The 142,974-nt window shown below is 49.1% G+C and overlaps 4 protein-coding genes and 2 long non-coding RNA genes across 8 annotated transcripts in view; 5 read left to right on the top strand and 1 right to left on the bottom strand.

Annotated features, from left to right (window-relative positions):
* Positions 1-17,182, top strand: part of SMPDL3B (sphingomyelin phosphodiesterase acid like 3B) — a 40,623-nt gene extending 23,441 nt beyond the window's left edge. The window contains exons 4-8 of one of the 2 annotated variants that reach the window (XM_030539136.1): positions 11,753-11,896; positions 12,828-13,000; positions 13,159-13,339; positions 15,093-15,226; positions 16,633-17,182. In XM_030539136.1, the coding sequence (XP_030394996.1) occupies positions 11,753-11,896; positions 12,828-13,000; positions 13,159-13,339; positions 15,093-15,226; positions 16,633-17,013 (1,013 nt within the window). In that variant the 3' untranslated portion in view covers positions 17,014-17,182. Of the gene's footprint in view, positions 1-11,752; positions 11,897-11,985; positions 12,010-12,827; positions 13,001-13,158; positions 13,340-15,092; positions 15,227-16,632 lie in introns of those variants that run through there. The other variant, XM_030539137.1, reaches the window with a different exon arrangement.
* A 5,893-nt stretch (positions 17,183-23,075) lies between these two features.
* Positions 23,076-27,359, top strand: LOC115637787. Its single transcript, XR_003997346.1, has 3 exons — positions 23,076-23,393; positions 24,398-24,495; positions 26,869-27,359. It is a non-coding gene; the product is annotated as an uncharacterized LOC115637787 (long non-coding RNA).
* A 13,272-nt stretch (positions 27,360-40,631) lies between these two features.
* Positions 40,632-58,963, top strand: RPA2 (replication protein A2). Of its 2 annotated transcripts, none has more exons than XM_030538715.1 (9): positions 40,632-40,753; positions 43,198-43,301; positions 45,999-46,100; positions 46,244-46,357; positions 49,084-49,158; positions 50,492-50,605; positions 54,027-54,137; positions 54,604-54,698; positions 56,016-58,963. In XM_030538715.1, the coding sequence occupies exons 1-9, from the start codon at positions 40,732-40,734 to the stop codon at positions 56,098-56,100; spliced, it is 822 nt and encodes a 273-aa protein (XP_030394575.1). In that variant the 5' UTR covers positions 40,632-40,731; the 3' UTR covers positions 56,101-58,963. The 2 variants fall into 2 exon arrangements, with proteins under 2 accessions (XP_030394575.1, XP_030394576.1); XM_030538716.1 differs by having other exon boundaries at positions 40,633-40,747.
* A 2,061-nt stretch (positions 58,964-61,024) lies between these two features.
* On the bottom strand, positions 61,025-127,595 carry THEMIS2 (thymocyte selection associated family member 2). The gene is given in 7 exon segments (XM_030538717.1): positions 61,025-61,680; positions 63,672-63,849; positions 64,228-64,280; positions 64,283-65,284; positions 77,360-77,770; positions 79,194-79,334; positions 127,420-127,595. Coding segments are annotated over 7 exon segments (1,980 nt in total). The 5' UTR covers positions 127,514-127,595; the 3' UTR covers positions 61,025-61,579.
* Positions 118,515-122,114, top strand: LOC115637467. Its single transcript, XR_003997267.1, has 3 exons — positions 118,515-119,011; positions 119,960-120,051; positions 121,262-122,114. It is a non-coding gene; the product is annotated as an uncharacterized LOC115637467 (long non-coding RNA).
* Positions 127,596-128,467: 872 nt separating the features above from the next.
* LOC115637784 lies at positions 128,468-132,475 on the top strand. Its single transcript, XM_030539379.1, has 3 exons — positions 128,468-128,479; positions 130,978-131,434; positions 132,117-132,475. The coding sequence occupies exons 1-3, from the start codon at positions 128,468-128,470 to the stop codon at positions 132,473-132,475; spliced, it is 828 nt and encodes a 275-aa protein (XP_030395239.1).
* The last annotated feature ends 10,499 nt before the right edge of the window (positions 132,476-142,974 follow it).

Raw genomic sequence — 142,974 nt, 5'->3', positions numbered from 1 at the left:
GCCCACCTGGAACAGCTCCTCACCAGGGGCTCACCATACAGCCCCCCCCGAGTGCCCACCCTGAACAGCTCCTCGCCAGGGGCTCACCATACAGCCCCCCCCGAGTGCCCACCTGGAACAGCTCCTCACCAGGGGCTCACCCTACAGCCCCCCCCGAGTGCCCACCCGGAACAGCTCCTCACCAGGGCTCACCATACAGCCCCCCCCCGAGTGCCCACCCTGAACAGCTCCTCACCAGGGGCTCACCATACAGCCCCCCCGAGTGCCCACCCAGACAGCTCCTTGCCAGGGGCTCACCATACAGACCCACCCTGAGTGCCCACCCTGAACAGCTCCTCACCAGGGGCTCACCATACAGCCCCCCCCCGAGTGCCCACCCAGAACAGCTCCTTGCCAGGGGCTCACCATACAGACCCACCCTGAGTGCCCACCCTGAACAGCTCCTCACCAGGGGCTCACCATACAGCCCCCCCCCGGTGCCCACCCGGAACAGCTCCTCACCAGCGGCTCACCCTACAGCCCCCCCCGAGTGCCCACCCAGAACAGCTCCTTGCCAGGGGCTCACCATACAGACCCACCCTGAGTGCCCACCCTGAACAGCTCCTCACCAGGGGCTCACCATACAGTCCCCCCCGAGTGCCCACCCTGAACAGCTCCTCGCCAGGGGCTCACCATACAGCCCCCCCCGAGTGCCCACCCGGAACAGCTCCTCACCAGGGGCTCACCCTACAGCCCCCCCCGAGTGCCCACCCTGACAGCTCCTCACCAGGGCTCACCATACAGCCCCCCCCGAGTGCCCACCCTGAACAGCTCCTCGCCAGGGGCTCACCATACAGCCCCCCCCCCGAGTGCCCACCCTGAACAGCTCCTCACCAGGGGCTCACCATACAGACCCACCCCGAGTGCCCACCCTGAACAGCTCCTCGCCAGGGGCTCACCATACAGGCGCCCCCTCCGAGTGCCCACCCTGAACAGCTCCTCGCCAGGGGCTCACCATACAGCCCCCTCCGAGTGCCCACCCTGAACAGCTCCTTGCCAGGGGCTCACCCTACAGCCCCCTCCGAGTGCCCACCCTGAACAGCTCCTCGCCAGGGGCTCACCATACAGCCCCCCGAGCGCCCACCCTGAACAGCTCCTCGCCAGGGGCTCACCATACAGACCCACCCCGAGTGCCCACCCTGAACAGCTCCTCACCAGGGGCTCACCATACAGCCCCACCCCAGTGCCCACCCTGAACAGCTCCTCGCCAGGGGCTCACCATACAGACCCACCCCGAGTGCCCACCCTGAACAGCTCCTCGCCAGGGGCTCACCATACAGCGCCCCCTCCGAGTGCCCACCCTGAACAGCTCCTCGCCAGGGGCTCACCATACAGCCCCCCCCGAGTGCCCACCCTGAACAGCTCCTCGCCAGGGGCTCACCCTACAGCCCCCCCCGAGTGCCCACCCTGAACAGCTCCTCACCAGGGCTCACCCTACAGCCCCCCCCGAGTGCCCACCCTGAACAGCTCCTCACCAGGGTTCACCATACAGTCCCCCCCGAGTGCCCACCCTGAACAGCTCCTCGCCAGGGGCTCACCATACAGCCCCCCCCGAGTGCCCACCCTGAACAGCTCCTCCCCAGGGGCTCACCCTACAGCCCCCCCGAGTGCCCACCCTGAACAGCTCCTCACCAGGGGCTCAACCATACAGCCCCCCCCGAGTGCCCACCCTGAACAGCTCCTCGCCAGGGGCTCACCATACAGCCCCCCCCGAGTGCCCACCCTGAACAGCTCCTCAACCAGGGGCTCACCATAACAGCCCCCCCAAGTGCCCACCCTGAACAGCTCCTCGCCAGGGGCTCACCATACAGACCCACCCCGAGTGCCCCCCCTGAACAGCGCCTCGCCAGGGGCGCACCATACAGCGCCCCCTCAGAGTGCCCACCCTTACCAGCTCCTCGCCAGGGGCTCACCCTACAGCCCCTCCGAGTGCCCACCCTGAACAGCTCCTCGCCAGGGGCTCACCATACAGCCCCCCCCGAGTGCCCACCCGGAACAGCTCCTCACCAGGGGCTCACCCTACAGCCCCCCCCGAGTGCCCACCCTGAACAGCTCCTCACCAGGGGCTCACCATACAGCCCCCCCCGAGCACCCACCCTGAACAGCTCCTCGCCAGGGGCTCACCATACAGCCCCCCCCCGAGTGCCCACCCTGAACAGCTCCTCACCAGGGCTCACCATACAGCCCCCCCGAGTGCCCACCCTGAACAGCTCCTCGCCAGGGGCTCACCATACAGACCCACCCCGAGTGCCCACCCTGAACAGCTCCTCGCCATGGGCTCACCATACAGCGCCCCCTCCGAGTGCCCACCCTGACAGCTCCTCGCCAGGGGCTCACCATACAGCCCCCCCGAGTGGCCCACCCTGACAGCTCCTCACCAGGGGCTCACCATACAGCCCCCCCGAGTGCCCACCCTGAACAGCTCCTCGCCAGGGGCTCACCCTACAGCCCCCCCCGAGTGCCCACCCTGAACAGCTCCTCACTAGTGGCTCACCATACAGATCCACCCCGAGTGCCCACCCTGAACAGCTCCTCGCCAGGGGCTCACCATACAGACCCACCCCGAGTGCCCACCCTGAACACCTTCTTGCCAGGGGTTCACCCTACAGCGCCCCCTCCGAGTGCCCACCCTGAACAGCTCGTCGCCAGGGGCTCACCATACAGCCCCCCCCGAGTGCCCACCCGGAACAGCTCCTCACCAGGGTCTCACCCTACAGCCCCCCCCGAGTGCCCACCCTGAACAGCTCCTCACCAGGGGCTCACCATACAGCCCCCCCCCGAGTGCCCACCCGGAACAGCTCCTCACCAGGGGCTCACCATACAGCCCCCCCCGAGTGCCCACCCAGAACAGCTCCTTGCCAGGGGCTCACCATACAGACCCACCCTGAGTGCCCACCCTGAACAGCTCCTCACCAGGGGCTCACCCTACAGCCCCCCCCCCGAGTGCCCACCCTGAACAGCTCCTCACCAGGGGCTCACCATACAGCCCCCCCCCGAGTGCCCACCCGGAACAGCTCCTCGTCAGGGGCTCACCATACAGACCCACCCTCAATGCCCACCTGGAACAGCTCCTCACCAGGGGCTCACCATACAGCCCCCCCCGAGTGCCCACCCTGACAGCTCCTCGCCAGGGGCTCACCATACAGCCCCCCCCCGAGTGCCCACCTGTGAACAGCTCCTCACCAGGGGCTCACCCTACAGCCCCCCCGAGTGCCCACCCGGAACAGCTCCTCACCAGGGGCTCACCATACAGCCCCCCCCCGAGTGCCCACCCTGAACAGCTCCTCACCAGGGGCTCACCATACAGCCCCCCCCGAGTGCCCACCCAGAACAGCTCCTTGCCAGGGGCTCACCATAACAGACCCACCCTGAGTGCCCATCCCTGAACAGCTCCTCACCAGGGGCTCACCATACAGCCCCCCCCCGAGTGCCCACCCAGAACAGCTCCTTGCCAGGGGCTCACCATACAGACCCACCCTGAGTGCCCACCCTGAACAGCTCCTCACCAGGGGCTCACCATACAGCCCCCCCCCCGAGTGCCCACCCGGAACAGCTCCTCACCAGCGGCTCACCCTACAGCCCCCCCCGAGTGCCCACCCAGAACAGCTCCTTGCCAGGGGCTCACCATACAGACCCACCCTGAGTGCCCACCCTGAACAGCTCCTCACCAGGGGCTTCACCATACAGTCCCCCCCGAGTGCCCACCCTGAACAGCTCCTCGCCAGGGGCTCACCATACAGCCCCCCCCGAGTGCCCACCCGGAACAGCTCCTCACCAGGGCTCACCCTACAGCCCCCCCCGAGTGCCCACCCTGAACAGCTCCTCGCCAGGGGCTCACCATACAGCCCCCCCCGAGTGCCACCCCTGAACAGCTCCTCGCCAGGGGCTCACCATACAGCCCCCCCCCGAGTGCCCACCCTGAACAGCTCCTCACCAGGGGCTCACCATACAGACCCACCCCGAGTGCCCACCTGAACAGCTCCTCGCCAGGGGCTCACCATACAGCGCCCCCCCCGCGGGCCCCCCCTGAACAGCTCCTCGCCAGGGGCTCACCATACAGCCCCCTCCGAGTGCCCACCCTGAACAGCTCCTTGCCAGGGGCTCACCCTACAGCCCCCTCCGAGTGCCCACCCTGAACAGCTCCTCGCCAGGGGCTCACCATACAGCCCCCCCGAGCGCCCACCCTGAACAGCTCCTCGCAGGGGCTCACCATACAGACCCACCCCGAGTGCCCACCCAGAACAGCTCCTCACCAGGGGCTCACCATACAGCCCCACCCAAGTGCCCACCCAGAACAGCAACACGCCAGGGGCTCACCATACAGACCCACCCCGAGTGCCCACCCTGAACAGCTCCTCGCCAGGGCTCACCATACAGCGCCCCCTCCGAGTGCCCACCCTGAACAGCTCCTCGCCAGGGGCTCACCATACAGCCCCCCCCGCGTGCCCACCCTGAACAGCTCCTCGCCAGGGGCTCACCCTACAGCCCCCCCCGAGTGCCCACCCTGAACAGCTCCTCACCAGGGGCTCACCCTACAGCCCCCCCCGAGTGCCCACCCTGAACAGCTCCTCACCAGGGGTTCACCATACAGTCCCCCCGAGTGCCCACCCTGAACAGCTCCTCGCCAGGGGCTCACCATACAGCCCCCCCCGAGTGCCCACCCGGAACAGCTCCTCCCCAGGGGCTCACCCTACAGCCCCCCCCGAGTGCCCACCCTGAACAGCTCCTCACCAGGGGCTCACCATACAGCCCCCCCGAGTGCCCACCCTGAACAGCTCCTCGCCAGGGGCTCACCATACAGCCCCCCCCCGAGTGCCCACCCTGAACAGCTCCTCACCAGGGGCTCACCATACAGCCCCCCCCAAGTGCCCACCCTGAACAGCTCCTCGCCAGGGGCTCACCATACAGACCCACCCCGAGTGCCCACCCTGAACAGCTCCTCGCCAGGGGCTCACCATACAGCGCCCCCTCAGAGTGCCCACCCTGAACAGCTCCTCGCCAGGGGCTCACCCTACAGCCCCCTCCGAGTGCCCACCCTGAACAGCTCCTCGCCAGGGGCTCACCATACAGCCCCCCCCGAGTGCCCACCCGGAACAGCTCCTCACCAGGGGCTCACCCTACAGCCCCCCCCCGAGTGCCCACCCTGAACAGCTCCTCACCAGGGCTCACCATACAGCCCCCCCCGAGCACCCACCCTGAACAGCTCCTCGCCAGGGGCTCACCTACAGCCCCCCCCCGAGTGCCCACCCTGAACAGCTCCTCACCAGGGGCTCACCATACAGCCCCCCCCGAGTGCCCACCCTGAACAGCTCCTCGCCAGGGGCTCACCATACAGACCCACCCCGAGTGCCCACCCTGAACAGCTCCTCGCCAGGGCTCACCATACAGCGCCCCCTCCGAGTGCCACCCTGAACAGCTCCTCGCCAGGGGCTCACCATACAGCCCCCCCCGAGTGCCCACCCTGAACAGCTCCTCACCAGGGGCTCACCATACAGCCCCCCCCGAGTGCCCACCCTGAACAGCTCCTCGCCAGGGGCTCACCCTACAGGCCCCCCCCCGAGTGCCCACCCTGAACAGCTCCTCACTAGAGGCTCACCATACAGATCCACCCCGAGTGCCCACCCTGAACAGCTCCTCGCCAGGGCTCACCATACAGACCCCCCCGAGTGCCCACCCTGAACACCTTCTAGCCAGGGGGTCACCCTACAGCGCCCCCATCCGAGTGCCCACCCTGAACAGCTCGTCGCCAGGGGCTCACCATACAGCCCCCCCGAGTGCCCACCCGGAACAGCTCCTCACCAGGGTCTCACCCTACAGCCCCCCCCGAGTGACCCACCTGACAGCTCCTCACCAGGGGCTCACCATACAGCCCCCCCCGAGTGCCCCCCGGAACAGCTCCTCACCAGGGGCTCACCATACAGCCCCCCCCGAGTGCCCACCCGAACAGCTCCTTGCCAGGGGCTCACCATACAGACCCACCCTGATTGCCCACCCTGAACAGCTCCTCACTAGATGCTCACCATACAGATCCACCCGAGTGCCCACCCTGAACAGCTCCTCGCCAGGGGCTCACCATACAGACCCACCCCGAGTGCCCACCCTGAACAGCTCCTCACTAGAGGCTCACCATACAGATCCACCCCGAGTGCCCACCCTGAACAGCTCCTCGCCAGGGGCTCACCATACAGACCCACCCCCAGTGCCCACCCAGAACACCGTCGTGCCAGGGGTTCACCCTACAGCGCCCCCCTCCAGTGCCCACCCTAACAGCTCGTCGCCAGGGGCTCACCATACAGCCCCCCCCGAGTGCCCACCCGGAACAGCTCCTCACCAGGGTCTCACCCTACAGCCCCCCCGAGTGCCCACCCTGAACAGCTCCTCACCAGGGGCTCACCTACAGCCCCCCCCGAGTGCCCACCCTGAACAGCTCCTCGCCAGGGGCTCACCCTACAGCCCCCCCCGAGTGCCCACCCTGAACAGCTCCTCACCAGGGGCTCACCCTACAGCCCCCCCCGAGTGCCCACCCTGAACAGCTCCTCACCAGGGGTTCACCATACAGTCCCCCCCGAGTGCCCACCCTGAACAGCTCCTCGCCAGGGGCTCACCATACAGCCCCCCCCGAGTGCCCACCCGGAACAGCTCCTCCCCAGGGGCTCACCCTACAGCCCCCCCCGAGTGCCCACCCTGAACAGCTCCTCACCAGGGGCTCACCATACAGCCCCCCCCGAGTGCCCACCCTGAACAGCTCTCTCGCCAGGGGCTCACCCTACAGCCCCCCCCCGAGTGCCCACCCTGAACAGCTCCTCACCAGGGGCTCACCATACAGCCCCCCCCAAGTGCCCACCCTGAACAGCTCCTCGCCAGGGGCTCACCATACAGACCCACCCCGAGTGCCCACCCTGAACAGCTCCTCGCCAGGGGCTCACCATACAGCGCCCCCTCAGAGTGCCCACCCTGAACAGCTCCTCGCCAGGGGCTCACCCTACAGCCCCCTCCGAGTGCCCACCCTGAACAGCTCCTCGCCAGGGGCTCACCATACAGCCCCCCCGAGTGCCCACCCGGAACAGCTCCTCACCAGGGGCTCACCCTACAGCCCCCCCCGAGTGCCCACCCTGAACAGCTCCTCACCAGGGGCTCACCATACAGCCCCCCCCGAGCACCCACCCTGAACAGCTCCTCGCCAGGGGCTCACCATACAGCCCCCCCCCGAGTGCCCACCCTGAACAGCTCCTCACCAGGGGCTCACCATACAGCCCCCCCCGAGTGCCCACCCTGAACAGCTCCTCGCCAGGGGCTCACCATACAGACCCACCCCGAGTGCCCACCCTGAACAGCTCCTCGCCAGGGGCTCACCATACAGCGCCCCCTCCGAGTGCCCACCCTGAACAGCTCCTCGCCAGGGGCTCACCATACAGCCCCCCCCGAGTGCCCACCCTGAACAGCTCCTCACCAGGGCTCACCATACAGCCCCCCCGAGTGCCCACCCTGAACAGCTCCTCGCCAGGGGCTCACCCTACAGCCCCCCCCCCGAGTGCCCACCCTGAACAGCTCCTCACTAGAGGCTCACCATACAGATCCACCCCGAGTGCCCACCCTGAACAGCTCCTCGCCAGGGGCTCACCATACAGACCCACCCCGAGTGCCCACCCTGAACACCTTCTTGCCAGGGGTTCACCACCATACAGCCCCCCCCGAGTGCCCACCCTGAACAGCTCGTCGCCAGGGGCTCACCATACAGCCCCCCCCCGAGTGCCCACCCGGAACAGCTCCTCACCAGGGTCTCACCCTACAGCCCCCCCCGAGTGCCCACCCTGAACAGCTCCTCACCAGGGGCTCACCATACAGCCCCCCCCCGAGTGCCCACCCGGAACAGCTCCTCACCAGGGCTCACCATACAGCCCCCCCCGAGTGCCCACCCAGAACAGCTCCTTGCCAGGGGCTCACCATACAGACCCACCCTGAGTGCCCACCCTGAACAGCTCCTCACTAGAGGCTCACCATACAGATCCACCCCGAGTGCCCACCCTGAACAGCTCCTCGCCAGGGGCTCACCATACAGACCCACCCCGAGTGCCCACCCTGAACAGCTCCTCACTAGAGGCTCACCATACAGATCCACCCCGAGTGCCCACCCTGAACAGCTCCTCGCCAGGGGCTCACCATACAGACCCACCCCGAGTGCCCACCCTGAACACCTTCTTGCCAGGGGTTCACCCTACAGCGCCCCCTCCGAGTGCCCACCCTGAACAGCTCGTCGCCAGGGGCTCACCATACAGCCCCCCCCGAGTGCCCACCCTGAACAGCTCCTCACCAGGGTCTCACCCTACAGCCCCCCCCGAGTGCCCACCCTGAACAGCTCCTCACCAGGGGCTCACCTACAGCCCCCCCGAGGTGCCCACCCTGAACAGCTCCTCACCAGGGGCTCACCATACAGCCCCCCCCCGAGTGCCCACCCTGAACAGCTCCTCACCAGGGGCTCACCATACAGCCCCCCCCAAGTGCCACCCTGAACAGCTCCTCGCCAGGGGCTCACCATACAGACCACCCCAAGTGCCCACCCTGAACAGCTCCTCGCCAGGGGCTCACCATACAGCGCCCCCTCCGAGTGCCCACCCTGAACAGCTCCTCGCCAGGGGCTCACCCTACAGCCCCCTCCGAGTGCCCACCCTGAACAGCTCCTTGCCAGGGGCTCACCCTACAGCCCCCTCCGAGTGCCCACCCTGAACAGCTCCTCACCAGGGGCTCACCATACAGCCCCCCCCGAGTGCCCACCCGGAACAGCTCCTCACCAGGGGCTCACCCTACAGCCCCCCCCCGAGTGCCCACCCTGAACAGCTCCTCACCAGGGGCTCACCATACAGCCCCCCCCGAGCGCCCACCCTGAACAGCTCCTCGCCAGGGGCTCACCATACAGCCCCCCCCCCGAGTGCCCACCCTGAACAGCTCCTCACCAGGGGCTCACCATACAGCCCCCCCAAGTGCCCACCCTGAACAGCTCCTCGCCAGGGGCTCACCATACAGACCCACCCCGAGTGCCCACCTGAACAGCTCCTCGCCAGGGGCTCACCATACAGCGCCCCCTCCGAGTGCCTACCCTGAACAGCTCCTCGCCAGGGGCTCACCATACAGCCCCCCCCGAGTGCCCACCCTGAACAGCTCCTCACCAGGGGCTCACCATACAGCCCCCCCCCCGAGTGCCCACCCTGAACAGCTCCTCGCCAGGGCTCACCCTACAGCCCCCCCCCCACGAGTGCCCACCTGAACAGCTCCTCACCAGGGGCTCACCATACAGACCCCCCCCAAGTGCCGACCCTGAACAGCTCCTCGCCAGGGGCTCACCCTACAGCCCCCCCCCCCGAGTGCCCACCCTGAACAGCTCCTCACCAGGGGCTCACCATACAGCCCCCCCCCGAGTGCCCACCCTGAACAGCTCCTCGCCAGGGGCTCACCATACAGACCCACCCCGATGCCCACCCTGAACAGCTCCTCGCCAAGGGGCTCACATACAGACCCACCCCGAGTGCCCACCCTGAACACCTTCTTTGCCAGGGGTTCACCCTACAGCGCCCCCTCCGATGTGCCCACCCTGAACAGCTCTTCGCCAGGGGCTCACCCTACAGCCCCCTCCGAGTGCCCACCCTGAAACAGCTCCTCGCCAGGGGCTCACCCTACAGCCCCCCCCCCGAGTGCCCACCCTGAACAGCTCCTCGCCAGGGGCTCAACCTACAGCCCCCTCCGAGTGCCCACCCTGAACAGCTCTTCGCCAGGGGCTCACCCTACAGCCCCCTCTGAGTGCCCACCCTGAACAGCTCCTCGCCAGGGGCTCACCCTACAGCCCCCCCCCCGAGTTCCCACCCTGAAAAGCTCCTTGCCAGGGGCTCACCCTACAGCCCCTCCGAGTGCCCACCCTGAACAGCTCCTCGCCAGGGGCTCACCATACAGCCCCCCCGAGTGCCCACCCTGAACAGCTCCTCACCAGGGGCTCACCATACAGACCCACCCCGAGCGCCCACCCTGAACAGCTCCTCACTAGAGGCTCACCATACAGATCCACCCCGAGTGCCCACCCTGAACAGCTCCTCGCCAGGGGCTCACCATACAGACCCACCCCGAGTGCCCACCCTGAACAGCTCCTTGCCAGGGGTTCACCCTACAGCGCCCCCTCCGAGTGCCCACCCTGAACAGCTCCTCGCCAGGGGCTCACCATACAGCCCCCCCCCCCCGAGTGCCCACCCTGAACAGCTGCTCACCAGGGGCTCACCATACAGCCCCCCCCCCAGTGCCCACCCTGAACAGCTCCTCGCCAGGGGCTCACCCTACAGCCCCCTCCGAGTGCCCACCCTGAACAGCTCTTTGCCAGGGGCTCACCATACAGCCCCCCCCCCGAGTGCCCACCCTGAACAGCTCCTTGCCAGGGGCTCACCATACAGCCCCCCCCCTAGTGCCCACCCTGAACAGCTCCTCGCCAGGGGCTCACCCTACAGCCCCCTCCGAGTGCCCACCCTGAACAGCTCTTTGCCAGGGGCTCACCATACAGCCCCCCCCCCGAGTGCCCACCCTGAACAGCTCCTTGCCAGGGGCTCACCCTACAGCCCCCTCTGAGTGCCCACCCTGAACAGCTCCTCATTAGAGGCTCACCATACAGACCCACCCCGAGTGCCCACTCTGAACAGCTCCTTGCCAGGGGCTCACCCTACAGTCCCCCCCGAGTGCCCACCCTGAACAGCTCCTCATTAGAGGCTCACCATACAGCCCCCCTCCGAGTGCCCACCCTGAACAGCTCCTCACCAGGGGCTCACCATACAGCCCCTCCCCGAGTGCCCATCCTGAACAGCTCCTCACCAGGGGCTCACCATACAGTCCCCCCCCGAGTGCCCACCCTGAACAGCTCCTCGCCAGGGGCTCACCATACAGCCCCTCCCCGAGTGCCCATCCTGAACAGCTCCTCACCAGGGGCTCACCATACAGTCCCCCCCACCCCCGAGTGCCCACCCTAAGCACTCCCTGTCCCCTTTGTGCTCACTCCGACACGCACTATAAATGGCTCCCCAGGTGCTGACTTTAAGGACTTCCCCAAGTGCTCCCCCTAAAGAGCTCCTCCCTAAGGACTGACCTGCACAATTGCTTCCTAGGTTTGCTACAGGTATTTAGTGGAGCTGCAGCAGTTCAGGAGACCCACAGTTTTCCCCAATGTAGCTGCCTCCAGGCACGAGGGGGGAATTCACTCCAAACCCTATCCAGTCCTGGCCTCAGGCTGCTCATAAGAGGCCTATTAGCATTTTTGTTCCCCACCCACTGGGCTGAGACCACCCTGGTGGATGGGAATATCATTCAGCCATTCCTGCCCTGTGAAGGGGTGACCTAGCATTGATGGATCCCATATCCTCTTGCCCTGCCGCTGAGTCAGGGCCGGCTCCAGGCACCAGCTTATCAAGCAGGAGCTTGGGGCAGCAACTCGAGAGTGGGGCAGCACTTCCAGGGATTCGGGGGCAATTCGGCACAGGGTCCCTCACTCCTGCTCGGAGTGAAGGACCTCCCGCTGAATTTCTGCAGATCGCGATTGCGGCTTTTTTTTTTTTTTGGCTGCTTGGGGTGGCAAAACCTCTGGAGCCGTCCCTGCCCTGAGTCATTCTGTCCTCTCCCTTAACTCTCTTGCACTCCAGCACCAAAACAGGCCACATGTTCCTTCATGTTTTCTCTTGATTTTCTCCAGACACTAAAGTCTATCCTGCGATGGGCAATCATGACTTCCATCCCAAGAACCAGTTCCCAGCCAAGACACACAGGATCTACAACGCAACAGCTGAACTCTGGCGCTCATGGCTCAGCAATGCCTCCATCCCAACATTCAAAGCAGGCATGCCCGTAATTCCGGCACAGCTAGCTCCTTCTGTCTGCATTGCTGGGGGAAGAGGGCGGAGGAATCCCCAGTGACATGCTGCCCATGCAGTGCTGCCTTCTACTGACAGAGTAGTTTGGGGCATATCTGCAGTTAGAGGAAGGGCCCTAGCAATAGGCTGCCAACCTGGTGCCACTCACCAGCTCTGAATTCACTTACACATGAGAAAAGGAAAGACGGTTCCTTGTGCCTCAATCTCTCCTGCTTTCTCACAGTTGCACTAGAAGGGTGTCCCAGGAGTGTCCCTTATAGTGCAGAAGTAGTAGAACTGGGCTGTAATGAATATGAGGGTCTGAGGCTGTTGGACTCAAGACAAAGCCCGTGGTTCTCTCTGGCTCTCCAGCTCCTGGACTCACTTGCGCAGATTGTGCAGATCACCACTCAGGGCCTCCTTTATCCTGGGCTGACATAAGCAGCCATGGGTGGAAGTGCCGGTTACACTAGAGTCACAGTTTGCCCTGAAATAATTATACTCCAGATGAGCTTGTCCTCCTTGAACAGGAACAAAGGATGCATTTACAAACTCCCAGACATGCAGGAGAGCAGTGGGCTGAGCCACTTTGAGCTTCTTTACCAAAACATTTCCCATCATTGCATGACCAGCACTTCAGCTGCATGGCTGGAAGCAGCTTTGGGAGCACTGATGCAGGCAGGACTCTAGGAAGCCTCTGGTCTTCTAACCACCATACACTAACCCTGCTCAGATCAGGTCCACAGCAAATGGTGTTCAGTGTGCTGGCAGCCACTGGCACCTTGCCCAGGCTAGGGCCCCCATCACAGCTATCACCGTGGAGCTGAACCTGAGATAGAAATAGGAGAGGAATTTGGGGCACAAAAGCCAGCAAGCATTGTACAGTCAGGTCCTTCTCCTGCTGGTTGTGTTTTGCAGGTGCTTTCTACAGCGAGAAGCTGCTTGGTCCCAATACCAAAGGACAAATGATTGTCCTCAACACCAATCTGTACTACGATAGCAATAATCAGACAGCTGGCTTGGAGGACCCTGGTGGGCAGTTCCAGTGGCTGGAAGATGTGCTGACCAATGCATCAAAAGCAGAAGAAATGGTAAAACTGTTTCTTTCTTTACTTCGCCCACCCTGGAAAGTCCCTCCTGTAAGCCCCTTCTGCCGCTGAGCTCCTCAGTCTATAAACCCTGGAGAGCCTCTCCTCTGCTTGGAAGCATGCACTTAGTATGTACTCAGCCAGGCTCTTTTCTGTTGTAGGTCTACATTGTGGGGCACATCCCACCTGGCTTCTTTGAGAAGAAGCGGAGCAAACCCTGGTTTCAGAAGCACTTTAACAAACGATACACAGAGATCGTGCAGCAAAACCATGCAGTGATAGCTGCCCAGTTCTTTGGGCACCATCACACTGACAGCTTCCGGATGTTTTACAGCAATGGAGGTACTGTTCCTTGGCTTGGTCTGTGCCGTTCACCCACAGCCCTGTCCACTCTAGGAGAACATCCCATTACTAAATGTGGTTCTCAGTAATCGTTCCCCAAATGCTATTGAAATTAGTCCAAATGCTAGGAAAGACTTGTTCTGCATCACACTTTTTGAAATTGCATGGAAGACAGTTTGGTCCAGTCTATTCTAGCACATGGACTCTTTTCAGTACCAAATCAGGGGATCCTTTGCTGAAAACCTTTTCACCATGATGTAGCAAGACCCGTAAGCATGCCTATGTTACAGTTTGGCGAGTCCTCGTGCCTCCCAGCACTGTGCAGTAGGACATCCCAGAGTGCACTGCCCCACCTCAAGATGGCGACTGTCCTCCAGGCACTCTGTCTCCACCTGCTGAGGCACTGTGGGGTAGCAGCACAGATCTTTCCAGCCTATGTAACTCACTGGTCAGTGTCTGTCATGGAGCTTTGTAGTGGGTGCCACAGACAGGGCTGGATTCACTTTCCACGTTTTTTTCCTAATTTAAAACAAAATGATCACCACTATGGCATTGAGGCTATTAACGCTATACTGAACTTGCCTTTTAATTAACATGAAGCCATTCTGTGGTTACATTTCAGTCTTAAATCATGTAGGATTCAACATAGTCTACTTCTTCCCTTAGAACAGCTGTTATATTAGTTTATTTCTGGGAGGGAGTTTGGGTGCAGAAGCAGCAAAGAGTCCTGTGGCACCTTATAGACTAACAGACGTTTTGGAGCATGAGCTTTCGTGGGTGAATACCCACTTCATCGGATGCATGTCATGTTGGGTGCAGGAGGGGGCTCCAGGCTGAGGCAGTGTCTGGGTGCGGGAGAGGGTTAAAGATGCAGGCTCTGGGAGGGAGTTTGGTGCAGGAGTGGAGCCTGACCTGGGACAAGGGGTTGGGGTGCAGGAGGGGATGCGAGGTGCAGTTTCCGGCTGGGAGGCGCTTACCACAGGCGGCTCCCAGCCAGCGACGCAGCAGGGCTCAGGCAGGCTGCCTGCTGTGGCCTCATGCCACTCCCGGAAGTGACTGGATAGTGGCACGTCCCTGTGCGCCCCTTGGGGAGGGGGAGGCAGCAGGTCTCTGTGTGTTGCCTGTGCCCGCAAGCACTACCCCTGCAGCTCCCATTGGCTGGGGACATTGCCGGGGCGGGGGCAGCACAAGAAGCCTCCTTCCCCCCACCCCTTTGCCAGGGGCCACAAACATGTGCCAGCAGCCTGCTGCTTCCGGGACCAACGTAGGGCTATGGCAGGCAGCCTTCCTGAGCCTGCTGCACTGGACTTTTAGCAGTCCGGAGATCGCAGTTGACTGGCAGAGGCTCCAGGATTGACCAGCTGATCTCAATCGACAGAATTATGAATTTATTTTTGTGGGGACCCCTGCGTTAATCCAGCCCTGGGCACAGAGGATGTGAATCTGTTGCAGTCCCTAGCTGTAGAGTCGATTCTTTAGCTCAGATTGTAGAGAGTTGTGCTTTTAGATGGGGAGGGCCCCAGTTCAATCCTGGTGTCAGCCCAGATGTTGGCTGTTGCTCATGCACTGTAGGTGTCATTGGGTAGCATTAGGAGTGGATTCACAAACACCACTGACACATGGCTGAGGTAAGTGGATCAGGCAGCAGCATCACAGACTAGTTACCAATACAAGCACAGGGGTTGTAGCTGGACTGGGTTTGACAAATGCCAGGCTTTCACTCATATACGCTTTGTTTTGCCTTTCCATTCAGGTTCCCCAATCAACACCATATTCTTAGCCCCAGGAGTGACTCCCTGGAAAACAACGTTACCTGGAGTGCACAACGGCGCCAACAACCCTGGGATCCGGGTCTTTGACTATGACCGAGGCACCCTTCAAGTGAAGGTGGGAGACACCCCCACACTGCATGGTCTGTCCCCTTGGGGCACGACTGCATCAGCCCTTGGGGCTGCTCACTCAATACCTCCAAGTTGCTCTAACAAATCAGAGCCAGAGTTAATCTAAGGCCAAAGAGAGAGAGGCAGGGGCAAAATATTCCAGTGTCACAGTGCACGTGAAGGTTTGATTTCAGTAGGACAATGGCAGTAAGTTCCAGGGAGCTTGGGAGGGTGATGTGGGCCTTAGCCAGCTGCTGGGATCAGAGCCCCCCGGGGCAGTGCAGGATTGCTCCTCCCAGTTTATTCTGCAGGCCCTTACCCAGTCTGGGTTTAAATATCCCAAATAGTGGGTCTTCCAACACTTCCATTTGGGGAATAAAATCACAGCTGACTAGAGCTCACATGCAAGACTCTAGCTCCCATACAGAATATGGTTTTGGTCTGATCTACACTATGAATGGGATCGTAGTGTAACCGGATCAGGGAATAGCTGTGTTGTAACTGGGGGCCCTGACTCAGTGATCTACCTGAAAAGGGGAAAATGTGCTGGTGCCCTTCTTTGCTTCTTTACAGTGAATAAAGAAGGCCCCAAAGTATAATTTTTATAAACTCCTCTGTTTGGTCCATTAGAAATGCAATATTTATTTGTCCTGGAAGACTCTCTGGAAGGCTGGAGAACTAGTAAAGGAGAGATCACAGGAGCCCGGAGAGTGAATGCTGGGAGACAGAGCAGCAGGGGTTTTCACCAGACTGTTTAAAGCTCTGCTTTCGCTTTGATTTTGTTAACACCTGGTAACTTTCCTGAGCAATGAACAGTTTGGCAAAAGGCAGCCTTAGTAAAGATTCTGCCCCCATCTCCTCCAGGAAGGGCTCCTGCTTACAGTAACCCTGCGCCCTACCCCACACCCGCTGCAAAGCACCACAAGCTTGAGATTTCTGTGGTAAAAACAAACACCCCAAGCGCCCTGCTGGCCCTTCTCCATCCAGCATAAAGATGCAAAGTGGGGCACAAATCCTGTTCTAGTTAAACTCTTTTAAAGCTGACCCCTGCAGGATACTCAGGTTTGGGATGCCTTTAACCTGGGCCCCATTAACAGCCCTTTGTACATGGCCTGTTACTTGACAGGATACAGCCCCAGCATGATGGCCGGGCCCCCAAGCAGAGCCAACATCCAGCCAGAACTGCCCTTCTGGAATTGACCAGAGCCTGCCAGACACCTACTCATTGCTAGGCGGTGGGTGTCTCTTCCAAGCTGGGTTTGAAGTGGTCGGAAGTGCCTCACACCAGCACCAGTGATGGGGAAACTGCTGAAGCCCAGCCCCATCACAGCCCTGGCTGAATTGGTCATTCTCAGTGTTGTTTCTGCGCTCTTTGCCCTAACACTCCTCTTGGTCTCCTCTTTCTTGCTGCAGGATGTAGTGACTTATTATTTAAACCTAACCCATGCTAACCTGGTGGCCCCAAGCTGGGAGAGAGAGTATCGGCTGACTGAAGCCTTCCAGGTGCCTAATGGGTCAGCATGCTCTATGCACATGGTGCTGGAGAAGATATCAAAGGACAAGCACTACTTACAGCAGTACTATCAGTTTAACTCAGTCAAGTATGACCTCACAGAGTGTGACGAGAGCTGCCAGACTGATCATATCTGTGCTATCAGGGAAGTTGATTTTCTAAAATACGATGAATGCATTAAAGCCAGGAGCTTCACAGCTGTATCCACTCTGCCAGCAAAACCCCTTTTATTTCTCTGCTCACTGCTGGGCCTCCTCAGCTTCCAGAGGCACCTCTGGTGACTCTGACTAGGTGGAGCCCTGTGCAAACAGAGAATGCAGCACAGAAATCAACATCAGCAAATGCCTGAGTGGGTGGAACTTACTCTGGAAGAGGATGAAATCTATTGTCATTGCAGGGGTTTTACGACATGATTTTGACTCCTTCTAATAAAGATTGTTGGGTTTGGAAGGGATGGTGTCCTGCCTGGTGCTTTCTAACCAGGAAGGTGGGTGAGGAAATTGCTGTTCACCCCACCATGACATGAGCGGAAACTTCACAAGTTCCATAATCTTTAACTCAATCTGCTAAAAAGTGTGGAACTGCAGCCTGCTTTGTCACTAGGCTTGTAGCCCAAGGGCGGTGACTGGAGTTAAGAACATGCCTTTTTTCCTAGTGACAAGGAGACCACAGAGACTGACTGTGTGGCTTGGGTGGGTGGGAATGTGGGGCAGCAGGATAGGTTGTGATGCATAAGCCAAGACAGCTGGGTGCGGTTCCTTATTCTGACTCTTATTTACCATGTGAACTTGAGCAAGTCTCTTAGGCCAAGATTTTCCAATGTCAATGCCTAACCTTAGGTTCCAAAATAAATGTCCAATTTTTAAGTGGTGCGCTCCCAGCATTACCCCAGGAACAGATCGAAGGGTCCCAGAGTAGCCGTTCTGTTGCTTACATGGATTGGAAACTGGTTAAAAGATAGGGAACAAAGGGTAGGAATACATGGTCAGTTTTCAGAATGGAGAGTGGTAAATAGTGGTGTCCCCTAGGGGTCTGTACTGGGACCAGTCCTATTCAACATATTCATAAATGATCTGGAAAAAGGGGTAAACGATGAGGTGGTAAAATTTACAGATGATACAAAAATACTTAAGATAGTTACGTCCTCGGCAGACTGTGAAGAGCTACAAAAAGATCTCTCAAAACTGGGTGATTGGGCAACAAAATGGCAAATGACATTCAATGTTGACAAATGCAAAGTAATGCACATTAGGAAACATAATCCCAACTATACATATCAAATGATGGGGTCTAAATTAGCTGCTACCACTCAAGAAAGATCTTGGAGTCATTGTGGATAGTTCTCTGAAAACATCCACTCAATGTGCAGCAGCAGTCAAAAAAGCAAACAGAATGTTGGGAATCATTACACAAGGGATAGATAATAAGACAGAAAATATCATATTGCCTCTATATAAATCCATCATATGCCACATCTTGAATACTGTGTGCAGATGTGGGTACCCCATCTCAAAAAATATATACTGGAATTGGAAAAGGTTCAGAAAAGGGCAACAAAAATGATTAGGGAGTATGGAACAGCTTCTGTAACTGGTGAGATTAATAAGACTGGGACTTTTCAGCCTGGAAAAGAGATGACTAAGGGGTAATATGATTGAGGTCTATAAAATCATGACTGGTGTGGAAGAAACAAACAAGGAAGTGTTATTTACTCCTTCTCATAGCACAAGAACTAGGGGTCACCAAGTGACATTAATAGGCAGCAGGATTAAAACAAAGAAAAGGAAGTATTTTCTCACACAATGCACAGTCAACCTGTGGAACTCTTTGCCAGAGGATGTTGTGAAGGCCAAGACTATAACAAAGTTAAAAAACAAACTAGATAAATTCATGGAGGCTAGGTCCATCAATGGCTATTAGCCAGAATGGGCAGGAATGGTGTCCCTAGCCTCTGTTTGCCAGAAGCTGGGCATGAGTGACAGGGGATGGATCATTTGATGATTACCTGTTCTGTTCATTCCCTCTGGGGCACCTGGCATTGTCGGCCACCGGGCTAGATGGACCTTTGGTCTGACCCAGTATGGCTGTTCTTATGGTCCCCAAATGTTAACCTATTAATCTCTTCCTGCAAGGTAAAGAGTGTCATCCGCCCTCAGCAAGTTTGCAGATGACACTAAGCTGGGGGGAGAGGTAGACACTCTGGAGGGTAGGGATAAGGTCCAGAGTGACCTACACAGATTGGAGGATTGGCCCAAAAGAAATCTGATGAGTTCAACACGGACAAATGCAGAATCCTGCACTTAGGACAGAAGAATCCCATGCACTGCTACAGGCTGGGGACCAACTGGCTAAGCAGCAGTTCTGCAGAAAAGGACCTGGGGATTACAGCGGATGAGAAGCTGGATATGAGTCAACAGTGTGCTCTTGTTGTCAAGAAGGCTAACGGCATATTGGGCTGCATTAGTAGGAGGATTGCCAGCAGATTGAGGGAAGTGATTATTCCCTTTTATTCAGCATTGGTGAGGCCACATCTGGAATACTGCATCCACTGTTGGGGCCCCCACTACAGAAAGGATGTGGACAAAATTGGAGATAATCCAGCGGAGAGCAACAAAAAATGATCAGGGGGCTGGAGCACATGACATACGGGGAAAGGCTCAGGGAACTGGGGTTATTTAGTCTGCAGAAGAGAAGAGTGAGGGGGGATTTGATAGCAGCCTTCAACTACCTTAAGGGTGGTTCCAAAGAGGATGGAGCTCAGCTGTTCTCAGTGGTGGCAGATGACAGAACAAGAAGTAATGGTCTTAAATTGCAGTGGAGGAGGTGTAGTTGGATATTGGAAAAAAAAATTTATTAGGAGGGTGGTGAAGCACTGGAATGGGTTACCTTGGGAGGTGATGGAATCTCCATCCTTAGAGGTATTTAAGTCCCAGCTTGACAAAGTCTTGTCTGGGATGATTTAGTTGGTGTTGGTCCTGCTTTGAGCAGGGGGTTGGACTAGATGACCTCTCTTCCAACCCTAATCTCTATGATTCTGTGAAATTGCCATGGTTTACCAAGGATTTCCCTGTGTCCTGCAGGAAACTTCTCAGAACAGACTAGTTCTGTTCACCTCTTGGAGGACACCGATCCAGCCTGCCACTCAAAGGACTGACATCCAGGCAATACTTTTCCAAAACAAATTGTTTTCTTTATTTATTGTAATCAATGTTTCCTAATTAATCTAAACCTAAATTAAAACAAACATAAATCCCTTAGAGGTATACAAGCTAAAGTACCCAATACTGTAATGTTATACAGTTGGAATGACTTAAGTGATTGTTCTTCACATTGTGATATGCAGGACACTGATAAATCTTAATAAAGTCTAAACTTTATACACAGTAAAATAAACATATACCCCACAGACACTCATCTTTAGTATCCCAAGCATACACACGCATTATTAACCCTATTTCTATACTATAGCTAGCATGTTTACGCACCATAGTGTTCTTTCCCTCTGTTCTTTCTAAGGATCCTGCTCTGTCCCAGCAGCATTGCTGCTGTGCTGTTGCCCTGCAGTTCCTTCTGCTGCTGCTTCGCCTTTTTAGGTTTCTTCTGATCTTTTCCTGGTTCTCCTCCTTCTCCTGGTCCTAACTTGATTGACTTTTGCCTGTCTGCTTTCTATCTTTTATATAATTTTTGACCTGTTCTGATTGGCTTGTTTCCCAATCTTTGTATTAGCATAGCTATCCTCCAATCACCTTTACACCCTCTCTGATGGGGCCATACTTATAGACCAATCGCAACTGCTGAAGCTGTCAAAGATGTTACACAACATGTTTTAGTATTATGGGATGCTTATTATTATGGCATGGTGACCCTCACCTAGTTTTGGACTGAACATGCCTGCTTGACTGCTCCCTTTAGTTTTGGCATCACCTTTACTTGACCTTAGGCCATATCTGACTACCAACACACTAGCCATAGGCTAATCTGCTTATACTATCAATTCATTGCCCTTGGCTGTGTGCCAACATTGTACACACACTTACGGTACCACCTTATTTCTTTAGTATATGCTTAATTGTTAACTTATGCACCTTAATGTTATGGTCTACCACTGCCACCCCATTTCTTACCAATTTAATTTTATTTCAATTCTGCCCCTATTTTCAGTTAATGGTGGCAAAGCAAAGCTTTCAGTTCTATGCTTAAGAAACAAAACAGAGCAGCTCAAAATCCTTTAGTATCACCAGCAACACCCATTGAGGTCAGGGGGCTGCTGCACACTCAGCAATCCTGCACAGCGCTAGTTCACTACCTTAACATAGACTTAGGGGCCTGAATTTAGGCTCCTATTTATGAAAAATCTTGTTCTTAATGACTCAGTGACTCACTGGCGAAATGCAGTGTCTCTGTGCCCCCTACCCCCAACCCAAAGTGTCCTGAGACCCAGGGATGAGACAGTGCAGTGCTGTTATTGGACCCTTTTCAATATCTAAATGAAGCCATAGAGTGGCTCGCCAGGGCAGCAGGCCTTGATTGCATGGGTTCGTTCAGTTGCTAGGTTTGCCCTTGGATAAGTCATGGAGCTTCCCTCAAACCTGGAAGGGGCAGTAACCCTTCGCTGTGCCAGAGGAGTGGCTCTGTGGCTCGTTGCAAACATGCAGCTCTGGAGAAGTTACTATAATGTTCCCTCTGCGGTTGCACAGGGATAAAAACTGCTGTCCTGGGGCTTTTGCCTCCCCTAAAGGGATGTAGCTCTTGGGGGCCAGAAGCCAGGAAGGGATTTGGGAGATGGAAGGGTGCTGGGCAAAAATTTTCTGTAGCGAGACGTTCCCACAGTATTCATGGCCCAATACAGACTAACATGACTATCCCTCTGATACTTGACATCCACTCAATGACAATTACCCATTTACGATTATATTTTTAGACCTGTCAGCCAGTTTTTGATCCATTTAATGTGAGCCATGTTAATTTTATATCATTCTAGTTTTTTTAATAAAAATGTTAATCGAAATATAAGAACATAAGAACGGCCATACTGGGTCAGACCAAAGGTCCATCCAGCCCAGTATCCTGTCTACCGACAGTGGCCAATGCCAGGTGCCCCAGAGGGAGTGAACCTAACAGGTAATGATCAAGTGAGCTCTCTCCTGCCATTCATCTCCACTCTCTGACAAACAGAGGCTAGAGACACCATTCCTTACCTCTCCTGGATAATATCCATTAATGGAGTTAACCTCCATGAGTTTATCTAGTTCTCTTTTAAACCCTGTTATAATCCTAGCCTTCACAACCTCCTCAGGCAAGGAGTTCCACATATTGACTGTGCACTGTGTGAAGAACTTCTTCCTTTTATTTGTTTTAAACCTGCTGCTCCTAACTGAGGCTGGGGAGATCGGAGCCAAATGGGTGGAGGTGGCAGAGAAGAAGAAAGCTAGTAGCAGTTGGTTGGGAAACCAGAAAGGGCAACCTGAGATGACACCCCACCATCGGGGTTAGCTCAAGGCCCCAAATTGCAAAGAGGAGCCCTCCACACAGACAGGGAGACCCCAGGTGCCCTCTCATCCCACTACCTTACTCTCCACCACCCAGCTCACCCAAGCCCACAGTCAGCCAGGTGATGCTTTAAATGTAATGAGCTGGGGCACGTGAAGGCCAACTGACCCAAGAGCACCAGCCAACTGCAACTCATCACCCCAGGGTCTCACCCAGAGCCTTCAGGCCCAGATGCCTCAGAGAACCCCCAAAGCAAAGGGAAACTGGGAGTGTGGGCAGAAGGAAGATTACTGTGTGGAGAGACACTGGAGCACAGGTGTCAGCTATCCACCAATCCTTAGTGGACCCCAAATTCATCAACCCAGAGGCCCAAGTGACGGTGCAACCTTTTATGGCCAACTCTTTTAACTTGATTACAGCCAAGTTGCCTGTCCAGTACAAGGCCTGGTCAGGAATATGGACTTTTGCAGTCTATGACGATTATCTCATTCCCATACTGCTGGGAGAAGACTGAGCCAACCATGTAAGGCTAACAAAAGGGTGGGGATGGTCACCTGCAGCCAAGCTAAAGAGGCCTCTACACCTAACTCCATTCCTGAGCCTCCTTCGGGGACCCAGCCAAGGTGGTGGCATGGAACCAAACCCCAGACCAGAGTCTATGGCAGCAGTTGTAGATTCTGAGACCCAGGCAGAACCAGTCAACGGATAGTAACTGGTGGGGCAGTCAGCACCAAAGCCCATGCTTGCAACCCCACCAGAATCTGGGAAGTCAGCACCAAAAGGCGCCACAGAGCCTGCACCTGCAGCAGCAGCCAAACTGGCACAAGAAGCTCAACCAGAGCCTGAAATACAACCTAGTGCGCCAACGGAGAGCAGCTCACAGTCGATGGAGACACACTCCCATCACCTGCATCGCTCCCAGGGGGACCAAGCCCAAGTCCACAATCCAGTGAGGAACTAATGTCTCCAGCATCAAGGGAGCAGTTCCAGGCAGAGCAGGAAGTGAATGAAAGCCTCAAGGGAGCTTGGACGGCAGCACGGGGCAACCCACCGCCTCTCAGCTCTTCTAATAGGTCCAGGTTTGTTGTAGGAGGAGGACTCTTATACAAGGAAACCCTTTTTGGTGGGCACAAGGAGGACTGGCATCCTCAAAGACAGTTGGTAGTTCCAAGTAAGTATTGGGAAAAGCTCTTGAGCTTAGCCCATGATCACGCTAGTCACCATGCTGGGGTGAATAGGAACAAAGACCATTTGGGAAAACCATTCCCCTGGAAGGGAATGGACAAGGACGTGTGCCAGAGGGTGTGAAAGCCCCAAGACCAGCCCCTCTCCAGCTACTCCCCATAATTGAGGTTCCATTTCAGCGAGTAGCTGTGGATATTCTGGGTACCTTTCCCTAAGACACCCAGAGGCAAGATGTACACACTCACCTTCATGGATTTTGCCACTCGATAGCCAGAAGCAGTAGCTCTAAGCAACACCAGAGCTAAAAGTGTGAGACAGGCATTGGCAGACATTTTTGCCAGGGTAGTTTGGCCCTCTGACATCCTTACAGATTCGAGAACTAAATTCCTGGCAGGGACCATGAAATGTCTTTGGGAAGCTCCTAGGTTGAACCATTTGGTTGCCACCTCTTACCACCATCAAACAAATGACCTAGTGAAGTTTAATGGGACTTGGGGGCCATGATACATAAATTTGTGACTGAGCACTTCAAAGATTGGGGCCTAGTGTTGCAGCAGTTGCTCTTTGCCTACATGGCTGTACCACATCCCAGTTTGGGGTTTTCACCCTTTGAACTCATTTATGGCCATGAAGTTAAGGGGCCATTACAGTTGGTGAAGCAGCAACGAGAGGGGGTTACATTTTGGACTTTGTAACTAACCTGCAAAACACCCTCAAAGACTCTTTAGCCCTTGCTTGAGAAAACCTATAAGATGCTCAACAAGAGCAAAAGTCTTGGTATGATAAACATGCCAGAGAGCGTTCTTTCAGAGTTGGTGACCAAGTCACGGTCCTGAAAGTGCTCCAGGCCAATAAGATGGAAGCGTTGTGGGAGGGGCCATTTATGGTCTGAGAGCACCTGGGAGCTGTAGTTACTTCATAGTGTTCTTAGACTCTACCCTAAAACTTACAGTATACATGTTAATTCTCTAAAACCCTTTTATTCCTGAGAAATCAGGTTCTTCAGTTTATAGCCCATGAGAGAGATGACGCTGAGTGGCCCGAAGGAGTCCACTATGAAGGAAAAAAGCAACGGTGACTTAGAAGAGGTGAGACTTTCCATAACCCTTGGGTGTAAGCAGCAACAGCAATTCAGGACCTGTGCACCAGCTTCATGCCAATGTTTTCAGCCACCCAGGACAGACAAAACAGGCATACTACTCCACTGTCACAAGTGATGCTCACCCAGTTAGAGCCCAAACCTACTGGATGACTCCTCAAGCCAAAACTGCAATAGAAAGGGAGATTGTCATGGACTCACAGATCGTGCCCACTCTTGGCACCGTGCAGTCTGTGGGGGGTGCCCCTTTCAGTACGACAGCCCTTCTCGGGGGTCCACTCTCTCTTGGGGTCAGGCCCCTCCACCTCCTGGAGCCGCACCTCTCTGAGCCCTTAGCATGTCTGTCTCTCGCCATGGGCCCCCTCAGGGAGTCCACGTGCTCTGGACCCCCCGTCCTCCTCACCCCGAAGGAGTTGATGCGACCCTGTTCTCTAGACCGGCGTGACTCTCAGCCAGCATAAAACAGGAGGGTTTATTGAGAGTTGAACACAGCACAGGAAACTCTCAGGGCCTCAGACCTGGTCTCCCTCAGCCCAGCACATCCCAGTCTCCCTGCATCCCCGGTGGGTTCTGCTTGCTCCCCCTCTCCAGCCTAGGGCTCCCCTGCTTCCCATCTGGGCCTCCGATATCCCTGGCCCCAAGCCCCGCCTCTGTCCATTGTCTTCTGTCCAGGTAAACGGGGTCGTAAACAGGAAGGCCTGGGTCTTCTCTCCTCTCAGCCCTCCTCTGGCCCTCTCTGGCTGGAACTGGCTGGTCAGGTCACCAGGGTCCTCTCTTCGCAGCCCATTGTCTTCTCATTGGCCAGAACCGGCTGTGACTCCTGAGCTGCGTCTCCGGGTCACCAGGTCACCAGTCGCTGGGCTCTCCATCCTCCAGGCCATTGGCTGGGGTCCCAAGTTCCCTCTCCAGTCCTCTGTAACAACAAACTCCCTCTCCCCTCACCTCGTTAAACCCATAACACCCAGGGAAACTGAGTCCCACTCGCTCTGCATGCAACCCACTGGAAAACCTAAGAAAACTCCCCACTTCATCACAGAGATCAAGGACATGTTACAGATGGGTGTAATCCACCCCTCTAGTGGTTCTAGTTCCCAAACCAGATGGGGAAATCTGCTTTTGCGTGAACTACAATAAGCTAAATACTATAACTTGCCCAGAGAACTAACAATGCCACACACAGATGAGCTATTGGAGAAACTGGAACGTGCCCAATTCATCTCCACCTTAGACTTAATTAAGGGGTACTGGCAAGTGCCGGTAGATAACCCAGCCAAGGAAAGGTCAGCCTTCATCACCCATGTAGGGCTATATGAATTCAATGTGTTCCATTTTGGACTGTGAAATGCACCCGCCACCTTCCAGAGACTGGTGGATAACCTTCTGGCTGGATTTGGGGAATTTGAAGTCACGTACCTTGACGATGTGGCCGTATTCTCAGATTCATGGGCAGAACACCTGGAACACCTCCGAGTTGTCTTCCAGTGCATAAGTGAGGCAGGATTAACTGTTAAGGCCAAAAAATGTCAAGTAGGCCTAAACAGGGTAATATACTTTGGACACCAGGTGGTTCAAGGGACTACCAACACCCTACATCCTAAAGTGAATGCTATCCAACATTGGCCTGTCCCTAAGTCAAAGAAGCAGGTCCAATCCTTCTTGAGCTTGGCTGGGGATTACAGACAATTTGTACCACACTACAGCCAAATTGCCATCCCACTAACAGACCTAACCAGGAAAAAACAGCCAAATGCAGTTCAGTGGACTAAGAAGTGTCAGAAAGCTTTTAAACGGTTTAAGGTAGCCCTCATGTCTGACCCATACTAAGGGCCCCTGACTTGGACCAACCTTTCGTTGTAACCACAGAAGCATCCTAGTGTGGTGTAGGAGCAGTTTTAATGCAGAAATGACCAGATCAATAATTCCATCCTGTCGTGTTTCTCAGCAAAAGAAATTCTGAGAGGGAAAGCCACTGGTCTGTCTCAGAAAAAGAATGTTACACCATTATGTATGCTCTGGAGAAGCTATGCCCAAACATTTGGGGATGGCGTTTCCACCTACAGACTGACCATGCTGCAGTGAAGTGGCTTCACACAGTCAAAAAGTCTAACAAATAACCTTCTTCGGTGGAGTTTAGCTCTTCAGGACTTTGATTTTGAAATACAACACATTTCAGGAGCCTCTAACAAAGTGGCTGATGCACTGTCCCGGGAAGGTTTCCCAGAATCAGCCGGCTTAAAATGTCCCTGTATTCTAAGTCATTGTAGTTCTTAAAAAGTGGAAAATACTGTTTAGTTCTTCATGTAATTAGTAGTAAAATTAGAGATGCATGTATCTTATTAACTCTGTTTTCTTAAACCTCCAGGAAGAAATCCCAGCCGGTGTGGACCAGACCTGAACCAGGCTGGCCTACATCATTTGTGATTTGGGGGGCATGTGATAAATGAAGCGGAGGAGAGGGTAGCTCCCTTTTATGGACACCCAGCCAGCCAGTACCTATAAAGTCCTTCTCAGTAGCCATTAATTGCTCTATCTGTAAAGGGTTAAAAAGTCTCACTGCTATGCATAGGAAAAGGAAGTGAGTTGGCACCTGTCCAAAAGAGCCAATGGGAAGGCTAGAACTTTTTAAAATTGAAACAAGATTCCCCTTTCCTCTGTCTGTGGTTGTTCTCCCAGGGAGAGGCAGACATGGCAGCTATGCTGCAAGAAGCTTGGGCCAGGTATGAAAATTCATCAGTATTATTCCTAGAAACTACTGATTTAAAACCCCATATATATAAGTACATCAGGAAATGTCTAGGAAGATGCAATTAGGTTTATTCCTTTTATTTTGTTATGGCTTGTGGATTCCTCTGTGCTAACCGTGGTGCTTTTGTTTTGTTTGTAACCTTTAAGCTGGATCTCAAGAAAGCTATTCTTGGTGCTTAATCCTTGTAGTTACTCTTTTAAAATCTAGCTATGCCCTGAGTTCCCAGATGTATTTTCTTTCTTTTTTTTAATTAATAAAATTTACCTTTTTTAAGAAGAGAATTGGATTTTTGTGTCTTAAGAGGTTTGTGCACATGTTGTTTAATTAGCTGGTGGCAACAGCTAATTTTTTTCTCCTTTCTCAGCTCTTCCCCAAAGGAGGGGGCAAAAGGGCTTGAGGGTACCCCACAGGACAGAATTCCCAAGTGTGCCTTCCTGGGCTCTGAAAGGGATTCTGCACTTGGGTGGTGGCAGCATCTACCAATCCAAAGTCAGAGAAAAGCTGTAACCTTGGGAGTTTAATACAATCCTGGAATGGCCAGTATGAATTTTTAGAATCTTTGTGGGCCCCCACCTTCGCACTCGAAGTGCCATAGTGGGGAATTAGCCTTGACAACTGTACTGGAGGGTCAGTCCATCTGCTACCTCAGCAGCATCCCCCACACTGTAGAGAGAATGTCAGTTACAGGCTACACAGCCAGGCTACGCCCCCTGCCCTGAACCCTGCTCCCAAATAGATATACTTAACCCTCCATACAGCTCCAGCACCCACTCATTGCCAGAATAGTCCCCACCAGCCCACGAGTGGGGGAATGGCAGTAACTGACTGGTCACCTGTCATAAACAGATAGCTAAGGGTTAATGTCTCTTTCACCTGGAGCACCTGACCAGAGGACCAATCCGGAAACCGGATTTTTTCAACTTTGGGTGGAGGGAATTTTGTGTCTGGGGTCTTTGTTTTCTGTCTGCCTGCTTTCTCTGAGCTTTGGAGAAGTAGTTTCTGCTTTCTAGTCTTCTGTTTCTAAGTGTAAGGACAAAGAGATCAGATAGTAAGTTATATGGTTTCTTTTCTTTGGTATTTGCATGAATATAAGTGCTGGAGTGCTTTGATTTGTATTCTTTTTGAATAAGGCTGCTTATTCAATATTCTTTTAAGCAATTGACCCTGTATTGTATCATCTTAATACAGAGAGACCATTTGTATTTTTTCTTTCTTTTTATATAAAGCTTTCTTTTAAGACCTGTTGGAGTTTTTCTTTACTTCAGGGAAATTGAGTCTGTACTCACCAGGGAATTGGTGGGAGGAAGAAATCAGGGGAGATCGGTGTGTGTTGAATTGGCTAGCCTGATTTTGCATTCCCTCTGGGGGAACAGGAAAGTCCTTTTTGTTCCAGGACCGGGAACGGAGAGGGGGAGTCACTCTGTTTGGATTCACAGAGCTTGTGTCTGTGTATCTCTCCAGGAGCACCTGGAGGGGGGGAGGGAAAAAGGATTATTTCCCTTTGTTGTGAGACTCAAGGGATTTGGGTCTTGGGGTCCCCAGGGAAGGTTTTCAGTGGGACCAGAGTGCCCCAAAACACTCTAATTTTTTGGGTGGTGGCAGCAGGTACCAGGTCCAAGCTGGTGACTAAGCTTGGAGGTTTTCATGCTAACCCCCATATTTTGGACGCTAAGGTCCAAATCTGGGACTAAGGTTATGATATGGTGTAGCAGCGGTGGGATATAGACAGAATCCAGAAGCCAGTAGGAATATTATATTTTTCTTTTCTCTGCTAAGGGCTTTTTAGCAGAGAGAAACAGTTGGTTTTAAAAGGGAACCAGAGAGAATTTTTATTTCTGCTCTCTCTGGCAGTTTGTGGCTTGCATGTTAAGCAAGAAGTCGTTAAGGGCTATCACGAGTCTTTTGTCACACAATAGCACTCCCATGAGAGTCATACCAGCACTATATAAATGCAAATAAAGTGGTTTTTCAGGTTTACTTAACATTGAAGATTAGCTAAAGGCACTGTTGCTAGGCAGACTTCAGGAGGCAACAGAGCCTGCAGTTCAGAAGAGAAACACCGGAGGGCACCCCAACACAAGAAAACAGGAACCATGTCTACCAAGACAAAAATGGAGGCTGAAGACCAATTCAAGAAGCTGAACACAGGCAACAACTGGAGCTAAAAGAAAAGGAAGAAAGCATCAACTGGCAGCCTACCAAAGAGAACAGGCAGCCTTAGAGGCAGCACACAAAAGAAAACTAGAAGAAGAAGAGGTGGCCTACCGAAGGAAACAAGCAGAAGAAGAGTTGGCCCACCGCCGAGAAATGGAAAAACAACAAAAAGAAGATGAAGAGAAGGAAAAACAGAGAAAGCATGAACTGGACTTGGCAAAAGCTGGGCTGCATGTGCCAGCCAACCCTAACAACCCGGCGCCAATTATTGCTCCACAGCACAGGAAATTTCCCACCTACAAGGCAGGTGATGACACCGAGGCCTTCTTGGAAAATTTTGAAAGAGCCCTGTCTTGGGTACAGCATCCCCGAAGACCAGTACATGGTAGAATTAAGGCCACAACTCAGTGGACCCTTAGCAGAGGTGGCAGCTGAAATGCCTAAGCAGCAAATGAATGACTATAAACTTTTCAAACAAGGCCAGATACAGGATGGGGATAACCCCAGATCATGGCCCGTCAGCGCTTCAGAACCCAAAAGTGGAAACCAGAGGTGTCATTCCCAAACACGCCTACTACATTGCAAAAAACTATGAGGCCTGGATAACAGGAAACAACATTCAAACCTTGGAAGAACTGAACCTCCTCATACAAATGGAGCAGTTCTTGGATGGTGTTCCTGAAGACATCACACGGTACATACATGTTGGAAATCCCAAAGATATCGCTGAGGCGGGGGAGATTGGAGCCAAATGGATGGAACTGGCAGAAAGCAAGAAAGCTACTGTCAAGGGGAACGATTACCCCAGGGGGCACACAGACCATAAACCCTACAACCGAGGACAGCCAAAGACCCCACATACCACCCAAGTAAAGCCACAGATACCCTACCCTTCAACCTCACCAGTCTCCAGTAACTCAACTCGGCCCAGTGACCCATCAGATGGAAGATGCTTTAAGTGTAATGAACTGGGACATATCAAGGCCAACTGTCCAAAGAACACCATGCGAGTGCAATTCATTACACCACCATCACCCCAAAGATCCCCAGGCCCGGATGCCTCTCAAATACCCTTGGAGCGAAGGGAAAATTTGAGAGTGGGCGGAAAGAAGGTTACTGCGTGGAGAGACACGGGGGCACAAGTGTCAGCTATCCACCAATCCTTCGTTGACCCCAAATTCATCAACCCAAAGGCCAAAGTTACAATTTACCCCTTCATGTCACAAGCTGTAGACTTGCCTACAGCTCAACTGCCTGTCCAGTACAAAGGCTGGTCAGGAATGTGGACTTTTGCAGTCTATGACAATTATCCTATCCCCATGCTACTGGGGGAAGACTTGGCCAACCAGGTGAGGCGGGCCAAGAGAGTGGGAATGGTTACCCGTAGCCAAACCAGGCAAGCTTCCAGACCCATTCCTGTTCCTGAGCCGTCCACAGAGGCCCCGTCTGTGTTACCAGAGACCCAGACAGAGGTAGTGGACCCGGATTCCATGCCTACCACTGAAACAGCCACAGCATCTCCAGTCCCAGGCCCGGAACTGGAACAGCAACCAGCACCAGCGATTGCAACCCCATCTTCAAACTCAACGCCAGTGGGCGCCAGCGAGCCAGAACTGGCAGAAGCACAAGACAGCCATACCCAAAAGGCTCAGCCAGAGCCTGAAATACTCTCAGGTGCACCAGCGGAGAGCGGTTCACCAGCAACGGAAACAACTCCATCACCTCCATCGCTTCCAGAGGGACCAAGCCCAAGTCCACAGTCTGAGGAAGAACTGGTGACCCCAGCCTCAAGGGAACAGTTCCAGACTGAGCAGGAAGCAGATGACAGCCTTCAGAAAGCTTGGGCGGCGGCACGGAGCACCCCACCGCCTCTCAGCTCTTCTAATCGATCCCGGTTTGTTATAGACCAAGGACTTTTATACAAGGAAATTCTTTCTGGTGGACACCGGGAAGAATGGCAGCCGCAAAAACAGTTGGTGGTTCCAACTAAGTACCGGGGGAAGCTCTTAAGCTTAGCCCATGATCATCCCAGTGGCCATGCTGGGGTGAACAGAACCAAGGGCCGGTTGGGGAAGTCCTTCCACTGGGAGGGGATGGGCAAGGATGTTGCCAAGTATGTCCGGTCTTGTGAGGTATGCCAAAGAGTGGGTAAGCCTCAAGACCAGGTCAAGGCCCCTCTCCAGCCACTCCCCATAATTGAGGTCCCATTTCAGCGAGTAGCTGTGGATATTCTGGGACCTTTCCCAAAAAGACGACCAGAGGAAAGCAGTACGTACTGACTTTAGTGGACTTTGCTACCCGATGGCCAGAAGCAGTAGCTCTAGGCAACACCAGAGCTAACACTGTGTGCCTGGCCCTAACAGACATCTTTGCCAGGGTAGGTTGGCCCTCTGACATCCTTACAGATTCAGGGTCTAATTTCCTGGCAGGGACCATGGAAAAACTGTGGGAAACTCATGGGGTGAATCACTTGGTTGCCACCCCGTACCACCATCAAACCAATGGCCTGTGGAAAGGTTCAATGGAACTTTAGGGGCCATGATACGAAAATTCATCAACAAATTCTCCAATAATTGGGACCTAGTGTTGCAGCAGTTGCTGTTTGCCTACAGGGCTGTACCACATCCCAGTTTAGGGTTTTCACCATTTGAACTTGTGTACGGTCACGAGGTTAAGGGGCCATTACAGTTGGTGAAGCAGCAATGGGAGGGGTTTACGCCTTCTCCAGGAACTAACATTCTGGACTTTGTAAGCAACCTACAAAGCACCCTCCAACACTCTTTAGCCCTTGCTAGAGAGAACCTAAAGGATGCTCAGAAGAGCAAAAGGCCTGGTATGACAGACATGCCAGAGAACGTTCTTTCAGGGTAGGAGACCAGGTTATGGTCTTGAAGGCGCAACAGGCCCATAAGATGGAAGCATCATGGGAAGGGCCATTCACGGTCCAAGAGCGCCTGGGAACTGTAAACTACCTCATAGCATTTCCCAATTCCTCACTAAAGCCTAAAGTGTACCATGTTAATTCTCTCAAGCCTTTCTATTCCAGAGATTTACAGGTTTGTCAGTTTACAGTCCAGGCAGATGATGCTGAGTGGCCTGACGGTGTCTACTACGACGGGAAAAAAGACGGTGGCGTGGAAGAGGTGAACCTCTCAACCACCCTGGAACGTCTGCAGCGGCAACAAATCAAGGAGCTGTGCACTAGCTTCGCCCCATTGTTCTCAGCCACCCCAGGACGGACTGAATGGGCATACCACTCCATTGATACAGGTAATGCTCACCCAATCAGAACCCCACCCTACCGAGTGTCTCCTCATGCCCAAGCTGCTATAGAACGGGAGATCCAGAACATGCTACAGATGGGTATAATCCGCTCATCTACCAGTGCATGGGCATCTCCAGTGGTTCTGATACCCAAACCAGATGGGGAAATACGCTTTTGCGTGGACTACCGTAAGCTAAATGCTGTAACTCGTCCGGACAACTATCCAATGCCACGCACCGATGAGCTATTGGAGAAGTTGGGACGTGCCCAGTTCATCTCTACAATAGACTTAACCAAGGGGTACTGGCAAGTACCGCTAGATGAACCTGCCAAGGAGAGGTCAGCATTCGTCACCCATGCGGGGGTGTATGAATTCAATGTCCTTCCTTTCGGCCTTCGAAATGCACCCGCCACCTTCCAGAGGCTGGTAGATGGTCTAACTAGCTGGACTGGGAGAATTTGCAGTTGCCTACCTCGATGATGTGGCCATTTTTTCAGGACTCCTGGCCTGAACAGCTACTACACCTGGAAAAGGTCTTTGAGCGCATCAGGCAGGCAGGACTAACTGTTAAGGCCAAAAAGTGTCAAATAGGCCAAAACAGAGTGACTTACCTGGGGCACCAGGTGGGTCGAGGAACCATAAACCCCCTACAGGCCAAGGTGGATGCTATCCAAAAGTGGCCTGTCCCAAGGTCAAAGAAACAGGTCCAATCCTTCTTAGGCTTGGCCGGATACTACAGGCGATTTGTACCACACTACAGCCAAATCGCTGCCCCACTGATCGACCTGACCAAAAAGACCCGGCCAAATGCAGTTAAGTGGACTGATGAGTGTCAAAAGGCCTTTACCCAACTTAAGGCAACGCTCATGTCTGACCCTGTGCTCAGGGCCCCGGACTTTGATAAGCCATTCCTAGTAACCACGGATGCATCTGAGCGTGGTATAGGAGCAGTGCTCATGCAGGAAGCAACAGGATCACAACTTCCATCCTGTCGTGTTTCTCAGCAAGAAACTGTCTGAGAGGGAAAGTCACTGGTCAGTCAGTGAAAAGGAATGCTATGCCATTGTGTACGCCCTGGAAAAGCTACGCCCATATGTTTGGGGACGGCGGTTCAAACTACAAACTGACCATGCTGCACTAAAGTGGCTTCATACTGCCAAGGGGAACAACAAGAAACTTCTTCGTTGGAGTTTAGCTCTCGAAGATTTTGATTTTGAAATTCAACACATCACAGGAGCTTCTAACAAAGTTGCTGATGCACTCTCCCGTCAGAGTTTCCCAGAATCCAGTAGTTAAAAAGTGTTCTTAAAATGTAAAAGTCTGTTAGTTACATACTTAGTATTATATGTAAAGGTAGCATGTGTTGTATTAATCTGTTTATTTTCAAGTTCTAGAAGGAAATCGCCGCCAGTGAGCTTCCCCACTGTCTGCAATTTGGGGGGCGTGTCATAAACAGATAGCTAAGGGTTAATGTCTCTTTCACCTGGAGCACCTGACCAGAGGACCAATCAGGAAACCGGATTTTTTCAACTTTGGGTGGAGGGAATTTTGTGTCTGGGGTCTTTGTTTTCTGTCTGCCTGCTTTCTCTGAGCTTTGGAGAAGTAGTTTCTACTTTCTAGTCTTCTGTCTCTAAGTGTAAGGACAAAGAGATCAGATAGTAAGTTATATGGTTTCTTTTCTTTGGTATTTGCATGAATATAAGTGCTGGAGTGCTTTGATTGTATTCTTTTTGAATAAGGCTGTTTATTCAATATTCTTTTAAGCAATTGACCCTGTATTGTATCATCTTAATACAGAGAGACCATTTGTATTTTTTCTTTCTTTTTATATAAAGCTTTCTTTTAAGACCTGTTGGAGTTTTTCTTTACTTCAGGGAAATTGAGTCTGTACTCACCAGGGATTGGTGGGAGGAAGAAATCAGGGGAGATCGGTGTGTGTTGAATTGGCTAGCCTGATTTTGCATTCCCTCTGGGGGAACAGGAAAGTCCTTTTTGTTCCAGGACCGGGAACGGAGAGGGGGAATCACTCTGTTTGGATTCACAGAGCTTGTGTCTGTGTATCTCTCCAGGAGCACCTGGAGGGGGGGGAGGGAAAAAGGATTAATTTCCCTTTGTTGTGAGACTCAAGGGATTTTGGGTCTTGGGGTCCCCAGGGAAGGTTTTTCAGTGGGACCAGAGTGCCCCAAAACACTCTAATTTTTTGGGTGGTGGCAGCAGGTACCAGGTCCAAGCTGGTGACTAAGCTTGGAGGTTTTCATGCTAACCCCCATATTTTGGACCTTAGCGTCCAAAACTGGGACAAGGTTTATGATAGCACCATAGTAGACAGGGGCGGCTCTAGGCATTTTGCCGCCCCAAGCACGGCAGACAGGCTGCCTTTGGCGACTTGCCTGCAGAGGGTCCGCTGAAGCTGCGGGACCAGCGGACCCTCCACAGGCATGCCACTGAAGGCAGCCTACCTGCTGCCCTCACGGCGCTGGCAGAGCACCCCCCGTGGCTTGCTGCCCCAAGCACGCGCTTGGCATGCTAGGGCCTGGAGCCGCCCCTGATGATAGAGTCTGGGGGATGTCATAGAGTCACAGAATAGAGACTTCAGGAGGTCATCTAGTCCAACCCCCTGCTCAAAGCAGGACAAATCCACAAATAAATCATCCCAGCCTGGTCAAGCCTGACCTTAAAATGTCCTTCCTCTGTACCCTGATTCAAACGGCTTCTGGTGCTGGATCCTAGAAGGAATTGTTTGGCCTGAGGCCCTCCAAATTCACAATGAGATGGCATGTACGGATGCCCCAGGGAGCAGATGGAGTGACTCTGCCCCCATATTGCTGAGCTGCAGTACCAAACTTTCAGCAGTTAGGCAGGGCAGTGCTCTCAGGGGAGCCCCAAGGACACAGCAGGTGGGTGCTGGCTCCCAGAGGCTGGGGAGTGCTTAGAGAGGAGCCCTCAGGATGCAGCGGGTGGATGCTGGCTCCCAGGGTATGGGGGTGTTCAGAGAGGAGCCCCCGAGATGCAGCGGGTGGATGGGGGCTCCCAGAGGAAAGTCCCCAGGAAGTAGCAGGTGGGTGCTGGCTCCTGGGGAAGCAGGGTGAGGTAACCCACGCTAGGTATGCAGGCAGTGGTTTCCCCAGGAATTGAAATTACGGGGGTGGGTGGGTGGGTTAGAATTTACAGGGGGGGCATCAGGACCAATGAGATATATAAAAGAGAGATGAATAAAGTAAATTTTTTTAGGATAATGCAAATTTAACAAAACATAACCGGTCTAGACTTCTAAAAAAATAATTCTTTAAAAAATTGTATTTAATTTAAATTGACTTTTGAAAAGTATGCCATCATAGGATAAGAGGGAAGTCCTCTCATGGATCAGTAACTGGTTAAAAGATGGGAAACAAAGGGTAGGAATAAATTATCAGTTTTCAGAATGGAGAGAGATAAACAGTGGTATCCCTGAGGGGTTGGAACTGGGACCATTACTGTTCAACATACTCATAAATGATCTGGAAAAATGGGTAAACAGTGAGGTGGCAAAATTTTCAGATGATACAAAACTATTCAAGATAGTTAAGTCCCAGGCAGACTGCGAAGAGTTACAGAGGGATCTCACAAAACTGGGTGACTGGGCAACAAAAATGGCAGATGAAATTCAAAGTTGATAAATGCAAAGTAACGCACGCTGGAAAACAATCTCAACTATACATACAAAATGAAGGAGTCTGAATTATCTGCTAACACTCGAGAAAAAGAGATCCTGGAGTCATTGTGGATAGTTCTCTGAAAACATCAACTCAATGTGCAGCGGCATTCCCTACATTCTGTTTGCTTTTTTAAAAAAGAACAGGAGTACTTGTGGCACCATAGAAAATAACAAATTTATTTGAGCATAAGCTTTTGTGGGCTCCAGCCCACTTCATCGGATGTAGCCCACGAAAGCTTATGCTCAAATAAATTTTTTAGTCTCTAAGGTGCTACAAGTACTCCTGTTCTTTTTGCAGATACAGACTAATATGGCTGCTACTCTGAAACCTTTGCTTTTTTAAGAAAGGGATAGATAATAAGACAGAAAATATCGTATTGCCTCTATATAAATCCATGGTATGTGTACACCTTGAATACTGTGTGCAGATCTGGTCACTCCATTCCAAAAAAGATGTATTGGAATTGGAAAAGGTACAGAGATGGGCAACTAAAATGATTAGGGGTATGAAATAGGAGGAGAAATTAAAATGACTGGGAATTTTCAGCTTAGAAAAGAGACGACTAAGGGGGGATATGATAGAGGTTTATAAAATCTTGACTGGTGTGAAGAAAGTGAATAAGGAAATGTTATTTAATCCGTCACATAACACAAGAACTAGCAGTCACCCAATGAAATTAATAGGCAGCAGGTTTTTAAAAAAAACAAACAGAAGTACTTCTTCACACAACATAAAGTCAACCTGTGGAACTCTTTGCCAGGGGATGCTGTGAAGACCAAAACTATAACAGGATTAAAAAAAGAACTAGATAAATTCCTGGAGAATAGGTCCATCAGTAGCTATTAGCCAGGATGGGGAGGGATGAGTAGCCTTAGCCTGTTTGCCAGAAGCTGGGAATGGGCAACAGGAGATGGATCACTTGATGATTCCCTGGTCTGTTCATTCCCTCTGAAGCACCTGGGCTTGACCACTGTCAGAAGACAGGATACTGGGCTACATGGATCATTGGTCTGACCCAGTATGACCATTCTTATGTAAAAAATAATTATAATAATAAAAATATTTACTACAGAAACTCCCCAACATAATGACTTCTCAAGATAGCAACAATGTGAGATAACAACCTACTAGGAAACACACACATATGGAAATATATATTTCCATTCCCAGTCACAAGTCTAGCATTCTGGAGCAAAGTCACTAAAATATAGTCCAACAAACAAATGTTTATTTAATGTGCCCCTCACTTTTCCCTCCACCGCACCACACTCACCAGTGTTGTCCTTGGTCAGTGGAGACTCAGAGTTCAGAGGTGCTTTCATGTGAGTACACCTCCCGGGTGGGGGGCAAGAAGGCACCTTGCTCGTTCCTCCAGCTGCTCATTGTTCACTCTGGCCATGGCTGTTCGTTGTGCTGCCATTCACTCCGCCACTCTGTTGCCAATGGCCCTGTACAGTCACCTTCTGCTGCCACCTGCCCCTGTGACGTCTGCGAGTTGGTCTCTCGAGGTTCCAGCCCTCAGTGATTTCCACTGAGTTGTCAGTGGGGGAACTTTGCTGCTAGTGCAGTCTGGGCTGTCTCTTCCACAGGAACACTGTCCCCACAACAGGACTAAGCACTTAGACCTGATTATCAGTGATTTCAGCAGCAGTGGTCACTTAACAGAACAAAAGACTCTCTATGGAACCTAATCAGCTCTGTCTTTAAACAGTGGAGAGGGACAGGTCCCCACCCTCTCTTTTGATCCCTCAATCAGCACAGGCTAAGTACAGTTCTACTGCCCTTTACTCATACAATAAGAACTATATTTCATTCCCCCCCACCCCTCATTCAAGTGATTTGTAACCCAACCCCAGCCAAAATCTATCACTTGGGCAACACAGTTCTGTTTGCTGGCTACCTAGGTAGATTAGGTGTGAATGTAAATACAATCTGGTCCTGAGGCCTTTTCCCCCAGCCCCCAGCTCATCACTAGCTGTCAGGGAGAGCTCATTTAGACTTTGCTTACAAATCATCATTTGAAATTATTGGGTTGGCCAACATCACCGAAATGAATGCACTGACATTGTCATAAAAAACAACAGCTGTATAAGGAAGCTAGTCTACATTCATACTTTTCAAATCTATTATACTTTCAGATACACATATTTTATCATATACTGTATAAGCTTTTAAAGTGTGTATTAATGTTTCGATTTCAATTCAAATTTCCAAACATTCACTAAATTGGTATGTTTCAGAGTAGCAGACATGTTAGTTTGTATCCGCAAAAAGAACAGGAGTACTTGTGGCACCTTAAAGACTAACAAATGTATTTGAGCATAAGCTTTCGTGGCCCACTTCATCAGATGCATACAATGGAACTTATAGTGAGGAGATATATATACATACAGAGAACATGAAAAAGTGGGAGTTGCCCAACCAACTCTAAGAGGTTAATTAATTAAGATGCGCTATTGTCAGCAGGAGAAAAAAAAACTTTTGTAGTGATAATCAAGATAGCCCATTTAAGACAGTTTGACGAGAAGGTGTGAGGATACTTAACATGGGGAAATAGATTAAATGTGTGTAATGGCTCAGACATTCCCAGTCTCTATTTAAGCCTAAATTGATTGTATCTAGTTTGCATGTTAATTCAAGTTCAGCAGTTTCTAGTTGGAGTCTGTTTTTGAAGCTTTTCTGTTGCAAAATTGCCATCTTTAAATTTGTTACTGAATGGCCAGAGAGATTGAAATGTTCTCGTACTGGTTTTTGAATGTTATGATTCCTGAAATCAGATTTGTGTCCATTTATTCTTTTGCATAGAGACTGTCCGGTTTGGCCAATGTACATGGCAGAGGGGCATTGCTGGAACATGATGGCATATATCACATTGGTAGATGTACAGGTGAATGAGCCCCTGATGGCGTGGCTGATGTGATTAGGTCCTGTGATGGTGTCTGTTGAATAGATATGTGGACAGCATTGGCAATGGGCTTTGTTGCAAGGATAGGTTCCTGGGTTCGTGTTTTTGTTCTGTGGTGTGTGGTTGCTGGTGAGTATTTGCTTCAGGTTGGGGGGTTGTCTGTAAGCAAGGAAAGGCCTGTCTCCCAAGATCTGGGAGAGTGAGGGATAATCTTTCAGTATAGGTTGTAGATCTTCAATGATGTGCTGGAGAGGTGTTAGTTGGCCGATGAAGGTAACGGCTAGTGGCATTCTGTTATTTTCTATGTTGGGCCTGTCTTGTAGTACGTGACTTGTGGGTACTCTTCTGACTCTGTCAGTCTGTTTTTTCACTTTAGCAGGTGGGTATTGTAATTTTAAGAATGCTTGATAGAGATCTTGTAGGTGTTTGTCTTTGTCTGAGGGATTGGAGCAAATGTGGTTGTATCTTAGAGCTTGGCTGTAGACAATGGATTGTGTGGTGTGTCCTGGATGGAAGCTGGAGGCATGTAGGTAAGTATAGCGGTCAGTAGGTTTCCGGTATAGAGTGGTGTTTATGTGACCATCGCTTATTAGCACAGTAGTGTCAAGGAAATGGACTGCTTGTGTGGATTGGTCTAGGCTGAGGTTGATAGTGGGATGGAAATTGTTGAAATCAGGGTGGAATTCATCAAGGGCTTCTTTTCCATGGGTCCAGATGATGATGTCATCAATATAGTGCAAGTAGATATGGGGCATTAGAGGATGAGAGCTAGGGAAGCGTTGTTCTAAGTCAGCCATATTTTTATGTTGGCATACTGTGCGGGCACCCAGAGCAGTGCCACTGACTTGCAGGTATAGATTGTGAAATAGTTGTGGGTCAGGACAAAGTTGCAGAGTTCAGCCACCAGGTTTGGCATGTAACTAGTTCACAGAACTGGGGTGGGGGTGGAGGAAATTAAGGGGTGTGTAGGGAAATCACTGTATGCAGGGCAGCAGCCAGGCTCCACTCTAGTCCACAGGGCAAAGTGTGGGCAGGGCGACTCGTCGCCAGGCCCGGTTTAGCACCCGCTGCCGAGCCTGAGCCATGTGTGTGGACAGGGCTCTACAGGCCGTTAGTCCTGGAGCCTAACGATATCAGGCCACGCGACAGCTAAGCCGCCGGGGCGACCGGGTCCGTGGCACGTGCCCACGGCGCGGGGACTAGCTTGTCAGACTGGCCAGACAGGGCAGTGCCAACAGCAAAGATGGTGGCGGTTGCCCTTCCGTTCGACGAGTCTGAAGCCACCGGAAGGAGAGGGCGGTGCCTGCACCGCCCCTCGCTAAGCTGGGAGCCGATTGGCTGAAGGGCTGCGCGAGCCCTGAGTGTCGGGCTCGCTGACTGGATGGTTGCTTGTGGCGCGCAGAGGAGCTGTTAGTAGCTGGAGCCGAGCGCGTCTGGCGGGGTGTCCGCAGCAGCTGTAATGTGGAGCGGTCACGGTGAGGGTGCGATGGGCGAAGGGTCTGGCGGGGGTGATGTGGGAGGGGCTGGCAGGGCGGCGAGGTGGTGTAGTGGGGGAAGGGCTGGGGCGATGTGGGGGAGGGGCTGGCAGGGCGGCGAGATGGTGTAGTGGGAGAAGGGCTGGGGCGATGTGGGGGAGGGGTTGGCAGGGCGGCGAGGTGGTGTAGTGGGGGAAGGGCTGGGGTGAAGTGGGGGAGGGCTTGGCAGGGCGGCGAGGTGGTGTAGTGGGGGAAGGGCTGGGGTGATGTGGGGGAGGGGTTGGCAGGGCGGCGAGGTGGTGTAGTGGGGGAAGGGCTGGGGTGATGTGGGGGGGGGCTGGCAGGGCGGCGAGGTGGTGTAGTGGGGAAGGGCTGGGGCGATGTGGGGGAGGGGCTGGCAGGGCGGCGAGGTGGTGTAGTGAGGGAAGGGCTGGGGTGAAGTGGGGGAGGGCTTGGCAGGGCGGCGAGGTGGTGTAGTGAGGGAAGGGCTGGGGAAGTGGGGGAGGGCTTGGCAGGGTGGCGAGGTGGTGTAGTGGGGGAAGGGCTGGGGTGATGTGGGGGAGGGGCTGGCAGGGCGGCGAGGTGGTGTAGTGGGGGAAGGGCTGGGGCGATGTGGGGGAGGGGCTGGCAGGGCGGTGAGGTGTGTAGTGAGGGAAGGGCTGGGGTGAAGTGGGGGAGGGCTTGGCAGGGCGGCGAGGTGGTGTAGTGAGGGAAGGGCTGGGGTGATGTGGGGGAGGGGCTGGCAGGGTGGCGAGGTGGTGTAGTGGGGGAAGGGCTGGGGCGATGTGGGGGGGGCTGGCAGGGCGGCGAGATGGTGTAGTGGGGGGAAGGGCTGGGGTGATGTAGGGGAGGGCTTGGCAGGGCGGCGAGGTGGTGTAGTGGGGGGAAGGGCTGGGGTGATGTAGGGGAGGGCTTGGCAGGGCGGCGAGGTGGTGTAGTGAGGGAGGGGCTGGGGTGATGTGGGGGAGGGGCTGGCAGGGCGGCGAGGTGGTGTAGTGGGGGAAGGGCTGGGGTGATGTGGGGGGGGGTTGGCAGGGCGGCGAGGTGGTGTAGTGGGGGAAGGGCTGGGGTGATGTGGGGGAGGGGCTGGCAGGGCGGCGAGGTGGTGTAGTGGGGGAAGGGCTGGGGTGATGTGGGGGAGGGGTGGCAGGGCGGCGAGGTGGTGTAGTGAGGGAAGGGCTGGGGCGATGTGGGGAAGGGGCTGGCAGGGCACCGAGGTGGTGTAGTGGGGGAAGGCTGGGGCGATGTGGGGGAGGGCTTGGCAGGGCAGTGAGATGGTGTAGTGGGGGGAAGGGCTGGGGTGATGTGGGGGAGGGCTTGGCAGGGCGGCGAGGTGGTGTAGTGGGGGGAAGGGCTGGGGTGATGTGGGGAGGGGCTGGCAGGGCGGCGAGGTGGTGTAGTGGGGGAAGGGCTGGGGTGAGGTGGGGGAGGGGCTGGCAGGGCGGCGAGGTGGTGTAGTGGGGGAAGGGCTGGGGCGATGTGGGGGGGGCTTGGCAGGGCAGTGAGATGGTGTAGTGGGGGGAAGGGCTGGGGCGATGTAGGGAGGGCTTGGCAGGCGGCGAGTGGTGTAGTGGGGGAAGGGTTGGGGTGAAGTGGGGGGGGCTTGGCAGGGCGGCGAGGTGGTGTAGTGGGGGAAGGGCTGGGGTGAAGTGGGGGAGGGCTTGGCAGGGTGGTGAGATGGTGTAGTGGAGGAAGAGTTGGAGCAATGAAGTATGTGAGGAGCTGGCAGGAGGGGAGGGAATAGGGTGATGAGGGTGGGTGGTGGGCTGCAGGAGGGAGTGATGTGGTGGGGCAGGCAGTGGGTTCCGCTCTCCTAGTTGTGGGGCTGGCGGGCGGGCATGTGTCTCTCCCTTGTGAGGTGGCTGTATATGACTGAGCCCAGGCTGCTGACCCCCGTGATGCTGCCCTTCTCCATGGCCTGCTGCGTGGAATCCCCTTGACCTCAGCGTTCTGGCGCCTTCCCTGAGCTGTGATGGGGTTTGGACTTGGGTGCAGGTTAAAAATACAGGAGGCTGGGGAGCAAGGGTTGGGGGGGGGAGTATTCAGGAGGCTGGGGAGCAAGGGTTGGGGGTATTCTCCTCCTGTCTTTCCTGATGGAATCCTCTCAGCTCCAGTGCGGAGTCTCATGTTATTTCTGGCTGTGGAGCAGGCTTATTGTCAATGGTGCCAGCGCTCACTGTTTATCACAAGTCTAATAACATTTGGAGCTTTTTTAAAGCTCCAGTTGCTCAAGTTATGTGAACATATGAAAATCTGCTGCAAAACACTTAAAATTATGACCCCAAAAGCTCAAAAATTATAATGTAAATAACGCCCCCCCAATTTTTTTTTACTATGTTCTGTCTTATTTGAAGCCAATTGCATGCCTTTTTTGGGTGTAACTTGTGACTTTTGAACATTTGGGGTTGGCAGCACTGTATTATTAACCTTAATTTTCCCCTCTCCCCCAGGTGGCTTTGAGAGTGGCTATGGAGGGGCTGCAATTAGTGGAGGATACACACAGTCCCCAGGTGGGTTTGGATCTCCTGCAGCCACCCAAGGAGAAAAGAAACAGGTATGTAGTGCTTCCTAGTCCAGATACGGGTTTGGGAGAGTTGGGCTTAGCCCACATGTGCTTGGTCATACTCAGGAGCTCCCCTTGGGGGTTTTGGTCTCTACATTCTTGTCATGAGAATGAGAAGGATTATATACACCTCTCCTAGCACAGAACAAATTGTGCAGTTTTAGGAACAAACTTCCCAATATATCATTTAATTGGGAAGCAGTGATGGGAGGAGTACAACAGCCTAGGAGCTACCACTGATTTGTTTTGTGAGTTTGGGCAAGTTATATATACTCTACTTTGGTTTCCCCACTCAGAATAGATATTTACCTTATTAACAGGATGTTGTGGCTTAATTAAACTTTGCCGCTGTGCTATAGCTGCAACCATCATTTTATGACTACTGACTTGGTTACATCAGACATGGCTGAGCTGTGTCCACTCTGCGTTTTCATCTCCACAACAAAAGAATGTATAAAATACTCCTTTGTCTCAACACCTATCATGTTGCCTACTGTGTTTGTATCAGGGAAAACCAGGAGAGCTATCCCATATGTTCTCAGCAGAGGATAATGAAGCATGAAGGACATGCACCTGGACCAATACCAAGAGTGCATAGGGAGAGTTGTAAGGAAGGAGGAAGACAGGCCAACTCTGTTACACAAACTTAGTTAGGCAGTAACAAACAAACCCAATGTTATCCCTTGGTTGAGGAAGACAACCGTGTGCCAGCCAGGACCAGGAGGGGCAGCACATAGTTAACTGTTGTGATTCCTAAGAGTATCAATTGTGAGTGATGTTAGGGGGCTTATTCCTTCACCCTCTCACTTCCTTCTTGCATGAGCAGAGAGCAACAATACCCGAAGTCTGAAGGTGCAAACAACTGGATGTTTATTAGGGTGAACTTCCAGCAAGCATGAGTCCAGTTTCCTTTCTCAGTGTCCCCCTTCCCAGCTCTGACACCACAGCGTCTTGCCTGTGTCCCTGTTCCCATTCCCCCTCTCCTTAGCAAAACATGATTCCAATTCCCCCCCTTACTTCCTGATTGACTGCAGGCTATACAGTAAAATTTGAGTTCTGCTTAGCTATACCTTAAGCAATCATTTTACTGAAATTTAACTAACCAATCCTAACATGATGATTTAACCGATTGTAGCCCACCAACTTAATTGGTTTACACCCAAGAAAATTAATTATTCAGACAGAAACAATCACAGAACCAGAGATTATACAAACAATAGGGATAGGGAGACTACAGTGATAGAACAATACAGAAATGAGGATTTCACATCCCAGCTATCAAACTAAGTTTCCTTTTACATCTTTTAGGGGCTCTTCCCTCTTTAGGGATAGGAATATCAGGACAGGATTGTATTCCTAACAGCCCAATAGCACCTTATTTCAGTGTAACTGGTTTGGAATGTGAGAATGTGACCATACGCTTCCCAGTTTATGACTGCCTCTGCTGCTTAGCCGAAGGCCTTAGCCTGAAAACAGGGCTCAGAATGTCACAGTAAGAGAAGGCCCTTACACAGACACAGTGATTTTGATTCTTTCTTTTAGACCTCTATACTAGCTTAGTGATAAGAATACACCTAAATTCTTAAAGTATAGGCCTTTGCAGACAGGCCTGAATATCTGTATCCTAACAAGTGAACTCAAACCATGGTTCGAGCTGCCTGTGGCACTAACTGGTTGCAGACTCAGTTAAAAATCATAATGCTGACATGGCCTCCATGTTTGTAAATCACTTTGAACATCTCAGTCTCAATATGAATTAGCAATGCTATGCTGTTGCAAAAAAAGCAAATACAATTTTAGGCTGCTTTAACCAAGGCATAGCATGCAAATTACAGGAGGTGATGGTACTGCTCTACTCAGGGCTAGGCCTCAGTTAGGCCTCAGCTGGAGTACAGTGTCCTGTTTTGGTCACCAATGTATAGAAAGGATGTAGAGAAACTGGAAAGGATCCAGAGGTGAGCAGCAAAGATGATCAGAGAGGTGTTATATAAGCCATATAAGCAAAGGCTGAAGGAACCCGGTATGTTTATTTAGGAAAAGAGGAAATTGAGGGGAAACATGATAGCAGTCTTCAAGTACTTGAAAGACTGCCATAAAAAGTTGAACAGCTGATTTCTCTTGCCACAGCAGGCAGGGCAAGAGGCAATGGGTTTAAACTGCAGTGGAGCAGTTTTAGATGAAATCTCAGGAAAAACTTCTTAACTGTAAGAACAGTAGGACAATGGAACAGACTGCCTAGAGAGGTTGTGGAAGCTCCTTCACTGAAGGTTTTCAAAAGGAGGCTGGAGCCATCTGTCTTGGATGGTTTAGACACAACAAATCCTGCATCTTAGCAGGGAGTTAGACTCACAAGATGACCTTTGTGGTCCCTTCCAACCCTATGATTCTAGCTGAACCTTTGGTCTGACCCAGTGTGGCTAGTCTTTTATTCTTATGATCTATAGTGCTTTGCTGAGAATTAACTAGAATAGTGTTACTTGTTTGTGCTGACTTCATAAGAAACATATAAAGGTTATGGAGATACAGCCTTAGTCTTCAGGTAAAAGTGCTTTTAGTACCTAACTTAAGACTTTAACAAGTGTATTTGTGGAAAAATAAAATTTCTAGTTCTGGTTTTTTGTTTTTTGTTTTTTTTTTTCAAAGATCAAAAGGTGAAATTTTCAGTCTTCTTTAAATTCTCCTTTGCAGCGATCCCGTTCTCAGAATATTGTGCCATGTACAGTGTCTCAGTTATATGCTGCTGAGCAGATTGATGAGACATTCAAGATCCGAGAAGTAGAGATCTCTCAGGTAAGTGAAAAGGGCTGCTGAGTAGGTATTTGTTGTGCACATAGGTGGGAGGGAAAGTGGTTGTGTGTAAGTGTTAAATTTTAAACTACTTTGGTCCTAAGTTTTTTCCCAAGTAAACTGATCTCATTTTTTTTCCAATGCAGGTTGTTATCATGGGGATAATCAGACAGGCAGAGAAGGCACCAACCAACATCCTCTATAAAATAGATGATATGACTGCAGCCCCGATGGATGTCAGACAGTGGGTTGATACTGATGTAAGTACCAACTGGGGTTTAGGGTTGAGATAAGTATGAATTCTGATACTTTCTGTCCAGGAACGATGGAGGAAATAGTATTTACCTTGTAAATGTAAACTGAGACCATAGTATAGCTAATCAGCAGGACTAGAGACTGATGTCACAAGTTTTAAACTCAATTAAATATCTCACTGACTGCTTTTTTTTAAACTGAAAAGACACCTAAGGCCCAGGTTCCCATAGATGCTAGGAGCTCACGTCCACCATTTAAGTGCCACCAACATTCTCAAAACTATTTTCCAGCTGCTGCCTAACCCCGTAGGTGCTTATGTTTCCGCTGATGAGCATGTGCAAAGCCACCCAGTCCTGACACTAATGAGCAGCTCGGAGCCCCTTGTTCAAGCCAGAACGCCAGAGCGATTCTCAAATTAGGTTTTCTCCCATCTTGCCAGAGGAGCCCAGTCTGGCTAGTGTGCTCAGAGTATGTCTTAACACTCACAAAAGACTGGGGGTGGGATGGGGACAGAAGCAAGTGAAGAATGTTCCAGGCTTGGGTGTGTGTGTCCATCTGTCCCAGTTAAGTCAGGATCTGGGAGATACAAGTTTGAATCCCCATTTTGCTTGATGTGAAGCAGGGAATTGACCCTGACTCTCCCACTATTGGTTATAACAGGGAGGTTGTTGTCCCTCTGGCTTTTCGTGAAAGGGCTGACCTGGCTTGCGGGCCTAACTCCAGGAGAGAGCTCATGGTTGAGAATCCTGAGTGGAGACAGGTGCTTCTCTCTGGGCCATAAGCCCTGCCTCTTTCCTTTGTATTTCACTCTTGGCTGGCTTAGACATCTCCCTGCTCAGCTTGTTGGCTTCTGAGAATCCCTTTCTTAATTGTGTAACTCTCCATACAAGATGTGAGAAGCCTGGGTGTCTAACTCAGGGCTGAGAATTCCACTAAGTAGCAGAGATCTAGGAGTCCATCCTTGCAATGCCTGGGCAATTCCTTTGTGAATCTAACACCAAATGCCTGATCTGATTCCAGATATGTTGAGGTACTTCTTAGTAATACTTCCTTTGAATAGGTCTATTAAGCACTGGAAAATTCTCTTTTACCTATTCTGTTATAGAGTCTGCTTTCCTTCTCTGCATGTACTTATTGCATGGGAGCTGTTTGTGTTCTGAGAACAGACTAGGCCCCCCAGTGGATAATTTGACTGTATCAAAAGAGACTTGTTATCAGTACTTTATCTGACCTATGTAAACCTAGAAGAGCATCCTTCACACAGAAATACTTCGTGTTCCTGGGGAATTATTCTCTTGGACTCCAAACATTGTAGTATATGTCCTTCAGGATGTTGATGATGGGGCAAGATTCTTAAAGAATGTTGTTCCTTAACCAAACTGAAGAAGTCAGTGTTGAACACCATGAGCACGTCTTCCTCTTCCCCTTTGTAAAGGTGCCTCTGGGGACTTAGTTTGATTGCCTGCTGGTGTCATGCATGGCTGTGCTTAAGCAAGCCTAAAACATGTACACTGATGAGCTACTTGTCTTCTGCTCACATACACTAAGCCACTTTGTTCTCAGCCAGGGGTATTCGTAGTGGTACTGGGCAGTACATCAGCTCATCTAGATATTTGCCTAGTTTTACAACAGGCTACATAAAAAACACTAGCAAAGTCAGTACAAACTAAAATTTAATACAGATAATGATTTTTGTTTATACTACTCTGTATGCTGTACACTGAATGTTCCAGGCTTGGGGGTGTGTGTCCACCTATCCCAGAATACCCAGTAGCTAGGTCACTCATTCAGGATGTGGGAGATACAAATTTGAATTCCCACTTTGCCTGATTGGGTATAACTGAGAGGGTGTTGGGTCTTTGGCTTTTCGTGAGAGGACTGAAATGTAAGTACAATATTTATATTTCAATTGATTTATAATTACATGGTAAAAATGATGATAAAGGAAGCAATTTTTCAGTAATAGTGTGCTGTGACACTTCTATATTTTTATGTCTGATTTTGTAAGCAAGTAGTTTTTAAGTGAGGTGAAACTTGGGGTCCGCAAGACAAATCAGACTCCTGAAAGGAGTACAATAGTCTGCAAAGGTTGAGAGCCACTTCACTAAGCTTATCATTTGAAGATATGGAATCTCTCTCTATCCTGAAACCACTTTATCTTAAACTAGATATGTCTGTGGTTTCCTTAGACTCTCGCATACCGGTAGAGTAATGCAGGCTGTCATTGACTGATATTTAAAAGAGAAGTTACAACATATAACTACAGGCAGTACCTAGCTAAGGTGAGCAAGTTTGAGACAGTTAGACGCTGTAAACTTGAAGTGCAATCAGCAGAATAAAAGGCGGTTTTATGTCTGCCCCAAGACCCCCCAGTCAATGTATATGGCTGTACAATTCATCTTCTTGTACAAAACATTTTTTCTCTTGCTGTACGAAGGACCTGTGAAGTGGGGCAAACTGACTGTATGGACATAGTGTAACTGATTAAACAAAGTTCTGTGAGATGCACAATGTAAACAAATTGAGAAGTATGTTTTCTCCTACTGTTAAAGCTGCAGTGATCGTTAGGGTTACTTGGAACAATAGTAGGTAAGAAAACTTCCAAACAGGAATGTGTGGCTTTTTAGAAAAAGATGGGTGTCTCTCTTTTTGTAACTTGATTTTACTAATAACTGAGAAAGGAACTAGAAGGACCAAGCAAATCTTTTTTTTCCCCCCTTCTCTTTGTAAGGAGGCTGGGAGTGAAAATGTTGTGGTGCCCCCAGGAACTTACGTGAAAGTGGCTGGTCATCTTCGATCGTTCCAGGTAGAATGCTGTTCTTTACTTGTATGACTACTTCTAAATAGCGAGGCTGAAGTGACTGCTGAAGGCCTGGTGTGCCCTGTCTGCTGTTTCTAATAAAGCCTGCCTAGGGATTCTGTTGGGAACCTGATTGTGTTCCACCCATGTCTATAGCAGCTCCATTGGCTTCAGTGGGGCTTGATCAGGTCCCTGGTGAAACACAGTTCAGAGGCAACATTTAATTTTAGACAACCTTGTCACTTACCAGCACTGCCAATGCCTGCCTTCAGGAATCTGTTTCCAACTTGGTTACTAACTATTCTGCCTTCTTACAAATGTTACATTAATAGATGCCCATTCCAGGTGCCCTGATAACAATTCATATCAACAAACATATCACCATCCAACATGACATGAACACCATTCATTTTTATCACAGGTAGGTAACTAGATACACCGACCCCTGCCACTGTATCTGCAGTAGTAAACATCAGGGGAAAATCTATCCTCTCAAACTGTCCCCTTCCCAAATGCAAGAGAGAGAAGAGAACCTTCAAAGTCATGCTGCATGGCTCAGCAAGTTGTTTTCTACTGACTAAGTAATTGCTCCAATATCTAATCTCTCAGCATCACTTTGACCTCTCATAATGTCACTCATATGATGCTTTTGTTTGTATGGTAGTAATGCCCGGAGGCTCCAGTCAGGTTACTGGGCAACCTATTATGCTAGGCACCACACAGATGCATGGTCCCTGCCTCAGCAAGACTGCAGCTGAAGAAAGGAGCTGAACAGTCATTATTTCAGTAACATAATAAGCACTTATATGGCACTGTATGTGTAAAGCACAGTACAGATACTAGTTTGCTTGAAAGTAAGCTGTGCATTTTTTCCCCCTCAAACTTCTGACTCTGTCTTTATCATCTAGTCCTAAAAGAAAAGGCACTATTTTGCTCCTCCATTAATACAACTTTAAAAAGAGGATGAGTTCTAATTCTCTCTATAATATTAACACTGCTTTTAAAGGGGCACTGATATGCAGGACTTTCCAGGATTCTCTGCTGTGGACAGCCACTGCCGTCTTGTCTGTGCTATTGGGTTGGTGTGGTGGTATATCTTTGAGAGAAATTACTGTCATGAAGGTCTGACACATTCACATAATGTGAATCTGTTCCTGGAGAAGTTTCAGATTAGAGCTAACTTCAATAACTTTGTCACTGATTTTATAGAAAGAAACACTGTTCCCATCACTGTCCCTCTGCTCTTTAGGGCTATGGTTGCAATGTGTTTTTACAGACATATTAAATATGTTCCTAGTGTTGTAATCTTTCCAATTGCTTTTTTTTCCCTCTCCAAAAGAATAAGAAGAGCCTGGTAGCATTTAAGATCATGCCCCTGGAAGATATGAATGAGTTCACCACACACTTATTGGAAATCGTCAACGCACATATGGTCCTCAGAAAAAGCATCATGGTATGTCCTTGTATCTCTTTTCTGCTCCAGCCCTTATACAGAACAATGTTCCAGACTGTCTCCATGAGAGGTTCTTGGAGGAAGTGGGGTTTAATGTGGCAGCATAGATAATTTCAGGAAGTAGGAGGTTGCTGTGATCATGATGCAGTCACCCTGGCTTCCCCAGAGAGATGTTGCACGTGGTACAGCCAACTTCCAGTAGTCTCTATTTGGGATCACTCTATTTGGATCGGACAGAGACTTCTCTTAGAGGAGAGTCTATTGATGGAGGTTCTCTAGGTTCTAGTCAGGAGGAGAGGATGGAAGAGGGTCAAGTATGGGCCAGATCAGACGAGAAACATTCACATAAAAAAGAATCTGACACATCAGAAAAGGGCAGACAAATAAACAATGACAAGTTTTTAAAGTGCTTGTACACAAATGCTAGAAGTCTAAATAATAAGATGGGTGAACTAGAGTGCCTCATGTTAAAGGAGGATATTGATATGATAGGCATCACAGAAACCTGGTGGATTGGGGACAATCAGTGGGACACAATCATTACGGGGTACAAAATATATCGGAAGGACAGAACAGGTTGTGCTGGGGGGTGGCACTATATGTGAAAGAAAATGTAGAATCAAAAGAAGTAAAAATCTTAAATGAATCCACATGTTCCATAGAATCTCGATGGATAGTAATTCAGTGTTTTAATAAGAATATAACAGTAGGGATCTATTATCGACCACCTGACCAGGACAGTGATCATGATGATGAAATGCTAAGGGAGATTAGAGAGGCTGTCAAAATAAAGAACTTGATAATAGTGGGGGATTTCAGTTATTCCCATATGAACTGGGTACATGTCACCTCAGGATGAAATACAGAGATAAAATTTCTCGATACTTTAAATGACTGCTTCTTGGAGCAGCTAGTACAGGAACCCACAAGGGGAGAGGCAATTCTCAATTCACTCCTGAGTGGAGTGCAGGATCTAGTCCAAGAGGTAACGATAACAGGACCGCTTGGAAATAGTGACCATAATATAATATTTAACATTCTTGTGGTGGGAAGAACAGCCCAACACTGTAGCATTTAACTTCAGAAAGGGGAACTATGCAAAAATGAGGGGGTTAGTTGAACAGAAATAAAAAGGTACAGTGACTAGAGTGAAATCCCCGCAAGCTGCATGGACACTTTTCAAAGACACCATAGAGGCCTAAGTTAAATGTATACCCCAAATTAAAAAACACAGTAAAAGAACTAAAAAAGAACCACTGTGGCTTAACCATGTAAAAGAAGCAGTGGGAGGTAAAAAGGCATCTTTTAAAAAGTCGAACTCAGATCCTAGTGAGGTAAATAGAAAGGAGCATAAACACTGCCAAATAAGTGTAAAAATGTAATTAAAAAAGCCCAAAAGGAGTCTGAAGAACAGCTAGCCAAAAACTCAGAAGGTAATAACAAAATGTTTTTTAAGTACATCAGAAGCAGGAAGCCTCCTAAACAACCAATGGGGCCCCATGACAATTGAGATACAATAGGAGCACTTAAAGACAATAAAGTCATTGCGGAGAAACTAAACAAATTCTTTGCTTCAGTCTTCATGGCTGAGGATGTTAGGGAGATTCCCAAACCTGAGTCATCCTTTGTAAGTGACAAATCTGAGGAATGGTCACAGATTGAAGTGTCACTAGAGGAAGTTTTGGAATTAATTGATAAACTTAACAGTAATAAGTCACTGGTACCAGATGACATTCCCCCAAGAGTGCTGAAAGTACTCAAATGTGAAATTGCGGAACTATTAACTATGGTTTGTCCTTTAAATCGGCTTCTGTACCCAATGACTGGAAGATAGCTAATGTAACATTAATATTTTAAAAGGGCTCTAGAGGTGATCCTGGCAATTACAGACTGATAAGTCTAACGTCAGTACTGGGCAAATTAGTTGAAACAATTGTAAATAAAACGGTCAGACACATAGAAGAACATAACTTATTGGGCAAAAGTCAACATGGTTTCTGTAAAGGGAAATAGTGTCTTACTAATCTATTACAGTTCTTTGAAGGGGTCAACAAGGGGGATCCAGTGGACATAGTGTACTTAGATTTCCAGAAAGCCTTTGACAAGGTCCCTCACCTAAGGCTCTTATGTAAATTAAGTTGTCATGGGATAAGAGGGAAGAGCCTTTCATGGACGGAGAGCTGGTTAAAAGACAGGGAACAAAGGATAGGAATAAATGGTAAATTTTCAGAATGGAGAGGGGTAACTAGTGATGTTCCCCAAGGGTCAGTCCTAGGACTAATCCTATTCAACTTATTCATAAATGATCTGGAGAAAGGGGTAAACAGTGAGGTGGCAAAGTTTGCAGATGATACTAAACTACTCAAGATAGTTAAGACCAAAGCAGACTGTGAAGAACTTCAGAAAGATCTCACAAAACTAAGTGATGGGGCAACAAAATGGCATATGAAATTTAATGTGGATAAATGTAAAGTAATGCATATTGGAAAAAAATAACTCCAACTATACATACAATATGATGTGGGCTAATTTAGATACAGCTAATCAGGAAAGCTCTTGGAGTCATCGTGGCTAGTTCTCTGAAGACGTTCACACAGTGTGCAGCAGCAGTCAAAAAAGCAGACAGGATGTTAGGAATAATTGAAAAAGGGATAGATAATAAAACAGAGAATGTCTTATTGCCCTTATATAAATTCATGGTACGCCCACATCTGGAATACTACCTACAGATGTGGTCTCCTCAGTTAAAAAAAGATATACTGGCATTAGAAAAAGTTCAGAAAAGGGCAACTAAAATGATTAGGGGTTTGGAACAGACCCCATATGAGGAGAGATTAAAGAGGCAAGGATTTTTCAGCTTGGAAAAGAGGAGACTAAGGGGGGAATCTGATAGAGGTCTATAAAATCGTGAGTGATGTGGAGAAAGTGAATAAGGAAAAGTTATTTACTTGTTCCCATAATGTAAGAACTAGGGGTCACCAAATGAAATTAATGGGCAGCAAGTTTAAAACAAATAGAAGGATGTTCTTCACACAGTGCACAGTCAACCTGTGGAACTCCTTGGCTGAGGAGGTTGTGAAGGCTAGGATTATAACAGGATTTAAAAGAGAACTAGATAAATTCATGGAGGTTAAGTGCATTAATGGCTATTATCCAGGATGAGTAAGGAATGGTGTCCCTAGCCTCTGTTTGTCAGAGGGTGGAGATGGATGGCAGGAGAGAGATCACTCGATCATTACCTGTTAGATTCACTCCCTTTGGGGCACCTTGCATTGGCCACTGTTGGTAGACAGGATACTGGGCTGGACGGACCTTTGGTCTGACTCAGTATGGCCGTTCTTACGTTCTTATATGTTCTCTGTATTATTACTGTGTCCTTGAAGTAGCTTGTGACCACAGCTGTTTTATTCTGTAATTTTAGACAACATCAAAAATGCCTCAGTCTCTGGGCTCCTTTGGGATGAGTGATATGGCAAGCTATGGATGTGGCAGTAATGTGCCAGTGAATGGACTTACAGCACATCAGAGTCAGGTATGTGTGAACAGTAACTTGTCTTTACAGTAATACAGCGATCAGGATGCGTGGACACTGAGTGATGTCGAATGCAATGTGATACAGGACAAATCAAAGTTTAGTTATTACATAAAGGTCATATTCTATCCATCTTTTTTGTAACCCTTCCATTGATTGGTGGGAGTTCAGCCATAACCTGAAGATAGTAAGTAGTGCTAAACTTGTGGCAGACTCATGGACTGTAACTAGAAATGGAATTCAGCTCTCCCTGTGGAAGGAATATGTCATCCTCCAGTAACAGGAAAAGTTGCAAGCATTCTGCAAATGGAACGAATACATTTGTGCTCAGTAATAGCAATATCCATGGAGTGGAGGCAATGCTATCTGGAGTTTTTTACCTAAGTCTGTGGGAACAGGAAATGGAGGAGTCTGATGTGCTCCTGAGTGTACTGCTAACCGTGTCTGTAACTTCTTTCTTTGTCAGGTGTTAAATTTGATTAAAAGCTGCCCTGATCCAGAAGGCTTGAGCCTGAAGGAGCTGAAATCCCAACTACATAACATCAATATGACAACAATCAAGTAAGTATATAGAGACAAAGGATGTTCTGGAAACCAAAGCTGTCCTCCCTGAACCTACTTAGTTGTACCTGACAAAAAGAGAGTGAGATAAAGAAATGCATTGTCTTGCTGTAGGGTGCAGGAGTGCTGGGACTCCAGATATTGCCTCATGTATCTTAATGGATGGAACAGTAGTAAATGTTGGGGCAAATATCCCATAAATTCTTTCAGGTCAAGAATCTGCATTTTCCTTAGCATATAGTGCATTGCTACACAGATTAATTCTATCACCAAAGTATTGGTGGGATACTCACTCACATCCGTTATTTACAATAGAGGTTAATTTGAAAAGACTTCTCTAAAACAGAGGTGCCTGTTAGCAGGTAGCTGTCACAGAATGACTTCATCTGAGGACTTAACAGGCTTAAAGGTGAATTCCAGAGATCTTGCTAAAAAGTCAGTTTATCTAGGAATATTCTCAGAAAGGGATGAGTTTATCCAAGACAGAACAGCACCGTCTTTAAACAGTTTGATATCCTGAAATGTGTACTTACTGTGAACTCCCTGGCTCCTCTGCCACACAATATTGCACCCCCTGCCCTTCCCTCCCTCCACATTTACATAGAGCAAGAGCCATTATCTTCCCACACTTTCCCTTCACGCTGACCAGTTTCTCATGCTTGATGTCAACCCAGATCTAAACATTTCTTAAAACTTCAGAAAGATGAGCTGAGTAGTTGGAGTTGAGTGGGACACCGATGAGCTGTATCAGCTTGTAATAATACTGTTTTTATATTTGTGTAAGTTTCTTGTGACTGAAAGTAGTATGGGCAATGTGTCTGTTTCTGTTACATATCTGAATTTGAAGCCAATTTTGCATACTCTGGATATCAGGCAGAATTCACCGGGGTGGACTGGCTTCTTACCGTTCTGCCCCCCCACCCCACCCCAACCCAGCCTCCCTGAGTATTGGGAAGGTGTTGAGGCTCAGCATGTCATTTTAGATCTTGCCATTTTCTGTGTCCCATCTCATTTTGCAACAGGCAGCCATAGCTATTTCCTCTAGCTGAACAATGTTAAGTGGTGGTGTTTTTCTCCCATAGTTGGCAGGGGCTGGAAGCTATTGGGTGGGCCACATAGGCTTTCCCTTGGGAAGGTGTGTGCTCATCCTAAATAACTTTGTTTCCCTTTGACGCATGGAGCAATTTGGCTTCCTGTGGAGAAAGGGCTGCTGAAGCATTTGCATGGGATGCTGGAGGAGAGCAGTGGCAATGATCTGAGGACATGCTCCCCAGAAAGAAGCAGTCAATAATGAAATGGTTGTTTTTCCTTCCTCAGGCAAGCGGTTGAATTTCTTAGCAGTGAGGGACACATCTATTCCACTGTGGATGACGATCACTATAAATCTACAGATGCTGAATAAAGGTGCTTCTGAAAGTTGCCCTAACTTGCTGGGTTTGGTTCCATGCAAGCATCATTCTATGTTGCGCTTACAGTACTATGTGTACATATCTACCAAGCTTTTCTCTGCAGAAGGTGATCTCTGCTACTTACATCCCTTGAAAGCCGCAGTTACTCTGTGAGCATCCAGAATTCTCAAAGTAAAGAGCAGCAAAGTAAAGAGCAGCAAAGCAAGAGCAGCAAAGTATTCCCCTAAGCAGACTCAAATAATATAATGAGACAGTGACACTAAAGCTTAACCAGGTTTTCAGGGGAGAAATGACCTCCGTGTGAAGAACTGGAAACTTCAGAGCCTTTGTTCATCTAGTATCCATCTCATATAGCACCACTGGTAAGGGGGTGGGGGGAGTGGGTCTGCCTAGCCTCGTTACTGGCAGATTGTTCTGAAATGGCTTTTCAGCTTGGCCAGCCTTCAGCCTCTTTATGAATTAAAGGTGGGATATTCTTAGAGAGCCTGCCAAGGTACAGTGCTTAAGAATAGTTGTCTACTTTCTGTACTACTTACATCTATATTTGTATTACAGGATGATCCTGTTAATGAAACTTTTGATATTCCAATAAAGCTTTTTAGTTTGGGATGGATGTGCTTGTGGCGGGCATTCTCAAAGGCAGAAAAGCTTCCACCTTGATGGAACTTACCCCTGGTATATTCCCTGAACTGAATAAACAGACCCTGTACTTTCTCCTCCTGTGATGGCAAATGCATAAAGCCTTTGGAGTAAACTTTTTTTAAAGGGTTAAACTTTCACAAAAAATGTGAATACCATAGAAAGGTCAGAAACTAAATGTAACACTCCAGGATTTTTGTCTTTATTAAAAACAAAGATAACTTCAGAAGTCCTAATTCTGCTGATGACCCATGTGGAGCTCACTACACAGTTCATCATGTTGAACTTTTTTCCTCTTTTAAAAATAATAATTTCCTACTTTAAAATAAAAATAAGGTTGCAAAAATAAAGCACTGATATTTAGGTAATGCCAGAATTAAGGTTGCCTACATAAACTTTGCTTCAGCCCCCTTGTGCATCATCATAACTACTTATATGACCATTTTATATTTTTTTCCACAAGTTCCCTTCCTCATTCAGTGAATGATGCCCACTGTATGGGTACCTAGTCAGTATTTTTTTTATCCTCATTCAGTGTGGGACCTCATGCTTACTTACTGTACACCATCCAAACCCTGCACAGAAAAAGAAATTTTCCTATGGGCATTTTTTATGGCATTCATTACTGTAGCACCAGTGTGGCACTGATTACTGAGTGTTAAAGAACTTAGATGGGGAACTGTGGCTGAGTTTAAGGCCAAGATTATTAAGTGCCCAACTTTGGCTGCGCAGAGCCTGATTTTATTTCTGAGTGCTTAGTGTTTTTTAGCACTTTATATATTCCCAGTTCTCACTGACTTCAGTAGCAAAAGTGAGTGCTTGGCAGGTCCCATGTATCTCATGTTGGGCACCCAGAACATGAGGAACACACAGTGACCCTCTAGGAGAAGTTTGGTTTAAGTGACTTGCCCAGCATAAGGAATCTGGTGGAGGTGGGAATGGAGTCATTCTCCAGGTTAGCATTCAACTGCTTTAACTATGAGTCCCCTGCCTTATTTGCTACTACCCACCTTCCAGCTTCTGCAACAAACAAGGCAGGGGGCTTACAGACTATAGCTTCCTTCAGTACATAACCCTGATTGAGTATCTGAGCAACATCTGTCCAGTGCACTAAATGAGGCTGGGGTCCTGTGATTAAAAAAAAAAAGGTAGGGGGGGAGCAGCATGATTGGAGCTGGATTATAATTAACAACCTTAAATCTGGCACTTTTACATTTCAGTTGCTTCAGTTTGCAATCTTAATGTTTTCTATGTAGTCTTTTTATATGTAAATGAGAGTAAGGTTTTACTGCTCTTTTGGTACTGCAGAAGCTGTCCAGCTTTGGAAGCTGGATCTGGATTATTGTTCACACATCAACAGAACTGGCTTTGCCCTCTAATGTCTTCAGATTCTGCTCCATTACACCTGTGCAAGCCCACTGAATGCAATATTCTCTTCAGGTTCTTGTCGCAGCAGAGCTGTGGCCAAGGGTGTAATTTTGAGGACAAGTGATGTACAGGTATAACTAGCAGTTTTGGGGGTATGGACTCTAGTGATGCAATGTAGATGTATGAAAATCAAGCTAGTGCAATAAAAAACCCACAGTGCTGGGTCTCAGCCAACTCATGTGCATAGTTTGGACTGTTGAGCTAAAAAATTGGGCTTGGGCTGGAGCCTGGGCTCTGAGACCCTCTGCCCTATCACCTAGCTCCAGATCCCAGTATGCTTTTATAGATTTAAAAAAAAATCTTTGGCTGACAAACTGAGCAGACCTGCTGGAGAGTAGACAAGAATAAATGTGGAGCTCCACAAAGCCATTGTTAAAGTCATATTACAGAGTGTAATCCTCCCTTTGGCTGGATGAATAGCAAAAGGACCTTGCTTTCAGTCAGATGGAGGGGTTAGGTTTCAGATCTCTTTAGAATCTTATTTCTACCCGTTTCTCAAAGCAGTCAGCTGGTGTCTTCCAGCCCTGCTTCCACCAAGCTTGTCATGCCTGCATTGTGTTCAGATTTCAGGGGGTTGTGAAAGGAGGGGAAGTTCTCTCCTGCACTGCATGATGCTGCCATTGAAGAACCTCAATTTTTGTACCATTAAAATCAAACAAGCCATGCAATTATTTCTCTTCCCTCTCCCTTGATGCACTTTGTGACAGATGCATTTTGTTGCATAGAGAATAATGATCCCGAGGCTTCAAGATATTTTTCTAAACTTTAAATAAAACTGCTGGGGTTGTATTATGACACTTTTTATTGTTTTTTGTTTGGTTTTTTTTGCCACCTTATAAATGAAAGCCAAAGACAAAGGGCGCAGCAGGGTCATCACAAGCATCACACTGGGCATGCCAAAGGAAGACGGCAACAGGCTTGCTCATGAGCACAGGGTACCCTGTGATCTGAAGGACAGGTGGAATGTTAGCAGCAGTTGTCTCCAGCTGTGAGCAAAGATGTAGCCCCTGGTTGTCTAAAAATGGCTGAGACAAATCAGCAAATCACTGAAAGTAACGGGGGAGGGGGTTCACAACTGCAGCTTTTTACAGCGTTCTCAAAAGGAGAAATGAGTTCAGCTGGAGCTGTAGAGTGTGTTTAATTCCAGCCCTCAAAGTGTTTCTCCATAGGACATTGTGCCTTGGTGTTTGAGTTGTGTCCTCAGAGAGCCAGGGCAACCTCTCCAATTATGTAAATATGTGAGCAATCTGTGTGGGTCCCAGCTGTAGCCAGCACCGCACTATACAAAATATGCTAAACAAACTGTAACTAACCCAGATCACTGTATGCTGGCAACTGTACTGATTCTTGCACAGGAGGAGATATTCTGAGGCTTACATTGCCAAACCTGGATGCCTAAAGTTAGGTTTCTAAATACATAGTGAGACACCTAAACAAAGTAGCCTAATTTTCAGCAGGGCCATTTGCCCACAAATCCCACTGACAGGAGAGAGCTGCTCAGCACCTTCCTTAATGAAGCTGCTTCTATTAAGTCTAACTTTAGGCACACAGGGTTGAAAGCTTTGGCTTGCCCAGATGACCTACAATATTACACCACACCCAAAACAGCATGCAGCAGCTGCAGAAGAGTGTTTGTTATCCATGCAGTGAGGGTGAAAGATCACTCAAGCACTGCCTGCCAACTGGTAGATGACTGCCTATGGGCCTCCTCAGTGTGTGAGTGCACACAGGTGAGGCTCCAGGGGTCAGGGCCGTTTCTAGCTATTCTGGGGGCCTGGCTGGAGCTGAGTACCTGCACTTTCTGCCACTGGTGAGTGCAGGCCCTGCCATGCTGCAGTCCTCAGGAGCGGGGCTGGGGCTGGGGCTGGGGCTGGGGCTGGAGCAGTATGCAGCTGTGCAGGGCACCAGGAAATTTGGTGCCCCATGCAGCCACATACAGGTAAGGACGGCCCTGCCAGGGGGGCTGTGTTTCCAACGCCTTCCTTACAGCTCTGAATTAAGGTGATTCAGATCAAGTATAAATGCAGAAAGCAAGCTCTAGCACTAGCACCACATCCCAGAAGCTTACAATGGGGTATACAGGTTTATACAGAGGTAAGAACATGGTGCATCCCTTGGGTAAGTACTAAAACTGTTCCCCAAGTATATTGTCTTGGGGGTCACTTCTGAAATGTCCTAGAGCAGGTGCAGGAGAGCAGCATGCCCTGACCATCCCCCAGCTGGCATGCTGATGCAGGATCAGCTTTGCTCTGCTTAACTCAAAAGTGTAGATCAGAGTTCAGAGGAGCTGAATCCACACATCTCAATTACTGAAGGGAGACTCCCCTGAATACTGGGACTCTGCCTGCTAGGGGAATTATTGGAGAGACTGTTTGTTAACCCGCCTATCTGTCCTGGCACACCAGTGTAAACCAGGGGCTCCAAACATAGGAGCTGGGGGTATTGCAGCACGCGTAGACTTGAAGTGTTTCCTCTCTCAAACAGAATTTACAGTTTGATTCAATGGCTCTTGGCACCCCCCACTACACAAATTGTTCCAGCAACCCTGGTTCCAAACTACACAGCTAAGGACAGCGTTTAGCTTACCATAGTGTTGCCGGCACAGGGTGCCCGAGGCAAGCAACAGCGGGGTTCGTTGCCCAGAGTGCGTAGCGCCAATAAACACACCAGGGGGAGAAGCAAACAACCAAATTTATTTGAGCTCAAATAAGGTGCAAGGGAGAAATAACAATCCCAAATCCTGCACACCTAACACAAGCAGTTTCCTCCTTTTATATCCCAGTTGCTTTCTGAGAACTTTTTCGTGCTGACTAGCTGATCTCTCGCTCCCCTCTCCTTTCCCATCCAGCTACAGTATCTTTTCTCAATCTTTTGTCTTCCCCCTTCCTCCCCCCTCTCCGCTGCTGAGACATGTATACAGTATTCAGAAACGACCTTGAGCTCGCTTCAGCGTGTTACAGCAGAGAACTGGCTATTACAACCGAAAACTAACACTACATTTTTGCAGCTATTAGTACATTAGGTTACACGAAGTGTTTAACATGGAGGAACAATGGTTCATTGAGGCCTGAGCAGGAGGGCTTCATTGGCACTCGTGATCGTCCACCCTCCTGAGCTACCTAGATTTATGCCTAGTGACACCAACAATAGGACCACTAAAACCAGCCCTCTGCTTTAGTACATAGAGGACAGGTCTCTGAATGTGCAGGCTTGTTTGCAGCATAGGGGAGCAGTGACTGCTGGAACCCAGCTGTCTCTTCAGGTTGCACTGGTGAAGGCAGTTGGAAGCCACTTCATGGGACTCAGTGCTGCATTTGGCTTTTGCAAGTGCTCATCTCTGAGTTTAAGAACTTGGAGTGGCTCTGGCGTAGGCTGGCTTCTTGTCATGTTCTGTAGGCCGGAGTCCTAGTAGTGAAGAACAGCCTTCTGCATTTTATCGATTGTTTTTATAAGGTCATCATCAATTAGTTCATAGTCATGCTCAGAGCCATCACTGACATTCACATCTAAAAGGAAGAGGAAAGAGAATACCATGCAGGTGCTGTGACAGCATTTGGGATGCCCTGGATGACTCCATGTGCTAAGATACTAGGGAGGTACAGGCTATAGAAACCCTTTAGAGAGGCAGATTCTTGGGCTCTCTTTCTCCTTCCCTGCCAGTGTTGAGAGGCCTTGCAATGCAAGAGTAATACTTTTATCTGAATACAACACTGCAAAGGTGACTAACAGCAAAAGGCCAGGAGCAAGAGCATAAAAAGCAATGGGCAATATAGTGTGTTTGCATGTTGCTAAGAACACAGTATGTGCTGTGCTCAATTAGACCAATGACCTAACCAGACTGGTGTCTGGCTTCTGTCAGTGGCCAGTATCTGATGCTTTGAGGGGGATGACAAACAAAACAGTTCAGTGAACCTAGAGCCAATTTTAGGGTGCTGTTAGTGGGAGGGCACATCCTTTCCAGTCCCTGCAGAGATCAGTTCACATCCTCAAGCATGAGATTTGTTTTTATGATTGTAGCCTACTTCTCTTTATGTGCACTGGCATGAGGTTTACCCCTTGCTGCGTGTGCTCCCTGAGTTGAGATGGCTTGATTTCTTCTTACATTATATTAAAACTTTAAAGAATACGAAAGTTGAAAAAATCGAGCACTCGAAAGTTAGAAAGCATCAAAACTAAGGTTGCTTGCCTGGACAGCCTCAGTGAGGTGAGGGGTTGGTGGGTGGGTATGTTTCCTGTTTACACATAGTTAAGGCCAAAATTGTTATATGGTCAACTAATTTTGGGTGCCCAATTTGAGATGCCGAGGCCATGCTTTCTTAGAATACCGATATGCATTTTATAGTACTGTGTATGTTCAAACACAGATCTCACTGACTCTAGAGCCAATCAAAAATTTCCTGCTGAAAATGATGTTTTCAGAAAACCGACGATATCTTCCATGAAAAATTTAATTTTTGTCAACAAAAATGTTCTAAACAAAAATTGTAATGCAATTTCTTTTCAAATTGAATTTTAATTTTAATTTTTGAAATCATTTTTTTTGAGACCAGGTTTTTTTCCTCCTTTCTCACTCTGTTTGTTTGTTTGTTGCTGAACGTGGTAGAATGAATAAGGTCTAGAATTTTTTTTTCTCCCTTTTCTTCTCTGTAAGTTGTCAAATCTTCCCCAACTTTAGAAAAGTTACCAAGAGACAAAAGGAGGAATGAAACTGTCATTCTGTTACTTGGAAACTTTTCCAAAGTTGAAGATTTGAAACAATACAGATTGGAAAAAAGGACTGTGTGAGGAAAACTTTGGACCGCATTCATTTTATTGCACTCACTGGCAAAAAGGGGGAGAACTAACTTCTGACTACTCACATTTTTTGGTAAAACAATTTAAACATTTGAACCTTTTGAAACCGGAAGAAATTCCAAATGGCCCAGTGTTTTGAAAAGTGATTTTTCCATTTCTTGGTCAAATCTAATCTCTATGCAGGCTGATAGGAGCCAGAAAGTTGATGCTGCAGAAGCAGGGGAAACCCCCTAGTAGCAAAATTCCCAGCCCCTGCAGTGGTCAATGCTCCCAGACCCCCTCTCCAGCTCCTGGCTCCCACAGCAGGAAACAAGTAATTATTTCCCACTTGCCCTTTTAAAATTGTGTCCAACATTGCATCCCAAGCAATGGGGGCACCATTTTAAGAGAGCTATACCCATCTCCTAGAACTGGAAGGGACCTTGAAAGGTCATTGAGTCCAGCCCCCTGCCTTCACTAGCAGGACCAAGTACTGATTTTGCCTTAGATTCCTAAGTGGCCCCCTCAAGGATTGAGCTCACAACCCTGGGTTTAATAGGCCAATGCTCAAACCACTGAGTTATCCCTCCCCACCATATCACAGCCCAGTAGTTTTCCCTTAGCTTCATCAGATTAGTCCTAATAATTTTGCCACAGTGCATCATGCTGCACACTTCCTTTTCATCTTTAGTGCTACAGCCGCAAGTCTATTGGACAGTCTCACCTCTGGCCTCTTTGAAGGGTTTCTTAGGCTTGGGGGCCATCTGCGAGCCAATCTGATGTGGTGAGTACTCATTCGGGGAACTCCGGACAGCCGAGAGACTCTTTGCATTCCTAGGCTTGGGGGACGGCAGCATAGACTCCTCGGGTGTGCACTTCAACTTGGACAAAGGGGGCAGTGGCTAATGGGAAGAGGAACAAGATGGATTTTAAAAACAAAAGGCTAGCTCAGTCTGTTGAAGAAGCTGGTAGGGTGTGTGGGCTACAAGCCATAGGATAGTTGCCAAGAAAATCCAGTCCCAAATGGACACCAGAGAGCCGGGGGGCAGGATTTCGGCTAGAATTTCTGCAGGGAAGTGGGGTGATCAGCAAGGACCCCAACCTCTGCACAGGTCCCCTTCTTTCCCAGCTCCTCCTGTGTTCTGCTGCTTAGCTGAGTCCTTCTGTGATGCATCTCTCACACCCACACACACACACACACACACACACACACACACACACACACACACACACACACACACACACACACACAACACACACACACACACACACACACACACAGAGTACCTTGGTTTCTCAGTGACCTCTTTGGCTCCAGATAGCTGGGTTCCTGCTTGTCCCTGAAGTCCCTTCTTTTGGGGGGCCGTGGTGGGGGAGCCTCATTGCTAGGCAGCAGCTTTAGCAAATGATAATAAAAGGATTCTGTCAACTCTTCGACTTTTGACATGTCTGTCAGGGGTGTCTGCGATGAGGCAGGCTCCTCTGTGAAGAACAGGGCCATGTCCAGCCACTGAGGAGGGATCTGGAAGCTCACTGACGGCGCCTCACACAAGCTGGTCACTAAGAAGGTCTCGGTGATTCGCGCTTCCAGACGCAGAGCAGAGAAAGAGCCCAGGATGTCATTGGCAAGGGAAGAATCCTTGGTTGCCAGCTTGACCTCGCAGGGCAGTTGAAGCTGCTCCACTATCTCGGGGAGGCTGTATCTCCTGCTGTCGCTGACCTCTTCCACAAAGCCGCCTTCCAGGTGCAGCGGCAGCATGAGCTGCTCACTCTCCTCATCCTCGCCACTGCTTCTGCTGCACAGGAAGACGTCAATGGATTTGTGCTCTGCCTGCCTGCAGACCTGGGTCTTTGTCAGGTGCAGCACCTCCAGCCGATCCCCCATGCTGAGAGATGGCAGATCCTCCTCAGGGCTCTCACAGTCTTTAGTCACCACCACCCGCAGGCACTCACCCTTCCCCAGACTTGCTGTCAGGTCAAAGACTGTGGGGAACTCCTGGGGGCGTCTCCGAAACTTGCCCTGGTAGGTGCTGGAAAGCAGGAAGTGCCGGGAGCCCCTTCTGCCCTTGCTGGATGAGGCGAGGATTCTCCAAGCACAGGACTTGCCATGGATTTGGATCTTCTGCCCCTTCTGCAGGTGGGGAATCCAGTCATTCTTGAAGATAGGTGGGTACTCAGGACCCTCCAGGATCTCGGCCTGCAAGGGGAAGGCCCCCTCCAGCCCCAGGACCTCGCTTAGCATCAGTGGCTTGATGAAGTGGATGTGTTGAGACACCTCGGTGACATCCTCCACATCCACTTCCAGGGTGGAGGGGATTTTCACCACCTCCTTCCGCACTGCAGGGGGGAGACATGCATCAGTGACAGCCAGCAATCCCAACCCCAGCCAGTGTCACCCCATTGACCCTGGTGATGCCAGCTGGGAATCAGACCCCAGATGCTTTTGCAGCCTACAATAACCAGGGGTTATCTCCCTGCCAGGGAGACCCTGGGTCTGCAATGCTGCTCTTGTCCAGGCTGAGATGCTGGCAGGATGTACTGACCCTGGCTCCAATACTGGTTAAAACTCAGCATGACAGGTGCCATTCTGATACCCTGGGGAATGCATAGGGGACATTTGGGGCTGAAAGCATGAGCTGCTGTAGCATGAGCTAAAGTTTCTACTTGGGCTAGATCAGAATCCTGTCCTCTGTGGATTGGCACAGAGAGGTCCTGTAACACACTGATCAGTGGGAACAGAAACACAGCATATAGTTACTTGACCCCACTGGGGGCAGAGTGCATGTGTGTCTAACTACCTGGCCAATATGGACAGAGAGAAATGTGGTAGGTCAGTGGTTCTCAAACTGGGGGTTGCGACTAGGGTGACCAGATGTCCTGTTTTTATAGGGACAGTCCCCAATTTTTAGGCCTTTGTCTTACATAGGCCCCACCCCGTGTCCCGATTTTTCACATTTTGCTGACTGGTCACCCTAGTTGCGACCCCATTTTAAGGGCTTGCCAAGGCCAGCATTAGACTTGCTGGGGCCTGAGACTCAAGCTGAAGCCTGAGCCCCACTGTCCTGGGCTGAAGTTGAAGCCTGAGGGCATCAGCCCTGGGAGGTGGGGCTTGGGCTCTGTGCCCCCACACCTGGGTCACATAGTAATTTTTGTTGTCCAAAGGGGGTCATGGTGCAATGAAGTTAGGTCACTGCTATTCTAGGCAGAGGCATGTTTTATAACATTGTTCCATGGGCCCAGGTTCAACTGCTATTAGAGACCCCAATTGGCTACAATCAAATTTAAACCACAGTGTGAGAGCTGATGTGAATGGGGTCTATGGGGGCATGGCCAAGACATCCATCTGCTACAGAGATCTCCATCTGCACCACATGGGGGACTGGTCCAGCATGCAACCAGCCTAGGACTGGGGAAATATAAAGGCAGGGCTCTAGGGGGAAAGGTAGTGGTACTCTTCCAAGCTCCAACCACAAAATAGGTCCCACCCATATGAGTCACCAAAATGACTCGCCGCTCACACAAGATTGTGCAGCTGTTCCTGGGGGCTGATTCCTTGCTGAGGAAAAACCTCTCAGTGAAGCCTGCAGGTTTGCATCCTGACCCCGTTCTCCCATGCAACTGGACACCGATAGGAACAACACTGGGCCAGTGCTTCTATATCCTGGGAAATTTCCCAAAATCAGGGAATTTTTGAGTAAAATGTTTCAATTTGGAAATTGGGAATTTTCATTCAAAACCTAAATAATCCTGGGAAAAATTCATAAAAGTAAAAACTTTCCAAATCTCAAAAATCCGGGAAGTTTTCATAAAAAGAAAAATATTTGCCCTTCTTTTAAATTTCCCTCAAAATGCATTCTTCGATTGGTGAATATTTGTCACGTGATTTTCATAATCGGGCTGTGCTGCTTTCCTATTGGTGGTGCTTCAACGTACTATATCATGACAGCACAAGTGAAGTGGCAAGTGCGCACATGCACTCACAACAAAGCAACCTCAGCAACAGCTGGCTGGCGGGTAATGAGGAGATGGTTATAAAATTTATCTTCTAGGTAAGGTTTCTTCCATAATTAAATATATTGCAATACTTAACTGATTATGATTAGTTCTTGATCTGTCATTAAATCTCTAAAATTTTGTATTTCGTGCTTGCGGTTGCACAGAGAATGTGGATCAGGGCATTTGGCTATTCATAAATTTGTAACAGCACCTTCCTCCAAGCAAATATTAAATATCTTTGCCTACTGTGTTAGGTAATACATCTCTACCCAGCTCCAGGCACCAGCCGAGCAAGCTCATGCTTGGGGCAGCAGATTCTACGAGGTGGCATTATGTCCAATCCTAGGTTTGCCTATCTGGCTGCTCTGTAGGGGGCGGGGGCGCAGAGGAGGGAGTGCCCTGCTGGGAGCCAGCTGCACGCTCCATTTGCCCCAGCTGGTGCCAGGTCTGCAGCAGCCCGGCAGGCCACATCCTTCAATCCCCGCTGACCGGAGCGGCGCGGAGCCCGCCTGGCAGCGGCGCGGCTGTCGGGCCGCATGGCGATCGCCCTGCTGAGCCCTGTCGCCTCCTCTCTCTCTCCTCCCCCCCACTCCCTCCTCCCTCTCCCCTCCCCTCTGCTAGCTGAGGCACATCTGCGCGCAGGGAGTCCCCCTGCACCCTGGCTCCAACCACCCGCAGGTTTTGTTGTTTTTTTCCCCTGCTTTGCCGCTCCGGCCACGCTGCAGGGGTTTTTTTGTTGTTTTTGTTTTAACCCTGTTTTGCTGCTTCCGGCCATTTCCCCCCCCCCCATTTTTCTTTTTTGGCTTGGGCATCAAAAAAAGCCAGAGCTGGCCCTGCCTCTACCCAATATAACGCTGTCCTCGGAGCCAAAAATCTTAACACATTATAGGTGAACCGCATTATATCGAACTTGCTTTGATCCATGGAGGGGCGCAGCCCTGCCCCCCTCCCAGAGCGCTGCTTACCGCGTTATATCTGAATTCATGTTCTATCGGGTTGTGCTATATCAGGGTAGAGGTGTAATGTATAATATGTTTCCTTCTTTGATTTAAATATAAATTGAAATATACATTATACTATTATCGCATTCCATTATTTCAGAGATCTCTTTCCATTTTTTATTAATGTAAAAATGAATAAAGAGACCGGTAAGTCTGATGAAAAGAGGAAGAGGTCTGCAGGAGTAGACAAAGATACGTCCACATCGAACAAAAACAACGGGAGAGCACCCTGACAGAGTATTGAAGACTCGGGGTGAACTTTCAACAAAAGAGAAGCCATCTACTTTCAAAAAGCCTTTCAAGACTCGTGGCTTCAAGAAGGTAAATAAAAAGACTGGCTGCAGAAAGTAGAAAACAATAGTTTTTGAGCTTTTTGCAAATGTTGTGATGTAAAAATCCAGGCAGGTACTAGTGAGGTAGATAAGCACGCTAATGGTAAAAAACATAAACAGAAGTATCTAATACAGCATGAGACAATATCTAATACAAAGAAAATTGATGATATGTTTAATAAACAAGATTGTGAAATTAAAAAAGCACAAAAATTTGAAAAGTAAGTTAAAAATGCAGAGATTAGAATGGCCTATTACTTTGCTGAACACAAGGTCACTATTTAATCTGTAGAACACTTGACTGAAGTAGTTAAAAATGTTTCCCTGATTCCAAAATTGCTGAGGCTGTAACATTAAACAAACTGCTATAATTAGCAATGTTTTGGCGCAAACTGAGACTGAGGAACGTATAGAAAAATTTAAAGTTAATGAATTTAGATTATTCAGATGAATTCTTGTTTGCAAATATATCTGAACTGGCTAAAAAAGGTTTTCACATTACCACATTCAAATGCAGCATGTGAAAGAATTTTTTCCATGGTAACTGACATAAAAACTAGAAACTTTATGACAACCAAAACACCTCAATTCTAGTGTAGTTATAAGGTCAGCTTTGAAAGCAAAGCAAGAAAATGTTCTAATTTTGTAATTACTATTAAGCACTTGTATTTACAATTATAAAATATGTACAGTAAAAATGACAGTGATAAAACGCATTAAAATATTAATGATGGTAATGATGTTCCTAGTGACGACTCAGACCATGAGTCAGAAAATGGATAAAACTAAGAGATTATAATAATAAGGAAAATTATATAAAAGAGTGTTATTTGTTCTTTCTGTTTGCTTTTTATCTTATTTTATAATCATATGTTTACTTTTTATTTTTTCAATGTAACTTTGCTGTACTTATTAATACTTTTGTTTTTAAAATAGTGAAATTTGTGTAAAATACATTGTTTTCTATCATTTCAGTCATATTCCTCATGTGTTAAATATTTTATTTACTGTACAAGTAATATAAACTTAAAATTGAAAAACATGTCTATACATATAAAAATTAATAAGAATAATTTTGGATATAATATATATTATATAGTTATTAAAACACACATATTACGTTCCTCTGAGATTTTGAAATAAAAAACTGTATCTGGGAATTTTTGACCAGATTTGGGAATTTTTTAGCACTAGGATGGGAAAAGTTGGCATCACGATATAGAAGCACTGCACTGGGCCCTCACTCCACCCCGGGGGCACTGCAGTGTCCTCAGTGCTGGTGGATTTCAGCCAGGTTGGAGCCAGCTGCTAATGTCAGAAACTCTGCTCCTGTATGAATTTGAATGCTTTGATTGGCTGCCTGCCCCACTTGCCTGCCTGCTGGGGCTGAGCAACCAGTCACTCTGCTGTAGGAAGAGTTCTCTCCTCACCTTCAGCAACCTGAAGCCATTCTCCAGGGTCAGGGAGCAAGAGAAAGAGCCCAGCAGCTCAGGCTGGCTCCTATGAACCGTGGGGACAGGTGGCACACCTCTGCTCCCCCCTGGGAGGGGGAAAGGGGACACTGGAAGTCCCCCCCAGCCTGGGAGAGAGGGTGGAGAACCCCAGGAAGAGCAGAGGTGAAGCTGTGGAACAGAACTGAGAGATTAGGGGCTGGTTGAGTGAAGTGATGTGGGCTGAACTGATGGGAAGTCAGTCATAAGAACATAAGAACGGCCGTACTGGGTCAGACCAAAGGTCGATCTAGCCCAGTATCTGTCTACCGACAGTGGCCAATGCCAGGTGTCCCGGTCTTCGGGGGCAAATTTGATTTGGACATTGAGGGGTAATATTAATTGCTGGACAGATGATGGGCAAAACTGGGGTGAGAGCTCCTGCAGCAGGAGCCAAGATCCCCCAACCCAATGAATATGGGAGTGTGGGCAGCCCCACTTGTCACCCACACACTGGGCTGGGCAGGGGGAATTGGCACCCAGAAGACATACCAAAATACACAATGTAATCTTTTTTTAAAAATCTCATGAATTTTGGGTGTGACTCATGATTTTTGATCACTTGAGGTTGGCACTATTGAAACTATCCCATACTTTTGAGAGAGATTGGAGGAGCAGATAGCCTGGAACAGAGCAGTGCCATTTTGGCAGATGTTTCCAAGCCCTGTCTATAGCTGAACATTACACCTTCTATGACTTGTGGTGTGTGCACCTGGGCCATGAATTAGATGGGGGCTCATAGGTCTAATAGGAATCCCTAATTCCTATTGTGCTAGCCAGTTTTGTAAGGAGTGAGACTGTTACGGCTGCTCAGCTCAGGGCCCAGAATCAGCTGGTGCACAGCCAAGCACGGTACTGGCACTGCTCAAAAGTGTCCTATTCTCCAGAATCTGAGCTTTCAGCTTTAAGAAAAGTCTATAGCTGTCATGATTGTGAAGACAAGCTCAGAAACATGAACCATCTGTAACTAATGCAGAGCTGAGTCTGCAGAGAGCCTGAGAAAACAGCTTGGAGAGGTGTGAAAAAACCCACTCACCTCAGTGAGGGATTACCATAGGCAGGGCCGGCTTTAGGCCAATTCCACCAATTCCCCCGAATCGGGCCCCGCGCCTAAGAGGGCCCTGCGCCCAGTGGCAGGGCTGCCGGGCGGTGGGGGGGGCAAGTGATCGAGAATCCCTTCCCTGGTGAGAGGCTCCTTTTTAATTTTTACTCACCCAGCACTGCTCCGGGTCTTTGGCAGCACTTTGGCGGCAGGTCCTTCACTTGCTCCGGGTCTTCGGCAGCACTTCAGCGGCAGGTCCTTTAGCGCTGTTGAAGACCCGGAGTGAGTGAAGGACCTGCTGCCAAAAACTAGGAGCGCCGCCCGGTGAGTACAAGCTCCACATGTTTTTTTACGTGGTTTTTTTTTTTTTTAGTCATCCCTGCCGGGGCCCCATCAGAACTGTTCGAATTGGGCCCCGCACTTGCTAAAGCCGGCCCTGACCACAAGCATCCATCGATGGTCATTTAAGATGTGGAACTCATTGTCCCAAGAAGTTGCTGAGGTGAAGAATTTAACAAGATTAAAAAAGGAGTTGGATAGTTATATGGAGACCAAGAATATCCAGTTATCTCAATACTAAAAAAGAGTGTTGGAATATTAGAACAGCCTAAACATACACAGAACTGGGACATTAAATCTTGTGCTTCAGGATTTAAACCAATCTCTAACTATTAGAGACCATGTGAGACCTGGGAGGGAAGGCGCAGATTATATCACTTTGGCTGCTGTGGGATTCTTATGCCTTCCTTGGAAGCATCTGGTGCCGGCCAGCCTTGGTGGTGAGATATTGTATGTTGGTCTGATGTTGGTTCCTCAGTTGGGAGGAAAAAATTTGATCAGAAAAATGTGAATGATAATTGGAAATTGTTTAAGAACACTTTTCTACATGTCCCAAAAGCCAAAATCCCACAATTAAGGACGAAGGCTATATTGGTTAAAAAAACAACCTGGTTTAAAGGGGAAGTGAAGGCAGTTATACATAATAATAATTAATAATAATGTGAAAAATGGAAGAAAAGGGGAAGTTGTTAGTATGAATATAAATCAGAAGCTAGGAATTGTATAAATAGATAAGGGAAGCAAAGTGACACAAAGCAAAATCTATGGCCAGCAGAGATAAGGACAATAAGAATGAAGTTTTTTTAAAGCATATGAGGACAAAAAGAATGCAAACATGGTATTGGTTCATTACTAGATGGTGATGGTAGAATTATCAATAATATTGCAGAAAAATCAGAAGTAATCAATAAATATTTCTGTTCTGTATTTGGGGGAAAATAGATGATGCAGGCATATCATATGATGATAATAATAACACTCTTTCCATTACATCAGTATCTCAGGAAGGTGTTAAATAGCAGCTACTAAAGTTAGACATTTTTAAATCAGCAAGTCTGGATAACTTGTATCCAAGAATTTTAAAAGAGCTGGCTGAGGATCTTTCTGGATGATTATTGTTAATTTCAATAAGTCTTGGAGCACTGGAAAGTTTCTGAAGACTGGAAGGTGTAGTAAGAGGAGGCCCTGAGATATAAACCTTGGTATCAGAGGCCTGGTATGAGGCCTAAGGCCTGAACTAAAGTAATGGTCAAGACTTTGCTAACATAAAGCAAAGTTAAGCTGTGAGCCAGAGGCAGGCCCTGCTCACAGAAGCTGGCAAGGAAAGGGCTGATGCTGCAGAAAGAGACAAAGCTAAAAGGTACTGGATACCAGATATCAGAACATTCACATACTTGTACACTCACACAGATAACAAGGAACAGACTACCCATCCCAATGACGGGCAAAAGGATATATGATGGATAGAGTTGTTTTGTTCAAACCAACATGTACAAGGTGAGAGATGTCACCGTACTACGTAGACGGGTTGTACCTTACTACATAGAGGGGTTGCACCTCATACATCAGGAGTAATGTGTAACTTGTTTGTACCTGTGTATAAGAATGCATCCTTGGGGTGGTGTCTTTGTCCGGTCGAGGGGGCAGTGGAAAGTCCCGCCACTGACTGAGCTGAGTCCATTGACCAGGGGTACATATTCGTAGTATATCCTGTAGAGTAAAAATCTACAGGGAACTATTATTGTGCTCCGTACGGCAATAAACCTGGCCGAAGTGCCTTCGTACCTTACTAGATTCTGTGGTCATTGGGGGTTCTCTTCGAGTCTGCTGTGTCAGCTATCTTCGAAGAGCTGGGACAGCACACAGAGGGAACACATGCACGCAGCCGAGTGATATCAATATTGAAGAGAGCAGAGCACCACACCGGTAGCATCTGACAACAGAAGGAAGCTAATGTTGTGCCAATATTTAAAAAGAAAAAGGGGATGAGCTTGGTACTTATAGGTCTGTCTGGATGATCTTAATCCTGGGTAAAATAATGGAATGGCTGATATGGAACTTGATTCATAAAGAATTAAAAGAGGGTAAGATAATTAATGCCTATCAACTGGTTTATGGAAAGTAGATCCTATCAAGCTAACTTGATATACCGTATTATTTTGATGAGATTACATGTGCTGATAAAATAGACTTCTGTAAGGCATTTGACTTGGTACCGTACACTATTTTGATTTAAAAACTAGAAAAATATATAATTAACACGGCGTGCACTAAATGGACTAAAGGCTGGCTAACTGATAAGTCTCAAAATGTAATTGTAAACAGGGAATTGTCATCGAACGGTATATTTCTAGTGTGGTCCCTGGGAGACTGGTTCCTGGCCCTACTCTATTTAACATTTTTATCAGTGACCTGGTAGAAAACATAAAATCACTGACAAAGTGTGCACATGACACAAAAATTGGGGGAGTGGTAAATAATGAAGAGAACAAGTCATTGACAAGTATCAGAGGGGTAGCCGTGTTAGTCTGGATCTGTAAAAGCAGCAAAGAATCCTGTGGCACCTTATAGACTAACAGACGTTTAGGAGCATGAGCTTTCGTGGGTGAATACCCACTTTGTCAGATGCATGTAGTGGAAATTTCCAGGGGCAGGTATCAAATTTGTCATCAAATTTGTCATCAAATTTGAAATTTCCGTGTTTGTGGATCCACAACCTGGACACTCCATCATCTCGGGCATTGGCACTCTCACTGAAGGACTGTCTGGATATGTGGACTGTCTACTCAGACCCTATGGCACCAGCACTCCCAGCTATCTCCGTGACACCACTGATTTCCTGAGGAAACTACAATGCATTGGTGACCTTCCAGAAAACACCATTCTAGCCACCATGGACGTAGAGGCTCTCTACACGAACATCCCACACACAGATGGAATACAAGCTGTCAGGAACAGTATCCCTGATGATGCCACAGCACAACTGGCTGCTGAGCTCTGTGCCTTTATCCTCACACACAACTATTTCAAATTTGATGACACTATATATCTCCAGATCAGTGGCACTGCTATGGGCACCCGCATGGCCCCACAATATGCCAATATTTTTATGGCCGACCTGGAACAACTCTTCCTCAGCTCTCGTCCACTCACACCCTGTCTCTACCTACGCTACATTGATGACATCTTCATCATCTGGACCCATGGGAAGGAGACTCTGGAAAAATGCCACCACGATTTCAACAGCTTCCACCCCACCATCAACCTCAGCCTGGAGCAATCTACACAGGAGGTCCACTTCCTAGACACCACGGTGCAAATAAGTGATGGTCACATTAACATCACCATATACCAAAAACCTACTGACCGCTATGCCTACCTTCATGCCTCCAGCTTCCATCCCGAGCACATCACACGATCCATTGTCTACAGCCAAGCACTGAGGTACAACCGCATCTGCTCTAACCCCTCAGACAGAGACCAACACCTACAAAATCTCCACCAAGCATTCTCAAAACTACAATACCCGTACAAGGAAACAAGGAAACAGATCAGCAGAGCCAGAGGTGTACACAGAAGCCTCCTACTGCAAGACAAAACCAAGAAGGAAACCAACAGGACTCCACTGGCCATCACATACAGTCCCCAGCTAAAAACCCTCCAACGCATCATCAGGGATCTACAACCCATCCTGGATAATGATCCCACACTTTCACAGGCCGTGGGTGGCAGGCTAGTCCTTGCCCACAGACAACCTGCCAACCTGAAACATATTCTCACCAGTAACTGCACACCACACCATAGTAACTCTAGCTCAGGAACCAATCCATGCAACAAACCTCGATGCCAACTCTGCCCACATATCTACACCAGCGACACCATCACAGGACCTAACCAGATCAGCCACACCATCACCGGTTCATTCACCTGCATGTCCACCAATATAATATATGCCATCATATGCCAGCAATGCCCCTCTGCTATGTACATCGGCCAAACTGGACAGTCTCTACTGAAAAGGATAAATGGACACAAATCAGATATTAGGAATGGCAATATACAAAAACCTGTAGGAGAACACTTCAACCTCCCTGGCCACACTATTGCAGACCTTAAGGTGGCCATCCTGCAGCAAAAAAACTTCAGGGCCAGACTTCAAAGAGAAACTGCTGAGCTTCAGTTCATCTGCAAATTTGACATCATCAGCTCAGGATTAAACAGACTGTGAATGGCTTGCCAACTACAAAACCAGTTTCTCCTCCCTTGGTTTTCACACTTCAACTGCTAGAACAGGGCCTCATCCTCCCTGATTGAACTAACCTCGTTGTCTCTAGCTTGCTTGCTTATATATACCTGCCCCTGGAAATTTCCACTACATGCATCTGATGAAGTGGGTATTCACCCACGAAAGCTCATGCTCCTAAACGTCTGTTAGTCTATAAGGTGCCACAGGATTCTTTGCTGCTTTTACAAGTCATTGACATGTACTGATCTGGATCACTTGGTAAGCTGGGGGCAAGCAAACAATGTATGTTTTAATATGGCTAAGTATAAATGTATACATCCAGGAACAAAGAACGTAAGCCACACAAACAAGCAGAGAAAGGTGTAACACAGCAATGGCTGGAAGTTGAAGCCTGACAAATTCAGAGTGGAAATAAGGTGTAAATTTTTACCAGAGAGAGCAATTTGCCATTGGAACAATTTACCAAGGGTCATGGTAGATTCTACATCACTGAGAATTTTAAAAACAGGATTGGAATTTTTTAAAAAGCTCTGCTCTGAGGATTATTTGGGGGCAGGTTTCTGGCCTTTGTTATACAGGAGGTCACACTAGGTTGGATGGGATGGGAACTGAGTTACTGCAGAGAATTCCTTTTTGGGTGCTGGCTGGTGAGTCTTGCCCACATGCTCAGGGTTTAGCTGATCACCATATTTGGGGTCGGGAAGGAATTTTCCTCCAGGGCGGATTGGCAGGGGCCTGGAGGTTTTTCGCCTTCCCCTGCAGCGTGGAGCATGGGTCGCTTGCTGGTGGATTCTCTGCAGCTTGAGGTCTTCAAACCAATTTTGAGGATTTCAATAAATCAGTCCTGGGTTAGGGGTTGTTATAAAAGTGGACGGGTAGGGTTCTGTGGCCTGCCTTGTGCAGGAGGTCAGACTAGATGATCATACTGGTCCCTTCTGACCTAAGAGTCTATGAGTCTATGAGGTGATCACGTGGTCCCTTCTGGCCTCGGAATGTGGGAATCTATGAATCCAGGCTGGCAGTTCCTAGTTCCCAAGTAAATATCAGCATTGTTACCATTCCATTGCTCATGTGAAAAAGGAGAGTGCGGGGTGGGGCAGATTTGTACAGTTCACTGTGACTGCTCAGTTTGATGCCTTACATGGGTGGCACTTGGGAGATGCCATGACTTATCCCGCACCCCCAGAAAAGAAGGAGCTGAGCCCAAGGAGCCCCATCAAGGTAAGCCAGGGGCAAGAAGCCCAGGGGAATCCAGGGGCAACACCATCATATTTTGAAGATCTGCACAATTTACTGTGAGCAGCAGCATCCCATTTTGGTTACTCACATAGGTGCTTGGAAAAGTACTGCCATCTTTGTTATCCAGTCTGGCCCACTAGCTTAAATTATCTGATGTGGATTATTTGGGTTCTTAATAGCTTCAGTTAATGATTTAAATTAATGCCTCAGTTCACTGAAAGTAAAGTTCTTCCCCAATAAAGTCACACAGAAACAGCAACACACACATTGAGGTGGGCATACACTAGGGGGACCATCATTGTTGAATGGAAATAAGGAAAAGCCATGACTTTAAGGGACATTAAGGGACATTTTAGGGAAACACCATTTCCCTTCGCATAGCATGGATTGTTCTCTCAAGTGTACAATTCAATTATCGTAAGCTTCAACTTAAAGTTTAAAATGTACTAATGATCTGTTTTAGTACATTTCAGTACATTTTACAATAAGGTTGCCTTAAGGGACAAATCAATGAAAGTGGTTGCCTTAAGGGACAAATCAATGAAATAAGGGGCTGCCCCTTAAAATAAGGGATGGGTGGTCACCCTAGCACACACAGAGACTCCAGGACACACCTCCCCGACAAACTGACCCAGAGGCATGGAGCCATACACACACCACTCCATCCAGCGCTCTCTCTCACATACACACACACACCCCCAGCAGCCCTGGCTGCATCCGTACTCACTGTGCATTATCGCCTCCACTTCGTACACAGGGCAGAGGAGCAGTGAGTGTCTGCCGAGTGCAGAGCATTTCAGGCGCTGGCCCCTCAGGGCTTCCGACTGCAGCACCTGGCTCAGCGTGTAGCTCTGATGCCTGGTGCACTCATAGAATTGGCCCTGGAGGGAGACGGGGAGGCAGAGCAAATGCTGCCCGTCCTGCCCCGTGGTTGTGCAGTTGGCAAACTCCTGGCCCTCATGCCTGGCCATCGAAAGCAGGGAAATGGGCTGGCCCTTGGGAATGACCCACCCATCCATGGTCAAGTCAACTGCTGAGGTGAAGGAGAAGGGCATGTCCTGGAGCCCTGCTGGCCTGGTCCTGGTAAGCTTCTTCAGGCTCGTGTATGACAGCTTGTCTCGGCTGGGCTGGAAATGCCCTGCAGGAGGGCCAGAGGAAGCTCCCCATTAGTGAGGCAGGTAGAGTTACTGCGACTGGGATGATCCTGAGGCCATAACACTGGAAAGTTGGCCATGTGCACTGGAACCCAGGCAGGCCTTCCAGGACAGCTATCTCAACAAAGGGACGGTCCTGCCTGGGAAAACCTGGCCAGGCAACCCTGAACCAGGGACCCCAGGAATGAGGAGCCTCAATGGAGCCTTGTCTATACACAAGCCTGTGCCATGCACAGATCCCAGCAGCGCCTGCATAAGGGGCTGCCCCACCCCACCACCCACCCCACAATGGCAGTAGGGCTGGGGATTAGCCACACCTGCCTCAGCAAATGCGGCCAGAGTGGGGGTGTGGCCTGGAGGTGATAGGCATGTGTGTATGTGGCTGGGTGTGTGTGTGTGGCCTGCATGTGGTGGCCAGGGTGTGTGTGTGGCTGGGGCATGTGTGTGGGGCTAGGGTTGCCAGATATCTGGTTTTTGACTGGGACACCTGGTCGAAAAGGGAACCTGGTGGCTGCTGACCGGGCCATTGAAAGTCCAGTCGGCGGTGCAGGGGGCTGAGGCAGGCTCCCTACCCGGCTCTGCATAGCTCCTGGAAGCAGCTGCCATGTCTCTGTGGCCCTTAGGTGCAGGGAGGCCAGGGAGGCTCCGTGCACTGCCCCCACCCCGAGCACTGGCACCTATGCACCAGGGTCCCTTTCGACTGGACACCTGGCAACCCTAGACAAGCGTGTTCAGTTTTCTGCAATCAGAAAGTTGGCAACCGTAGCAGGGCCTGTTTGTGGTGGGCAGGCTCTGTTTGGTTATAGGTGGCTGGGGAGTGTGGTGGGGGTGAAGCCTACATGTCATGGTAGGGTGATTCTATGGCCTATATATATATTGGTGATGTGGGGATGGCGACTGTATGTGTGTGTTTATGGCTGGGATGAGGATGGCCGGTAGGTAATGGCAGGAGTGGGGGGGTATGTGAGGAGGCTGGGGTGTGTGTGTGTGTGTGTGTGTATGTTTGGATATGTGTGTGTATGTGTGCGTGTGTGTGTAAGAATGGCTGGAGGTAGTGTTCGGGATGTTTATGTGTGAGGGAGCTGGTGGATGAGCCTGGAGGCAGTGTGTTAGGGGAGAGGGGAGGGCTGATGTGTGTGTGTGTGTATGGCTGTGGTGTGGATGGCCTGGAGATAGTGGGGATTGTGTGTATGTGTGTAGGGGGGAGGCTGGGAGTGCAGATGGTCTGGAGGCAGTGATATGTGTGTGTGTATGGCTGGGGTGTGGATGGCCTAGAGGTAGTGGTGGGGGTGTGTATATGAGGGGGTGGTGGATGGGTGTATGTGGAGGAGGATGGGGTGTGTCTGTGTGTGGTGGGCGGGTGCCTATCTGCAGTAGGCTGGGTGGGCATGGGGTGTCCCAGTTTACCTTTGAAGTTCAGAGGCAGCTCTGTTGCTAGCCCGGTCTCTGGATCCCTGCAGGTGACCTTCTGCAGGCAAAGGCCAGTAATTTTCATCAGATCCCCTGTTGATAAGCAGCATTCTCTGCCGCTCACCTCATACACCGACCCTGCAGGGGAACATGGGGGAGGTTTACGGGTGTTTCTGCGATTGCAGTCAGTCAGCCATCGCTGACAGCGCTGCAATCACTCAGCCTGTCTCGGGGGTGGAACCTCACTGTCACCCAGCAAGGCCCTCGCTCCCCAGTGTTGGTGTCACTAAGCATAACCCTACGTAACTCGGGAGGGTGGAAGGCCACAAGAGTATGGAGCCTTCCTGGTTTTAGGCCTCAGCAGACAAGAGTCCCTCCATGTTTGAACTTTAATCAACCTAAAAGGCCAGGTGTAACAGCCGTTATCAGTTGCAACAGTTCTAACTGGTCTAAAGCAGAAATAATGAGGCCTGTGCACCTTTAGCAGAAGGACAAGATAACTTGCAGAAGGAAAACTTACTAACGAGTTGCCGTGGCCAAGATTACTTAATGCACCTGCGCTTACGTAATTGCTACAGGGGGAGGAAGGAGGAGGAGGGAGGGGAAACGGGATTGCTAGTCAGTGAGAAAAGTTCTCATGGATATAAAGGAACAGACTGCTTGTTTTAGGTGTGCTTGATCTGAGTCAATCTCCCTGCACCGCTTTGAGATCTCAAATAAACTTAGTTTGCTTCTCCACCCTGGTGTGTTTATTGGCGCGGCACACCAGGCGACGGACCCCCCCCCCGCTGTTGCTTGGCCTCAGGCAGTTATCTGCCGGCAACACCAGGAAGCACCACACCTTGGAGAAGGGCCCTAGTCGGACAGAAAGGATGGAAGGATGGCCCACTCCTGCTCTGCCACAGGCAGCCTGCGATTCGAGACCCTGGGCAAGGCAGTGCAGCCCATAGCCTCCAAAGTGCTTAGGTGCCTAACTCCTATTGATTTCAGTGGGAGTCGGGTGACTAGTTACCTCTGGGGTTCTGGACCTTAGTCTCTCTGGGCCTCAGCTCCCCATCAGTACAGTGGGGTAAGAGCTCTGTTGCACCCCCATAAGGACAAACACAATAAAGACCGTGATGTTCTCAGGTATGACAGTGCTGGGCCCGCATCAGTTCCCACCCTAGACAGTCAGAGCCTGTTGGCTAACAAGCTGTTACCAGTGGAGGACAGCCACCAGGCTGATCAGGAGGGGAGCGGCTGTGCAGGCTTGTGAAGTCCAGGCCAGCAAGCATGCTCCTTGGTGGGACAGGGGACCCCTCCATCCAGCACCAGGACTGAGGAGGCCTGGGAAGGAGGGTGTTGTGCAGAACAAGGGCCAGAAGGTCTCCCTGTGGGCAGTGACTGTGCTCTCATGAGCCTTTCCCCTCCGGAAAGAGGGACGTTCACATTAACGGGCGACACTGGGGCCGTGGCTGTGAGCACGGTAGCTGGGGGCTGAGGCAGCGCTTCCTGAGCCAGAGAAATGGTGAGCTGGGAGAATGCCTTCCAGAGACTGCCTCACCCAAGGGCGGGGTCATTGCAGACAGCAAGGCCATGGGAGCGCCATGCCCAGGCCTTCTGTGGCTCAGGGCTTGAGGGGCCCCACTGCAAATGATCCCGGCTCCCGGGACCTGAGTACTAACTTGACCTGACCTAGACACCAGCAAGTCAGGGCCGGCGCTTCCATTTAGGTGGCCTAGGCAATTGCCTAGGGAGCCAGGATTACTGGTGGGCGGCATTTTGCCGGAGGGGGCGGCAGACGGCTCTGACGGAGCTGCCACAGTCGTGCCTGCGGAGGGTCGGCTGCTCCCGCTGCTCTGGTGGACCTCCTGCAGGCACCACTGCGGCAGCTCCACCGGAGCCGCGGACCAGCGGACCCTCCGCAGGCACGACTGCGGCAGCTCCACCGGAGCCGCGGGACCAGGGCGCGGGGTGGCGAAATTGCTGTGCGCCTAGGGCGCTAAAACCCCTAGTGCCGGTCCTGCAGCAACTGTAACAAAAGTCTTGTCCTGAGGGGGGAGATACAACTCCCAGGCTTCCAGGATGGAGCCACCTGTTGTACCTGCTGGAGACAGGGGTGGGGAGCCAGTCACACCTGCTGAAGATGGGGGTAGGGGAAGCAGTCACACCTGCTGGAGGTGGGAAGGCAGCCATTGTACCTGCTGGAGGTGCAGGAGAGGAAGGGGCGAAAGTGGCTGAATTGTGGAGGCTCCTGGGGGGCACCTCTTGTTACCCTGCAAGGTGAAGGCAGGGGGGAGCACAGCCCGGAGGAGAGTGCTGGAGAGGCCAACAGGCTGGTGGTGTGAAGGGGCTAGCACCTGGCCACCATGGCAAGGCTCCCTCTTGCTAGAGGCTGGGGCTAAAAAGGCGACTCACAGTTCTGGGTACCTCAAGAATTGCCACATTCTGCCCTCCCCCAGAGCTGCAGGCTGCCTGGCCAGGTGTTCTCTCACATGTGCAGTGAACTGAAGCACATGGCCTAATGGCTATTTTAAAGCTTATGGGAAGCTGCTGACTAATTTTTCACACACTAATTCATTTCCAGTCCTCATTCAGTGCCACAGAGATTAGCCACCCCCACTGCGAGCCAAGAGTTCTGCTTTTGCTGAGCCCTGCGTGGGAGTGATCCAGCAGAAAGGGTCTCAGCATGAAGGCTAGTAACAGGCTGTCAGAGCACCGCATCCATCCCCTGGGACAATGCTCTCTGGATCATTCTCCACACGCTGGCTCGAGCCAGGCCCCAAGTCTGTCCCAATGGCACGGGGGACAGGAGATCAGTGCCTCCTGGTCCAGAGCAGCTTGTGGGGCTGCTTCCATCTGAGGCTCGAAGTGGTTCCTCATTCCTAGTGTCTTATTCAGAGGCCAAAATGTTGTAAAAGTTCATCAGCATAAGATTACATAAATGTCACCAAAAGTGATTGGATTGTATAACTGGTTACGTTATTAATTAATGCGTTATTAATTACTTACTGTCCAAATAAGGAACTGGCCCTTGATTGACTGACTGAGTGACAAATAACTCTGGGTCACCCCAGGAGCCATGGCCCTGTGAACACCAGAAGGAGCTGGACTTTGCCCCTCCTTGTCCCAAAGCATTTTTCTCTGGCCTGTGCCATGAGCGCCTCACCTCCGAAAACATACCTATGTATATAGGCGGTGGGTATTGTAGGCAGGGGAAGGCTGTGCCTCCCCAAACAGCCTGGGATGGCACTGCCCACCCTCCACCCCCAGATCTCCTCCTGCCTGCCATTCCCTTCTGTGGCTGAGAGGCTGGAGCAGGCAGGCTGGTGCCACAGTGTGCCCAAGACCCTGGGGCTGAGGCCACGCCATGCTGCCCATCTTCCTGGCGCTGGGGTCATGCTGCCTGCCCAGTGCTCTGGCCGCCCAGTGCTGGGGCTGGGGACAGGTAGGGGGTGGTGGTGGCCATATGGGGGCTGTGTGCTCTGGGCTCCAGTGGGGGAGGAGGGGCAGAGGAAGCTGGGCCTCGGGCAGAAGGAGAGGGGTCAGGAGCTAGCCTCCCCCAAGGGCGTGCTCACCTGCCACCCATGCTTACATGCGCACAGTTGTAATTAGCAAATTATACTTAAGTAAGGAACTGGGGGTTCAACCCCCATAAGTGACAAAATTATCAGTTAAAAACTACTTTTCATCATATAATTGGATTTGCCGCTAACCAATTTTTTCACAAGAAGTGTCTGTTTTCTGCAGAAAAATTCAACTTGTCCAAAAAGCTAACCCCTGAAAAGAGACATTCGTCTCCCAGTGTGATGCTGTGACAAACAGGACTAATGTGATCCTTGGATGCATAAACAACGGAGACATGAGTAGGAGCAGATTGCTTATTTTACCTCTGTATACTGCATTTGTGAACCCAATACTGAAATGCTGCACACAATTCTGGGGTTCACATTTCTAAAAAGATGCAGAAAAATTGGAGAAGGTGTAGACAAGAGCCACAAAAATGATTCAAGGTAGGGTGACGAGGCATCCCGGTTTTAAAGAGACAGTCCCATATTTAAGCCCTCCTGCAGCTGTCCCAACTTTTTCTTAAAAACAGACAAATTGTCCCGTATTTTCTGTCTCCCTCCACTCAGTACTGGCGGGTCCTGCTGCTGGCTGGATCCCTGCTCACCAGCTGTCTGCTCACCAGCAGTGAGTGGGGAGTGGGGGTCCAGTGGCTGACAATGGGGTGGGCATGCAAGGCTATTGAAGGGGTGAAGATGCAGTGCGCAGGGCTGTCCACTCTTTGTGTGGCTTGGCTCACAGACACAACACTCAGCAGGATGCATGTTTTTAAAGTTGTTACATAATTAAACACAGGGTGATAAATGTAGCCATTTCCCCCAATTCTTAATTTATCTAAAAAGAAAACAGGGTTCCTATTGATTTCTTAATTTGTAACTATCTGTATAATTTCTCTGCAACAGTTTGGGACAGATTGTTGGAATACTGGCTTTGGGGACAAATTGTTGGAATACTGGGTTTGAGTTATTTGTTTAGTGTATGATTACTTAGAATGAAAATGCAAAATAGAAATGTGGGTATGATATTTGGCAGAGTTTTGCTCAGTATTAAACTTCAGCTCTGGGAGTAGCAGACCCTTATCTCTCCATGACAGGATAATGGTCACATGTGACTTGAGGTGACCTGAGAACTATTTTGTAATTTACAGTCAATCAAAACATAGTTCCTTATTTAAGTGCTATTTGTTCCCTTCCTCCATGGACCCTGTGACTCCCCTCAACTTGCTTCCTCCATGGTCCTTGTGACACCTCACCCTACCGCTCTCTTTCTTCACAGACCTTGTGAAATGCCCCCAACCCACTTCCCTTGGGACCCTGCCATGCACCTTGGGTACCTGCTACTGTCCCCTTACTCTATGGACCTTGTGACCCACCACACATATACCCTTTTTCCACAGACCCTGTGACACCTCCCCATAGTGCTGTTAATATTAACTTTATGATTTTTTTATATTAAACGTCCATGATTCTTTTACATGCTAACCAAAATCCTTTTTATGTTGTCTATCTATATATATTTTAGTTTCGTGTACCTGTGAAACTGAAAGTTCTGTTCTGAACCTGAAGTTAGTAAGTAGGCAACTCTCAGGAATTTATGTAATTGGGCTGCATCTAATTATTCCCTGCACCTCTAAGACTATGAGACTCCAGATGTACAGGAAAAGGATCTCTCAAAACTAATGAAGGTCCCTGCAAAAGTGTCTTATAATGAACAAGACTGGGTCATTGATAGGGAGGCACACGTAATTCAGTTACGCTCTGTGGCTGATAAGAGGTATTTGTTGTTGCATATGTTTTCTGTGATACATGAAATAATGACAAATCAAAAGATGTTTTAACTCGTTAGGAAGTGCTTGTTGCAACAGTGTCCTTAATAATAACTGAGTTAGGAATCTCTTCAGCGTATCTGGCATGTAACCTAAGATGCCATTGTTATAACCTTAGTCCCAGATCTGGACCTTAGCGTCCAAAATATGGGGGTTAGCATGAAAACCTCCAAGCTTAGCTACCAGCTTGGACCTGGTACTTGCTGCCACCACCCAAAAAATTAGAGTGTTTTGGGGCACTCTGGTCCCCCTGAAAAACCTTCCCTGGGGACCCCAAGACCCAAATCCCTTGAGTCTCACAACAAAGGGAAATAATCCTGTTTCCCTCCCCCCCTCCAGGTGCTCCTGGAGAGATACACAGACACAAGCTCTGTGAATCCAAACAGAGTGACTCCCCCTCTCCGTTCCCAGTCCTGGAACAAAAAGGACTTTCCTATTCCCCCAGAGGGAATGCAAAATCAGGCTAGCCAATTCAACACACACCGATCTCCCCTGATTTCTTCCTCCCACCAATTCCCTGGTGAGTACAGACTCAATTTCCCTGAAGTAAAGAAAACTCCAACAGGTCTTAAAAGAAAGCTTTATATAAAAAAGAAAGAAAAAATACAAATGGTCTCTCTGTATTAAGATGATACAATACAGGGTCAATTGCTTAAAAGAAATATGAATAAACAGCCTTATTCAAAAAGAATACAAATCAAAGCACTCCAGCACTTATATTCATGCAAATACCAAAGAAAAGAAACCATATAACTTACTATCTGATCTCTTTGTCCTTACACTTAGAAACAGAAGATTAGAAAACAGAACTACTTCTCCAAAGCTCAGAGAAAGCAGGCAGCCAGAAAACAAAGACCCCAGACACACAATTCCCTCCACCCAAAGTTGAAAAAATCCGGTTTCCTGATTGGTCCTCTGGTCAGGTGCTCCAGGTGAAAGAGACATTAACCCTTAGCTATCTGTTTATGACACGCCCCCCAAATTGCAGACAGTGGGGAAGCTCACTGCCGGCGATTTCCTTCTAGAACTTGAAAATAAACAGATTAATACAACACATGCACCTTTACATATACCCCTAAGTATATAACTAACAGACTTCTACATTTTAAGAACACTTTTTAACTACTGAATTCTGGGAAACTCTGACGGGAGAGTGCATCAGCTACTTTGTTAGAAGCTCCTGTGATGTGTTGAATTTCAAAATCAAAATCTTGGAGAGCTAAACTCCAACGAAGAAGTTTCTTGTTGTTCCCCTTGGCAGTATGAAGCCACTTTAGTGCAGCATGGTCAGTTTGTAGTTTGAGCCGCCGTCCCCAAACATATGGGCGTAGCTTTTCCAGGGCGTACACAATGGCATAGCATTCCTTTTCACTGACTGACCAGTGACTTTCCCTCTCAGACAGTTTCTTGCTGAGAAACACGACAGGATGGAAGTTGTGATCTGTTGCTTCCTGCATGAGCACTGCTCCTATACCATGCTCAGATGCATCTGTGGTTACTAGGAATGGCTTGTCAAAGTCCGGGGCCCTGAGCACAGGGTCAGACATGAGCATCGCCTTAAGCTGGGTAAAGGCCTTTTGACACTCATCAGTCCACTTAACGGCATTTGGCTGGGTCTTTTTGGTCAGGTCGGTCAATGGGGCAGCGATTTGGCTGTAGTGTGGTACAAATCGCCGGTAGTATCCGGCCAAGCCTAAGAAGGATTGGACCTGTTTCTTTGACCTTGGGACAGGCCACTTTTGGATAGCATCCACTTTGGCCTGTAGGGGGTTTATGGTTCCTCAACCCACCTGGTGCCCCAGGTAAGTCACTCTGTTTTGGCCTATTTGACACTTTTTGGCCTTAACAGTTAGTCCTGCCTGCCTGATGCGCTCAAAGACCTTTTCCAGGTGTAGTAGGTGTTCGGGCCAGGAGTCTGAAAAAATGGCCACATCATCGAGGTAGGCAACTGCAAATTCTCCCAGTCCAGCTAGTAGACCATCTACCAGCCTCTGGAAGGTGGCGGGTGCATTTCGAAGGCCGAAAGGAAGGACATTGAATTCATACACCCCCGCATGGGTGACGAATGCTGACCTCTCCTTGGCAGGTTCATCTAGCGGTACTTGCCAGTACCCCTTGGTTAAGTCTATTGTAGAGATGAACTGGGCACGTCCCAACTTCTCCAATAGCTCATCGGTGCGTGGCATTGGATAGTTGTCCGGACGAGTTACCGCATTTAGCTTACGGTAGTCCACGCAAAAGCGTATTTCCCCATCTGGTTTGGGTACCAGAACCACTGGAGATGCCCATGCACTGGTAGATGAGCGGATTATACCCATCTGTAGCATGTTCTGGATCTCCCGTTCTATAGCAGCTTGGGCATGAGGAGACACCCGGTAGGGTGGGGTTCTGATTGGGTGAGCATTACCTGTATCAATGGAGTGGTATGCCCGTTCAGTCCGTCCTGGGGTGGCTGAGAACAATGGGGCGAAGCTAGTGCACAGCTCCTTGATTTGTTGCCGCTGCAGACGTTCCAGGGTGGTTGAGAGGTTCACCTCTTCCACGCCACCGTCTTTTTCCCCGTCGTAGTAGACACCGTCAGGCCACTCAGCATCATCTCCCTGGACTGTAAACTGACAAACCTGTAAATCTCTGGAATAGAAAGGCTTGAGAGAATTAACATGGTACACTTTAGGCTTTAGTGAGGAATTGGGAAATGCTATGAGGTAGTTTACAGTTCCCAGGCGCTCTTGGACCGTGAATGGCCCTTCCCATGATGCTTCCATCTTATGGGCCTGTTGCGCCTTCAAGACCATAACCTGGTCTCCTACCTTGAAAGAACGTTCTCTGGCATGTCTGTCATACCAGGCCTTTTGCTCTTCTTGAGCATCCTTTAGGTTCTCTCTAGCAAGGGCTAAAGAGTGTTGGAGGGTGCTTTGTAGGTTGCTTACAAAGTCCAGAATGTTAGTTCCTGGAGAAGGCGTAAACCCCTCCCATTGCTGCTTCACCAACTGTAATGGCCCCTTAACCTCGTGACCATACACAAGTTCAAATGGTGAAAACCCTAAACTGGGATGTGGTACAGCCCTGTAGGCAAACAGCAACTGCTGCAACACTAGGTCCCAGTTATTGGAGAATTCGTTGATGAATTTTCGTATCATGGCCCCCAAAGTTCCATTGAACCTTTCCACCAGGCCATTGGTTTGATGGTGGTACGGGGTGGCAACCAAGTGATTCACCCCATGAGTTTCCCACAGTTTTTCCATGGTTCCTGCCAGGAAATTAGACCCTGAATCTGTAAGGATGTCGGAGGGCCAACCTACCCTGGCAAAGATGTCTGTTAGGGCCAGACACACAGTGTTAGCTCTGGTGTTGCCTAGAGCTACTGCTTCTGGCCATCGGGTAGCAAAGTCCACTAAAGTCAGTACGTACTGCTTTCCTCTGGGCGTCTTTTTTGGGAAAGGGCCCAGAATATCCACAGCTACTCGCTGAAATGGGACCTCAATTATGGGGAGTGGCTGGAGAGGGGCCTTGACCTGGTCTTGAGGCTTATCCACTCTTTGGCATACCTCACAAGACCGGACATACTTGGCAACATCCTTGTCCATCCCCTCCCAGTGGAAGGACTTCCCCAACCGGTCCTTGGTTCTGTTCACCCCAGCATGGCCACTGGGATGATCATGGGCTAAGCTTAAGAGCTTCCCCCGGTACTTAGTTGGAACCACCAACTGTTTTTGTGGCTGCCAGTCTTCCCGGTGTCCACCAGAAAGAATTTCCTTGTATAAAAGTCCTTGGTCTATAACAAACCGGGATCGATTAGAAGAGCTGAGAGGCGGTGGGGTGCTCCGTGCCGCCGCCCAAGCTTTCTGAAGGCTGTCATCTGCTTCCTGCTCAGCCTGGAACTGTTCCCTTGAGGCTGGGGTCACCAGTTCTTCCTCAGACTGTGGACTTGGGCTTGGTCCCTCTGGAAGCGATGTAGGTGATGGGGTTGTTTCCGTTGCTGGTGAACCGCTCTCCGCTGGTGCACCTGAGGGTATTTCAGGCTCTGGCTGAGCCTTTTGGGTATGGCTGTCTTGTGCTTCTGCCAGTTCTGGCTCGCTGGCGCCCTCTGGCGTTGAGTTTGAAGATGTGGTTGCACTTGCTGGTGCTGGTTGCTGTTCCAGGTCCGGGCCTGGGACTGGAGATGCTGTGGCTGTTTCAGTGGTAGGCATGGAATCCGGGTCCACTGCCTCTGTCTGGGTCTCTGGTAACACAGACGGGGCCTCTGTGGACGGCTCAGGAACAGGAATGGGTCTGGAAGCTTGCCTGGTTTGGCTACGTGTAACCATTCCCACTCTCTTGGCCCGCCTCACCTGGTTGGCCAAGTCTTCCCCCAGTAGCATGGGGATAGGATAATTGTCATAGACTGCAAAAGTCCACATTCCTGACCAGCCTTTGTACTGGACAGGCAGTTGAGCTGTAGGCAAGTCTACAGCTTGTGACATGAAGGGGTAAATTGTAACTTTGGCCTTTGGGTTGATGAATTTGGGGTCAACGAAGGATTGGTGGATAGCTGACACTTGTGCCCCCGTGTCTCTCCACGCAGTAACCTTCTTTCCGCCCACTCTCAAATTTTCCCTTCGCTCCAAGGGTATTTGAGAGGCATCCGGGCCTGGGGATCTTTGGGGTGATGGTGGTGTAATGAATTGCACTCGCATGGTGTTCTTGGGACAGTTGGCCTTGATATGTCCCAGTTCATTACACTTAAAGCATCTTCCATCTGATGGGTCACTGGGCCGAGGTGAATTACTGGAGACTGGTGAGGTTGAAGGGTAGGGTGTCTGTGGCTTTACTTGGGTGGTATGTGGGGTCTTTGGCTGTCCTCGGTTGTAGGGTTTATGGTCTGTGTGCCCCCTGGGGTAATCGTTCCCCTTGACAGTAGCTTTCTTGCTTTCTGCCAGTTCCACCCATTTGGCTCCAATCTCCCCCGCCTCAGCGATATCTTTGGGTTTTCCATCTTGTATGTACCGTGTGATGTCTTCAGGAACACCATCCAAGAACTGCTCCATTTGTATGAGGAGGTTCAGTTCTTCCAAGGTTTGAATGTTGTTTCCTGTTATCCAGGCCTCATAGTTTTTTGCAATGTAGTAGGCGTGTTTGGGAAATGACACCTCCGGTTTCCACTTTTGGGTTCTGAAATGCCGACGGGCATGATCTGGGGTTATCCCCATCCTGTATCTGGCCTTGGTTTGAAAAAGTTTATAGTCATTCATTTGCTGCTTAGGCATTTCAGCTGCCACCTCTGCTAAAGGCCCACTGAGTTGTGGCCTTAATTCTACCATGTACTGGTCTTCGGGGATGCTGTACCCAAGACAGGCTCTTTCAAAATTTTCCAAGAAGGCCTCGGTGTCATCACCTGCCTTGTAGGTGGGAAATTTCCTGTGCTGTGGAGCAATAATTGGCGCCGGGTTGTTAGGGTTGGCTGGCACATGCAGCCCAGCTTTTGCCAACTCCAGTTCATGTTTTCTCTGTTTTTCCTTCTCTTCATACTCTTTTTGTTGTTTTTCCATTTCTTTTTGTTGTTTTTCCATTTCTTTTTGTTGTTTTTCCATGTCTCGGCGGTGGGCCACCTCTTCTTCTTCTAGTTTTCTTTTGTGTGCTGCCTCTCTTTCTCTCTCTCTTATTTCCATCTCTGCTTGTTTTATTTCCAGTTGTCGCCTGTGTTCAGCTTCTCTGAATTGTTATTCGGCCTTCATTTTTGCCTTAGAAGTCATGATTCCTGTTTTCTTGTGTTGGGGTGCCCTCCGGTGTTTATCCTCTGAACTGCAGGTTCTCTGTTGCCTCCTGAAGTCTGCCTAGCAACAGTGCCTTTAGCTAATCTTCAATGTTAAGTAAACCTGAAAAACCACTTTATTTGCATTTATATAGTGCTGGTATGACTCTCAATGGGAGTGCTATTGTGTGACAAAAGACTGTTAATAGTCTGGTAATGGTTTCTTGCTTAACATGCAAGCCACAAACTGCCAGAGAGAGCAGAAAAAAAAATTTCTCTCTGGTTCCCTTTTAAAACCAACTGTTCCTCTCTGCTAAAAAGCCCTTAGCAGAGAAAAGAAAAATATAATATTCCTACTAGCTTCTGGATTCTGTCTAGATCCCACCCGCTGCTACACCATATCATAACCTTATTCCCAGATCTGGACCTTAGCGTCCAAAATATGGGGGTTAGCATGAAAACCTCCAAGCTTAGCTACCAGCTTGGACCTGGTACTTGCTGCCACCACCCAAAAAATTAGAGTGTTTTGGGGCACTCTGGTCCCACTGAAAAACCTTCCCTGGGGACCCCAAGACCCAAATCCCTTGAGTCTCACAACAAAGGGAAATAATCCTTTTTCCCTCCCCCCCTCCAGGTGCTCCTGGAGAGATACACAGACACAAGCTCTGTGAATCCAAACAGAGTGACTCCCCCTCTCCGTTCCCGGTCCTGGAACAAAAAGGACTTTCCTATTCCCCCAGAGGGAATGCAAAATCAGGCTAGCCAATTCAACACACACCGATCTCCCCTGATTTCTTCCTCCCACCAATTCCCTGGTGAGTACAGACTCAATTTCCCTGAAGTAAAGAAAACTCCAACAGGTCTTAAAAGAAAGCTTTATATAAAAAGAAAGAAAAAATACAAATGGTCTCTCTGTATTAAGATGATACAATACAGGGTCAATTGCTTAAAAGAAATATGAATAAACAGCCTTATTCAAAAAGAATACAAATCAAAGCACTCCAGCACTTATATTCATGCAAATACCAAAGAAAAGAAACCATATAACTTACTATCTGATCTCTTTGTCCTTACACTTAGAAACAGATGACTAGAAAGTAGAAACTACTTCTCCAAAGCTCAGAGAAATCAGGCAGCCAGAAAACAAAGACCCCAGACACACAATTCCCTCCACCCAAAGTTGAAAAAATCCGGTTTCCTGGTTGGTCCTCTGGTCAGGTGCTCCAGGTGAAAGAGACATTAACCCTTAGCTATCTGTTTATGACAGCCATACAAGAAATTCCATATGTAATTAGGTAAAATGAGAATTTGAAAACAACACACAGTGAAATTAACTGTAGGGAAGTAATTTTTCCCTCCAAAAGTGAATGGCTTTGTCTCACATCCTATGAAAGGACAGAGGTATGGGGAGTTAGAACATTGCCAGCACCCCACCACTGGAAGGAGAGGGGCCAGCTCTTCACCTTACACACAGAGAGGTAAGAGAGCTTTTCTTTCTCTATATGCTGTGTTAATCGTTGATTAAATAATTCCATTTGAGCCTGTTGTTTTGACAATCTTGCATTGTTATTAAATTCAGACACAAACAGCATCTTCCCCAATGGACCCAGCAATCCACCCGCCCCCGTGGACCCTGTGACACTTCCCTCACCCCCTGTGACCTCCTACCCCCACAGACCCTGTGGCACTCCCCCACAACTCCCTTCCAGAGGACTCCTCCAACACCTTTCTCCCCAAGACTCTGCCTCCCCCATGGATCCTGGGTACCCCCCAGTACTCCCTTCCACCTTGGATGCTGCAACATGCCACACCCCCTTCACTCCTGCACCCTGCAACAGCCTCCCCGCACACCTGTGCTATGCCTGGAAGGCTCACACTGTGTCTGGTGGCAGGTCTTTACCCCTCCTCTTTTTCTGAAATCTTTAGATGGTGACTCCTGCCTTCTGCCTACCCCATCACACCCTTTGTTACCATCCAAGTTTCAGGGGCTGTGTAAAATCTGCAGGCCCCTGATTGGATCTCGGTGAGGAGCAGCATTAACCACACTAGCCAGCAGGGCTGGCCTTAGGGAAAATGATGCTTTGGGCAAACTTGTATTTTGGTAGCCCACCATCACCCCTGGGCCCCACGGGCTCCCTGGGCTCCACCCCCCCCCCCATCAGATCCGGACACCATAGCCTTTCCACAGTGCTTAATTTGTATTGAAAGAGATGCCAGAGCTCAGCCTTGGCACAAATTACACACTGGCAGGGTGGCCTGAGGTGCTGGCTGGGCTCTTAGCTCTGAAGGAAACACCACCACCACAAGCAGACAGAAGTAATAGTGGCATTGTATATGGTTCATTGCACCCTTACTTCTGCACTGCTGCTGTGACTTGTGGGGCCTGGTGCCAGAGGCGGCTCTAGGCATTTTGCCGCCCCAAGCACATCAGGCAGGCTGCCTTCGGTGGCTTGCCTGTGGAGGGTCCGCTGGTCCCGCAGACCCTCCGCAGGCATGACTGCGGGAGGTCTGCTGAAGCCGCGGGACCAGCAGACCCTCCGCAGACAAGCCGCCGAAGGCAGCCTGCCTATCACCCTCGCGGCGCCAGCAGAGCGCCCCCCCCGTGGCTCGCCGCCCCAAGCACGCACTTGGCGTGCTGGGGCCTGGAGCCGCCCCTGCCTGGTGCTTGGCATGTGGCTCAAGGTAGGTTTCATGCTGTCATATGGGGGCTGCATTTTCCAGAGCCCACTGCCTTCCTGCAGCCCTCTGGCCACTCCTGGCTCATCGGAGAGTCTTTTCAGATTTTGGGGAGAGGAAACTTTAACCACAGTGGCTCTGGAACACTTTTAATAGTGGAGATGCTGAAAGTCAGCCCCCTTCCCCATTCGTCCCCTGTTCCCCTAGAGCAGTGGCTGGGAGCAGGGCCATCTCTGGGAAGGGGGGACCCGAACACGTGTAAGGGGGCCAAGGTTGGGGCCACAGCTAGGGGTGGATGCGGTGCCGGCCGCCGGGACCGGGACACGTGGCCAGCAGCAGAGCCTTGGGCACAGGGTGGCAGCCTGGACCCCAGGCATGGGGCCGGCAGGCTGGCAGCGGTGCCCACATGAGGGGCCAGAAGCAGAGCCCCGGGAGCAGGGCTGGCACCCAGAAGCCTGCGTGCAGGGCCAGGAATAGAGCCCCATGTGAAACCTGGGGGTGCACTCCCCCACTCCCTTACTCATATACTCATAGACTTTAAGGTCAGAAGGGACCATTATGATCATCTAGTCTGACCTCCTGCACAACGCAGGCCACAGAATCTCACCCACCCACGCCTGTAACAAACCCCTAACCTATGTCTGAGGGTATGTCTACACTAGAAATTAGGTCAAATTTATAGAATTCGATTTTAAAAAAATCGTTTTTATACAGTCGACTGAGTCCACAGTACCGAGGCGAGCATCGACTTCCAGAGTGTTGCGCCATGGGTGGCTGTGAGTAGCTATCCCACAGTTCCCGCAGTCTTCTCTGCCCATTGGGATTCTGGGTTCAGATCCCAATGCCTGATGGGGCAAAAACAGTGTAGCGGGTGGTTCTGGGTAAATGCCGTCAGGACCCCCTCTCCTTCCCTCCATGAAAGCAATGGCAGACAATGGTTTCATACCTTTTTTCCTAGGTTACTTGTGCAGATGCCATACCACGGCAAGCATGGAACCTGTACAGCTGACCGTTACCATAACTCTCCTGAGTGCTGGCAGGTGTGGGACTGCATTGCTACACAGCAGCTGCTCCTTGCCTTTTGGCAGCAGATGGTGTGTTATGATTGGTAGCCATTGTCATCGTCATATTCCTGGGTGCTCTTTTAACCAACTTTGATGAGATCCGTCACAGGCGCCTGGGCAGACTCCTGCCGAGCACCCAGGAGATGACAATGGCTAGCAGTCATACTGCACTGTGTGCTGCCACTCTAAAGATGTAAAAGATAGATGGAGTGGATCAAAACAAGAAATAGACCCTATTTGTTTTGTATTCATTTGCTTCCTCCTACCCTCCGTGAAATCAACGGCCTGCTAAACCCAGGGTTTTGAGTTTGATCCTTGAGAGGGTCATTCTGTGTGTGACAGTTGTTTGTGTTTCTCCTTGATGCAAAGCCACCCCCTTTGTGGACTGTAATTCCCTATAAGCCATGTCATCAGTCGCCCCTCCTTCCATCAGAGCAGACAATCGTTTCACACTTTTTTTCAGCCCAGATGCCATAGCACTGGGATCATGGAGCCCGCTGAGATCACTGCGGCAATTATGAGCACTGTAAACACCACGCACAGTATCCTGCCAAAGCAAAACCAGGGCAGGAGGCGACGGCAGCACGCTGACGAGACTGATGAGGACATAGACATGGATATAGACTTCTTGCAAAGTACGGGCCCTGACAGTGTGCACATCATGGTGTTAATGGGGCAGGTTCTAGCTGTGGAACACCAATTCTGGGCCCAGGAAACAAGCACAGACTGGTGGGACTGCATAGTGTTGCAGGTCTGGGACAATTCCCAGTGGCTGCAAAACTTTCACATGCATAAGGGCACTTTCATGGAACTTTGTGACTTGCTTTCCCCTGCCCTGAAGAACCAGAATACCGAGGTGAGAGCAGCCCTCACAGTTCACAAACGAGTGGCGATAGCCCTGTGGAAGCTTGCAATGCCAGACAGCTACCGGTCAGTCAGGCATCAATTTGGAGTTGGCAAATCTACTGTGGGGGCTCCTGTGATGCAAGTAGCCCACGCAATAAAAGATCTGCTGATATCAAGGATAGTGACTCTGGGAAATGTGCAGGTCATAGTTGATGGCTTTGCTGCAATGGGATTCCCTAACTGTCGGGGGGCGATAGATGGAACCCATATCCCTATTTTGGCACCGGAGCACCAAGCCAGCGAGTACATAAACCGAAAGGGGTACTTTTCAGTGGTGCTGCAAGCACTGGTGGATCACAAGGGACATTTCACCAACATAGACTCATAGACTTTAAGGTCAGAAGGGACCAATATGATCATCTAGTATGACCTCCTGCACAAAGCAGGCCACAGAACCCTACCCATCCACTTCTATAACAACCCCCTAATCTATGTCCGAGTTTATTGAAGTCCTCAAATTGTGGTTTGAAGACCTCAAGCTGCAGAGAATCCACCAGCAAGTGACCCAGGCCCCACCTGCGCAGGGGAAGGCGAAAAATCTCCAGGGCCTCTGCCAATCTGCCCCTGGAGGAAAATTCCTTCCCGACCCCTAATATGGCGATCAGCTAAACCCTGAGCATGTTGGCAAGACTCACCAGCCAGCACTCAGGAAAGAATTCTCTGCAGTAACTCAGATCCCATCCCATCCAACATCCCATCACCGCCCACATGGCATACTTATCTGCTGATAATCAATATCAATTGCCAAAATTAAGCTATCCCATCATACCATCCCTTCCATAAACCTATCAAGCTTATTCTTAAGCCAGATATGTCTTTTGCCACCCACTACTCCCCTTGGAAGGCTGTTCCAGAACTTCACTCCTCTAATGGTTAGAAACCTTCGTCTAATTTCAAGTCTAACTTCCTAGTGTCCATTATACCCGTTTCGTTCTTGTGTCTACATTGGTACTAAGCTTAAATAATTCCTCTCCCTCCCTAATAATAATCCCTCTGATAAATTTATAAAGAGCAAGCATATCCCCCCTCAGCCTTCTTTTGGCTAGACTAAACAAGCCAAGATCTTTGAGTCTCCTTTCATATGACAGGTTTTCCATTCCTCGGATCATCCTAGTAGCCCGTCTTTGAACCTGTTCCAGTTTGAATTCATCCTTCTTAAATATGGGAGACCAGAACTGCACACAGTATTCCAGGTGAGATCTCACCAGTGCCTTATATAATGGTACTAATACCTCCTTATCCTTGCTGGAAATACCTCGCCTGATGCATCCTAAAACCGTATTAGCTTTTTTAATGGCCATATCACATTGGCGGCTTATAGTCATCCTGCGATCAACCAATACTCCAAGGTCCTTCTCCTCTGTTGCTTCCAACTGATGCGTCCCCAATGTATATCTAAAATTCTTATTATTAATCCCTAAGTGCATGACCTTGCACTTTTCCCTATTACATTTCATCCTATTACTATTACTCCAGTTTACGAGGTCATCCAGATCTTCCTGTATGATATCCCGGTCCTTCTCTGTATTAGCAATACCCCCCAGCTTTGTGTCATCTGCAAACTTTATTAGCACATTCCTGCTTTTTGTGCCAAGGTCAGTAATAAAAAGGTTAAATAAGATTGGTCCCAAAACCGATCCCTCAGGAACTCCACTAGTAACCTCCTTCCAGCCTGACAGTTCACCCTTCAGTACAACCCGTTGTAGTCTCCCCTTTAACCAGTTCTTTATCCACCTTTCAATTTTCATATTGATCCCCATCTTTTCCAATTTGACTAATAATTCCGCATGTGGAACCGTGTCAAATGCCTTACTGAAATCGAGGTAAATTAGGTCTACCGCATTTCCTTTGTCTAAATAATCTGTCACCTTCTCAAAGAAAGAGATCACGTTGGTTTGGCACGATCTACCTTTAGTAAAACCATGTTGTACTTTGTCCCAATTACCATTGACCTCAATGTCCTTAACTACTTTGTCCTTCAAATTTTTTTCCAAGACCTTACATACTACAGATGTCAAACTAACAGGCCTATAGTTACTCGGATCACTCTTTCTCCCTTTCTTAAAGATAGGAACTACGTTAGCAATTCTCCAGTCGTACGGTACAACCCCCAAGTTTACCGATTCATTAAAAATTCTCGCTAATGGGCTTGCAATTTCATGCGCTAGTTCCTTTAATATTCTTGGATGAAGATTGTCTGGGCCCTCCGATTTTCTCCCATTAAGCTGTTCAAGTTTGGCTTCTACCTCAGATGTTGTAATATCCACCTCCATATCCTCATTCCCATTTGTCATCCTTCCATTATCCCTAAGCTCCTCATTAGCCTTATTAAAGACTGAGGCAAAGTACTTATTTAGATATTGGGCCATGCCTAGGTTATCCTTAACCTCCTTTCCATCCTCAGTGTTTAGCGGTCCCCCTTCTTCTTTCTTTGTTTTCCTCTTATTAATATGGCTATAGAACCTTTTACTATTGGTTTTAATTCCCTTTGCAAGGTCCAACTCTACTTGGCTTTTAGCCTTTCTCACTTTATCCGTACATGTTCTGACCTCACTAAGGTAGCTTTCCTTGCTAATCCCTTCCTTCTTCCACTCCTTGTAGGCTTTCTGCTTTTTCTTAATCACCTCTCTGAGATGCTTGCTCATCCAGCTTGGTCTACAACTCCTGCCTATGGTTTTTTTCCTCTTTCTTGGGATGCAGGCTTGCGATAGTTTCTGCAACTGCGACTTAAAGTAATTCCAGGCCTCCTCCACATTTAGATCCACAAGTTCTTCTGTCCAATCCACTTCCCTAACTAATTTCCTTAATTCTTTAAAGTTAGCCCTCGAGAAGTCAAAAACCCTAGTCCCAGATCTATTTTTGTTTATCCTTCCATCTAGTTTGAACTGAATTAGCTCATGATCACTCGAACCAAGGTTGTCCCCTACAACCATTTCTTCTATGAGGTCCTCACTACTCACTAAAACCAAATCTAAAATGGCATCCCCTCTTGTCGGTTCTTCAACTACTTGGTGAAGAAATCCATCTGCTATCACATCAAGAAAAATCTGAGCCTTATTATTCTTGCTAGCACTTGTACTCCAGTCTATATCTGGGAAGTTAAAGTCTCCCATGATCACACATTTTCCATTAGTGTTTACTTCCTTAAAAACATTAAAGAGGTCTCTATCCATATCCAAATCAGATCCCAGTGATCTGTAGCACACCCCAAGAACTATCTCAGGGGAGGCTCTAGTAGCTTTCTTTCCCAGTGTGATTTTTGCCCAGACAGACTCTGTCTTGTCCATTCCATCACTTCTTATTATTTACAGTTAACCTCCTCATTGATGTATAATGCTACTCCACCACCTTTGCCTTTATTTCTGTCTTTCCAAAACAGCACATAGCCTTCAGATAACCTGTACTCCAGTCATGACTACTATTCCACCATGTTTCTGTTATCCCTATAATATCCGGTTTCACTTCCTGCACCAGTAACTCTAGTTCCTCCATTTTGTTCCCTAGGCTCCTTGCATTAGTATACAGACATCTTAATTTTTGCCGTTTGGCTTTACTGACATTCTTTACCCTGTTAGGCTCAGACATTCTACCACCAGCATCACCTGTTAGTCTGCTATCTACACTACCCTTCCTCCTTATGCCAATTCTTCTGTCCACGGCTGTATCCTCTCTTACTTTGTTTACTTCCCTCTCAAGGTTACATTCCGGCGTGGAGATCTCCTGGACATCTCCCAACCATCTCCCTCAACTTCCTAGTTTAAAGCTCTCTAATCAGTTCGGCGAGCCTCCATCCTAGAAGTCTATTTCCCTCCTGCTCAGGTGAAGTCCATCCCGAGGAGAACAGTCTTCTGTCCGTAAATGCTTCCCAATGGCCGTACATCCCAAAGCCCTCCTTATAGCACAACTGCTGAGCCATCTGTTGATCGCCATAATCTTGTCACACTTTTGTCGCCCTTCTCTAGGAACCGGAGCAGAATCCCACTGAAGATCACCTGAGCCTCGATTTCCTTAAGCGTCTTCCCCAGTCTGCATAGTCCTCCCTTGACACATTCAGAGAGTATCTAGCCATATCATTCGTTCCCACATGAAGGACAATCAACGGATTCTTTCCCGCTCCTGCTAGGATCCTTTTCAGCCTCAGGTCCACATCCTGTATCTTAGCACCTGGCAGACAGCACACCCTTCTGTTCTCCCCATCAGCTCTAGTACAGGCCTGTCTATTCTTCTCAGTAAGGAGTCTCCAATCACGTAGACCTGCCTTTTCCTGGTGACAGTGTGATCTCTGGTCTATCCCCCGCACTCATTGTCTGCAAGTCCTCTCGATTCCTATTCACCCTTGCAATCCTCCTGGGGCTTATATTTGGTGTTGCCTCCATTGACTCCTCCCCTCTTCTTGTAGAACTATCAGCTCTTCTCTTTTTCCTTGCCCTCTCTCCTTCAGTGACCACCTGCTGTGTCCCTTCTTCATTTTCCAACTCTGCAAACCTGTTCCTGAGTTCTATTTCTCCTTCACTGGCCCGTCTTTTCCTCTGCCTGGTTCTTTTAGTCACATGCTTCCACTGTCCACTTTCCTCACCCTGCAGTCTCTCTTCTGAATTCTTTGGTCCTGCTTCAATCTGCACGTCTGAGTTTATCCCTTCAGCCCCCTCGTGTCTGTGCTCCATCATCTGCTCAAACCCCCTTCTAAACTCAACCAGATTTGCACCTGCATCTCCAGTCCTCGGATCTTTTCTTCCATCAGCTCTATCAGGCGGCATTTCATGCAGACAGAACTCTTTTCAGGTACCCACTCCAGGATCATGTACATGCCGCAGCTTCCACATCCAGTCATCCTCACTATGTCTTTCAGTGCTACCTCTGTATCAGTCATAGCCTTCCCAACCAAAGCCTGGTAGTCACGCGAACAGAACACAACACAAACCCCCAGCAGGCACCAGACCACTCCCCAATCCCTTAACTAGCCTGTCAGTTCCTCTGTCCTAGTCTCTCCTGCAACCTCCCCCTGGAAACCCCCTCTGAAACTCCCCTGTTTACAGCTCTGTTTGCTGGCTCCTGTGCCACTGCCTGACTACTTATATAGTACCCCTAATCAGGTAAGCCCCGCCCCCTAATCAGAACTCCGCTGCTCTTCCAGCACACTGCCCCTAGCAGCCTACACACACACACACACACACACACACACACACACACACCACACAATACAATCCACAAACTACAAACTACAAAAACCTGCTCCTCCAACAGAACTCGCTCTGAAACTCCCCTGCACATTAATGTGGGATGGCCGGGAAAGGTACATAACGCTCGCGTCTTCAGGAACTCTGGTCTGTTTCAAAAGCTGCAGGAAGGGACTTTCTTCCCAGACCAGAAAATAACCTTTGGGAATGTTGAACTGCCTATAGTTATTCTTGGGGACCCAGCCTACCCCTTAATGCCATGGCTCATGAAGCCATACACAGGCAGCCTGGACAATAGTCAGGAGCTTTTCTACTATAGGCTGAGCAAGTGCAGAATGGTGGTAGAATATGCATTTGGATGTTTAAAAGCATGCTGGCGCAGTTTACTGACTTGGATAGACCTCAGCGAAAGCAATATTCCCATTGTTATTACAAGAGTACTTGTGGCACCTGAGAGACTAACAAATTTATTTCAGCATGAGCTTTCGTGAGCTACAGCTCACTTCTTCAGATGCACAGAATGGAACACACAGACAGGAGATATTTATACATACAGAGAACATGAAAGATGGAAGTAGCATACCAACAGGAAGAGTCTAATCTATAGATTCTAATCTATTAGACTCTTCCTGTTGTATGCATACTTCCATCTTTTCATGTTCTCTGTATGTATAAATATCTCCTGTCTGTGTGTTCCATTCTGTGCATCTGAAGAAGTGAGCTGTAGCTCACGAAAGCTCATGCTGAAATAAATTTGTTAGTCTCTAAGGTACCACAAGTACTCTTGTTCTTTTTGCGGATACAGACTAACATGGCTGCTACTCTGAAACCTGTCATTGTTATTACAGCTTACTGTGCGCTCCTCAATATCTGTTAGAGTAAGGGGGAGACGTTTATGGTGGGGTGGGAGGTTGAGGCAAATCGCCTGGCCCCTGATTACATGCAGCCAGACACCAGGGCAGTTAGAAGAGCACAGCAGGACATGCTGTGCATCAGAGAAGCTTTGAAAACTAGTTTCATGACTGGCCAGGCTACGGTGTGAAAGCTCTGTTTGTTTCTCCTTGATGAACGCCCCCCCCCATTGGTGCTCTCTACTTCCCTGTAAGCTAAACACCCTCCCCTCCCCCCTCGATCACCGCTTGCAGAGGCAATAAAGCCATTGTTGCTTCACATTCATGCATTCTTTATTAATTCATCACACAAATATGGGGATAACTGGAGGGGTGGGGCGGAGGGAAGCGCAGGATGGGGTTGGGGAGGAGGGAGGGACAAGGCTACACTGCACTTTAAAACTTAAACTTAAAAATTTTAAAGCTTATTGAAGGACAGCCTTCTGTTGCTTGGGCAATCCTCTGGGGTAGAGTGGCTGGAGGCCCCCCCACCGTGTTCTTGGGTGTCTGGGTGAGGAGGCTATGGAACTTGGGGAGGAGGGCGGCTGGTTACACAGGGGCTGTAGCGGCGGTCTCTGCTCCTGCTGCCTTTCCTGCAGCTCATCCATACGCTGGAACATATTGGTTTGATGCTCCAGCAGTCAGAGCATCGACTCTTGCCTTGTCAGCAAGCTGATGCCACCTATCCTCTTCAGCCCACCAGCTCTCCTCGCATTCCTTTTGTGCTTTCCTGCACTCTGACATCGTCTGCCTCCACACATTCTGGTGAGCTCTGTCAGTGTGGGAGGACAGCAGTAGCTCTGAGAACATCTCATCCCGAGTGTGTTTTTTAGCCTTCTAATCTTCGCTCGCCTCTGCAAAGGAGAAACATTTGCAGCTGGTGGGGAAAAGGAGAGCTTGGTAGTGAAAAAGACACATTTTAGAGAACAATAGGATCACTCTTTCCCGTTAAGCCTTGCTGTTCACATTACACAGCTCATGTGCTTTCGTTACAAGGTAGCATTTTGCCTCTTCTATTGAGGGCCTGCTGACGTGGTGTGAGAGATCACTCCTGCCGTGCCAGGCAATAGAATTCAGCTTGCAGGCAGCCATGGTAAGCCACAGTCTTTTGGCTTCTTTAACCTTCATAACATATGGGAACGGTTTCAAACAGCAGCACCCTTGTTTCCCATATCAAGCAGCCGTTGGGTTGGCCATTTAAAATGGGTTTGCAATTTAAAAGGAAGGGCTGCGATTTGCGGGTTAGCATGCAGCTCAAACCCAAATAATCCCCACCCCCAGCACTCTATTCTCTGGAATGATCACTTCATCCCTCCCCCTAACGGGTGGCTAACAGCGGGGAGCATTTCAGTTCAGCCACAGGCAAACAGCCCAGCAGGAACGGGCACCTCTGAATGTCCCCTTAATAAAAGCACCCTATTTCAACCAGGTGACCATGAATGATATCACTCTCCTGAGGATAACACAGGGAGAGATAAGGAATAGATGTTGTCTGAATGCCAGCAAACACCAGGATTTCCGCTCCATTCCCATACGTTAACAGATTTTTGCAGTAGATGTACTGGCCACAAATGCCAGGGCAGATTTAAAACCATGTGTAATATTTACAAAGGTACGCTCACCAGAGGGCCTTTCTCCGCCTACAGAGTCTGGGAGCATGCCTTGGGTGGGTTTGGGAGGTACTGGCTTCAGGTCCAGGGTGAGAAATGTATCTTGGCTGTCGGGGAAACTGGTTTCTCCGCTTCCTTGCTGTGAGCTATCTTCAATCTCTTCATCATCATCTTCATCGTCCCCTAAACCTGCTTCCTGTTGTGTGATTCTCCATTGACAGAGTCAAAGCACAGGGTTGGGGTAGTGGTGGCTGCACCCTCTAGCATGGCATGCAGCTCAGCATAGAAGCAGCATGTCTGCGGCTCTGCCCCGGACCTTCTGTTTGCCTCTCTGGTTTTGTGGTAGGCTTGTCTTAGCTCTTTAATTTTCACGCGGCATTGCTGTGTGTCCCTGTTATGACCTCTGTCCTTCATGTCCTTTGAGACTTTTTCTAATGTTTTGGCATTTTGTTTACTGGAACAGAGTTCAGCTAGCACGGATTCGTCTCCCCATATGGCGAGCAGATCCCGTACCTCCCGTTCGGTCCATGCTGGAGCTCTTTGCCACCCTGGGACTCCATCATGTTTACCTCTGCTGATGAGATCTGCACTCACCTGCACCTTGCCATGCTAGCTAAACAGGAAATGAGATTCAAAAGTTTGCAGGCCTTTTCCTGTCTACCTGGCAGTGCATCTGAGCTGAGAGCACTGTCCAGAGCAGTCACAATGGAGCACTCTGGGATAGCTCCCAGAGGCCAATACCATTGAATTGCATCCACACTACCTCAAATTCAACCCCGCAAAGCTGATTTCAGCGCTAATCTCCTCGTTGGAGGTGGAGTAAAGAAATCGATTTAAAGAACTCTTTAAGTGGAAAAACAGGGCTTCGTCGTGTGGACGGGTCCAGGCTTAAATCGAGGTAACGCTGCTAAATTCGACCTAAAGTCATAGTGTAGACCAGGCCTCAATTATTGAAGTCCTCAAATCATGGTTTAAAGACCTCAAGTTGTAGAGAATCCTCCAGCAAGTGACCTGTGCCCCACGGTGCAGAGGAAGGCGGAAAACCTCCAGGGCCTCTGCCAATCTGCCCTGGAGGAAAATTCCTTCCCGACCCCAAATATGGCGATCAGCTAAACCCTGAGCGTGTGGGCAAGACTCACCAGCCAGCACCCAGAAAAGAATTCTCTGTAGTAATTCAGATCTCATCCCATCTAACATCCCATCACAGACCATTTGCTAATAATCAAAGATGAATTAATTGCCAAAATTAGGCTATCCCATCATACCATCCCCTCCATAAACTTATCAAGCTTAGTCTTGAAGTCAGATAGATCTTTTGCCTCCACTACTCCCCTTGGAAGGCTGTTCCAGAACTTCACTCCTCTAATGGTTAGAAACCTTCGTCTAATTTCAAGTCTAAACTTCCTAGTGTCCAGTTTATATCCTATGTTTAACTGTGATTCCAGGGACTAAGGCACTTGAAAACTCTCAGGAGTTTTGCAGATAACTTAGGAATTAGCTGACAGAAGCAGTGTATCTAATTGTTATATAAAGAAAGAAAAATATAGGCAAACTCCAATTAATGCCACATTTAAGTTTATATGTAAAATTTAGAACAATCAGGAGGTAATACAGCAAGATATTCCAATCCCAAACCTTGAGGTATCAAATTCTGGAGCTTTAAACCAGATATCAGAAACACAAGTTTGATACTTTGTACACTATTTTAAGTAGAGATAAATAAAAATAAATAAAATCTGCTTACTTTCTGTGTTACTGCCATTATCTACTTTATTTTAGTCAATTGTTTTTCACTCTACTAAAAGCATACTTAATTTTAACATACATGAGTAAGGGTTTTTTTTCTCTTTTATTAAGAAAGGAAATTAATTTTTCTAATTATTTTGGCATTTATGCTTATCGACCACAGTCATGTACGTGGCTCACTAACATTTGACTCCATTATTGCTATTAGAATCATACTTGGCATTGCATTTATTTTCTATACACAATTTTAAGTTATTTTACAGATATAACTAAAAACACAATTTGAAAATAAGGAACCTTTATCTGCAAAATGTCTAAAAATATGTGTTTAGCTAATTTTTTTTTTAAACTGCTCTGGTAAGATGAGTACAAGCTGAATATACATTCTAGAAGGATGCTATTATTTGATTGTACCACTTTAAATAATGACTGACAAAGCACAATATGATAATAACAGTGATAATGATCATTGCTGCAGCCAGGACACATTAGGCATTTTAGAACTCTCTACTCAAAGAATGAAATTTAAGCATGAGAGAGAAATAAAATTATGAAATGCAGATGTAACCCGCACACCTCCTGGGTGTGGAGCTCTGTCCCATCTAGTGCCACTGAGACCACTTGGAGAGCAATTAATGAGTTTGCTCTACAGCCTTAGGGCTTGGCTACACTGGAGAGTTGCAGCGCTGTAAACCCACCACCAGTGCTGCAACTTACTCACCGTCCACACTTGGAAGGCACATACAGCGCTGCATCTCCCTGGCTGCAGTGCTGGTTGTACTCCTGCTCTGCCTGGGGTATAAGGATTGCAGGGCTGGTGATGCAGTGCTGCTCCTTAAGGGTGGCCACCAAAAGCGCTGTAATTGGCCTCTGAGGTATTCGGAGGTATCCCAGAATGCCTGCGCAGCCACTCTGCTCATCAGTTCGCACTCTACTGCCCTGGCCTCAGGTGACCTGTCCTTTAAATGCCGCGGGAATTTTGAAAATCCCCTTCCTGTTTGCTCAGCCAGGCGTGGAGTGCAATCAGTGAATCTTTCCAGGTGCCCATGCCTCCACGCGCCAAACGAGCCCCAGCACGGAGCAATGGCGAGTTGCTGGACCTCATCAGTGTTTGGGTGAGGAAGCTGTGCAGTCCCAGCTGCTCTCCAGCTGTAGGAATTACGACGCCTATGGGCAGATCTCAAGGGCCATGCTGAAAAGTGGCCATGCCGGGACGCAGTGCAGTGCAGGGTTAAAGTGAAGGGGCTGCGGAGTGCCTATTGCAAAGCCCACGAGGGAAACCGCCGCACTGGTGCTGCCCCCACGACCTGCCGTTTTTACAAGGAGCTGGACGTGATACTTGGGGGTGACCCCACTGCCAATCCGATGACCACGATGGACAGTTCAGAGAGGGGAGAGGAGGGGGAGATGGAGGGGGGAGGAAACCGAGAGTGTGGGTACTGGGGTGGGAGGAGACACCCCGGAGTCCCAGGAGGCATGCAGCCAGGAGCTCTTCTCAAGCCAGGACGAAGGCAGCCAGTCGCAGCAGCCGGTACTTGGTGAAGGACAAGCAGAGGAGCGGGTTCCCGGTAAACAGCTTTTATTTTCAGGATGGAAATGTTTTGGGAGAGGACGGGGGGTTAAGGCTGCATGCATGCATGCCTAGATGTGGAATAGCCCATTGATGTGGTCTATTACGTCGTGGTAATCGGCCTCGGTAATCCCTTCAAAAGTTTCAGCCAGAGTGTGGGCAATGCGCTTGCGCAAGTTTATAGGGAGAGCCACTGTGGTCCTTGTCCCAGTCAGGCTAACGTGTCCGTGCCACTGTGCCGTGAGGGGTGGGGGGACCATTGCTGCACCCAGGCAAGCTGCATAGGGGCCAGGGCGGAATCCGCATTGCTGTAGAAGACCCTCCCACTCTTCCCAGGTGACCCGCAGCAGTGAGATCTTCCAGGATTAACTCCTGTGGAAAATGTTGGGAGAGTGTTCAGTGTAGGTCCCCCTGCAACAGTTTGCTTTCCCCAACGCACAGAAACCCCTGCACAGCCCTGACCCTATCAGTCCCCCTTCCCAGGTGACCCGCAGCAGCGAGATATCTTCCAGGATTAATTAACTCCTGCTCTCATTCCCCGTTACTCACCATTTCTTCGTTGGTATGTGGAAAGTACGCTAAAGTGAGACTGTAAACTCCTTCAGTGTGATTATACACAATGCTGCCTCTCTGTTAAATGTTTCAATTTTTGTCTTTCTAATAACAGTGTCCTTGAATACCCCACTGGCTGGATCAGAGACTGCTGAAAGGCTACAAAACCTGAGAAAGAAGCCACGACAAAGCAAAGAAGATATGGTGAAAGCAGTTATGAATCAGTCTGCAAGAGAGAGTAAAAAACTCCAGGACTGGAGGGAAAAAATGCAGTGCTGGAGGGAAAGAGAAAGCAGGAGAAAGGCAGTAGCTAAGAAGAAAAGCACGAAGCAGCTGATAAGCATCCTGGTGCGCCAAACGGCCTGTATCCAGTCACTCGTAGCCATGCAGGCAGAGCACTACCGTGCAGCACCCCCCCCCCCCAGTCCCAAAGCTCTTTCCCTTGTGCCCCAATGTCAGCTCAAAACCCTCTTCTCCTGCATCCAGGTTATTATCACCAGCAGCTGCCCCCAACACCTGTACGTTCACCTACCAGCCCTGAGAACTACGACCCTTACCCTCTACATTCAACCCCCATCACCGTGCAGCATTTTCATCCTGAAGTGCAGCAGTCATTGCACAGCACTCCAGACAGGACATATTCAAACCTCTGACTGTACAGTTCCCCACCCCACCCCTCCTGCCCTTTTAGTTATTTTCTTTCCAATAAATGAATTCGTGGCTTTCAAAACAGTTTTCTTTATTGCAGAAAGTGTAAGATACCGTAGCCCAGGAAAAAAAAAAGACTGCAAATCATTGTAACCACTGCACTTCACTCCCGTACAAGGCACCAAACATTACTGTTTGCTTTCAGCCTCAGATTCCTCCCTCAAGGCATCCCTAATCCTTGAAGCCCTGTGCTGGGCCTCTCTAGTAGCCCTGCTCTCTGGCTGTGCAAATTCAGACTCCAGGCGTTGAACTTCGGAGGTCCATTCCTGACTGAATGTTTCACCCTTCCCTTCACAAATATTATGGAGGGTACAGCACGCGGATATAACAGAAGGGATGCTGCTTTCCCCCAAGTCTAGCTTCCCATACAGAGATTGCCAGCGCCCTTTTAAACAGCCAAAAGCACACTCCACAGACATTCGGCACCGGCTCAGCCTGTAGTTGAACCAGTCCTTGCTCCTGTCAAGCTTCCCAGTATACAGTTTCATGAGCCAAGGCATTAATGGGTAAGCGGGGTCTCCAAGGATCACAATGGGCATTTCGACATCCCCTACTGTGATCTTCCGGTCTGGGAAAAAAGTCCCTGCCTGCAGCTTCCTGAACAGGCCAGTGTTCCGAAAGATGCGTGCATCATGCACCTTTCCAGGCCAGCCTATGTAAATGTCAATGAAAGGCCCACGGTGATCCACAAGTGCCTGGAGAACCATAGAGAAATACCCCTTCTGATTAATGTACTCAGATGCTAGGTGGGGTGGTGCCAGAATAGGAATATGTGTCCCATCTATCACCCCTCCACAGTTAGGGAAACCCATTTGTGCAAAGCCATCCACAATGTCCTGCACGTTCCCCAGAGTCACGGTTCTTCTTAGCAGGATGCGATTAATGGCCCTGCAAACTTGCATCAACACGATTCCAATGGTTGACTTTCCCACTCCAAACTGGTTCGCGACCGATCGGTAGCTGTCTGAAGTTGCCAGCTTCCAGATTGCAATAGCCACCTGCTTCTCCACTGACAGGGCAGCTCTCAATCTCGTGTCCCTGCGCCACAGGGTGGAGGCGAGCTCAGCACACAGTCCCCTTTTCTCATCCGAAAGTTCTGCAGCCACTGCTCGTTATCCCAGACTTCCATGACGATGTGATCCCACCACTCAGTGCTTGTTTTCCGAGCCCAAAAGCGGCGATCCACGGTGCAGAGCATGTCCGTTACTGCCACAAGCACTTTAGTGTCATACGCGTCAGGCGAATCGATATCATCGTCGGACTCCTCACTGTCACTTTGGAGCTGAAGGAATAGCTCAGCTGCCAACCGTGATGTGCTGGCGACACTCATCAGCAAAGTCCTCAGCAGCTTGGGCTCCATTTCCCACGGAAATCGCGCTGCACAGAAACCGTTGGGAGACTCGCAATGGCGCCAAACGTGGACGGAAAAACAGTGACTGCTGGGATGTGAAGCGATGCACCACGGGGCATTGGGACAGGAAGCGGAATGACCCGCACCCTTCCGTCCCCTTCCCACAACCCACGGCGCCAAAATGGGACGAGGTGCTCTGTGGGATAGCTGCCCACAATGCACCACTCCCAACAGCGCTGCAAATGCTGCAAATGTGGCCACACTGCAGCGCTGGTAGCTGTCAGTGTGGCCACACTGCAGCCCTTTCCCTATACAGCTGTACGAAGACAGCTGTAACTCCCAGCGCTGCACAACTGCAAGTGTAGCCAAGCCCTTAGTTAAGAGCCTGTTGGCTTTGAGCTCATGCTGTAGAGATTCATGCACTAAACTCCAGAGGTCTCCCAGTTCAATCCTGCCTGCCAACAACCGGGCTCTGTCGGCGTTAAATATACATAGACCAGTCAAAGAACTGAAATAACAGTGCTGTAATCCTTAACAAATTTTGAAAGAATAAAATGACAGAAATATATGTACCTTGCGCATTTCGACAGGAAGTACCAAGAAATAATAACAGGTTTCAGAGTGGCAGCTGCGTTAGTCTGTATCAGCAAAAACAACAAGGACTCCTCCTTGTTTTTGCCAATAACAACAACAATAATAGAAGTGTGTGTGAGAGAGAGACAGACTGTGTGTTGGGGGAGTGTGAGAGGCAACACACTGTCACTTTACGCTCAGCACTCACTTGTCTGAAGTTGCTTAGTCCAGCAGCAATGGCCAGCAGCTCCCATTCCTGACCCACAGCCATGCAGCAGCAGACACAGACACTCCTGTCTGCCCACCCCAGCTCAGCAGCGACTGGGTACATGGGTGAGACGGGATGGGGACACTCCAACATCAGCCCTCCACCCTCTGTACAGGAAGCAGGAGGCTCCTGGGAGCAGCTTGGCCAGGGGTGGCTCCAAGTGGGGGGAGGGAGTGGGGCAGTGGTGGCAGCAGACAGCAGAAGAACAGCACAGGGAGGAGGAGGGACAGGACACCATTGCCCCGGAGGTGCCTCCTCAAGAAGGCGCGCCCTGGGCTATCGCCCAGCCTGCCCACCTCCCAAGCTGGCCCTGCTAGCCAGAGGGAATGGCTTGGACTAAGAGCCCCTGTAGCCAAGTGGATCCCACATGCTCTGGAGCCCTGCAGGTGCCAGAGGGTGGGGCTGCCAGGCCAGGGAGAGTGATGCTCTGGGAGTTCACTGAACAGAGATCAGTGAATGGGAAAGGAATAAAAAAGTAGAACTCCCCTGTTCCCCTCTGTTCTGCTTTCTTGTAATATATCTGTTAGAAAACTTATATAACCACATAGGCCAGACTTTTCAAAGAAGTATAAGGGCCAGATTTTCAAAGGTATTTAGGGGCCTAAACATGCAGACAAGGGTTTTTCAAAAACATCTGAGCAGGTTAGGCACCTAACTCCTATTGAAATCAATGGGAATTGGTCACCAAAATCCCACTAGGCACCTATCCTCACCTTTAGATGCCTCAATACCTTTGAAAATCTGGCTCTAAGGGATTTAAGTAACCAATTCCCATTGACTTTCAGTGGATGTTAGGCACCCAGGGCAATATTTGCAAGAATGCCTAAGTGACTGAGGAGCCTAAGTCCTATTTTCAAAAGTGACTTAGACATGTAGAAATCTAAATCTTATTGAAAGTCAATGGGAATTAGGCTCATAAAGTCACTAAGGTTCTTTTGAAAATTTCACCCCCCTGCTTCCTGGGCACCTCTCAGCATTCCTGCTTGTATTGCTGCCCCTGAGTGGGAGCCTCTCTAAACTATCATCTTTCTCAAATGTGAAAGTAGAAAGAATTATATTGTAAAAATAAGAATGGATTAAAGAAATGTTGTATGAACCTGTAAGCAGAAATAAATGTTGACATACAGGTGTCAGGAAAAGAAGCATTAAGACATAAACAATGAATCCACTTAAGCTAATGGTGAAACATTAGCAGAGATTGGTAAAAGTTAGCAAGGAAATTAACTATGTATGTCTAGCCTCCAGTGAACCTGTCAGTTCTGCTCCCTTTGTTATCTTGTCAAGTTTGCTCCCTTTTAAACTGTATAAATTGAGGTAGTGTGGCTCTTGCATGATGCTCACATTATCTGGGTGTCATTAGCCGAGCACTGTGCTAATAAACAGAGTGGTCTGATAAACTGTGAGTCCTGAGTCTAACTTTTACACAAATGTATGTCCACATATATAACAACTATCTACTAACATATACATTCAATCCTCAACCCAGTGAGTACATTGCCATAGACTACAATCCATATATACAATGTGTCAACTACCTAGAGAGGAGAGGTTACCAACACATCTCTCTGGAGTGAGTCTTTATCACTCACTTTCCTCAAACACTGCTTCTCTAGGCAGGTTAGCAAGTCTAACCATTTCCAGGAACTGCTGGACATCGTTCTTTGACTGGGAACGTGGCATCGTTTCAATGGCTGTGTGACGGGGAGTCACGCAATACTAATGGCGCCTCCTCCTGGCTGTCCTGGAAATCAACTTTGCCAGGAGTTGCACCCTCCTCTAGGGGCATCTTCACCCATCCTGTCTTGACCTGTGATCCCTCTCACTTCAGGAACTGCAATCTCCTCTCCATGACTCGGTCTTCTAGCCAGGTCACTATGTGGTTTCCTCTTCCTGGGATATCTTCAAAGTCTGCTTCCAGACTGCTTCCAGACATCCCCAATGGGTTATCCCTAGTGTGTCACTCCAGCCATGTCATGTAGGGGAACATAGGCCCACCATCTACCCCAGGGTCCAGTCCCGGGACCCTCAACATAGCAGCTCTGGGCTTTTTTATTCTCTCAGCCAGTGGCATAGCCAGGTGGAGGGAACAAGGAGAGCAATAAAAAAAAAGGCGTCACCCACTGCGGTGCTTTTACTCACCTGGTGGTGCTCTGGGTCTTTGGCAGCGGGCCCTTCACTCACTCCAGGTGCCTTTGGTGGCACTGAAGGTGAAGGTCCCGCCACTGAAGTGCTGCTGAAGACCCGGAACGCCACTGGGTGAGTAAAATAAAAGCGTTGCAGCAAGTGGCACCTTTTTTTTTTATCACTCCTCCAGGTGAGTAAAAAGGTGCCAAGAAATTGCCAAGGCATCACTTGTGCTCAGTTGGGGAGCGGCTGCTCCCCCGCTCCCTCCCTAGCTACGCTGTTGCTCCCAGCCCTTACTGCTCCTTCCCTGGACTGCTTCCCACTCTGTCATTACAGCTTCCTGCTCTTTCTCATGTATAGACAATATGATTGCAGGTTTCCTGCCGGAAACCTACCAACTTTCTCGCTTTATAGATCCTGCCCAGCTCCTCCCACTGCTGTACTTTCTTAGCAATTAGGGTCTAGCACTTCCTGGGTTTCCTCTAGGTGTAGCCTAAGGTTAATTGGTCTAATTTACCCCTTCAGACATTGTTTGGGGTGAACACCCCATCACAGTCAGAAATCTATCTCTCATTAGGCTTTACACCTTCATTGGAAATAATATCTCCAAAGGGCATGTCTGTAACCCCTAAAACACATTTCTCCCAATTTAGTTTTAAGTTTGCAGCTTTAGTTGCATCCAAGACTTCCTGAAGTCTACAGTCATGTTCCTTTTTAGTTGAGCCCCAGGTAATGATGTCTTGCTCTAAAGTCAAGTATCAGAGGGGTAGCCGTGTTAGGATGGATCTGTAAAAGCAGCAAAGAATCCTGTGGCACCTTATAGACTAACAGACGTTTTGGAGCATGAGCTTTCATGGGTGAATACCCATTTAGTCAGATGCATGTAGTGGAAATTTCCAGGAGCAGGTATTCACCCACAAAAGCTCATGCTCCAAAACGTCTATTAGTCTATAAGGTGCCACAGGATTCTTTGTTGCTTTTGCTCTAAAGTATAGACACCATTAATATGTTCATAGTTCATATGGGTGGTTTTGTGATACATTTCTGGTGTTGAATCTATGCCAAAGAGTAAGTGTAAGAACCTGTTTCTTCCAAAGGGGTATTTGAAACGTGCATAGTTTTGAGCTGTTTTCAATTAATTTTAGCTGCCAAAATCCTGAGGAGGCATCCAATTTAGTGAAATATCGAGCATTTGCAAACTGAGCCATAATTTCTTCTCTGGTTGGTAGTTTGACATGTTCTCTTTGTATAGCCTGGTTGAGTCTTTTGGATCTAAGCATATGCGTAGCTGACCCTTACTTTTCTCCACAACGAGTAGGACGCTCATACATTCTGTTGGCACCTCAATTTTTTGTATTACTTGCATTGCTTCCATCCTTTGAGAGTTCGGCCTAGAGTTTATCACAGAGTGCAAACGGCACCTTTCTACAGGGATGGATAACTGGAGAGACCTGCGTGTTTATCCGGATTGTATGTTCACCCTGCAAGCAGCTCAGTCCTTGAAAGAGGTCATGATATTCCCAAAAGAGTGTCTCATAGCCAGGTTCAATATGATCTTGTAGTGAGAGCACCCATTTTTACCAGACTCAGTTTCTCACATGCAGCCAGCCCTAAAATTGGTGTCACACCCTTTGACTCTATAATGAACGGGAACCTGTACATGGTCTTTTTATGCACCTCCCCCATCACTGGTACACTTACAGAATAACCAGTGACTTTTATTTTTGTTATTCCCAGTTTTGGTCTTGTCATAAACAGATAAGTAAGAGTTAATAGAATAGAAGTACTTCATATCTCTTCTGCCTGTAAGGGGTTAACAAGATCAGTGAGCCTGGCTGTCACCTGACCAGAGGACCAATCAGGGGACAGGATACTTTCAAATCTTGAGGGAGGGAAGTTTTGTGCGTGCTGTTAGTTTTTGGTTGTTGTTCACTCTGGGGGCTCAGAGGGACCAGACGTTCAACCAGGTTTCTCTCCAATCTCTCCAACACAGGCTCTTATAAGTTCAGAATAGTGAGTACTAGGTAGATAAAGCGAGTTAGGCTTATGTTTCTTTTCTTTATTTGCAAATGTGTTTTTGGTTGGGAGGAGTTCAAATGTGTATTTGGCTGGAAGGAGTTCAAATTTGTATTTTGCTGAAAGGATTTTAATTTGTACTTGTATACTTAGGCTGGGAGGGTATTCCCAGTGTCTATAGCTGAAAGACCCTGTACCTATTCCATTTTAAATTTGCAAAAATAATTTTTACTGTTTTTTCTCTCTTTAATTCAAAGTTTCTTGTTTAAGAACCTGATTGTTTTTTTTATTCTGGTGTGAGACCCCAGGGGATGGGGTCTGGATTCACCAGGGAATTGATGGAGAGAAAAGAGGGAAGAGGGAGAGAAAGGCTATTTTCTCTCTGTGTTAGGATTACTTTCTCTCTCAGGGAGAGTCTGGGAGGGGGAAAGAGAAGGAGGGGGAAGGTGGATTTTCCTCTCTGTTTCAAGATTCAAGGAGTTTGAATCACAGTAATCTTCCAGGGTAACTCAGGGAGGGGAAGTCTGGGAGAGGCAATGGTGAGGGAAAGGGTTTATTTTCCTTGTGTTAAGATCCAGAGGGACTGGGTCTTGGGGTTCTCCGGGCAAGGTTTTGGGGAGACCAGAGTGTACCAGGCACTGGAATTCCTGGTTGGTGGCAGCGCTACAAGTACTAATCTGGTAGTTGAGCTTAGAGGAATTCATGCTGGTACCCCATCTTTTGGACGCTAAGGTTCAGAGTGGGGAATTATACCATGACAGGTCTTATTTCCAGTCTCTCATAATCTTGTTCAATAGAATATTGGCTGAGCTCCTGTGTTCAGTTTGTGTGGTATAATTTTTCCATTCATTGTCATAGGCAGTACACAGTCCCTCTCCCCAGTTTTGCTTGTTCCCAGCAGGTCTATGTAAAACTCTTCAACCAAGTTGTCTTCAGCTGCCCACACCTGACTTTTCTGCATTTCGGATCTGCAGCATTTTGCAAAATGATTATTTTTTCCAAATTTATGACAGAACTTCCCATAGCCAAAACACTGTTTGGGCCAATCTATTATCCACACATTCCACATGATCGTCTGTACCCAGTCTTCCCCCTAGTGGTTGTGTTCATAGCGGTTGGGTCCACTTTCTGATTTGACCAATTCTGCCTATATTCTTTAGTTCTTAGTTTGTGGATAACCCCTTTCGGTGAATTCAGCTCTTTGGCTTGTGGTTTCACAATTTCTGGTACCTTGCTATCAGGAGAGCTTTTTCTAAAGCTAAGTCTCCTTCACAGAACAGTCTCTCTCTTAACACATTGTCTTTAATGTCACAAATGATTCTCATCTCTGACAAGAGACTCTGTCAACTCACCAAAGACACAGGTTTTACTGAATCTTCTTAATTCGGAGATATATTGTCATCATACAGTGTCATCACTTTTTTAATGCATGTAAAAAATGTGTGTGTCTCACAGGTCTCATTCCTTTTTGGCATGCAAAGTTCCTCACACTTGGTCTGTAGTTTACCTATCTTCATGCTTTCACCTTCTTCAAACTTTAAGTTGCTACAAATATTCAGTGCTTCCTCCCCAACAATATGCAAAAAGATTGATGGTTTCTCTTTATCATTTTTCTCCTCTGCCCCTACGGCTGCTAAATACTAGTCTCAAATCTCTGTCCAAATTTTTTCTCTGCAACGTTGCCTGGCAGTTGCAGACTGGATGGAGGTTGCAACACATTCATGTTTGGCTTTCTTCTCTTCTTAAGCCGCTCACACTACTATTGGGCTAATAAACTATGTACACAGGCCTTGCTCTTTGCTCCTCCACATTCTCCCCTTTCCTCTGTCTTCAGTTTCAAGGACAGGAGTTAACCTCAAAATGACTGCAACCATCCACTCATCCAGCTCTCCTGTCACCTTGTCCTGATCTTGGGGTTCCTCAACTCAGTGAGCAAGAAAGGAATAAACATTTATGAACAAACTAGAGCACGTCAGTGGTAAACTGCTATGTGCAGCTCCCCTTAGTTCTCCACCCCCTGCTTCCAGGGCTTGGCTCAGAACTCCTGTATTCAGAAACCCTGTGAGCACGCAGTGAGTTTGCAGAGCACAACAAGCATGCAGAGTTTATAAACTACAAGGCCAATGGAGACCTGAAGATGCCAGAACTCTGTTCTTTTACTATCATGTAGCACTTTCTATTGTGGTCGCACTATAGGGCAAGATGGTTGGGCCCATGGTGCTGGCTGCTGCACAGACTCAGAAGAGTTCACAGTGTCTGCCCCCAGGAGATTACAAATGATAAGAGTACAGAATGGATCTGCTGAAACTTGACAAGTGAACCTGTTCATTAGTTTAGGAGTCCAAATGAATTTAGAAACAGGCCCTTTAAGAAATTAGCACCTGGTGTCAGATCTTTTCCTTTTTCCTAATGGTCTTAAAAACAGAATAACGCAGAACCTTCAAACTTCCCTGACAGTTAAAAACTTCTCAAATCTCATGCATCAACTACATAGTCGATATTCCCATCTTGTTATTCTTCATCACGGGACGTTTGTCTTTAGCAGGGCTGATGAATAATGTTCTACACCAGGGGTTTTCAACCTTTTTCTTTCCGAGTCCCTCCCCCATGCTATAAAAACTCCACGGCCCAACTGTGCCACAACAACTGGTTTTCTGCATATCCAGTAGATTAAAAGCCAGGACCAGCATTAGGAGGTAGCAAGCAGGGCAATTGTCAGAGGCCTCAAGCCAGAGCTAAGCTAAGCTAAGTTGCTCAGGCTCTGGCTTCAGCCCTAGGTGGCAGGGCTCAGGCTTCAGCTTCAACCCCAGGCCCCAGCGAGTCTAACGCCAGCCCTGCTCCCCAGTTTATTTTGGTGGACCCCAAGTAACCTGCTCGCGCCCCCTCCCCCGGACCCGTGGACCCCTGGTGGAGAATTGCTGCTCTACAGCAGCTTCCACAAAGAACTGCCCCTTTTCAGACCAGCTTCCATCTCCTGTTGTCCCAGTGGGATTGAGGTCAGAGGCTGCCTTTAGCAAGGATGGTCATCGCCTTGCTCACTAGCTCCTCACAGTGTTCCTTCCCTGCGCCTCCGGAGCACACGCCCATGTGGGCAGCTTGGTTACGCTCCCACTGGAGAAATGGGGTCTGGCAGACACCTGCAAAGATGGCAATTCCTTGGCAGTCACTGTGAAGGAGGGATTTATTCATAAGCTTCTGCTGAAGGAGACAGCTTCCGTTATGAAAAATAGCAGTGAAAATGGCCATTCAGCCTAATTGCTGCTTTCCAAAAAGTATCCATTGCCAGTGGTGCCAACTTTCTATGGCGCTGGTGGGTGCTCCCACCCTGCCCCTTTTCCTGCCCCTGGTCCCGCCCTGACTCCACCCCAGCCCCACCCCTGATCCTGCCCCCATTCCAACTCCATCCCCAAAGTCCTCGCCCTAATTCCTCCTCCTCCCTGCTTCTATTGGATCCCTTCCCCAAATCCCAGTCCCGCCTCACCTCTTCCCCCAGCATGCGGCATTCCCCCTCATCCTCCCTCCCTCCCTGCCCCACAAATCAGCTATGCTGCAGTGCAAGGGCTGGGAGGGAGGAGAAGCAGGATGCAGCGGCATGCTTGTGGTGGAGGAGAGTTGGCGCGGGGGGGCATGGGGAGCTGCCGGTGGGTGCTCAGCACCCACCAATTTTTTTCCATGGGTGTGCCAGCCCTGGAGCACCCATGGGGTTGGCACCCATGCCCATTGCACCAGATCTACTCAGCACTGCCAAGGGGAAGCAAGGAGGATGGAGCAGAGAAATGTGGGGGACAAAAAGGGGGTTCTGGGTGTGTGTGTGAGAGCAGGGAAATCGGGGTGGGGGGGACATGTGCAGGAAGGAGAGACAATCTGGTGTATACATTCCAGTTTTTTGTTCTGGCAATGCCAGGGCTGGACACCCTGGACCTGGCCAGTCCATCCTGGAGCCTTTGTGCTGCTCCAAAGTGGGGTAAAGCAGACAAAGTGCCCTGGGAATCTGGCCTGAAAAGCTAATCAGAAAAACAAGTGTGGAGTTTCCTTTAATTGTAAGCGTTAATACTAACAACCCTCTTCAGAAGGGGCTATTACAAAGCTCACAACTGTCTACCCCAAGTGCAAGGGGCATTTCTCCAACCTTGCTGTCTCTAATATAAACATCTCACAATAGATATATATTTATTTAAACAAAAACACCCTACCAAACCAAGACACTCTCCTGCACAGGTCTCCCTCTGGGGAAAGGCTGAGAGAACAAAAACAGATGACATGTGCAGTCATGTGGCTTAATGCACTCCTGCAAAGTGCTCAGATACTATGGTGATGAGCGTAGTATATATACCTATACAGCATAGAAGGGAAATTAAATCTTCAATCTCTACCAATCAGTCTCTGATCAGCAGGGATTAGGATGGGGCCTTAATGGGGCAGATTATCCCACATCTGCCTGCTGTGGTGTTTCTCACACCTTCAAGTTTGTGGATGACACTAAACAGGAGGGGGGAGAGGTAGATACGCTGGAGGGTAGGGATACGGTCCAGAGTAACCTAGACAAATTAGAGGATTGGGCCAGAAGAAAGCTGATGAGGTTCAACAAGGACAAGTGCAGAGTCCTGCACTTAGGACAGAAGAATCCCATGCACTGCTACAGACTAGGGACTGAGTGGCTAGGCAGCAGTTCTGCAGAAAAGGACCTGGAGATTGTAGTAAGAGGAGGCCCTGAAACATAAACCCTTATATCAGAGGCCTGGTATGAGACCTGAGGCCTGAGCTAAAGTAATGGTCAAGACTTTGCTAACATAAAGCAAAGTGAAGCTGTGAGCCAGAGGCAGGCCCTGCTCCCAGGAGCGGGCAAGAAGAAGGCTGCTAATTGGATGTATACACCTACCTAAAAGGTATCAAGCACTAATAGTATAAACAGGTGCCAGGATGGCACCAGAACAATCTGGTATGAACACATTCCACAGAGATAAGGAGGTACAGGCTGTCCCATCCCAAACAACAGGGTCAAAAGGATAACACGATGGATGGACATGTTTGTTTGAACCAACATGTACCAAGAGAGAGGCAGCACCCCAACACGCAGAGGAGTTGTACCTCAATACGTCAGGAGTGATGTGTAACTTGTTTGTACCTGTGTATAAGAATACATCCCTGGGGCGGTGTCTTTGTCTGGCCTAGAGGGCAATGGAGTGTCCCACCACTGTCTGAACCGGTCCATTGTCAGGGGCACATATTCATAGTATGTCCTGCAGAGTCTGTGGGAAACTATTACTGTGCTTCATTTGACAATAAACCTGGCCAGGCGCCTTTGTACCTTATGTCTGGATCATTGGGGGTTCTCTCGGAGTCTGCTGTGCCAGCGATCTGCAGAGCGGGGCCAGCACACAGAGGGAACACACACACGCAGCTGACTGTTATCAACATTGAACAGAGCAAAGCACCATACCGGTGACATGTGGCAACACTGGTGACCACAACTGCTGATCTGGTGAGTAAGCAAGCTGTCCGCTGTAGGAATCATGATCTAACATGACAGAAAACCATGAGCTAGGAAACTCCCTTAACCCCTCCCTGCAAATTCCCCCAGAGTTTAAAAAATATAATGGGAAATAAACATGCAATGTAATTTGTAAGGCTACCGCAGAGACAGTAGCCTTGAAATGTAGACTATTGCAAACTATAACCATGGCTGTTAAAACAGCACACCTCTAAACTGGTGGGGTAAGTAACAGTAACAGAAAAAAAAAATTAAAAGAATCAAAAGAAGCTACAAAGGCCTGGAATGCTCCCACCGCCCTTGCCGGGTGGCAAGCAGCCCGGAGACAACCAGCACAGGAACAGAATAAAACATTGAAAACAGCTGTAAGAAACGTACAAAAAAGAGATATGCCGCCCCTGTTATAAAAATTTGTGGTCAACAGCAGGCTTCAGGTAGCTCCCCTGTGCCTGAAGAATGGGGACAGAAGTGGAAAAAGGTGGCCCTAGCAAAATTAAAAGATGAACTGGGGTCCACTGTATTGCAACCACCACCTTGTAATAAAAGCCAGGTTCCAGTTAAACTTGAACTGACACCTAGACTGGTACCTATCAGAACAGGAGAAGTAAGTGCACAAATGGAAAAAGTAGCAAACAATAGTTTCACTGAATTGGTAAATCAAATAAAGGAAAAAATGGAACCGAGCTCATTAGGAGACAGGAGCTGTGACTCGATTGTAAGGGTGTGAATAAAAAACAATTTCAAAGTAAAAAAATGAAATTAAGCAGATTAACACCTAGAATTGATGCATTAACACATGGAATTGCCCCAAAACAGTTAACTGCAGCAGAAAAGAGCACTCCTGCCATCCATTTGGCATGCACACAAAAGTAACAGACACTGGGGGAACAAATTCAGGTTTTATAAGAGCAGCTAACTACCCCCACTCTCCTCTCAAAGCCAGGATAAAAACCAGGGGCCCAGTTCCCAACTCTGCAGATTCCCAACTGCTTTGACCCACTGAACCGCACTCTGGGCTCATATCTAAAAAGGTAATCTTCTTTCTCAGATATTTTTACATACCGGTTAATTTTTTCCCCTTTATATGCTTCCTCAGTTTGCTAAACTCACTGCTGCTGCCTGTACTTTTAAATATCTTGATAGAGTTAATCTCTTTTGACTCAGGTCTGGCTACCTTCCTAGGCTGTTCTTTACCTCCCCCCCCCACCTCTCCTCACTTTGGCTCTCTCTCTGTTAAAAGTTTAAAGTTATAGTTTTTATAGAAACTTCCAAAAGATAAAACAATTGAAAACAGAACAAAACAACAAACAATCAAAGAAAAAATAAGGTAAAAACTTTACTTTAAATAAATCCAATAAATTAATTATTTTAACCTTCAGGAATGCAACAGCTGGAATTATTCCTACCTTTCTTGAAGATATGGTTGCCAACCAACAGAAATGCACACTCTGCTTCTAATCCTAACCACTCACTAATATTTGAAACATGGACTTTTCTTATTTCCATATAGCAGAGTTTTAAAATAATATTAAATATAAAGTAATGCAAAATTCCTTGTAAATTTGGCAAATATTAATATATTTTTTCTCAATTTATGTTAAAACTTTTAAATAAGGTAATAACTTGTTTATTCAAATGTTTAACCTTTTTATTTTTTATTTTTGTTTGCCTTATTTTGTATAGTTATGAACAGAATTCTGGAGTCATTTGTTTTTAATTGTAAGTTAGTCCTGTATGTCATGTGTATTGTCTTGTGTGTGTTACGAGTCCTTTTTATTATTTTTATTTTGTTGCAACAAAAGTCAATTTTATACCCTTTTAAATATATGTATATGTGATACCACACTATTTTACGATCATGGTTGGGGTATAATCATAGTATTATTAGAACCACTTTTTTATGCAAAGTTCAAAAAGGTTTCAGTTACAAATATGTGTACATATATTTCTGCCTCAACAAATAATTCAATTGCAAATAAAAAGAATTCTGTTTTATTAATCACAGTTTTGTTTTGTTTTTTAAGGTTTTTTTATTTGTTATTCAAAGAAAAAATGTAAGGGGAAACCTCAACATTACGGTAAAGATAGTATTAACAAAATGTCAATTTCTTGTTTGGGTTTTTATAAACTTGTTTGCACTTTTAAATATAGTTATGAATGTGATAGCAAAAATGTTTAAAAATAACAATTTAAACATAACGCTAGCCAAACAATTTCAACAGGTTTCCATGTTTTCAACAGGTTTCCACCTTTGGCTCCCAGACACAACAAAGCATCATGAAAGTTTAATACCTTCAAAGTATTTGCATGGACCTCTATTAAAATCTATTTTGGTTTAATTTTATAGTTGGTTTAATTTTATATGCTTTTCTTTTGTTATGTTATGTTAATGGGAAGCAGTGGTTGTTAAAGTTTGTGCTTCTAAACAGTTAACAGGAGTGAAATTGGTATCACAAGCAAATTAACTCTAAAAAGCTCGGTAAAAAATATGTTATTGACTCTGTTGCTAACAGAATGTTCAGCAGGAAAAAAAAGCAATACACCTTCTCACAGAAGATTGTGAGCATTTATTTTAGTCATTGAGCATTATATTTAGTATGAAATATTAGTAATGCACCTCAAATGGATGAAAATGAATGTCTACACAACAATTGCAAAAATACAGCTTGTGTTATAAAAGACTCAGTCCCTATTACCTTGTCCCTATTACACTGTAGACAAACTCAGTTAAACTTTGTATTAAGTTTTTCACAAAAACAAAAAAGAAAACAAAAAAACTTTACTATGTTAACTGACAAAAGTTGTTTAAGTTGCATCCCACAGACCAAAGACACCAGAAAATATCACACCCTGAAGACACCAGAAAATATCAGTATACAGTGAAGAAACCCCCAAGCATCAAGAAAAGAAAAATGAAGTGCTTTATAAAAAAGAGACTGGTCAAATACACCTCTATCTACCATTTAATAGTATCAACAATCAGCTAAAAACCACTAGCTGGACCAGGATAAACTGTCATTTAATTTCAACTTGGTTACTGTGTAAAAACAACGATATTATTGCTGTACTACTGTACTCTCGTTGTACTGTTCTACTATTCCTGTGTTGTATTATTGTTGTACAACATGTACAATGTACATAACCTTGCTAAACTGTTTAACCAACACACGGGTAAAAATCACCAAACGAATGACAGCAAACAACATGAAGGCAAGGAGAAACAAATTGGTTAAAAAAATTGTCACACAATAACTACAAATTACCGGTAGGTATATAAATTCCCTGTTAGTATTGGTCACAATTTGGGATCAGTAACACTGCATCCTAACTGAGGCACATGTTATTCAAAACCATCTGGACACCAATACTAAATCCTGACACAGCAATACTTGATAAATTGGTTACTGTCCATTCAGTAGGTTATCTGGAAGACAGCATCCATGAAAAACAACTGGATCTATGTCAACTACTGGTGTATCACAGAGCAATGCAAGGTGGGGGGGAGGGGTAGCTCAGTGGTTTGAGCATTAGCCTACTAAACCCAGAGTTGCAAGCTCAATCCTTGAGGGGGCCCTTTAGGGATCTAGGGCAAAAGTCTGTCTGGGGATTGGTCATGCTTTGAGCAGGGACTTGGACTAGACAACCTCCTGAGGTCCCTTCCAACCCTGGTATTCTGTAAACTGAATGGAACAGAAGCTAGCAGTTCTTGTTTTCTGCCTAGCAAAGCTTAACAGAGGGTGACAACCAGCAGTAAGGGTAACCCTTAACATAAATGGGTAGTATTGTGTAGTAACTAATTACAAGACATTTTTATATATAAAGGCCTCATTTGTAGTGTCACTACTCCAGATTTCTATTTTATATCTTATATACATAATACTGTGTAACACACTATAACAATGCCAATCCCAGTATTTCAAAACACTCAGCCTATTACTAATGATGATACAAGTAACTGCAATTGCCATAATAGGAGTGTGTTTCTATCTGTGTCACCAAAGTAAAAGGGCCAGAGTACACCACCAGATTGGAAAAACATGGTTATGCTTGGATATACGGTGGTGTCATATGTACACATACATACTATACATATATGCCCATATATGCTACAAATATATATGCCATATCCATATTATTCACATATATTAATTATTTGGGAGTGCCTCTAGGCTCAATCGTAAAACTACATTCCTCATTCATGGTCCCGGGCCCACCATAAGAGAGTAAAAATAATTGGATAATAAAATCTGTCCATCAGTCATAGGAGGGAATGTGCAGACTAAAGACAGGTGGGGCATGAGTATATGGATGGTAAAATAAGTTAATCACGTAACAGTGTTTAGGCCACTGGGTTATCTTTAGTCCATGCATTATGCTTTTCTGGGACGATGGGTAAACATCCTCCCCATAAAAAGACAAAAAGTGGGGGAATATAGTAAGATGAGGCTCTGAAACATAAACCCTTATATCAGAGGCCCGGTATGAGACCTGAGGCCTGAGCTAAAGTAATGGTAAGACTTTGCTAACATAAAGCAAAGTGAAGCTGTGAGCCAGAGGCAGGCCCTGCTCACAGGAGCTGGCAAGAAGAAGGCTGCTAATTGGATGTATACACCTACCTAAAAGGTATCAAGCACTAATAGTATAAACAGGTGCCAGGATGGCACCAGAACAGTCTGGTATGAACACATTCCACAGAGATAAGGAGGTACAGGCTGACCCATCCTAAACAACAGAGTCAAAAGGATAATATGATGGCTAGACATGTTTGTTCGAACCAACATGTACCAAGAGAGAGGCAGCATGTCAACACGCAGAGGGGTTGTACCTCAATACATCAGGAGTGATGTGTAACTTATTTGTACCTGTGTATAAGAATACATCCCTGGGGCGGTGTCTTTGTCTGGCCTAGAGGGCAATGGAGTGTCCCACCACTGTCTGAGCTGGTCCATTGTCGGGGACCATATTATTCGTAATATGTCCTGTAGAGTCTGTGGGAAACTATTACTGTGCTTTGTTTGACTATAATGCTGGCTGGGTGCCTTTGTACCTTATCGGAGTCTGGGTCATTGGGTTTGCTGTGCCAGCTATCTGCGCAGAGCAGGGCCAGCACAGAGAGGGAACACACATGCGGCTGACTGTTATCAACATTGAACAGAGCAGAGCACCACACTGGTGACGTCTGACGAGAGAGATTACAATGGATGAGAAGCTGGATATGAGTCAGCAGTGTGCCCTTGTGGCCAAGAAGGCTAATGGCATATTGGGCTGCATTATTAGAAACATTGCCCAGCAGATTGATGGAAGTGATTATTCCCCTCTATTCAGCACTGATGAGACCACATCTGGAGGAGTATTGAGTCCAGTTTTGGGCCCCCCACTACAGAAAGGATGTGGACAAATTGGAGGGAGTCCAGTGGAAGGCAACAAAAATGATCAGGGGGCTGAGGCACATGTCTTACGAAGACAGGATGAGGGAACTGAACTTGTTTAGTCTACAGAACAGAAGAGTGAGGGGTGATCTGATAGCAGCCTTCAACTGCCTGAAGGGGGGTTCTGAAGAGGATGGAGCTCAGCTGTTCTCAAATGACAAAACAAGGTGCAGTGGTCTCAAGTTGCAGTGTGGGAGGTCTAGGTTGGATATTAGAAAAAACTATTTCACGAGGAGGATGGTGAAGCACTGGAATGAATTACCTAGGAAGAACATAAGCACATAAGAGTGGTCGTAATGGGTCAGACCAAAGGTCCATGTAGGCCAGTATCCTGTCTACCAATGGTAGCCAATGCCAGGTGCCCCAGGGGGAGTGAACCCAACAGGCAATGGTCAAGTGCTCTCTCTCCTGCCATCCATCTCCATCCTCTGACAAACAGAGGCTAAGGACACCATTCCTTACCCATCCTGGGTAATATCCTTTAACGGACTTCACCTCCATGAATTTATCCAGTTCCCTTTTAAACGCTGTTATAGTCCCAGCCTTCACAACCTCCTCAGTTAAGGAGTTCCACAAGTTGACTGTGCGCTGTGTGAAGAAGAACTTCCTTTTATTTGTTTTAAACCTGCTACCCATTAATTTCATTTGGTGGTCCCTAGTTCTTGTATTATGGGAACAAGTAAATAACTTTCCCTTATTTACTTTCTCTACATCACTCATGATTTTATATACCTCTATCAGATCCCCCATTAGTCTCCTTTTTTCCAAGCTGAAAAGTCCTAGACTCTTTAATCTCTCCTCATATGGGATCCATTCCAACCCCCTAATAATTTTAGTTGCCCTTTTCTGAACTTTTTCTAATGCCAATATATCTTTTTTGAGATGAGGAGACCCATCTGTACGCAGTATTCAAAATGCGGGTGTACCATGCATTTATATAAGGGCAATAAGATACTCTCTGTCTTATTTTCTATCCCCTTTTTAATGATTCCTAACATTCTGTTTGCTTTTTTGACTGCCACTGCACACTGCATGGATGTCTTCAGCGAACTATCCATGATGACTCCAAGATCTTTTTCCTGATTCATTGTAGCTAAATTAGCCCCCATCATATTGTATGTATAGTTGGGGTTATTTCTTCCAATGTGCATTACTTTACATTTATCCACATTAAATTTCATTTGCCTTTTTGTTGCCCAATCACTTAGTTCTGTGAGATCTTTTTGGAGTTCTTCACAGTCTTAATTATCTTGAGCAGTTTAGTATCATCTGGAGGTGATGGAATCTCCATCCTTTGAGGTTTTTAAGGCCCTGCTTGACAAAGCCCTGGCTGGGATGATTTAGTTGCTGTTGGTCCTGCTTTGAGCAGGGGGTTGGACTAGATGACCTCCTGAGGTCTCTTCCAACCCTAATCTTCTATGATTCTATGATTCTTCTGAAGGTGCTGGCCATAGCTGGGGACCGGAGACTGAACTAGACCAGCCATTTCTGTGTTGACTCTACAGCTCTTCAGACCATCGCCCATCAACATTCTCGTTAGGTTTGTTGTTAGTGGTCATGGATAGACAAGGAGGGTGAGATAATATCTTCTATTGTACCAAGCTCTAATTCTGAATGAAGCTGGTGCAGTAAAAGACAATACCTTCTCCACCTTGTCTCTCTGATAGCCTGGGACCAGCACATCTACAACAATGCTGCAGTGACCATGGATGACATTTTTAATTTAAAAAACAAGGAAATTCTTCCAATGAAGTTAAAGCTGAGAGGACATGTCAGTAATTTAGGGTAAAACACATTCCAGGAAGGGTGTAATTATCCCAGTCAACCATTATAAACCTAGACAATTCAAAGTTAGTGTTAAACTGAAACAAAAACTAAACATGCTAAAATATGGAAATGCACAGCTAGGGTACACAAACAACCTTAATTTTGCCCTGTAGGGAGATGTGCGGGTGGTATGTGTGCACGCACACACACACACATACACACACACACACGCATGTATGCATACACAGAGAAAGAAAAATTCAGATGTGCCTTTAAAAATTAGTTTTATCTAATCTGGACCCACAACCCAACAATGACATAAATATCATAAATCTCAAGCTTAGTCAACACCATAAAACCCATGTGCTGTCAGTACAGGGCAGCGTGCACTGCATGTTTTCATGCTGGTACGTATTCTTAACTCCATCTTAACATTGCCTGCCTTTGCGTTAGCTGGGCTCTCTCTCCAATTTGACATCTGGGATTCCACCTGGGAAACAACAGCTCCAGCTCAGCAGGCAGGTCTGTGCCCTTCTGGCACAGCGCAGCTGGTTTATAGGGACTTTGGAGCCAGAGGCCAATGAATTGTCTCATCCTGCTGCCCATTGTGCAGTAGCTGAGAACCTTCCCCATAAAACCAATAGCACATTTCCTTCATGCAGTCTCTGCCTGTCTTCATTATGGTTTAAAAACTGTGATTGTGGAGGGGTTGTGTTTTTCATTGTTCAGATTGTATTAATTTCCCTTTAGTTGTTTACATGGGCAGAAGAGGGCCAGTGTCACTCCAAGAGACAGGCTTTTTTTGGTGGGAGAGGGAGGTAGTGCATGGCGTTTCAGTGAATTGCAATGGTCAGATCACAGCCCACTCCACAAGCTGTTTGGATACAAGTGAAGGCTTCCTGCCCATGGATTGGCAGAAGGACTGTTCCCCATTGCCGAGTGTTGTCACCACAGTACCTCCCGCTGGTGTGAGGAGGTGGCATGGAGTGGTTGCTATCAAAGCACTCTGTGCTGCTAGCACAGAATGAGGTGAGGCTGGGATGGGATGAAGAGAGCCCTGTCCTGCAGTGACTACAGGCAACACCCTGCTTCTCCAGCCCCTGAAGGAGTTCAAGGATTTGCAGATACAGGTCTCAAGGCCACTCCATTGGCACCAACAGCAGAGACATCCTGGCTGTGGTCGGGAAGCAGGCAGGTACTCACCTTGGAAGTACACCCCGGAACAAACCTTCAGCACCCTGGGCAGGGATTCAATGTCCAGGGATAAGATATACTCCTGGAAGGAGAGAGGCTCCATGGCTCTGCACCCTCCCTGTGGCTCTGCTGGGATCCGAGTGTAAGGGGAGACAGGGCACTCTGGACTGCACTGTGTCTTTCACTTCTGCTTTTGACTGAAATAACTTCCTTCCCCAAGCAGAGGCGGATGCTGCTGGCAGTGCCCCAAGCCTCTTACAAAGCCCTGGATGCCTCAGTGCTGGGACTTCCACCCCTTCTCTTTAGGCTCCCGTGCATTATCTTCACCAAACAGTATTTTTCCTTCCTGCCATGGCCACACATGCCAAAATTCATAGCCCCCAGCAGGGCCACTGGACCAAGCCACTGAATGCATGGCATTCATCCTAGCCAGCATTTACAGGTTTGTTCAATGACTTTTGCCTCCCCTGCTTTAAAAATTGTTCCAGCACTCTGGGTGCTTGGGCCTTTCTGTGCTGACGCTGCTGCTCTGCTTGGAGGGGTTTTGGTCTGTGAGCCCTAAGATGAGGAACTGGGTGCATTGGCTTAGCAGATATCTTGGCATCTCGGCCCATCCAAATCAGACTGTCTCCACACTGTGTCTCCTTGGCTTGCGCTGCGCCTTGCTGTCTAGCCAAGGCCAAGCTCCGAGTGCCCTGGAATAGAGGCCAACCCGCCCCCTGTCAGGGGCAGTTGTGACCACTCTGGAGTAAAGCCTGGGGCCCTTGCAAAGGGAGGGATTGGTAACAGGAGAGGGATGTGTGTCTGGGGTCGCCTAATACAACCTGCAACTCTCTGCACATACGCCAGCCCTCCATTTGCCTCTGGGCCCCCTAGCTCCACTCACCAGCCTCCCGACTTTCCCCTGGAAGGATACCCAAGTCTCTCCTCCCAGCCAGGGCCCCATCGGGTCTGCACTTTGCATGGCATGGCAGGGGGAGTGTGGGGTAGGGCTTAGAGCAGGGGGTTGCAAGTCAGCACGTCTAGCCTGTATCCCTCACTCTGCCCCAGCATCCCTATGGGATCTCAGGTGAGTCACATCCCCGGGCTTGCCTGAGCCCGGCAAGCACAGCCCAGAGAGGCAGGCACTGAGGTGTTTGGTCCCCTTCTCCTGCCCGGAGGGACAGCTGGGCCCCTTTGCTTGGGAGCAGCAGAGGCAGTCATGTGTGGTCCCCTCACCCCAGAAGGGCTGCTGAGGCTGTAGGGGCCCAGAGTCTACCCAGGAACTGGGGTGCCTCTGTTGAGGGAGGGGGACAGGCCCCCTGCACCATTCCTCTCCAGCCGCACTCAAAGCATAACATCCCACACCCCCTCTCTGGATGTGCTGGCAACAGGGCTGCGCGGGAGCCTGGCACAGCGGGTAGCAGCGTCCCTCCCACAGAGAGGTCCTTAGAGCCTAGCCTGGGCAAGTGCTCAGACATGTTGGACCTCCACTGTGCTGTAAATGGTAGTGACCTCCAGCTGGGTTCATGGTGAGATGCTGTGTCATGTCCCAGTGCTTCCTCATTGAGTTCTTCATGCTCACCTCCTGCCTGGGCCGCAGAGAGGAGCAGCCCAGGGCAGGGAAGGAAAAGCTGTCTGGACTGCCTGGACTCCCTTCTGCAGCATTCACTTCTCTGGGGATCCCTATAAGCCCAGCTCAGACACTTTTGTCCAAATTTTGCAGAACATTCAAGCCCCTGAACTTGCTGCCGAGCCTGCTCCGTGGACCGTGCAGCTTCCTTGCCACGCTCACTGCACAGCACGACAGGGCACTGCGTGACCAGAGCTGCCTGTGGGGGGAGGTTTCACCACAGGTCTCAGCCTGCTCATGTCAATTTCCTTCTCTGCTGGGGTTGTAGCCTCCAGGTGATAGTGGAAGGCTTCAGAGACAACCATAGCCAGCCCAGAGCCTAGGAAATGCATCTCTGCTGCTGCCTGCTCAGCCACCTGCTGGGGAGCCTGCCGTGTCTCTGGCCACGTCTGTGGCAGCTGGCGTGTGGCAGGGACAGCAGAATGGTTGGGAAAAGGTCCTTGGCTGGGCATTTCACCTGTGGTAAGGCAGAAGTCAGAGCAAAAGATGCAGGAAATTCGCCTCCATTCCTGTCACTATTTATATGCTGGGGGTGGCCAGGGCCCCTCTGCGCTGAGCACTGCACAAACATATCCAAAGACATGGTTCCTGCCCCAACGAGCTTAGCCCCAGCAACCCTCTTCTCCAGGGCTGGGGCACGGGTGATCCCCACAGCGCCCTCCGTCCTCGGTGGCATGGAGAGTGCATTCTCTTTCAATCCCCACCCACAACTCCAGCGCTGGGCTCCCATGGCCATGCTCCAACCATCCCTCGATGCGCTGGTCAGCTCCATTGCCCTGAGGCTCCTGCAGGGCAAAGCTCACGCTGGGCGGCTCCTGTGCACTTCTCAGAGCAGAGCTGAGAGCTGTGGATGTAGCACCAGACCTTGTCTACACTATCAAGTTTTGTCGCCCAAACTGTCATTTGTCAACCCAAACAGTGAGTGTGTACACACTGCGAGGCGACTTTTCTCTGGGATAATGCCCAGTTTTGGCAACAAAATCCATCCACCCGCACAAGAGATTTACAGCTTTTTCCTCTACATTTTTGTCGACAAAGTGCAAGTGTAGACACCACTCTTGATTTCATCGACCTCCAGGAGGTGTCCCACAATGCCCCATCCTGACCGCTCTGGTCAGCAGTTTGAATTCCACTGCCCTGCAGCCAAGGAAACAACTATCCACCCCTCCCCCTTAGAAGCCATGGAAATTTTTGAAATTCCATTTCCTCCTGGCTTGGCATGGTGAAGGCTCATCACACCTTCCCAGGTGACTATGGTGGCTTATCGCAGCAAACACTCTCCTGCCAGTGGCGGATTAACAAATTTGCCACCCCCACCCCTCCATGCCAGCTCACTGCTGCTCCCCCACTGCAAGCCTGGGAGGGAGGGGGGAGATGTGGCGCGCTTGGGGGATGGCGAGGGCGGAGTGATGGTGAGCTGGGGCAGAGAGTGGTTCCCTGCCCCCCTCCCTGAAGAGTTACTCCCTGTGCCCAGGTCACCTCCGCTATCCCCTAAGCATGCCACTACTCGCATATCCCTCCCTCCCTCCCAGCACTTTCGTGCAGCAAGTCTGGGAGGAGTGAGGAGAAGGGGAGTTGCGGTGCACTCGGAAGATGGAGCGGAGGTGAGCTAGGTGGGGAGCGGTTCCCAGCCCCTCTCAGGTTACTCCCAGCACCCACGGGCCCCAGCTCACCTCTGCTCTGCCGCCTCCGAGTGCCGCTATTCGCTTCTCCCTCCCTCCCTCCCTCCCAGCACTTTCAGGCGGCAAGCCTGGGAGGGAGGGGAGGAGACGAGCCGGGGATTTGGGGAAGGGGTGGAGTTGGGGAGGGGGCATGAGCAAATTTGCCACCCCTGAAAATTTTCTGCCCTAGGCCTAGGCTTTGCTGGCCTAGGCAATAATACGCCACTGTCTCCTCCTTGAAGCACTGCGGAGCTGCTGGATCTGCTCAGTATATAGGGAGAGTAGGCTGTGTAGTCCCAACTGTGCTTGAGCTGTAGGAATTCGGATTCCTATGGGCAGATTTCTCGAGGCTTGTGCGAAAAGGGCTGTGATTGGGACACACTGCAGTGCAGAGTGAAGACAAAGGAGCTGAGGCAAGCGAACCATAGAACCAGGGAGGCAAACCGCTGCTCAAGTGCTTCACCTAAGACCTGCCGATTCTATAAGGAACTGGATGCTATCCTCGGTGACTACCCAACCTCCATTGCTAAGATCCTCGTGGACACTTCGGAGGGCACGGAGATAGCGGAAAGAGGACATAACCCGGAGGATGAAGTTATTGATGAAGAGGTGGAGTTAGATGAGGATGTGCAGCTTCCGGTGGGGTTGCTAGGTGGGGCAGGCAGCCAGGAACTGTTCTCCACTCCAGAAGTGTCTAGCCAGTCTCAGCAATTGCTCTTCAGTGAACAAGAAGCAGGAGATGAGACACCTGGTAAGTGGCTGTGGCTTGTGTATTGCGAAGGTGGGTTCAGGGTATAGAAATAGGTGAGGCTGGCTATGTTTCTGTGAGGTGGACATTTCCCTGTGTAGCTAATCGGTACGGCAGAACACAGCGTTGATACACACTGAGATCTCATTGGAATCCCTCCAGAGAGATCTCCAGGAAAGTTTCCGGGAGGTACTCAACAATCTTCTGCCAAAGTTTCCATGGCAGAACAGCTTTGTTCCTTCCCCCATTGTAGGAAACTTTCCTGCACCATTCAGCAATCATTTGTGCAGGGACCAAAGCGGCACATGGGCGAGCAGCATAGGGAGCAGGGCGGAAGCCACAAGCATGGAGTAGATGTGCCCTCATTTCCTTGCTGACCCTTAGCAGTGAGATGTCTGCTAGAATTACCCCCGCCTGTGGAAAAATGTGGGAATATTTTAGAATTTGTTCCCTAGAATGCTGCACCATGACCCTTGCAAAGAGTGTGTGCTCTTTTCCCCATGGGGAGCGCCCCCTCTCCCCTGCCAACACTCACCATGCTTTGAGTGTTTGCAGAGATGAGTGTCTGGCTAGGGTCAGTGGGAAAGTGATGGCAATGTTGCAAAAGGTGCATTTAACTGAAATGTTTCAGTGCTGTGCGTGAACTTAATCCTGCTTCTGTGCATTGTCCCCTGTGCGTCACCAGCTGTGGCCTTGAGGAACACCCCACGCACTCCAGCTGAGCGTCTCCACCAGATAAGAAAGTACTCAAGACGCAGCAAAGAAGACATGTTCTGGGAGGTCCTGCAGTGCTCCAATGCAGAAAAAAGGGAATGCAAGGAATGCTGGGAAGCCGAATGGCAGGACAGAAAAGAGAATCACGCATTTGTTAAGGACACAACTGAGCAGATGCTTAAAGTAATGGAGGAGCAAACACAGATGCTGAAGTCCTTAATAGTGCTGCAGACTGAGCAGATCAGTGCTCGACCTCCACTGCAGCACATTCAGAACTCTTTTCCATGCTCCTCCAAACTCCATGCACACATTCCTTTCCACCTTCTATGACTTCTCAGTTTCCCCTTCACTCCACCCACTCAGACAACTTTCACAATGATAGCTGGACCTACACACAGTTGTGAAAGTCTGCTCTTCACTGGTTCCTCTTTCCTTGAAAGCATGTGTGTGTTTGTGTGTGTTGATTCTTCTGCAATAAAAAAAAAGTTTTATAACGGTAAATCGTCTTTATTTTTTTCTACTAGGTGAGATTGCAGGCACTGCCAATACATACATTTTAATCACTTTATTACTGGAATTGAAGGCCCCAAATGTCATCATTACCCCCTAGGAAAACTACATGTAATGTAACATTGAAGCAACTCAGATAGAGATATATGTTACTGGTGCTCATTGTCAAAGTGCTGCCTCAAAGCCTCTCTTATTCGAATAGTTCCTCTCTGAGGTCCTCTGACTGCCCTGGTATCTGGATGCTCAAAATCAGCCAAGTAGTCTGCCTCAGCACTCCACTCCAGAGCAAACCTTTCACCCTTAGCTTCACAGAGATTATGCAACATACAGCATGTGACTATGACCATAGGAATCTTATCCTCAGTGAGGTTCAACCTGCCATAAAGGCATCGCCAGCGTGTCTTTAATCTGACAAAGGCACATTCAACTGCCATCTGGCACCTACTGAGCCTGTTGTTGAACGGCTTCTTACTGCTGTCCACGTGTCCTATATAAGGTTTTATGAGCCATGGCTGTAAGGGGTACGCAGGGTTCCTCAGGATCACTGTGGGCATTTCAAAATCCCCCACTGTAATCTTCTGGTTAGGAAATGAAGTCCCTGCCTGCAGCTTTCTGTAGAGGCCAGCATTCCTGAAAACGCATGTGTTGGGCCCCTCCCCAGACTACCCCACATTGATGTCAGTGAAAGCCCACAATGATCCACAAGAATCTGCAACACCATGGAGAAGTACCCCTTCCTACTGATGTACTCCGTTGCAAGGTGGGCTGGTGCCAAAATTGGAATGTGCGTGCCATCTATTGCCCCTCCACAGTTAGGGAAACCCATTTCTGCAAAGCCGTTCACTGTTTCACACACATTTCCCAGAGTCATGGTCCTTCGTAGCAGGATGCAATTTATTGCCCTGCACACTTGCATTAACGCAGCCCAACAGTCGACTTCCCCACTCCAAATTGATTCGTGACTGATTGGTAACACTCTGGAGTCACCAGCTTCCATACAGCAATTGCCACATGTTTCTCGACCAAGAGGGCAGCTCTCATTCTGGTGTCCTTGCGCTGCATGTCTGGGGCGAGCTCTGCACACAGTTCCAGGAAGGTGGCTTTCTGCATCCGAAAGTTCTGTAGCCACTGCTCATCATCCCATACCTGCATGATGATACGATCCCACCATTCAGTGCTTGTTTCCCGAGCCCAAAAGCAGCGTTCCACCCTATGCACCTGCTCTGTGAATGTCAAAAGCAATCGAAAGTTGCTCCTATCCATAACATGCAGAATGTCGGGCACCTGCGAGTCTTCCTCAGTTAGGAACTTCATGATTAACTGCACTGCCATCCACAATGTCTTCATGACAGTTAACAGAGCACAGGAGAGCAGTGTGGAATACTTCCCTTCTCACAACGATACCGGGGTGCACAGCAAAGAAGGGCCATTGAAAAAATGCCACGAAAGAAAGCTGGAAGACCGAGTAGCGCTGGGACAGAAAGCAATGCATCACGGGACATTTAGCACTGTCCCAAGATGTGCTGCAATCTGCTCCGTTGTCCCACAACACCTAGCAACAGAAGGACTGTGGGATATGTACCCACAGTGTATTGCTCACACTGTCAATTGATGCTGCTCCTACTGTGGATGCTATCTGCTGATAGAGGAAGCAAGTGTGAACACAAAATTGCGATTTTTATTATGACGACTTCTGGGTGTCAACATCACTTTTGTTGACACAAATTGGTAGTGTGGACATAGCCTGAGTGTTCCCTGTTCCCCGCATCAGATGCTGTGTCCCGGAGAGGCTGGGGGACAGAAGGCCTGGCAGCCACAGTAATGGAGGTTATGTGTGTGAACAGCGCATGGCTGTGCTGTGGGGAGGAGGCTGTTGCAGGCCAAGGATGGCTTTGTTATGAACTAACAGAAGGATCTGCCCTGGACATGGTGCAAGGAGTGGGACATGAAGGTGCCAGCCAGGCCCAGCACCAGCTGCACCAAGCAGGCACCACCATGCTGAGGACCCGGTGCTCAGTACAGTGAGCATGTGAGGAGCGTGGGGAAGGTGCCAGCCCTAAGCAGGAAGAAGGCAGGGCACCTGCTTCTTGCATGAGAACCTGGAAATCTCAGGCCCTGAAATCCAGTACCGGTGGTGCCAGGCCCACACTTGGAAGGGGCCCACAAAGGGTTAATCCAGCCTGGGCCACAGTGCAGCAGTGTGAAGAGTCAGCAACTTCCCAGCGCCAGCTGGAACACTCAGCAGCCTGGGGAGCGCAGTGAGCTGGTGCAACAGGGACTGGGTGTGGCAGGTATGCTGGGAGTTGTAGTTTGCATGTTGCTGTGTTCCGCTGGGGCCCTGGGACCTGCGCTGGCAGCTGCACTACTAGTCCCAGAGCGCCCCGTGCCATGCTACCAGCCACCCCAGCTGAAGCGGGAGGAGTGGACCAAAAAGAATCCCAAGCAAGGAAATGGTCTGGTGCAGGGCGAGGGTTCCCAGCAGTAATCCCACTGCGCCTTCCCTCCCGCTCGGGCCACAGGGTGGGAGCTCCTGGCTCCCCCCTCCCCCGAGTCTCCCCTGTGCTTCCAGGGCAGTGGGGGCAGCCACGGTGCTGTGGCTCCCGAGCGGTGTGCAGCCCCCCAGCCATCGCGATGCCCGGAGGCCCCTGGGCACTGTCTCGACCCTGCACTTTAGGATGGGGGTGGTTGTCTGTGGTCCCTGGCAATGGGGGGTGGTGACAGCGGGGTTCTCAGTGCTGGTTGCTGTGCCCCCTGCAATGAGGGGAAGGGGTGCGGCGATGTTTGGGGGGACAGGAGACGCAGGGTGTTAAGGTGGGAATTGGTGTGGCAGGGGGCAGAGAGAAGGAGGGGAGAGTCTGCATGGAAGTTGGCTCAGTGTGTGTGTGGGGGGTAGTAGAAGGGAGGGAGGTGACAGCCCCAGGGGCAGGGGTGAAAGTAACTTACAGGACTTACCGGTACTGCCCGAGTCCTGAGGGGGACGTGGCCTCATCCAGAAGAGGCGTGGCCTCTCAAAATTTAAAGGCCCTGCAGAACCAGCTGTGGCCGGAGCTGCAGCTGGGATTTAAAGGGCCCTGGGCTGCCCGCAGCCTCGGCCAGCCCAAAGCCCTTTCAATTCCCACTGTGAAAGTCGATGCGGTCCAGCATGGTGTACTGGCTCTTGCCAGTACACCATACCGGACCAGAGCAGCTTACTTTCACCTCTGGAGCAGCAGAAATACTGTCTCCCCTGTCCCCCGGCCCCTCAAAAGGGCACCAGCACCCTCCCCACGGGATAGTAATACATACGATGTAAGCAGAGTCAGGATAAGCTCTACCCTGACATCTGGTGGAAAGAATGTCAGAGAGTGTATTTGCATAGGCACGCCTACCCTATCCCAGACTGCTGAGCGGTGGGACTGCTTGGTGACAAATGACTCACCCTCAGTTGGGTGGTACTTGCTAGACAAGGGACATGGGTTCCAAAATCCAGTGAACTAAGAGAGGCTGGGGGCAGGTATTTGTGCCTGGTGGTGCAGTCTCCTTGTGGAGCCAGAAGCACCAGTTCCACCCCCTCCTCTCTCCACTGTGGAATGTCAGAGTTGATTTTTTTTATTCCCTCAATCTAAATACAGGTTACTGAGCTGAACTCACTTTGGGCTAATGGTGCACTAGCACTGGGGCTCCCCTACTAAGAGCTGAGATCACTAAGTTGAAATCACTAAAGAGCTGAAATTACTGAGCTGAGAGCACTGAGTACTGTGCTAACTAGTGGGGGAGCCTGAAGCTATACTGTGGAACAGAGCAGCTGGTGGAGTGGAGCAGTTGCGGGGACGGCTGGCGTGGATCACAGGACAGCTGGTGGCAGCAGAGCGGCTGGCAGAGCGGAGTAGCTGTGGGACGGGTGGAGCGGCCCACAGAGCAAGCGGAGCCGAGCAGTTTGCAGAGCAGCTCATGGAGCAGAGCAGCTGGTGGAGCGGAGCAGTTCCTGAGGACGACTGGAGGAGCAGAGTGGAGCAGCTGGTAAAGCGGAGCAGTTCGTGGAGAAGGCCGAAGCAGAACCCACGGAGAGGCAGGGCGGTTGGCCCCGGACCACGTAAGGTGCCCCTTTCTACCCAGGCTGGGGGGAGGGGCCTCTACAGATAAACTCTCGAACTCTGGGTGGCATTGACCAGAGACTTTTGGGTTGTTGGACTTTGGGGTGATTGGACTTAAAATCCTAAGGGGAAAAAGGACAGTGCCAAATGTACTTGGAGGTGGGTTTTTGTTTATGGTTTGTGTTATAACCCGGTTTGTGGTGTTCCTCCAATGGGATGCTGCATTGATTCCTCCCTTTATTAAAAAGATTTTGCTACACTCAGATTCCGTGCTTGCGAGAGGGGAAGTATTGCCTCCTAGAGGAGCCCAGGGGAGTGTGGTATGTGAGTGTCCCAGGTCACTGGGTGGGGGCTCGAGCCAGTTATGCATTGTGTTACTGAAACGGAACCCCTGGATACTGAACCCGGCCCTTGTTGCTGCCAACTCAGAGGGGCAGAAGGGTTACACTGTATATACGTCTATGTGTATGAATGCGTCACAAACAATGCAGCTGCAGCCTGCCACCAACCAGCAGCGACTCCAGCAACCGGCCACTGTGGGCTGCTGCCTGCAGAGAGCCAGCAGGTGTCGCTGGGCTGGGTCTGCCAAGGAGTAACCAAGGCAAAAACCACAGCCAGCCAGCCAGGGAGGGAGCGGGGAGAGGAAGTCAGGGGTGAATGAAGGACCACTAGAATAGCCTTCATGAAATATACAAAATATCTAGAGAAAGTTTTGTCAATTTCAGCCTCTGCACTCTGCAGGCAGGACAAAACAAAAAGAGATCTGAGATTGCACCCGATGTTCTAAGGACATTTCAGGTATTTAAATCAATATATAAAGAGGGTGGATTGGAATGAAAACTACTATTTCTTTCAAACGAGGTACAATGATTTCCCTGAACATTCAGTTTTCCCCTCTAATCCCTTTGTGGTTTTGTCTATGGGGGCTATTTGTTTTCCCTGTGAATCTTTAGTTGCTTTAGCAAAATTGCTTTGCCCAAAATAAACCCTAATCATCATGACACATCTTTCCACCATGTTCTCCATGTTTTTTGTGTTGCTTTTTTTAAACAGTAACATTTCAAAGAGGATCTGCAAGCAGTTTCGACATTACAACCATGATCCTCTGCTGGGGAGGGAATGGGATAGATTTGAACTTGGAAATGGTTCCTGATTTTGATTGTGTTTAGGAGATCCCCTCATCCCGGGGTCAGAAAAGAACTGCCCCTGCGATGGTCACACACACCCAACAACAACTGGGAGTGAAATTAACAAGAATGCCAGAAATGGCTCCTAACTCTGGGCGCTGAACTGCACAGGGAACAGCTGAGTTTAAACCGTTCTTTTGCAGGCAGCAGCAGCAGGCATCTCAGCCAGTCTCCCTACTGCAAGCTAGAGCTTAGAGGAAAACCCCTGCTGGGAGCGGGGAGGGGAGGAATGCAGAGCCTTGTCTGCAGCCTGGCTGGAGGAGGGGGACGGAGGAGACGAGAAACCAATGTGACAGTGAGTTTTCCCCTTCCACCTGCTTTTATTAGCTCTAGATTTAAGCTGTGCAGCCAAAATCTTGCATTTGTTGTGTATATTAGTATTGGAGAGATCCCCTCACCCTGGGGGCAGAAAAGGACTACCCCTGCCGTGGTCAAACACACCCTCCCCTCGACCCCTTCCTCTCAGCTATGGTGAGTGAAATTAACAAGGATGCCGGAAACCTAGTTCTGGGGGCTGAACCATCATGGAACAGCTAAGTTTAAACTATTCTTATGCAGGGATCAGGCTTCTCTCTCCCTCCCTCAATCAGTCTCCTTTTCTTACGGGTCCTCCATACCGTCCCGTACCAGCTTACTTTCACCTCTGCACAGGGGTGAAAGTGAGTGGGGGGTGGGTGGGCAATAGCAGGGAGATTGAGGAGAGCCTTTCTTTGGGGGTTAGTTGTATGGGGTGGGGACAGTAGGAGGGACAGGGTTGGGGGGAGAGCCCTGGTGCGAAGATTGGGGTAGGAGCTTGAGTCTGGATTGTGGTAGCCTTTGTGGTTAAGTGTGTGTGTGTCTCTCAGCGGCCCTTTCTCCCTGCAAAAGATGGGCACCAGCAATTTTCTTCCCCACACCCCGTCCCAAAGTTTTGTAAACATTATTGTATCAATGTAGAAAATGCAGCTTTCAAAAAATGTATTTACGAAATATAACTTTGGGTGGAGGAGATGGTGTTGGGGAGGTGCAGATGCAATGCCACTGATATGGCTCATAAGTGTGCTAATTAAGCACTTGTGTTCAGGGCCCCAAGCAGGCCCTGAGTGTTTAAACAAAAAAGACAAAACTAACAAACAACCCCCTCCCACACAAACCAAATTAAATGATATTCTGGATACAGTGATGTTAGCCCAGTTTGTTCTCTGTAGGCTGAATGGAGGGGTCAATCAAGTGTGGCTTCAAATATCTTATTTTGTTTCTGAATAAATGTTTTCATCCCCATTCTAGCAATACCACATTTACTATGGCATCAATGATGCTGTCACACTGGGCCCACACTTGGAAGGGGCCCATCACAACCGCATGGGGGCCCACAAATATGTTTGGCGCTGGGCCCACAAAGAGTTAATCCAGCCCTACTGAAAGCAACTTGCCCAAGGGGCTGAGTGGCTGGTGGTTCTAGGGTACTGCACAGTGCTAACTCGCATTTGGCCCCTGGGGTTGGGAAGGTTTATGCAGCAATTTTGATTGTTAAATTCTGGCTGAGTGGCCTGCCTGGGACGGGCTGATCCTGTGAGCACTCTGGGGACAGCTGCTTCCTGGAGTGGTTGGAACACACAGGTGACATCAGCAGCTAACTCCAAACCCAGTGGGGCCCAGGAGCAAACCCTCCCACTCCCAGCCTCCCTGCCCAGGGCAGGAGCCACAGATTTTGTCCAATCATCTTGTCTCTCCTAGCCAATGAGGATAGCAGGTGAGTGTCACTGCAAGAGGGATGCGCCGATAGGGTGCTGCATGACCCTGTCCCACCCATCGGCTTTGCCTTCCCATCCCGTGGCAAAGACTGTCCCTTTGTTCTCTGTGCAGTGGGGCCCTGGCCCAGGACTGGGGCTCTTAGGCCCTATGATAACACTACCAATAAATAATACGTATCCAGCCCAAAGTGGAAGACACTGCTCTGGGGAGCTGGCTGCAGCGTGCCAGGTGAAGCCATTCCCAAAGAATCTCAGCTCAGTCACTTGTTGCATAACGTCCAACGCAGGTGCTCACCCTTCTGCCCATGCTGCACACTGCGTATGTGTCCAGACACCCTTCTGCCTCAGCTATACACCTTCCCGGGTGCCTGAGTGGTGCCGCCAGCATGGCAGGGGCTGTGTTCAAGGGCTGCCAGGGGAGTATGGCAGTGCAAGAGTTAATGAAATACTGTAGAGTCCAAGGCCAAGTGTGAAACCCTCTGTGCTGGGCTCTCACAGCCAGGCCATTCTCTGGGCTGCTTAGCTGGGCTGCAATGACTCATAGCAAATGAGGAAGGAAGTGAGCATGTGTTGCTCTTTAGGGATGTTACTTAGTGCTAGAGGGTGGGGAAGGTGCTACGGGTACGGGGGAGGGCAGGACAAGTGCACAGGGCAGCTCCCAACATTGCCTGGGGGGGCCAGGGCCAGGCCAGCACAAGCCAAGTGCCCAGGCTGAACTGCTCTTTCCCAGCTGCCCCTGCAGTCAGCAGCACCCAGCATGTGGCAGTTGCTGCTGACCCACCAGCAGGAGCAATCAAAACCCAGCACATGGGGCTGTTTCACTTCTCATCAACAGACTAAGGACGGGGTTAAACAATTTTTTTGGCATTTGTTTTACCTTGGCAGTATCAGTACCGTGGGCACAGCTCCTCAAAGGAAACCAGTGAGAGTTAGGCACCTAAATCCCTGTGGCTGTCCTTCCACTTTTTGCTGGAGGACCCTGGTTTGCAATGAGCCCTAAGCCACAGAGGTGAGCCACAGCGGACAGGTGTTATTCAGCCTCCAGCTACTGGTTCTTCAGCTCAGGTTGGAGCAGTGTCTGCTTCCAGGCCTGGAGGCTCCCCACTGAGGTCCTGGGGACAGGCCCCAATGCTGGCTGTCACAACACCCCCTTATAGGAGAAGGAGGGGATGGGTCCTTGAGCCAGAATGTGAATTAACTGCTAGAATGACAGGTGTTAATAAAACCAACCCAGTGGGTTCAACCAGTCTGAGGCAAAGCCCCTTCTCCCTTTGATCTGCCCTCTTGGCTTGGGATGGCCCCATAGAGCCTTCCAGCTTCAACAGCGTCGGGACATCTAGGGTAAAGCACAGCAGACACCAGCCCCTCTCCGGCCTCTTCCATGTCCTACAGGAAGAAGCAGAACAGGCCCACTCCCTGCTTGCCCACACGGCTCCTTGGCAAAGGCAGCAGGGACCCGTGTCCCCCGCCCCCCACCAGGCTGTCACTCATAGAAGCATGTTCAGGCCCAGGGCAGCCTGTGGTCACACGGCCATGGCTGGCTCTCTCCCCTTCCAACCAGGCCAGCTCCCTCCCCTGCCCCCAAGAGAACTGAGCACGCCCAACCCCCTCCCCTCAGCCCTCCTCCTCTGCGTCTGGGAACTGAGCACTCCCAGCCACCCCCCCGCTCCACCCCACAGGTAGGGTTGCCAGGCATCCGGTTTCTGCATGGCTCCTGGAAGCAGCAGCATGTCCCCCTGCTGGCTCCTACGCAGAGGGGCTGCCAGGGGGCTCCACATGCTGCCCCTGCCCCAAGCGCCAGCTCCTGGTCAATGGGAGCTGCAGAGGCAGTGCCTGTGGATGGGGCAGTGCATGGAGCCACCTGGCAGCACCTCTGCATAGGAGCTGGAGAAGGGACATACCGCTGCTTCTGGGAGCTGCTTGAGGTAAGAGCCATTTGGCGCCTGTACCCCGCCTCCCTCCCACACCCCAACTCCCTGCCCCAGTCCTGATCCCCCTCCTGCCCTCTGAACCCCTCAGTCCCAGCCCAGAACACCCTCCTGCACTCCAAACTCCTCATCCCCAGCCCCACCCCAGAGTCTGCACCCCCAGCTGGAGCCCTCAACCCCCCCGACACACTGCAACTCCCTCCCCCAGCCCAAAGCCCCTCCCACACTCTGAACCCCTCATTTCTGGCCCCAGTCCAGAACCCACACCCCCAGCCCAGAGCCCATACCCCCTCCCACACCCAACCCCTGCCTCAGCCCAGAGCCCTCTCCCATACTCTGAACCCCTCGGCTCCACGCCCCCAGCCCACAGCCTCCTCCTGCACCCCAAACTTCTCATCCCCAGCCCCAGGTAACTGTAGTTTTGACTCATATAAATAGCCAGGGAATAATTCATAGGCATAAAGTTGGTCACAAAACTCATTCAAAGATTTGGAATAATGAAGAAATTAATTGGTGGACACATTACTGTCTGGAAGCAGGGCTAAATTAGCTGTTTGCCACAAAGGGTTTGGGCAGTTTGAGTCTCCAGTGGTCTGCTTGGAGCTGTGGGAATTAGTTTATGAATAACCAGCCTGACAAATGTAACCCTTTATTTGCAAATTATCCACAGCCAGATTGTGATTTTTACAATGTGTTTGTTGTTTGTTTGTGATTGGTGAGGAAATCCTGTGACAAGAGGGCTGCAAATCCATCAGCTAAGTCACATGGTTTTTACATACCTTGATTGGATGACAAACTTTGTAATCAAGAGAACAGCAAAAAATAAACAACTTTGCATGTAGCTAGAGGGTCTTGGAGGATGGAGAGCCATTCTCACACATTCGTGCAAATGCACGTTTAATGCGATCATTCATGACGATGGACTGGCACCAACCTGCCCAGTGTGAAGTTGAATGAATGCTCACAGACCCAGTTTTGCAGCATTCCAACATTCTGGCAGGCAGTGGTGCAATGTGCCAGCAAGGGAATTTTGGGGTTGATTAAAAACAGCATTTTTACTTGTTAAACTCCTTGGTGGTGGAGAGGTAAATTTTAAAATGTCCCAGTGGTCACTCTGCTCTGGAGGTCTAGCTCCTTTGATTAGAGCAGGTAGGTCACAACTGAGCATCTCCTTGAAAATAAATATGCCCAGGCACCTATTAAATGACCTTTCTCCATTGCTGACCTTGGGCTGAGCCCGCGCTCATTTGAGTTGATGGGAGGATTCCCCTTGGCTTTATCTGGAGAGGGCTTGGACCCTGGGCTCTTCCTGTGGCCTAGAGGTCTGGCTGCAAATTCCTCAGGCTGTGCAGCCCAGTGGAGCACTGGTTGAGAACCGGTTTGTCCTGGACCCTGCTA

The sequence above is a fragment of the Gopherus evgoodei genome, chromosome 20, assembly GCF_007399415.2.
Source record: "Gopherus evgoodei ecotype Sinaloan lineage chromosome 20, rGopEvg1_v1.p, whole genome shotgun sequence".
NCBI lineage: Eukaryota > Metazoa > Chordata > Testudines > Testudinidae > Gopherus > Gopherus evgoodei.
The sequence above is the reverse complement of the archived record's forward strand: the minus strand, read 5'-3'. Positions and strand labels throughout refer to the sequence as shown.

Bases quoted from the DNA above. Each gene is read 5' to 3' on its own strand.
- RPA2 (XM_030538715.1), top strand. From the start codon at position 40,732: ATGTGGAGCGGTCACGGTGAGG. The intron at 40,754-43,197 runs GTGCGATGGGCG...CCTCTCCCCCAG, and splicing joins GTGGAGCGGTCACGGTGAGG to GTGGCTTTGAGAGTGGCTAT. The intron at 43,302-45,998 runs GTATGTAGTGCT...TCTCCTTTGCAG, and splicing joins CCCAAGGAGAAAAGAAACAG to CGATCCCGTTCTCAGAATAT.
- LOC115637784 (XM_030539379.1), top strand. The intron at 131,435-132,116 runs GTAAGTGGCTGT...GTGCGTCACCAG, and splicing joins AGCAGGAGATGAGACACCTG to CTGTGGCCTTGAGGAACACC.